This window comes from Papilio machaon, chromosome 20 (assembly GCF_912999745.1).
Source record: "Papilio machaon chromosome 20, ilPapMach1.1, whole genome shotgun sequence".
NCBI classification, from domain to species: domain Eukaryota; kingdom Metazoa; phylum Arthropoda; class Insecta; order Lepidoptera; family Papilionidae; genus Papilio; species Papilio machaon.
In genome coordinates, this window is record NC_060005.1 from 3,112,376 (window position 1) to 3,256,554 (window position 144,179).

The following is a 144,179-nucleotide window of genomic DNA, read 5'->3' on the forward strand; positions in this document are numbered from 1 at the left end:
ATAGCCCCTCCCGTCCCCTACCTACATGCCAAGCGGCCATCTGAATATGCCGAAATTGCGAAGCGACCGCTGCCCATAGATATCCGCAATTGCAGCGGAACGCGGAATTGCTTCCACTTCACGCCTGTCTTCTGTGTGGTCGTGGTATTTCACCGGGCGAGCCGGCCAATTCGTGCAACTGATGTTGTTGTTGCTGGCGTCTACCACTGTGAGATGGAGTCGGTTTCGGCCTAAGTAGGGAAATAAACGTAACTATGTCAAAGACTTCTCAAATATAAAAATGTCACTTCGGCCGACACCGACTGCGAAATAACAATAATTATACAATATAGACATGTTACAAGAAAGAAGAGAACTTTCTTACTTTCGCGGGTTTTCATGACGTTATTTTGTTTGAAAGTGTTTTTTTATGAAGTCGGTTTTTTTTACGTATCCATGATGAAGAAAAAGATTGAAATGCGATGAAAATGTAACATTAATTAATAAACAAATGACTACTTTTGGAAAACGAATTCCATTTTTTTTTTAAATAAAATTAATTTAAAATAAGAATTCAAACAAAAATTATTTTGATTTGAAATGGCCAGTACTTCTGATTGGCAATTTCATAGGTAAAGACCTATTATAAAACCAAGTTAGAAGAATTACAAATGTTAGCAATGTGGTATCGGAAGTTTAATTCCTTGACCATTTGTTTGCAAGGAACATGTGGCAAAACGAGTCGTACCAAAATTTTAACTTGAAGTTTTACGGACATGTTTTCAAATTGAACAAGTATATTAACAAACTGTTAAACTTCAAGTAAAAATTTGGAGCGATTATTATTTTTGACACTTGACCGTTTCGATTCGTTTGTCCACTTGTCCGTTATCATTTGTTTTCCTATTTGTCCGTTGCGATTCGTTTTTCCACTTGTCCGTTGATATTGGAAATGGACATGGATCTGTGGCGATCATAAAAATGAGTTTTTCGCGTATTTTAGCAAGTGAGTTTTATCAAAAAGTGTCATAAGACAAAGTGGCGTATGCGTTTCGATGAATTATTCTAAGAAATATTTTTTTTATTATGGGACGACCATAGAAGGTAGATAAGACATTGCGGACTTTTATTTTGCATATTTAAAGAGCAACAATTCCTTCATACACCGTTTTAATGTAAGTCCTATAATTTAGCCTACGTAAGTCACGAAAGTGAAATTGTAAGTTTTTTTCTTAATTCCGCGCGGATGGAGTCGCGGGCGACAGCTATTTAATCATAATTGTTAATAGACAGCGCTACTATCGATTTGAGGGTTAAACTGTCCGAGGGAAAGTAGGCCTTGTATCCTCGCTATAAATCACAACGGTCCATGGCGGGGATCGAACCCGGACGTGGAAATGTGAAACGTGTACGTATGAATGAAATTCCTTTATTAAACCAAAGTAGCTGTTTCTTAATTTTTAAGTGTTTTATGGTGAATTATGTTCGTTGCTCCCTGACGCTACCTTACTAAAACTTCACAACGAATATCTCAGCACATGGCGCGGTATTCTCTCGCAGCCGTCTGGGCTGGGCACTACCGAAGAAGACATGCTTCTCCACTTCTCTATTAAGAATATATTCGCGACCTTTGGCAAAGGTTTGCCTACACGAATTCTCTTATACATCGAGATTATAGGTCCTTCTAGACAATGTAGAACGACAGTTCTATTGATTCAAAAATTAATATAACTTAACTTTACAATCATTTTATAATCAATTAGACGTTATGTAAAATTACAAACTACAAAAAAATAAAAAAATTTTTAGCAAGTCATCTTTAATTTGCTATTCGTCATGACGAGCATAATCTAGCCATATATATACAGCGATCGCGGTTTTTATTTTTATTCTATAATCGAGCACAGTCATACAATGCTGTATTTTTTAGTTACCTTCGCAAGTGTACTTACACTTTTATATTTTTATTTTACAAGGACTTTCAACTACTGGAAGGATAGAAATGTACCTGGACCTACACCGTTGCCGTTCTTTGGTAATCTCAAGGATTCTACTCTGAGGCGTAGGCATTATGCCGTAGTTTATAAAAGTATTTACGATGCATATCCCAATGAAAAAGTGGTTGGAGTTTACAGAATGACCACACCGTGTCTACTGCTGCGTGACTTAGACGTTATTAAGCACGTTATGATTAAAGATTTTGATCTGTTCGTCGACAGAGGAGTGGAATTCAGTAAAGAAGGACTAGGCCTTAACCTATTCCATGCTGATGGCGATACATGGAAGGTCCTAAGAAGCAGACTTACACCAGTTTTTACTTCTGGTAAACTGAAGAACATGTTGTATCTCATGACTGAACGAGGTGAACACTTTGTTGAGTATGTTGACAGTCTTTGTGCAAAAGAACCGGAACAACCTATGTATGCCCTCGTTCAGAAGTTCACGATGGCTACAATTTCAGCATGTGCCTTTGGTATGGACATAGATGAAGATATGTACCAAATATTGGAGAAAATAGACAAAATGGTTTTTACTACAAATTACAGCATCGAGTTAGATATGATGTACCCTGGCATACTGAAAAAGTTTAATGGTTCAATATATCCCAAGTTCGTGAGCACTTTCTTCGATAACCTCGCACAAACCGTTGTCAAACGAAGAGGTGGACTTCCGACAAACAGAAAAGATTTTATGGATTTAATTTTGGAGCTGAGACAAAAAAAAACAATTGAAGGAACGAAGAAAATGGACAATGAGAAGTTGAGGATAGTTGAACTGACTGAAAGCGTGATTGCGGCCCAGGCTTTCGTGTTCTACGTTGCTGGCTACGAGACAAGCGCCTCCACCATGACGTTCTTGTTTTATGAACTAGCGAAACATCCTGAGATACAAGATAAAGTCATTGCGGAAATTGACGAAGTTCTTAAACGGCACAACGGCGAAATAAACTACGACTGCTTAAATGAAATGACTTATTTGCAACAAGTATTTGATGAAACATTACGGAAATATCCAATTGTAGATCCTTTACAACGCAACGCTCAAACGGACTACATGATTCCAGGAACTAATGTTACAATCAAGAAAGGACAAACTATAGTCGTAAATCCTATGGGTATTCATTACGATCCTAAATACTACCCCAACCCGGATAAGTTCGACCCTGAGCGGTTTAGTCCAGAAAATGAAAAAGACAGACATACGTGTGCTTATTTACCGTTTGGAGCTGGACCCAGGAATTGTATAGGTAAGTAAAAATCAATGTTATGTTTATCACCGTATTTTATTTAAAATATTTAATATCAAATCAAAGTATAATTTATGATTACTATGGTACATGTGTTCCCTCATGCTACTCGGCCTCTTTCCGAAACGGGACAATTGGGGACTAGCGGTTCGTCCGCTCTGCGGACTTTTATTTTTTAAGTATAACATAGAATTTAAGTACAGCCAACTTATTTTACTTCGTAATAATGTAGCTTTCTAATGGCAAAAAAATTTCTTAAATTGAACCAGTAGTTTTTGAGTTTATTGGTACTATACAAAATACAAATCGTTCCTCTTCATAATAACAGTCAATGTAGATTACGATATAATGATATTCTGCGTATATGTACATATGTATTATATAATATATTTTGTGTTTTCTAGGCATGCGGTTTGCCAAGGTGCAGTCCCGAATATGCGTAGTCAAATTCCTGTCCAAGTTCAGAGTGGAGCCTTCTAAAAAGACTCCAATGGTGTTGGAATACGATCCCATGCGAATATTTCTATTCCCCAAGGGAGGAATACATTTGAATGTTTTATGTAGATAAACATTTACTTATCGTTCGAGAAATATAATGCAATTGATACCCAAAAATTAAAATTTAAATATTAGTTAGTGGTGCCCGTCTGATATTGTTTTAATTTTCGAAGTAGCTGACATGTAATATATTTCGTTAGTTTGTTTTTGGTTACGTACACTCAAACGTATTACACAGAGGATCGTTAACTTAATTTTTATATAATTTTTTTTTTTTATATATCATGCTACTTTCTTTTTAGACATTGAAATAGAAATCTTTTTGATAAAAATAATCATATAGGTTGAAACAGTACCTTAACACAATCATTAAATATGACGTCCAAGATCTAGCTTACAAATGATACACGCCAAAATGTTAATATGTTATTATTTTTATAAATTCGGATTTTATTGTACTAAAATGTTTTTGTTGTTGTTAATTTCCTATGTTCCCGTAGTGGGGTAGAGGATGTCCACAGTGCACCGTCAGCTTGCTTTTTCTTGGGGTCTGCGTTTGGTCTCGAGCCATTTCAGCCCAATCGTCTTCATGTCGGCTGCCACTGAGCGCCGCCAAGTTTGTTTAGGACGACCACGTTTTCTTGTTCCTAGAGGGTTTCACTCCTGGGCCTCCTGAGAATATGACTGGGATCCCGACGGAGCGTATGGCCAATCCATAACCACTTGCGGCGTCTTATTTGCTGACCAATCGGCTGTTCTCTACTACGTGCCAGGAGTTCTTCGTTACGGATAGTGTCTGGCCAGAAGATTACTAGGATCTGTCGGAGGCAGCGATTGATGAAAATTTGGACCCGCTGTGTTGAAGCTTTAATAAAAATGAAAATATTGTAAATATGGAAATTATTTTTATGTTTATATAAAGTGGTTATAATTGAAAGGCTGAGTCGTTTTCATATGGAGAATATAATGATTTCAAATAAAGTTTAGAGTTTTATCAAAATATACTAAAAGATAAAAAACTGGAACACTTTCATTTTTTTTATACCTAGTCAGGTCATAAATTCTGTCACATGTTTAATATGAAATAATTGAAACTGAATAGTTTTTCCACGCTGATTTCAAAAATATATGCCGTTTTTATGAAGCAGCTATAGTTTTGGAGTTACGAAGTGACAGGGTTTTTCATTGAAAATGCACATAGTTTAAGTATAAAAAAATTTATTAAATATATTTATTCAGAACAAAATTTCCTTTTTTTGGATTTTCTAGAGTGAGAAGTATTATGAGTACTATTTTGAATGCTCCAACAATAATCAGCCATCATATGTTCATTCCAGTACCCCTGATATCTCTCCTCCGTAGTGCGAATATTCTGGTGAAAGCGCTCTCCTTGTTCGTCGCTCAGGTCACCGAGATTTTCAGGAAAATAGTCAAGATGGCTGTGAAAGTAGTGAAGCTTGATACTCGTGTTGCATCCAAGCCGCTGGAAGTGTATCAGCAACTGTTCAACGTGCTGAATGTAGCCGTCAGACTTCCTATTGCCCAAAAAAATTCTCACTACCCAAGCAAACTCTTCCCATGCAAATTTCTCGACAGCTGTCATATGGTTGATAAAATTTTTATCATCTATCAACTTCCTGATTTGTGGGCCATCGAAAATACCACCTTTGATTTTCTCACTACTCAATTTTGGAAACACTTTTTCAATGTATTTGAAACATTCGCCATCGTTGTTAAGAGCTTTTACAAACTGTTTTATCAACCCCAGTTTTATATGCATGCTGTGGTGTTGATGTGTCACTAATACCCAAGACTGGTTTTATGGCATATTTTAAGTTTGGATATATCCACTTAGAGCAATTTTTGTGGTTTATTCCTATGATTTTCGTTAAACAGAAATAACACTCATCATGATGGTTGGATGGTTCACGCCAAATCATAGGAGCTTTGTACTTAAAAGTGGGTCTTTTTTTGTTTGCCCACAGTCGCAAAGATTCAACACAAGTTTTGCATACCAAACTTGGTATCCAAGGTTTAGCGTTTGACGGCAATGGAAACCGATAGTAGTCGAAGTATGCCTTTTTCACAAAGTCCGACACATTTAAACGAAATTTTTTGAACATATATTCTCCACAAATAACACAAAAACAATCAGAATTATTAAATACGTCCTTCTTGAGGAAGACATAATGAAATTTATAAAGGAACTAGTTAAGTAACACCGTTTTTGATAGAAACTACCGACTACTTATGTAAATTCAAGACGGTACCTGTATCTCACTAACTAGAGCTGCTACAAAAAATCTGATGGTAGATTTGAAATAAGCGCACCCAAATTAGTAAACAACAGTAGAAAAACTTCATGCAACAAAAAAAAAGTTTGATTTTGTTGTCCTGTGTTATGTGACCATTTATATACCAAAATGAACTTAACAAAACATAGATTCTTATGACACTAAAGTTTATTCAAAATGACCTCCGTGATTTTGAATACAGGCCTTCAATCTGCGCGGCCAGTCGTCTATCGCATCACGAACGAGGTCCATGTGAATCGTGGTATATCACGGCCCATTCCTGCACCCAACAAATATTGTTGTTGCGGGATCTCCTACTGTTAAATTGTTTGATTTCATATTAATTCCACGTAGCTTAATAGAACTCATGCGCAGTTCCCACTTTTAAGGGTTGGCAGAGCATGTTTCCTTTTTTTTCTCATCTCTATCTATACAGTTAATAAAACTGTCTGAAAACACATAGTTATGTTGTTTTATAATGAGAATCTTCCAATAAAAAAAATTACGTTACTGATAAAAAACAAAAGTTTTGATTAGAACAATATTAAATATTTATAATTTAAATATCAAGTAAATATATTTACATAGCTGATTATAAATAAAAGAAATAACAGAAAACGTTTTGCTTATAATGAAAACAAAAATATAATAGTAAAATGAATAATTCTTCTACAATCTCTTTAGAGATAAAGACATAGGTATAATATTCTATGATAACAATGATATCAGATATACTTGTAAGAATTTCAAACATAATAGCGTATTAAAATGTATGTTGTGAATCTCGAAAAATTGCTCGTATATTAACAAATGTAACATTAACAAATGTTTTGGGTTAAACTGTATCTCTGTAAAATGTAATAAACATTTGTACGAATACCTATATTTTGTAAAAAAAAGACGATTTGATAGTTTTATTAAGTCATAGTTCGAAGTAGAATCGCTATATATTTAAAAAAAAAATAGCTTTTGACCGCGACTCCGTCCGCATGGTATATTCAAATTCAAATTCATTTATTACAATTTTTAATGAACTTGTTTATCGTATTATACGTCGCAGGGCGTGAAATATCTCATCGATAGCGCTTTTTGAAAAATCAAACAAATTATATAATCGATTTTTAAAAAATCGATTTTTGTAAAAAAAATAATCGTTCCATAAAAATCGTAAAAAACCGTATAATAATCGATTTTTTCCATGATCGATTATTTTTTTAACATCCCTATGTGGCGCGTAATTTAAACAAAATGACAGCACGTCTCCATGTTTCTAATGTAACTATTAACGGACTTAATTAACGGAAGTTGAGTTTAACGGAAGTTAACAAAAGTGTTAACACTTTTTGAAGTTAACTTAAAAGTTATTCCGTTAAGCAAAATGTTAACTTCGTTAATTAACGATTAACGGATTAACGAGTTAATGCCTAGCTTTGGGTATTCGCCTCTTTAGGGCAAAGCCGCGAATGCGCAAGCGCAGACGCATGTCAGTTCATATTTCCCCCAACCTATACTTTTGATGCAATCGATCTTTTTTTTAATCAATGTAGCAAACGAACAAGCGGCCATCTGAATATGCCGAAATAGCCAAACAACCGCTGCCCATAGACATCCGCAATTGCAGATGCGTTGCCTACCCTTAATCAGCATAGAAATATTCCCTTCCTGGGAATCACCTCCTCCCTCAAATTCACTTCCCCTTTCCATCCTTTCCTCATAAGAAAAGGGGACAACATTAAGACTCCGGTATGCATACTCATCAGACGAAACGTGGAATTGCTTCCACTTCAATTCTGTCTTCTGTGTGGTCGGTTTTATTGAAGTGGGCGAGGCGGCCCATTCGTGCAACAGATGTTGTTGTTGCTGGCGTCTACCAGTGTTATCGACTTCCGTTTTAGCCGACTTCATTCCAGTATCTTGGCGTGATACTTTTTATAGCATTTTGGGAAAATTTGATTCATTTAATTTCACACGGAGTCGATCGGGTTTTAATCACAGTCACAGTGATAAGGTAACCGAGGTACGTGATCATTATTTTTTAATGCGTATCGATTAGCTGACTCTATTGAATCTAATCGCCGGCGCCGGGTGAGCGCGGGGTGCGGTAATGAGGAAGGGGTGCTCATCGGCAAACATTCCGCGATCTAGTAGCAGTAATAGAGAGGCTTTAAGGCCTATTTTCCCTTAGACAGTTTTCACATAATCGAAGATAGCGATATCTATTTAATGAATATTCAAAATCACGTGTAAATTACTCACCCTTCCGATAGCTGCCATAAAATAATATAAAACGCTTTATTTGTATAGAATATATCTTACTAATATTATAAATGCGAAAGTTTAGATGGATGGATGTTTTATTTTTTTATTTCTTATTTATTTACTACAAAAATCTTAAAATAATCGTTTCGTCCCATAAAACAACATCAGACGTTTGTCTGAGGGACCAAGAAATTATTACCTACATTAAATTAGATTACCATATTTACACTATTAAGACTATTATGACATGTAATATTCTTAAAAAAAAATTAAAGGCGTTCTTATTTTGTTCTTTTCCGCTTATTTCTGTTAAACTATTTAAAAGAATTGGTATGCATATTTTAAGTTATTTGTCTCCTTAGTAATTTTTTACTCTTCACTTTTTTATATTGAAAAAGTAAGCGCTTGACCACGATCCAACCCGATGGGGTAATGATGTGGTCTTAAGTTGGTACGCGCTAGCTTTGAAGGTGCCTTCACTCTACTCTTGAAGGCCCCCACATCGTACTTGGACGGAAAAACTGACTCCGGCAACTTATTCCAATCCTTAGCAGTACGCACAAGGAACGATGATTCAAACTTTTTCGTTCGAACGCGCGGCACGTCAACTACATAAGGATGGATTCCAGCCGTATGTCTGAACGTCCGATGGTAGAATGGTGATGGTGGAATTATATTCCTGCGCACACTCCCCAAAATGCAGCCTGTAAAACACCGAGAGACTAGCCACTCTAAGCCTGTCCTCAAGACTGATTAAATTTAGGTCTTGGTCACCGAACAACTTTTTGGCTCGCCTCTCCACCGAATCTAGTGCCGCGAGTTGGTACTTTGCTGCGCCTGCCCAGATATGACTGCAGTACTCCACACATGGCCGGATCTGTGCTTTGTACAGGGTCAAAAGCTGTCCCGGTGTAAAGTACCGATATACCTTTGAAAGCACTCCAAGTTTCCTAGCAGCTACCTTCGCCTTAGACTCTAAGAACTGTCCGAAGTTAAGATTCGTCGAAATTTCGACGCCCAGTAACTGCAGACAGTTGGTGAATTCGAGGGGCACATTCTGGAAAGTCGAAGCTAGAGTGAACTCGCTCTTTTTGGCGGTGAATACACACGCTTGTGTTTTGGCGGCGTTGAATCGCACAAGATTGGCCGGTCCCCAAGATGAGACTGCCTCGAGTGTGCGATTAGTACGCTCTACCATGACCTCACGTTCAGACTGTATTTGATCCCGACTGGTCCGACCTACCGGTAGATATCTCTCTATAACTGTGCTGTCATCTGCATACCCAAAGATACCGGGAATGAGCAGATAGTTAATATGCAGCAGAAAAAGAGTTGCAGAGAGAACGGAACCCTGAGGAACACCAGCATTAGTCGCCATAGTGTCAGACGAAGAACCATTGACAACGACGCGGAGCGATCACTCACTCACGAAGTCCTTTATCTACTCGACCGTAGGCTGGAAGCTTTGCGTACTGAGGGAAGTAACACGCTATCACTGTCACTAGGTGACGTTAATCGAGCAAGTGCAGAGGTTTACTTACCTTGGTAGTGTCGTGTCCAACTCTGGAGGAACCGACGAAGATATCACCTCTAGAATAGCCAAGGCCAGGGCCACCTTTGCGCAACTGCGACAGGTGAGGTACTGCAAGAATATGTTTGTAAAACCTACTTACCGTGGGTTTCTGAGACACATGATTATACAGCTACTTTACGGCAAAGAAGTTGTGACATTTTTGACATTGTCAGGAGGGCACGAATGAGCTATAGGACCGATAAGCTATAACCCGGTAAGCATAAGTCAAACTAATTTATGATAGCTTATTAGTCCTTAAATCCAATTCCATTCTAATTATCAGTCCTTTTTAGTTCTATTTTAGTATGAGTCAATAAACAATTTTGTAGCCCGCTGACCTAAATAAGGCAAGAATCACCAAAAATAATAGAATTTTAGTGTCTGTATGTAATAAAAAATTTATACATATAAAATTTGGCATCAATTAACTAGATTTGGTTATAAGCTTACTCGTACATTTTTAGACAAACTTTGTGATATATTTGACTAGTAATAGTACAAATAATTTTCTGGTTTGAATTTGATGATCGTATCATAAGTTTGAGGTTTCAATACATTTTGAACAGCAGGCACGATTTAAATGGGTTGAAGAATTGTAATTTTGGTAGAGTTTAATTTTTTTTATCTTATTTTATTATTTTTGGGTAAAGCAACTTTAGTTTGGTGTTACTATTTTTTATGGTCTTTATATTTCCTTGTATATCAAGACCACAAAATGAAATGTGTTGTTTAAAGACCACTTAAATCCAAACGAGCTGAAGAAATCAATTAAGATAATACGAGCCACCCTTTCTGAGATGTTATGGTTCAAACACTTGAAAATTAGTTCAGTATAAGTCATGTCAGTCCTGATACGTCCCCATTAATCCCCTGTGACTTTAATATTTCTTTTACTATGAAGAAGTATATTTATGATTCATGCGGACAATGTTCTTCAACAGCGAAATTAATCATAACATCTTATGATAAATATTTAAAGATGGCGCAATGGACACATTATCAGTTATAGATATGAACATACATTTATGTCAAATATTATCCGAACAATAACAATGATAACCAAGGCAACACCTTTTCTGTTTTAAAAAATATTTCAAATGAGATATACAAACATGTGCACAACACAGATGCTGTATTTAATTCATTTTAAGATACAATTTTATCAAGTCATTGCTTTTTGTTATCATGTCAAGCATATTCCAACTACAAGTACGTACATAAGTAATCTGCGTCTTTTGATTTGTCAGTCAGTTATTGTGTGCAGTCGAACAATGCTGTACCTTTTAGTGACTTTAGCAATTGTATTTACACTTGTATACTTTTATTTTACAAGGACTTTCAACTACTGGAAAGTTAGAAATGTACCTGGACCTAATCCGCTACCATTGTTCGGCAATATTAAGGACAGCGTATTCAGAAGAAAGCATCTTGCTGTAGTTTTCAAAAGTATTTACGATGCATATCCCAATGAAAAAGTGGTTGGAGTTTACAGAATGACCACACCGTGTCTACTGCTGCGTGACTTAGACGTTATTAAGCACGTTATGATTAAAGATTTTGATCTGTTCGTCGACAGAGGAGTGGAATTCAGTAAAGAAGGACTAGGCCTTAACCTATTCCATGCTGATGGCGATACATGGAAGGTCCTAAGAAACAGATTTACACCAGTTTTTACTTCTGGTAAACTGAAGAACATGTTGTATCTCATGACTGAACGAGGTGAACAGTTTATTGAGTATGTTGATAACCTTCGTGCCAAACAACCGGAACAACCTATACATGTCCTCGTCCAGAAGTTCACGATGGCTACAATTTCAGCATGTGCCTTTGGTATGGACTTAGATGAAGATATGTACCAAATATTGGATAAAATAGACAAAATGATTTTTACTCCAAGTTATGCTAGGGAATTGGATATGATGTTCCCTGGCATATTGAAAAAGTTTAATGGTTCAATATTTCCCAAGTACGTAACCACGTTCTTCTATAACCTCGCACAAACTGTTGTGAAACAAAGAGGTGGACTTCCAACAAACAGAAAGGACTTTATGGATTTAATATTGGCGTTGAGACAACAAAAAACAATTGAAGGAACGAAGAAATTGGACAATGAGAAGTTGAGGATAGTTGAACTGACTGATAGCGTGATTGCGGCACAGGCTTTCGTGTTCTATGCGGCCGGCTACGAGACAAGCGCCTCCACCATGACGTACTTGTTTTATGAACTAGCGAAACATCCTGAGATACAAGATAAAGTCATTGCGGAAATTGACGAAGTTCTTAAACGGCACAACGGCGAAATAAACTACGACTGCTTAAATGAAATGACTTATTTGCAACAAGTATTTGATGAAACATTACGGAAATATCCAATTGTAGATCCTTTACAACGCAACGCTCAAACGGACTACATAATCCCAGGAACTAATGTTACAATCAAGAAAGGACAAACTATACTCGTGAATGCTTCGGGTATCCATTACGATCCTAAATACTACCCCAACCCAGAGAAGTTTGACCCTGAGCGGTTTAGTCCTGAAAATGAGAAAGACAGACATTCGTGTGCTTATTTACCGTTTGGAACTGGACCCAGGAACTGCATAGGTAAGTGAAATATAACCTTATAAAATTTTCAGCCGAATTATTTACATTTTCTGAAGCCTTTAAACTACAGTACTTTGTGATATTACCATATCTATTATTATAAAAAGCATGTGTTTAAAAAATGATAATAATAATAATTATGAGAAAATAAATGTTCGAGAATGATGTTAATGACAATAATATATTTTCTGAAGAGTCAACATCTGACTATCAAATTGTTTACTGTTATTATTCCTATTGAGTTTATCAAATGTAGCTTAATTATGAATCAGCTTCAAATAAGAATTTTTAGCAACCACATGTGGCCATCTATTAATTACGTCTCACGAATTTCATGTTTTTTTGACACCCCCTCTTCCGTCTTTGACACAGCTGGTCATATTTGTCAGGATCCCCTCCCTACATATTTTGCTATTTTGCAAAGAAATGACGGCAACGCGCAGTGCAGTGGCATTTATCAAAGGCATGTAACAATAGTACAGCGAGTGCAAATGTAGACAGTTTATATACTAGCAAATATTTGTACATACTTATGGATTTAGTTTCAATTTATTGTTATAATAGTATATGTATATTTTTTTAATGTGAGTTCACATTATTTGAGACCTCTTCCCCCTCTTTGTCACACTTCGTCGATCGCCCCCCACTCCTTAAGATTTGACGTAATTTATGTATGGCCCCCAACCTTGAAGCAGCGAACCAAAATGTGAAGATGTAACATTTTCACAAATTAGTTTGATTTTTGTTTATAATCACCTGAGTTGGTTATCATAATGTGTAGACATGTAACGACCTGAAATCGAGTCACATTTGCTTCCAATTACAGTCAAAGACAATTAACTAGTGTAATGTTTTGTTAATAATAATAAATTGTGTGCATTCCAGGCATGCGGTTTGCCAAGGTGCAGTCCCGAGTGTGTGTAGCCAAGTTCCTGTCCAAGTTCCGTGTAGAGCCTTCGCAAAAAACACCAACGGTGTTGGAATACGATCCCATGCGTTCTGTCTTGTTCCCCAAGGGAGGAATTCACCTCAATATTTTATATCGATAATTTTTTTTACAACTTGTGGAACAGCAACACTATCTTTAACAGGTCGAATGTATACGTTCTTTGTATTTTTATTTTTGAATCATAGACAATCATTTTAGTCCTCTTTCCTTTCCCACCCTTTTCTTATAAGGAAAGGATGGGAAGGGGAGTTGGATTTGATGGCGGAGATGCATAGGAAGGTTAAATATTCTCTTTATGTGCGTCTCCTCCTTCATCGATTGCGGTTAGGCAACGTATCTGCAATTGCGAATGTCTATGGGTAGCGGTCGCTTCGCCATTTCGGCGAATTCATGTGGCCGCTTGCTCGTTTGCCACCTTGTAATATATAAAAAAATGTAAACACAATTTAAATAAACGTAATTTTTCATTCATCCAGAAACAATTAATCATTCATCCAGAAAAATTATTAACTTCAACAGTATTTTTTTATAGTTGGGCTTACGTAAGGTGACGCCCTTTGTTAGGTTAAGCCGTATTAACTAAATGAAAAAAAAACATTTTTTTTAAAGTTCTTAAAAGTAGATATTACTGAAGAAAACTATAATATACTAAAGTCTCTGCTTCATGCTACTTAATTAATATATATTAATACAACAAGAGGTGACAGATATAGGCGAAAAAACAATATAAATGTAAGGAAGCACAACAAGCCTGGCAATAGATATACACACATCAAAAAAGTCTAAGCAACATATACTATTTCAAGTTATTAATCAATTATTTTATCATTTTTTACCAAGTAGGTAATACTTATGTAAACTTTTTTGATCTATAGGACATACTGGCTGGTTGTGAAAAAAAATCGAGTATCATTTGTTTTTTTTTTCACAAATTCAAAAGCGAATGCATTTGTTCGAATTTTACAGCGTTTTCTTTGCTTATTAAAATTTAGTATTCGGTATCAATTTTAAGATTCAAACAATAATTAAAAAAAGTTTTGAACAAATTTGAATTTTGAGACATTTTTTACGTTATGGAGCGACGTCATTTGAACGCAGATGAAATGCAGAGAGCTGTAGGGATGTTGCAAGCAGGAAGAACTCAATCTCAGGTATCTCGGTATTTTGGTATCAACAGAAGCGTTATTTGCCGTCTTCATCAGCGTTAAACTAACACGGGAGATCCTGCTGAGCAGCACCCAGGTCGAGGAAGGTGTACAACAACACGGAAAGATCGATACATACAACTGACTGAAAGACACCAGCCGATGTTAACCGCGCGAGAGATAGGTTTGAGGCTACAAAATTCAAGTAGTGTTGTTGTTAGCTGCCAAACTGTGTGAAATCGATTGCATGAGTATGGCCTCCGAGCACGACGGCCAATTAGGTGCCCACCGATACGTCACGGGAATCGCGCTCGTCGAAATGAATGGTTTAGGCAACACATTATATGGACCCGGAAACAATGGGATAAAATTTTATTTTGCGATGAGTCTCGATTTGGGTTCTAGCCTGATACTAGAAGGGTAAGAGTGTACCGTTGTCCTGGAAATACTGAAAGACTGAGGTGGCTCCAGGAAGTGCATCCATACAACGACTTAACAGTTATGGCATGGGCGGGTATTATGAAGAACATACGAACAGAGCTCGTTTTTGTAAATGGTAACATGAACGCTGTAAATTACGTTGAGGATGTTCTAAGACCTTATGTCCATCCATTCGCACAAGCGCTTGGCTTCGATTTCACCTTGATGCATGACAATGCGCGTTCGCATACAGCTTTGCACACACGGGAGTACTTGGCAAGGGAAAACTTCCTGGTATTGCCTTGGCCTGCACAATCGCCAGACCTCAACCCCATCGAGCATGCACGGGACATGCTCCAGAGATGTGTTTTAAATGACTTGGATGGAGTGACAACAACCCAACAACTGATGGACTTACTAAAATTTCATTGGGAGCAATTACCGTAGGATCACATTAACAGTCTCATCGATTCTATGAATAATCGGTGCCAGCAAGTTCTCCATAACAGAGGAGACCACAATTTGTCTTAATTTATGCAATTTTTGTACAACCATTTAATTTTACTTTAAGTTTAGTTAATTAGGCACCTTACTTTGTACTACGTACAAACATTCCTTACTCGTAATTATTGGTTATTAAGATTATTAAAAAGTAAATTAAAAAAATAATTGTTGTTTAATATTAAAAATGCATTAATAAATAATAAAAGTACGAAAATACTAAGGATTTAATGCGAAAACACATTGTAAAATTGAAATTTATATGTGTTGCTTAGACTTTTTTGATGTGTATATTACCCAAAGAAAGGAAAGGGTTACCTTATCAGGTGATTAAAGATGAGCTATTTAATCCCAACGACGAATAGATTGCCCTTTGGACATGAAAGTCGTTACTTAATAATTTATCACATCAATTAAATCAAATACATAAAAAATTAGAAATTACTCCAAAATTATAAAAAAAAAAAAACGACCTAAATACATAGTTTTATGACAAACAAATGTCAAATTTGACATGTTTAGTTCAAATGAATTGAGGGTAAGTTAATCTTGTGTAAGTCTTTAGTAAATTTAAGGAACTGATCGGTAGACATGGATAGGACATTGCTTATAAACTAATAATGACGATTAGAAATTAATTCTATTTGTATTATTAGTTCGAATCCTCACGACCGCTAACAACCGCAACCATCAGCACCAAAATGGCGAAAATCAAATAGATACAAAATACTTAAGGCTGATACTTGTCCATTAAAAAAAATCATTACTAAACTTAGTTATTTTTTATTTATTTTATCAATATATAGATGAAGATATAACAACAAACTCTTAATAAACTTCACTTTACACAGATACTTGAACTGGATACAATTTATAAAATGTTGCATATAAACTTTGTCATTAGGATTGAACGTAAATAAAGATTACGCCAATAATTCACTTTCTATACAACTTGATTTTTACTGCAAATTACAGCATCGAGTTAGATATGATGTACCCTGGCATACTGAAAAAGTTCAATGGCTCAATATTTCCCAAGTTCATCACTCATTTGTCAAAGCCATTTTACTACTTCATCTATTAAGCCACCCCCTGCAACGTGTACGGCACAAACAATGTGTAGTAAGAACATGCTTCGAACTGCTTGTAATACGGACACCGTGTGAACTTATTTGGAATCTTTTCTACCATTAGACTATATTTGTTTTTATGGAGACTCCACATGCAACTACTTGTTTCTAAGTGACTTCTGACTAAAGCGATATGTAGATTTTTTTTTTATCAACGGCGCTTGTTCAAAGTTCTTACATATTGAAGTATAAAACCAAGTTAGAATAATTATAAATATTTGCAATGTGGTTTCGGAAGTTTAAATCCTTGACCATCTCGATTCCCAAATCACTAACGTGGGGAACGCGCGGAACAATGGAGTGCTGCAGTGGCGAGCGCGCGCTTTTATACGTCATCACGCATCACTTGTTCGAAACGGACATCTGGCAAAACGAATTTTGGTACGATTTTTTGCCACTTGACCGTTGTCATTCATTTTCCTACTTGTCCGTTGCGATTGTCCGTTGATATTGGAAATGGACATTGATCTGTGTCGATCACAAAAATGAGTTTTTCGCGTATTTCAGCAAAATTTTATCACAAAGTGTCCTAAGAAGTGGCGTATCTATTAATTATTCTAAGAATTTTTTATTTTATTATGGGACGACCATAGAAGGTAGATTTATGACATTGAGGACTTTCATTTTGCATATTAAGAGCTAATATTCCTTCATACACCATTTCAATATAAGTCCTATAATTTAGCGAAATTATCTTTTTCTTAACCGACCTTTTGGTACGCATTATTAATATAAACTCAAAAACTACTTGTTAGTCTTTAATAAAAAAAAATGCCATATGACAAGAACTACCTGTGTAAATAAAAAAATTCTGCAGAATCGGTGAATCAGCAGTGGATCTACGAAGTTATAACAACTAAAAAAACTCTCCACGCTGTATTTACCCTTTTTTCGTGACATAAATTCCTTTGATGTGACGTCTACAAAGAAGTATCATTTCAAAAAAAAAATTACAGATGACAGAAAGAAACTTGCCGCTGGCAGGTACTGTACCGTATTGGCCACCTATTTGGAAATTTTTATCCCCATATGTTGACCTTCGATAAAGCATATGTTTTATCGCGCTTTTAATTATTCATAATTGATAATAAACTTTACTGTCGATTTTTTTTATAAGAGAAGGGGGCAAACGAGCAGCGGGAACACCAAGGTGTTCATCGACGCCCATGGACATCTGCAATACCAGAGGAATCGCAGATACGTTGCCGGCCTTTGAGATGTTGATACGCTCGCTTCTTGAACGACCCTCAGTCGTAGCGGTTTGAAAATACCGCCGAGGACAGATCATTATACAATATACGCTGTAGAAAGCTACGCGAAAACCGCACGGTTGTGTATTACCAGCCCTCGAGATGGTATGGATGGAATCTGGCGGTCTGTCGTGTCGTCCGATGTCGGAACTCGGCGGCAGGAATTGTTCCAAACAATTCATCTGAGCACTCCCCGTTGTAGATGCGGTAGAAAATGTAGAGGGAACTAACGTCCCTCCGCAACGCCATAGTGTCGAACCGATCAGTAAGAACTCGGTCGTTTACGATTCGAATCGCTCTCCGTTATATGCGGTCAAATCGAAGAAGCTGATGGGCAGACCCTAAATGAAATAGTATCGGCCAGGACACACTCTGAGCTCCGCCATTGGAAAGATGGACGGCCCAGGGACAGCGCGGAGAACATGGGATATAAAAACGAAATGGCGACAAATGGGGGGTGGCATGCTGATCCATGCCACCAGACACTTGCGGAGGGCGGCCATGTATGGTTTGCGTCGTCTGCGCTGCTCTTGGTTCCGGATACAAATACGGGAACTAACAATGATGGGAGCTATATCGGCAATGCTATTAGGGATTTTGGTACGGATTTCGGAAATAAAATAAAAATTAGAAAAGGGAAATAACAATTTAGTAAAACTTACCTGCACAGTAGCCAACTAGTGGGAACAGAGAAAGCACAAATGTAGACACTCAGAGCCGTTGCGGTCCATAAAATCTGAAACATGTAAAATAATGGTGCAAATATTATGGCAAGAAAGGCTACGTATCTGTGCGGCTTCCTTATATGTATGATTTCATACATAGAGTGAATGCCGCACACTGTAATAATATTTGCACCATTATTCAGTAATAAATTATATTATAAAAAATAAGTATGTAAAGTAATAGAATAAAAAGAACAATGTAAAAAAGTCTCTGACCATATATATCAGGGGATCACGAAAAAAAAATCGAAGAAGCTGGTACTGGGGTGCTCCAGCCCATAGTTGCGAGCAGTATTCCATGTGGGGCCAAACTTGAGCCATATACAGCTGAAGGCGATGGCCCGGTTGGAAATACTGCTTCGCTCTGCCGAGCACACCCAGTTATTTGGAGGCTTGGCCTTGTCTTCTAAATGACCACGAAACTAAACGTCTTTCGATATGTCAACGCCGAGAATACTGATACTGGCTGAAGCAAACCAGGGGAGTGCCCTCGAAACGAAGATCCACGACAAAGGGTTGTTTTTTGCATACTTACGCATACTTGTGTCTTTTTGTCAACCCCAATCCGAAACTTCAACCAGTAGGGTCTCCAGTTCAGACACAAGTCTGGTCCAGTTCTCATCGGCAGTAGCCCGAGAAACGTTAGCGCGGGCCGTGTACAATGCATCTCCCGTGCTATCGTCAGCATAACAATAGATGTTGCTAATTTGCAGCATGTCATTGATATGCAGAAGAAACAGGGTGGGCGAGCATTAATTGGTTTGGGGTCCGAGCATGCACCGTCGACAACGACCTTGATGCTCCGACCCTCCAAAAAGCTGGCAATCCAGGCGCGTAGTTTCTCGGGCAGCCCGTAGGAAGGCAGCTTCGAAAGAAGTGCTCTGTGCCACACCATGAAAGGCTTTGGTCACGGCCAAACTAACCGACAGGGCCTCCCTCTTGTCCTCGATTGACTCCGACCATCGATGCGTGAGCCAGCACCAGCTGAGCGGCGCTGTCGGAAACCGTATTGATCGCTGATCGCTGAACAAGGTGGTAATGGCGATCGGCCTGTAGTTGGACGGATCTGAGCTATCGCCTTTTGGGATCGAGTGGATTACGGCAGTTTTCCATGATTTCGGGACAACGCCTAAGGAGTAGAAGAACCGGAACAGGCGCGTTAAAACCGGTGCCAACTTAGAAGCGCTAGTCCTAAGCACGATGAGGGGTAACCCGTCAGGCCCACTCGACTTATGAATATCCAGAGATTGCAGCGATATCCGCACTGATCTCTGGACACACTGGATTTCGGAAATAGAGGTCTCACCGCATGGGATTATCGGCGGCGAGTTACCTTTGTCGTCCAGAGTCGAGTTGACCGCAAAAAGAGAGCCCAGAAGATTGACTTTATCTTTTGCGGTGTGAGCCAACGAGTCATCCACTTGCGCGAAGATGGTAAGGACGGCTTACAGAAGTTCCCCTGGATAGCCATGGCGAGAGACCAGAACGCATATGTTCCCGAAGGAAGGTGCACTAGCCTCTCACCAATGCTGGCCACTATTAACATTGGTATGGCAATGGAAGATCGGGAATGAGCGAATGTGCAGATTGTTGAAATTAAACACGCTATGGCATCTTGCGACGATTTATTGTTATACTAAATGCGAAAATGCTTTACATTTTATATGATTGCTATTAATTTAGAAGATTAGAAAAATCACATTGTAGGACTTACATATTCATTGCAAAGGAAGTGACAGACAACTTCTGACGGACACTGACAGATAGTTTTAATAAATTTGACATTATATGAGGCTAAAGTCATTTAGATTATACAGCCAATTTATATTAATAATGATGGAATGAATAGAACAAATAGAATAAATAATATTTCTATCAGCCACGTGTTCGGACTTTGCCTTGGCAATCACTCTTTTGAAGGACGCAGAGTTGTACTTCTTTTTTAACTGGTTGATATTTAAATCCCTAGCTGCTGACGCCTCAGTTCAGGCTCGATAACAATCCTGTTTGTAGCGCGCGGCTAATTTGCAAGATTTACCAAACCAGGGCTGAGAACTGTCCTCGATGGGCACAACTGAAGATGGAATAAAAAGATCCATCCCCTGAAGCACCACATAAGCGACAAAATCGGCAACAGTGTCGGGATCATCCAGCCTGAAGCAAACACTCGCTCATGGGTAGAATGCAAAATGATTTGAGGGTTAAACTGTCTGAGGGAAAGTAGGCCTTGTATCTTCGCTATAAATCACAACGGTCCAGGGCGAGGATCGAACCCGGACGTGTAAATGTGAAACGTGTACGTAGTTAGTAGTAGACAAGTTTCTCCATTAAGAATATATCCGCGATCTTTGTCAAAGGTTTGCCTACACGAATTCTCTTATACATCGAGATTATAGGTCCTTCTAGACAATGTAGAACGGCAATTCTGTTGATTAAAAAATTAATATTACTTAATATGTGTATAATAACATTACAATCATTTTACAATGCATCTAGACGGTATGTAAAATGACAAACTAATCACTCAAACTACAACAAAAATAAAAACATTTTTGGCAAGTCATTTTTATTTTGCTGTCTGTCATGACGAACATAATCTAGCCGTATATATACAGCGATCGCGGATTTAATTTTTATTCAAGAATCGAGCACAGTCCGACAATGCTGTATCTTTTAGTTACCTTCGCAAGTGTACTTGCACTTTTATATTTTTATTTTACAAGGACTTTCAACTACTGGAAGGATAGAAATGTACCTGGACCTACACCGTTGCCGTTCGTTGGTAATCTTAAGGATACTACTCTGAGGCGTAAGCATATTGCCGAAGTTTTCAAAAGAATTTACGATGCATATCCCAATGAAAAAGTGGTTGGAGTTTACAGAATGACCACACCGTGTCTACTGCTGCGTGACTTAGACGTTATTAAGAACGTTATGATTAAAGATTTTGATCTGTTCGTCGACAGAGGAGTGGAATTCAGTAAAGAAGGACTAGGCCTTAACCTATTCCATGCTGATGGCGATACATGGAAAGTCCTAAGAAGCAGATTTACACCAGTTTTTACTTCTGGTAAACTGAAGAACATGTTGTATCTCATGACTGAACGCGGTGAACAGTTTATTGAGTATGTTGATAACCTTCGTGCCAAACAACCGGAACAACCTATACATGTCCTCGTCCAGAAGTTCACGATGGCTACAATTTCAGCATGTGCCTTTGGTATGGACTTAGATGAAGATATGTACCAAATATTGGACAAAATAGACAAAATGATTTTTACTGCAAATTACAGCCTTGAATTAGATATGATGTACCCTGGCATATTGAAAAAGTTTAATGGTTCAATATTTCCCAAGTTCGTGAGCACTTTCTTCGATAACCTCGCACAAACTGTTGTGAAACAAAGAGGTGGACTTCCGACAAACAGAAAGGACTTTATGGATTTAATATTGGCATTGAGACAACAAAAAACAATTGAAGGAACGAAGAAACTGGACAATGAAAAGCTGAGGATAGTTGAACTGACTGATAGCGTGATTGCGGCACAGGCTTTCGTGTTCTATGCGGCTGGCTACGAGACAAGCGCCTCCACCATGACGTACTTGTTTTATGAACTAGCGAAACATCCTGAGATACAAGATAAAGTCATTGCGGAAATTGACGAAGTTCTTAAACGGCACAATGGCGAAATAAACTACGACTGCTTAAATGAAATGACTTATTTGCAACAAGTATTTGATGAAACATTACGGAAATATCCAATTGTAGATCCTTTACAACGCAACGCTCAAACGGACTACAAGATCCCAGGAACTAATGTTACAATCAAGAAAGGACAAACTATACTCGTCAATGCTTCGGGTATCCATTACGATCCTAAATACTACCCCAACCCTGAGAAGTTTGACCCTGAGCGGTTTAGTCCAGAAAATGAGAAAGACAGACATTCGTGTGCTTATTTACCGTTTGGAACTGGACCCAGGAACTGCATAGGTAAGTAAAAATCAATGTTAAAATTATCATCGTATTTTATTTCCAATATAAAATCAAATTATAATTTATGATTACTATGGCATATGTCAATTCCCTCATGCTACTTGGCCTCTTTCTGAAACGGGACAATTGGGGACTAGCGGTCCGTCCCCACTACCAACTTTTATTTATTAATTGTTATTTAAAATTTATGTATGATCTACACATTTTACTCAATTATAATGTAGCTTTCTAATGGCAAAAGAATTTCTCAAATTGATCCAGTAGTTTTTGAGTTCATTCGTACTATACAAAATAAAAATCTCTCTTCTTTATAATAATAACAGTCAATGTAGATTACGATTTAATGATATTCTGCGTATATGTACATATGTATTATATAATATATTTTGTGTTTTCTAGGCATGCGGTTTGCCAAGGTGCAGTCCCGAGTATGCGTAGTCAAATTCCTGTCCAAGTTCAGAGTGGAGCCTTCTAAAAAGACTCCAATGGTGTTGGAATACGATCCCATGCGACTAGTTCTATTCCCCAAGGGAGGAATTCATTTGAATGTTTTATGTAGATAAACATTTACTTATCGTTCGAGAAATATAATGCAATTGATACCCAAAAATTAAATTTAAACATTAGTTAGTGGTTCCCGTCTGATATTGTTTTAATTTTCGAAGTAGCTGACATGTAATATATTTCGTTAGTTTGTTTTTGGTTACGTACACTCAAACGTATTACACAGAGGATCGTTAACTTAATTTTTATGTAAATTTAAATTTTTATTTTATATATTATGCTACTTTCTTTTTAGACATTGAAATAGAAATCTTATTGATAAAAGTGATCATATAGGTTGAAACAGTACCTTAACACAATCATTAAATATGACGTCCAAGATCTAGCTTACAAATGTTAATATGTTATTATTTTTATAAGTTTCGGATTTTATTGTACTAAAATGTTTTTGTTGTTGTTGTTAATTTCCTATGTCCCCGTAGTGGGGCAGAGGGCGCCCACAGTGCGCCGCCAGTTCGCTCTGTCTTGGGCTCTGCGTTTGGTCTCGAGCCATGTCAGCCCGATCGTCTTCATGTCGGCTGCCACTGAGCGCCGCCAAGTTTGTTTGAGACGACTACGTCTTCTTGTTCCTAGAGGGATCCACTCCAGGGCCTCCCTGGGAATATTACTGGGATCCCGATGAAGCGTGTGGCCAATCCATAACCACTTGCAGCGTCTTATTTGCTGACCAATCGGCTGTTCTCTACTACGTGCCAGGAGTTCTTCGTTGCGGATCGTGACTGGCCAGAAGATTCCTAATATCTGTCGGAGGCAGCGATTGATGAAAACTTGGACCCGCTGTGTTGAAGCTTTCATAAAAATAAAAATATTTTAAATACTAGTTGTCGCCCGCGACTCTGTCCGCGCGCAGTTAAAAAAAAACTATTATAAATGAGGGGCGGGGGGTTATAAAAAAATAGATGTTGGCCGATTCTCAGACCTACTCAATATACTCACAAAATATCATGAGAATCGGTCAATCCGTTTCGGAGAAGTTTAACCACAAACACCGCGACACGAGAATTTTATATATTAGATAGAAATTATTTTTATTTCTTATATCAAGTCTTTATAATCGAAAAGCTGAGTTATTTTCATATGGATAATAAAATGATTTAAATCAAGTTTAGAGTTTTATTAAACTTATCTAGAAAATAAATCAAAACACTTTCATTTTTGTTTGATTTCTTATTAATACCATGTAGCTTCATAGTACTCATGCGCAGTTCCCACTTTTAAGGGTTGGCAGAGCATGTTTCCTTTTTTACTCGTCTATGTCTATAGTTAATAAAACTACTTAAGTCTGTAAATAGTTATGTTGTTTTATAATGAGAAATATTCCAATAAAAAAACGTATTACGGTTTCTGATAAAAAAAAAAAACAAAATTATTGATTAGAACAATATTTACATTTACATTTTAAAATTAAGTAAAAATATATACATAGCTGATAATAAATAAAAGAAACAACAGAAAACGTTTTGCTTATAATGAAAATAATGATAAAATGAATATTTTTTCTACAATCTCAAAATTAATAAATTAAAATTTGTCACTTTGGCAGAGAAAACGAAAAAGTAAAGGAAATCATCAAAAAGTATTTACTTTAAGAAAAGAAGACCTCTTTTCTTTACTTGTTTTTTAAAAAAGTTGTCTGTGTCCGTATGTCCGCAACTACGCGTTTGTTCCGAATAACCTTCGTAATGGCTGGATCGATTTTGACCGGTAAAAGTTTACTGGAAGGTTAATGTGTGCTAGAATTACTTCTGCATTTTTCCCACACTAACGAAGTCGCGGGCAACATCTAGTCCTTCTTAATTATTTCAATACCCATCTTTCTTTCGGCAATAACAACATATCTGAGGTCGTCCATTAATCACGTGTTTTTTAAACAACTTTTAACCCCCCTCCCCCTCTGCACCCGCCCAAAATCACGTGGATTTTTATTACATATTATTTGATAATATCATATATTTGATAATATCATCAACATATTATGTTCAAAATATATCTTTAATAACAAATGTAATGTATTTTTTTTACATAAAACGTTAAAATCAGTCAAAAAATAAACACACGTGATATCTCAGGAAGGTGAAGTGTCGGTGGCTCTTGCAATCTGCAGGTCCTAGGTTCCAATCCCGCCATGTACTAATGTGTTTTTCCAGTTTCGATTTACATATGTACATTTATCCTACATTTTTACGGTGAAGGAAAACATCATAATGCGACCTGCACATTCAAAGACATCTGTAAAGTCACATCTAACTTAGGTTAGGCTCCGAGTGCCTCAGTGGGGACATATTGTGAGCTGATGATGATATCTCAGGATAGCCTTCCCCGCTTTGAAGCATCACATGATTAGTGGACGATAAAAATGTACTTTTATAAAATAGATGACGTTAGTAACAAACAGATTTTGATAAATAATTGTTATCACATTTTTAATATTATAATATTTACACAAAGAGATAAATAACATAAAATTATATGATAACAATGATATCAGATATACTTATAAGAATTTCAAGCATGTTAGCGTATTAAAAGGTATTTTGTTAATCTCGAAATAATGCTCGTATATGATATCATTAACATATGATTTGGGTTAAACTGTATCTTTGTATAATAAAATGTAATAAACCTTCGTCGATGAACACCTTGGTGTTCCCGCTGCTCGTTTGCCCCCTTCTCTTATAAAAAAAAAACGATTACCTATATTTTGTAAATAAAAGACGATTGGAATGTTTAATTCATATAACATAGTTCGAAGTATAGCTATTTATTAAAAAAAATAGCTTTTGATTGCGACTCCGTCCGCATGTAATGTTTAAACTTAATAAGTAGCGTTTGTGTTTTATCAGACTATGTTCTACATTCATGTCTAATTTTACCGAGATTCGTTAAGCCGTTCTGGAAATATCATCTAACAAACATTCAACTTTCCATCCATCCATTCGTCTAAACATTCGCATCTATATATAATATAAGTAAAGATACAAGAGAAACAACGTATTTGTTATAAAATATTACTGCTAAACCGGCACACGTATACTCCGTCTACATTTGTTTTTTTAAACGAGGCCGGACCGAATCGCTTTTCATTCCTGCGACCATGGGGTTGATTGAAAAGCGGTTGATGTTCTTTACACATCACAACAAATATCGTAAGTTTTATTACGCAGTAAAGTGACTTAGAGTGACATTACAATAAAAGACTAAATGCTGATAGATCTTTGTTGAAATATACACATTATCGTCTCCGATAAACACATGAACGCAAAACTGCGAGTCATCGTAAAGCACGTTGCGTTCATTATGTAGGTATTCGAAATTCGCATTGAAGCGCGAATATACATGGGTACTGCTATTTTATCTGTAAACTCCAACCACTTTTTCATTGGGATATGCATCGTAAACATTTTTGAAAATTACGGCAGGATGCTTACGCCTCAGAAAAGAATCCTTAAGATTGCCAAAAAAACGGCATCGGTTTAGGTCCAGGTATATTTCTATCCCTCCAGTAGTTGAAAGTCCTTGTAAAATAAAAATATAAAAGTGCAAGTACACTTGCGAAGGCAACAAAAAAAATACAGCATTGTAGGACTGTGCTCGATTATTGAATAAAAATGAAAATCGCGATCGCTGTATTTATATGTCTAGATTATGTACGTCTTAAAGAAACATGACTTGCCAAAAATATTTTAATTTTTGTTGTAGTTTGAGTGATTAGTTTTTCATTTTACATAACGTCTCGGTGCATTATAAAATGATTGTAATGTAGTTATATAAAGTAATATTAATTTTTAAATCAATAGAATAGCCGTTTTACAGTGTCTAGAAAAGGGATCCCCAAACTATTTTGGACAAGTGACCCCCTTTTCCAAAATGGACTGTTACCATGGCAAAATTACCTACTTTAAAGATCAATTATTATATCATTCTGACTTAGGTCAATAGAAGAAGACAGAGTGAGAATTAGCAATGCTTTAAGTTCAATATCGATCCCAGGGGGTCGATGTCGACCCCTTTGGGAATCCCTGGTCTAGAAAGACCTATAATCTCGATGTATAAGAGAATTCGTGTAGGCAAACCTTTGACAAAGGTCGCGAATATATTCTTAGTAGAGAAGTGAATTGCCTGTCTTCTTCTGTACTGCCCTGCCCAGACGGCTGCGAGAGAATCAAAGATTAAATATAGAAAGAAAGATTAATCAAAATTAATGGCTCACATATCATCTCGGTAGCGGAAGGTTGCCCGCAAGGAGGGGTTCACTCACCCCTACTGTAGAACCTAGTCATTAACGACTTGATAAGCAAATTTAACAACAACCTCTTTTGCAATCTCTTCTTGGGTTACGCCGACGATCTGGCAATCCTCATTTCAGGAAAATCTGCCGATACCGTGTGTAACCTTACCCAGACAGCCTTGTAAAGACTTCGAACTTTCTGTAAATTCCAACAAAACAGAATTAGTTATGTTTACCAAACAATGGACACTAAAGGATTACACCTTACCCTCACTGTTTGGTACTTAACTAAAACTCTCAACTGAAGTTAAATATCTAGGAGTGATCCTGGATAATAAGCTAAACTGAAACAAACACCTTGATAACAAAATTAATAGAGCCAATATTACTTTTTGGAAGTGCAAAAAGATGATTGGCAAAAGGTAACACCTAAAATGATACTATGGATATACACATCAGTTATCCGACCAATGATCACATACGGTGCCGTTGTCTGGTGGACTAAAACCAAACAAATATCGGCATGCAAGTAGCTACAGGGTTGTCAAAGATTGGCTCCTATGGCCTCAACAGGCAGTCTGAGAACTACTCCCACTACTGCCCTGGAAGCCCTACTAAATCTAACACCCCTACTCATTTACACATAACAAGTAGCCACACTAACGGCGCTTAGACTGCGTAAGTTAAATCTGTGGAAGAAGTGTGAAACCCCGCATACGTCAGTGCTGGACACGCTCATAGCAGAAGTACCAATCACTGACGCCAAGCAGGACTTAATCCCGAAGCAGTTTATTTTCGACAAGTACAAAATACAACTGCGAGAGCACGGTCTCACAAATCACGGCAACCAAAAAGATCTTAAGATCTACACAGATGGATCCAAAACCGATCATGGAACAGGTATAGGTGTTTTCTCAGAGGACCTTAACATCAAAATAAATAAACCGTTAGGCACAGCAATCGATATAGGCACGTCAATCTTCCAAGCCGAATGCATGGGAGTAATTGAGGCAGCACAAGCAATAACTGTTAGGAAAGCCGCAGGCGAAAATATACGCATAGGCACGCACTAACCGACAGAATGGCAATACTACAGGCACTAAACAACAACACAGTTAATTCGGGCCTCATATATGAATGTCACCTCAAACTTAATGCAGTAAGGACAATCAATAACATTAATCTCCAATGGATCAAAGGACACATTAGTTCAAGAGGGAACGATGCAGCAGACGAATTAGCCCGAGGGTCAGATGGCAGTGCTATCGGCCCAGAGCCCATTGTTCCCCTACCAGGTATAGGCATAGGTAATAACTATGTATTACTATAATTTTATCCCTATTTTAGTATGAGTAGTAATTTTGGCAAGAATCTCCAAAATAAAATAAAATTGGGGCGTCTGTATGTAATAAAAAAATGTACTACTACTTTGATGTATTTGTTACAACATGTAGTACTTGCGTTGTGTATAACGAAAAATCAACATTTAACATTTTTGTTTGTCTGTCGGCAAATCCGCGTCTATACCGGGTAATCTCTGAAACGGCTCGACCGGTTATTGATTGACTAGTTGTTTTTTTTTATTTTTTATAAGAGAGGGGGCAAATGAGCAGCGGGAACACCAAGATGTTCATCGACGTCCCATGGACATCTGTAATACCAAAGGAATCTCAAATGCGTTGTCGTAGCGATTTGGAAATACCACTAAGGACAGACCATTCCACAGCGTGGCTGTACGAGATAGAAAGCTACGCGAAAACTGCACGGTTGTGGATTGCCAGCCATCGGGATGGTGTGGATGGAACCTGGCGGTCTGTCGTGTCGTCTGATGGAGGAACTCGGCGGCAGGAATTGTTCCAAACAATTCTTATGAGCATTCCTCGTGGTAGATGCGGTAGAAAATGCAGACGGAAATAACATCCCTCCGCAACGCCAGAGTGTCAATTATATAACTATAACAATTTTTTTCTAAGAGCCACCCTTTCTGAGATGTTACGGTTCAAACACTTGAAAATTTGTAAGTATATTAATTCGTGTCAGTCCACATACGTTCTCATCAATCCCCTATTTCGATGCGAATTATTCTACCTTATCATGCATAACCATTTACAAAAACACGTTGCTAAACAAAGAAGGTTTTCTCAAAAATCACTTTTTAAGTGTAAGAAGCCGCGATCGCTCGCCATTAAAAATATTAGCTAAACTTTTTATAACTCAAGAACGGCGGAACCTTTGTAATTGAAAATTGGTAGGGAGGTAGCTAAGAACCAGGACACGGACTTTTTGTCTCGTTTCCGTGGGACGTGGCTTTAATTTTTTAAGATTCCGCGAGGACGGAATTGCGGGGACAAATTTAAATTAAAAAGCTTTTTTGATTCCTCAAAACTTATGCGTATATACTGCTTGTAAATTAACAATATTTATTACTTATTTAGTCTACAACTACGAAGTATGTAATAAAGATTACTAAGCATTACTTAAAAAATAATTTATTTTATCAGTTGTAAGGACCGCCAATAGCATAAAAGCCTCCTCCATTTTTTGCCAACCTATTCTGTCTCTAGCTAGTCTACTCCATGTTTTTCCTTTCAAGTTTGTTATGTCATCGTCACATCTCTTTCTTGGTTTCGTCATCTCATCTTCTTCGTTTTTTTGTGTATTAGGTACAAGTTTGTGACTATTTTCGTCCATATGTCATCCTTCGTTCTCTGTACATGTCCCGCCCATTTCCCGAGGCCAGGTTTGGCAGGCGTATGTCAGGCGTGGTAGCAAGCATGCATTCATCACTTTTGTTTTTAATTTAAGTAGCAAGTTTACTTTTAAAAATTTTCTTCATAACCCAATACTTGCTACAGGTGTTCTTTATTCTACGATCTATTTCTTTGTTTGTGCAGTCGTTCATAGAGATTTGGTGGCCTAGATGCACATATTCTACACACATTTCACATTCTGTTTTGTTTGTCATGGGTTTTGTTTTGCTCATGTTTTTCTTTTTCCTTCTTCAGAGCACTTGTTTTAGATTTCTTAATTTAATGATTATAATTTAATTTTTGTCCACTTAAGTTATCCTGTGTATTTGTATATATTTGTTGTATGTTCAGTAATGGCAGCCACAACTCCTAGTTACCCTCCTGTTAATCTTAAGCAGGGCTTCTTTTGACTGTCTGCATGTTTCGATCTTGTTCCAGGAGTCGCAGTGTTGCGCGTGACTTCTTCTTGTGACCTGCGATCTTAGGTAACCTGCTGGTAGGGGAACAATGGGCTCTGGGCCGATAGCACTGCCATCTGACCCTCGGGCTAATTCGTCTGCTGCATCGTTCCCTCTTGAACTACTGTGTCCTTTGATCCATTGGAGATTAATGTTATTGATTGTCCTTACTGCATTAAGTTTGAGGTGACATTCATATATGAGGCCCGAATTAACTGTGTTGTTGTTTAGTGCCTGTAGTATTGCCATTCTGTCGGTTAGTGCGTGCCTATGCGTATATTTTCGCCTGCGGCTTTCCTAACAGTTATTGCTTGTGCTGCCTCAATTACTCCCATGCATTCGGCTTGGAAGATTGACGTGCCTATATCGATTGCTGTGCCTAACGGTTTATTTATTTTGATGTTAAGGTCCTCTGAGAAAACACCTATACCTGTTCCATGATCGGTTTTGGATCCATCTGTGTAGATCTTAAGATCTTTTTGGTTGCCGTGATTTGTGAGACCGTGCTCTCGCAGTTGTATTTTGTACTTGTCGAAAATAAACTGCTTCGGGATTAAGTCCTGCTTGGCGTCAGTGATTGGTACTTCTGCTATGAGCGTGTCCAGCACTGACGTATGCGGGGTTTCACACTTCTTCCACAGATTTAACTTACGCAGTCTAAGCGCCGTTAGTGTGGCTACTTGTTATGTGTAAATGAGTAGGGGTGTTAGATTTAGTAGGGCTTCCAGGGCAGCAGTGGGAGTAGTTCTCAGACTGCCTGTTGAGGCCATAGGAGCCAATCTTTGACAACCCTGTAGCTACTTGCATGCCGATATTTGTTTGGTTTTAGTCCACCAAACAACGGCACCGTATGTGATCATTGGTCGGATAACTGATGTGTATATCCATAGTATCATTTTAGGTGTTACCTTTTGCCAATCATCTTTTTGCACTTCCAAAAAGTAATATTGGCTCTATTAATTTTGTTATCAAGGTGTTTGTTTCAGTTTAGCTTATTATCCAGGATCACTCCTAGATATTTAACTTCAGTTGAGAGTTTTAGTTAAGTACCAAACAGTGAGGGTAAGGTGTAATCCTTTAGTGTCCATTGTTTGGTAAACATAACTAATTCTGTTTTGTTGGAATTTACAGAAAGTTCGAAGTCTTTACAAGGCTGTCTGGGTAAGGTTACACACGGTATCGGCAGATTTTCCTGAAATGAGGATTGCCAGATCGTCGGCGTAACCCAAGAAGAGATTGCAAAAGAGGTTGTTGTTAAATTTGCTTATCAAGTCGTTAATGACTAGGTTCTACAGTAGGAGTGAGTGAACCCCTCCTTGCGGGCAACCTTCCGCTACCGAGATGATATGTGAGCCATTAATTTTGATTAATCTTTCTTTCTATATGTAATCTTTGATTCTCTCGCAGCCGTCTAGGCAGGGCAGTACAGAAGAAGACAGGCAATTCCACTTCTCTACTAAGAATATATTCGCGACCTTTGTCAAAGGTTTGCCTACACGAATTCTCTTATACATCGAGATTATAGGTCTTTTTAGACCAGGGATTCCCAAAGGGGTCGACAACGACCCCCTGGGATCGATATTGAACTTAAAGCATTGCTAATCCTCACTCTGTCTTCTTCTATTGACCTAAGTCAGAATGATATAATAATTGATCTTAAAAGTATGTAATTTGGCCATGGTAACAGTCCATTTTGGAAAAGGGGGTCACTTGTCCAAAATAGTTTGGGGATCCCTGTTCTAGACACTGTAAAACGGCTATTCTATTGATTTAAAAATTAATATTACTTTATATAACTACATTACAATCATTTTATAATGCACCGAGACATTATGTAAAATGAAAAATTAATCACTCAAACTACAACAAAAATTAAAATATTTTTGGCAAGTCATGTTTATGCAATTTATCATGACGTACATAATCTAGCCATATAAATACAGCGATTGCGATTTTCATTTTTATTCAATAATCGAGCACAGTCCTACAATGCTGTATTTTTTTGTTGCCTTCGCAAGTGTACTTGCACTTTTATATTTTTATTTTACAAGGACTTTCAACTACTGGAAGGATAGAAATATACCTGGACCTAAACCGATGCCGTTTTTTGGCAATATTAAGGATTCTTTTCTGAGGCGTAAGTATCCTGCCGTAGTTTTCAAAAATGTTTACGAGGCATATCCCAATGAAAAAGTTGTTGGAGTTTACAGAATGACCACACCGTGTCTACTGCTGCGTGACTTAGACGTTATTAAGCACGTTATGATTAAAGACTTTGATCTGTTCGTCGACAGAGGAGTGGAATTCAGTAAAGAAGGACTAGGCGTTAACCTATTTCATGCTGATGGCGATACATGGAAAGTGCTGAGGAACAGATTTACACCAGTTTTTACTTCTGGTAAACTGAGAAACATGTTGTATCTCATGACTGAACGAGGTGAACACTTTGTTGAGTATGTTGACAACCTTCGTGCAAAACAACCGGAACAACCTATACATGTCCTCGTCCAGAAGTTCACGATGGCTACAATTTCAGCATGTGCCTTTGGTATGGACTTAGATGAAGATATGTACCATATATTGGATAAAATAGACAAAATGATTTTTACTCAAAGTCATACCAGGGAATTGGACATGATGTTCCCTGGCATATTGAAAAAGTTTAATGGTTCATTATTTCCCAAGTACGTAACCACGTTCTTCGATAACCTCGCACAAACTGTTGTGAAACAAAGAGGTGGACTTCCGACAAACAGAAAGGACTTTATGGATTTAATATTGGCGTTGAGACAACAAAAAACAATTGAAGGAGCGAAGAAACTGGACAGTGAAAAGCTGCGGATAGTTGAACTGACTGATAGCGTGATTGCGGCACAGGCTTTCATATTCTATGCAGCCGGATACGAGACAAGTGCCTCCACCATGACTTACTTATTTTATGAACTAGCGAAACATCCTGAGATACAAGATAAAGTCATTGCGGAAATTGACGAAGTTCTTAAACGGCACAACGGCGAAATAAACTATGACTGCTTAAATGAAATGACTTATTTGCAACAAGTATTTGATGAAACATTACGGAAATATCCAATAGTAGATCCTTTGCAACGCAACGCTCAAACGGACTACATAATCCCAGGTACTAATATTACAATCAAGAAAGGACAAACTGTACTCGTCAATGTTTCGGGTATCCATAACGATCCTAAATACTACCCCAACCCAGAGAAGTTTGATCCTGAGCGGTTTAGTCCTGAAAATGAGAAAGACAGGCATTCGTGTGCTTATTTACCGTTTGGAACTGGACCCAGGAACTGCATAGGTAAGTAAAATAAAAAAATATAAACCACACACCACACACCAAACCATATAAAATTTTCAGCCGAATTATTTACATTTTCTGGAGCCTTTAAACTACAGTACTTTGTGATAGTACCGTAACTTTTATTTTACAAAGCATATGTTTAAAAATGATAATAATCATTATGTGAAAATTAATGTTCGAGAATGATGTTAATGATAAGAATCTATTTTCTGACTATCATATTGTTTACCGTTGTTACTCCTATTGAGTTCATCAAATGTAGCTTAATTATGAATTGGTTTCAAAAAAGATTTTTTTAGAAACCACAAGGGGCCATCCATAAATTACGTCACAAGAATTTCATGATTTTATTACCCCTCCCCCGTCATATTTGTCAGGGCCACCTCTCCTCATATTTTGCTATTTTGCAAAGAAATAACAGCAACCAGCAGTGTGGTGGCATTTATCAAAGGCAGTCGTAACAACAGCACAGGGAGTGCAAAAGAAAGCAGTATACATATTAGCAAATATTTTTATTCTTAGGTACGTATACATACTTATGGATGTAGTTTGGCTTTGGACAAAAATATATGTACATAACTACATCACCAAACCACTTCCGTAGTTTGTAGGCGTCGCACCGCAATTGATATATATATATATATATATATATATATATATATAATATATTTTTTTAATGCGAGGTCACATTATTTGAGACCTCTTCCCTCTCTTTGTCACACTTCGTCGATCGCCTCACACACCGTAACGTTTAACGTAATTTACGCATGGCCCCCGACCTTAAAATATAACACACATTTTAGTTTGATTTTGTTAAAAATCACCTACGTTCGTCATCATTATGTATCGTCGACCTGAAATCAGGTCACATTTTCTTTCAATTACTGTCAACGACAATTAAGTAGTGTAATCCCATGTATAAAAATAAATTGTGTGCATTCCAGGCATGCGGTTTGCCAAGGTGCAGTCCCGAGTGTGTGTAGCCAAGTTCCTGTCCAAGTTCCGTGTAGAGCCTTCGAAAAACACACCAACGGTGTTGGAATACGATCCCATGCGTATTGTTCTGATTCCCAAGGGAGGAATTCACCTTAATATTTTACGTCGATAATTTTTTTTACAATTTTTGGAACGTCAACATTGCCTTTAACAGGTCGAATTTATACGTTCTTTGTATTTTTATTTTTGAACCATAGACGAACCATTTTTTAAGATTATAACTAGACTATATATAATATATTGTGTAATTCATTGTATAATAAATATGTTCATTATCAAGAAAATTTAATGTAGATTATATTTGCCCTTGAAACTATATCATTCTGTCTAATAGTTTAGGAGATATCGAAAGAATAAAATTACGCGGAAACGAAAAATGCTACATCGCGTCAAAATGAAAAGCACAATTTTGCTTTCTGGGCTTACGTAGGTCAAACTATATGACCTACATAAAAATGATGTATGGAGTAATTATAGATCCTTAAATTTGCTAAATAAAAATCCTTGGTGGCATATATCTATCATCTATTGATGTCTCACAATAACCATGTTATTGTGAACAAAAGTCGATTAAAATGCACACGAAAAACAGCGTCGTAAGCTTATGGCGCTATTATATTATATTCGATATGAATCCTTATCCAAATAAATATGTTTTAAGGTTAGAGTATTAAATGCAGATTACATTAGACTTTCAAACTTTACAATTCTGACCAATAGTTTGGAAGATATCAAATGATTAAAAACTACGCGCATTCGAAAAATGCTACTGCGGCGCGCGGCTGTACAAAATTAAAGGCACGCTACGATGTATTAGTTCGTTAATTTTCAATTTGTATACCGATTTTGATAATTATTTCTTTGTTTAAAGGATAAGAGGTTATCTGCTGCATTCTAAATTAGTTTTGAATTGAAGTACACACATATTAAATAGGAAAGAAGAGAACTTTCTTTAGAGTTTAGAGGGTTTTCATGACATTATTTTGCATTACTTTTTAGTGCATTTTATTTTTTTTTTATGAAGTCGGCTATTTTTACATTTTTGGTTTTTATGAATAAAAGACTTCGTTTACAAAATTCACATTGTAACGACGTTCGATTGACAGTATTATAATAGATATCAAATCGAAATTTGAAAAAAAGTTTAGCAGTTGTATTAGCGGGGACTTTTGAATTTATTCAGTTAAACATAGGGGGTGGGAGAACCTTGGGGGTATATTTTCCACAAATGAAATGCTCCATATAGAGCCACGATTTTAGGGTAGCCAATCAGTACACTAAGTAAAAATAAATCTATTCAAAAAAAAAATATCTAGTGCGTCAGTTTGAGACAGGATGAGTTTATGGCATGCAGAAAAGTCTACTTTTCAAATATCATAGCGTGTACCGGGCGTACGAGGCCCCATCGATCAGTTTTATATAACCAACTATAAGTGCGTCGCCCCTTCAACCAGCTCTTTATTATAACATTAAAACAGAGATGTAATATTATACAGATCAAGATCATTTACTTCGGTGTAATTGAACTTCTTCTGCATCCATATTGTTTTTTTTTAACTATACATTTTCATTTAGTGATTTGTTGTAACGGGTTTTTCTAGTATGTTTAAGTTAGGGTCTTTTTACGTAACGGTTTTCTATAATTTATGTTACGGTTCATACGAGTAATTTAATTTGGTAAATTTTAGTTTCGTTTTCTTTTTCTGTTACGGTTGATAATTTAGTCTGAGGTTTTTTCAGTACGGTTGGTTTTTGAATAGGTATTTTTTATTTTGTTATAACGGTTTATTTTAGTTGTATGATTTTGCTTAAAGGTGAGGTTCATCTACCCCAACCCTTTTGGCTTATTTTTTAACGTCCATTTTTACTAAGCGGTTTATGGAAGCGTCGTTACTCTTATTTTTCTACCGCCGCTTTTTATGTGACATGTCGGTTTCATAGCGTTCGGTACGATAACGACGCAACAAATCTTCAGAATCGGTGAATCAGCAGCGGAGCTACGAAATAATAACACTCAAAAAACTCTCCACGTGGTATATACCCTTTTTCGTGAGATAAAAATTCCTAAGACACAACGTCTACAAAGAAGTATCATTTCAAAAAAAATGACAGATGACGGAAAGAAACCTGCTGCTAGCGCCACCTATTTGGAATTTTTTGATCACATCTGTTGACCTTCGATAAAACATATGTTTTGTCGATTTGAGGGTTAAATTGTCTGAGGAAAAGTAGGCCTTGTATCCTCGCTTTAAATCACAACAGTCCATGGCGGGGTCGAACCCGGACGTGTAAATGTGAAACGTGGACGTATAAATGAAAATCATTTATTAAGCCAAAGTAGCTTTTTCTTAATGTTTAAGTGTTGAATTATGTTTGTTGCTCCCGTACGCTACCTTACTAAAACTTCACAAAGATTATCTCAGCACATGGCGCGGCATTCTCTCGCAGCCGTCTGGGCAATACAGAAGAAGACAAGCTTCTCCACTTCTCTATTAAGTATATATTCGCGACCTTTGTCAAAGGTTTGCCTACACGAATTCTCTTATACATCGAGTTCAAAGGTCCTTCTAGACACTGTAGAATGGCTATTCTATTGATTAAAAAAATTGTAAAGTTTAATATTACTACATTACAATCATTTTACAATGCATCCAGACGTTATGTAAAATGACAAACTAATCACTCAAACTACAACAAAAACAAAAACATTTTTGGCAAGTCATTTTTATTTTGCTATCTGTCATGACGAACATAATCTAGCCGTATATATACAGCGATCGCGGTTTTAATTTTTATTCAAGAATCGAGCACAGTCCGACAATGCTGTATTTTTTAATTACCTTCGCAAGTGTACTTACACTTTTATATTTTTATTTTACAAGGACTTTCAACTACTGGAAGGATAGAAATGTACCCGGACCTACACCGTTGCCGTTCGTTGGTAATCTTAAGGATTCTACTCTGAGGCGTAAGCATATTGCCGAAGTTTTCAAAAGTATTTACGATGCATATCCCAATGAAAAAGTGGTTGGAGTTTACAGAATGACCACACCGTGTCTACTGCTGCGTGACTTAGACGTTATTAAGCACGTTATGATTAAAGATTTTGATCTGTTCGTTGACAGAGGAGTGGAATTCAGTAAAGAAGGACTAGGCGTTAACCTATTCCATGCTGATGGCGATACATGGAAAGTCCTAAGAAGCAGATTTACACCAGTTTTTACTTCTGGTAAACTGAGGAACATGTTGTATCTCATGACTGAACGAGGTGAACAGTTTATTGAGTATGTTGACAACCTTCGTGCAAAACAACCGGAACAACCTATACATGTCCTCGTCCAGAAATTCACGATGGCTACAATTTCAGCATGTGCCTTTGGTTTGGACTTAGATGAAGATATGTACCAAATATTGGACAAAATAGATAAAATGATTTTTACTGCAAATTACAGCATTGAATTAGATATGATGTTCCCTGGCATATTGAAAAAGTTTAATGGTTCAATATTTCCTAAGTTCGTGAGCACTTTCTTCGATAACCTCGCACAAACTGTTGTGAAACAAAGAGGTGGACTTCCGACAAACAGAAAGGACTTTATGGATTTAATATTGGCGTTGAGACAACAAAAAACAATTGAAGGAACGAAGAAACTGGACAATGAAAAGCTGAGGATAGTTGAACTGACTGATAGCGTGATTGCGGCACAGGCTTTCGTGTTCTATGCGGCCGGCTACGAGACAAGCGCCTCCACTATGACGTACTTGTTTTATGAACTAGCGAAACATCCTGAGATACAAGATAAAGTCATTGCGGAAATTGACGAAGTTCTTAAACGGCACAACGGCGAAATAAACTACGACTGCTTAAATGAAATGACTTATTTGCAACAAGTATTTGATGAAACATTACGGAAATATCCAATTGTAGATCCTTTACAACGCAACGCTCAAACGGACTACATGATTCCAGGAACTAATGTTACAATCAAGAAAGGACAAACTATACTCGTCAATGCTTCGGGTATCCATTACGATCCTAAATACTACCCCAACCCTGAGAAGTTTGACCCTGAGCGGTTTAGTCCAGAAAATGAGAAAGACAGACATTCGTGTGCTTATTTACCGTTTGGAACTGGACCCAGGAACTGCATAGGTAAGTAAAAATCAATGTTAAAATTATCATCGTATTTTATTTCCAATATAAAATCAAATTATAATTTATGATTACTATGGCATATGTCAATTCCCTCCTGCTACTTGGCCTCTTTCTGAAACGGGACAATTAACGACAAGCGGTCCGTCCCCACTACGAACTTTTATTTATTAATTATTATTTAAAATTTATGTATGACCTACACATTTTACTCAATTATAATGTAGCTTTCTAATGGCAAAAGAATTTCTCAAATTGATCCAGTAGTTTTTGAGTTCATTCGTACTATACAAAATACAAATCTCTCTTCTTTATAATAATAACAGTCAATGTAGATTACGATATAATGATATTCTGCGTATATGTACATATGTATTATATAATATATTTTGTGTTTTCTAGGCATGCGGTTTGCCAAGGTGCAGTCCCGAGTATGCGTAGTCAAATTCCTGTCCAAGTTCAGAGTGGAGCCTTCTAAAAAGACTCCAATGGTGTTGGAATACGATCCCATGCGACTAGTTCTATTCCCCAAAGGAGGAATTCATTTGAATGTTTTATGTAGATAAACATTTACTTATCGTTCGAGAAATATAATGCAATTGATACCCAAAAATTAAATTTAAACATTAGTTAGTGGTGCCCGTCTGATATTGTTTTAATTTTCGAAGTAGCTGACATGTAATATATTTCGTTAGTTTGTTTTTGGTTACGTACACTCAAACGTATTACACAGAGGATCGTTAACTTAATTTTTTATATAAATTTATAATGTTTTTATATATTATGCTACTTTCCTTTTAGACATTGAAATAGAAATCTTTTTGATAAAAATGATCATATAGGTTGAAACAGTACCTTAACACAATCATTAAATATGACGTCCAAGATCCAGCTTACAAATGATACACGCGAAAATATTAATATGTTATTATTTTTATAAGTTACGGATTCTATTATATGAAAATATTGTTGTTGTTGTTGTTAATTTCCTATGTCCCCGTAGTGGGGCAGAGGGCGTCCACAGAGCGCCGCCAGCTCGCTCTATCTTGGGCTCTGCGTTTGGTCTCGAGCCATGTCAGCCCGATCGTCTTCATGTCGGCTGCCACTGAGCGCCGCCAAGTTTGTTTAGGACGACCACGTCTTCTTGTTCCTAGCAGGATCCACTCCAAGGCCTCCCTGGGAATATGACTGGGATCCCGACGAAGTGTGTGGCCAATCCATAACCACTTGCCGCGTCTTATTTGTTGACCAATCGGCTATTCTCTACTACGTGCCAGGAGTTCTTCGTTGCGGATCGTGTCTGGCCAGAAGATTCCTAGGATCTGTCGGAGGCAGCGATTGATGAAGACTTGGACCCGCTGTGTTGAAGCTTTAATAAAAATAAAATATTGTAAATATAGAAATTATTTTTATATCAAGTGTTTATAATTGAAAGGCTGAGTTATTTTCATATAGATAATAAAGTGATTTAAATAAATTTTAGAGTTTTATTAAACTAATCTAGAAAATAAATCAAAACACTTTCATTTTTGTTTGATTTCTTATTAATACCATGTAGCTTCATAGTACTCATGCGCAGTTCCCACTTTTAAGGGTTGGCAGAGCATGTTTCCTTTTTTACTCGTCTATGTCTATAGTTAATAAAACTACTTAAGTCTGTAAATAGTTATGTTGTTTTATAATGAGAAATATTCCAATAAAAAACGTATTACGGTTTCTGATAAAAAAAAAAACAAAAATTATTGATTAGAACAATATTTACATTTACATTTTAAAATTAAGTAAAAATATTAACATAGCTGATTATAAATAAAAGAAACAACAGAAAACGTTTTGCTTATAATGAAAATAATGATAAAATGAATATTTTTCTACAATCTCAAAATTAATAAATTAAAATTTGTAACTTTGGCAGAGAAAACGAAAAAGTAAAGGAAATCATCAAAAAGTATTTACTTTAAGAAAAGAAGACCTCTTTTCTTTACTTGTTTTTTAAAAAAGTTGTCTGTGTCCGTATGTCCGCAACTACGCGTTTGTTCCGAATAACCTTCGTAATGGCTGGACCGCTTTTGACCGGTAAAAGTTTATTGGAAGGTAGTTGATGTGTGCTAGAATTACTTCTGCATTTTTTCCACACTAACGAAGTCGCGGGCAACATCTAGTCCTTCTTAATTATTTCAATACCCATCTTTCTTTCGGCAATAACAACATATCTGAGGTCGTCCATTAATCACGTGTTTTTTAAACAACTTTTAACCCACCTCCCCCTCTGCACCCGCCCAAAATCACGTGGATTTTTATTACATACTAGCTTTTTCCCGCGACTCCGTCCGCGCAGAATAAAAAAAAAAAAAAAGAAAACGGGGATAAAAATTATCCTATGTCCGTTTCCTGGTTCTAAGCTACCTGCCCACCAATTTTCAGTCAAATCGATTCAGCCGTTCTTGAGTTATAAATGGTGTAACTAACACAACTTTCTTTTATATATATAGATTATTTGATAATATCATCAACATATTATGTTCAAAATATATCTTTAATAACAAATGTAATGTATTTTTTTTACATAAAACGTTAAAATCAGTCAAAAAATAAACACACGTGATATCTCAGGAAGGTGAAGTGTCGGTGGCTCTTGCAATCTGCAGGTCCTAGGTTCCAATCCCGCCATGTACAAATGTGTTTTTCCAGTTTCGATTTACATATGTACATTTATCCTACATTTTTACGGTGAAGGAAAACATCATAATGCGACCTGCACATTCAAAGACATCTGTAAAGTCACATCTAACTTAGGGTAGGCTCCGAGTGCCTGAGTGGGGACGTATTGTGAGCTGATGATGATATCTCAGGATAGCCTTCCCCGCTTTGAAGCATCACATGATTAGTGGACGATCACTCTTCTTAATTTTACTACTTATATAAAAATGTACTTTTATAAAATAGTTGACGTAAGTAACAAACATATTATGATAAATAATTGTTATCACATTTTTATTATTATAATATTTACTTAAATAGATAAATAACATAAAATTCTATGATAACAATGATATCAGATATACTTGTAAGAATTTCAAACATATTAGCGTATTAAAAGGTATTTTATGAATCTCGAAATAATGCTCGTATATGATATCATTAACAAATGATTTGGGGTAAACTGTATCTTTGTAAAATATAATAAACATTTGTACGATTACCTTTATTTTGTAAATAAAAGACGATTGGAATGTTTACTAAAACTACTTATTAAAAAAACTAGCTTTTGACCGCGACTCCGTCCGCTGGGAATAAAATAAAATTAATAACACTATGTTCTACACCTATGTCTAATTTCACCGAGATTCGTTAAGCCGTTCTAGAAATACCTTCTAACAAACATTCATCCTTCCATCCATCCATTCGTCTAAACATTCGCATTTATTATATACAAGAGAAACAACGAATTTGTTATAAAATATAATTTTCTATTCATTACCGATAAACCGACACACACATAGTCCGTCTACATTTAATTTAAACGAGAACGGATCATGAGGTCGCAGGAGTGCAAAACGCGTTCTTTATTCGTATGTAGGTACTCAATAACCTTGTCGACCAAAAGACGAGTCTCTATTTTGGTACGTGACGTTATGTTATGTATATAAAACATAATGCAATTCACGTCTATCCGCTTATGAGCAACTGAGGAAGCGAACCTGTTGACCTTCAAACGTGTTTTTCGTACGTTGTGTGTTTTGGCCAATTTTTTTACCATACGGTGAGTTAATTTCGCTAAAACATTCCATTTAAAATGATTTGAATAAATTACATGTTAAAATGTTTGAAGAAGTCTCCGTAATGTTCAATATATTACTATTATTATGTAGCTCTTTGTGTTTGTCAAACTATTTGCGTTTCTAAGCTTCTGGGCATATACATATTAATATAAAAGAATTATTCGTTTTATCACACATGTACGTGTCATAGATAACATATTTATAATGTTTTAATAACCAACGAATTATATTCGATATCCTTGGTAACAACGTTTTTGTAAACAAATTTATTATCACAAGACTTTATCAACTAACGGGGTTATCTGAGATATCAGTAAAATTAATGATATTTCATTTGAATCCAAGGCAAATTATTTCGGTTCTTATCACTGTGTACCTAAAAACAATTACAGAAGTCAAATTAAAAAATTAATTCTATTACGCAAACACTGGGAGTGTTTCTGGGTCTCCTCAGATCACTCTACTAAAATGTTACCACTGTCTTATCACAGTTTTAAGACCTGTATGGTTCAAAAATGGCTACTGCAGCGTAGCTACTTTTTTCATATCTAGAAGGCAGAAGACGAACAAGCAGACTGTGGGTGTTAAATGATCGATAACTATAGACATCTACAATTATTTAACAGCATCACGTTACAGTGAGGATATAAAGAGTTTCTTTGTATGTTTTCTATGAATCCTCTTCGTTTTTTGTTTAAGTATGGATTGTTATTTGTGCTCCATCTGATTAATGGCGTAAGTACTAACATGTTGAATGAATTAAATTCGTAAAAAGGTTTATACCAATTGTCGCAAGATGGCGCTTTAAGATATTTTTAGAATTGAATACGTGTTTCATTCCATTTGAAGATAAATGTCTGTGAAAAATGTATTTTATAATCAGAGATTCAAATTTTGTATGTAGTTATAGACAGGACATAAAACCTACTTTCTCTCAGACAGCTTTGTCTTTTTAAAATAGTCATTAGCAGCAACTTTAAATTTGTCAGTAAAGAAGTAGTTGTAGTGAATATATCGACGCTGGAAAGCATAAACGTTGTAACCCTTGAAATCGCGAATATGTTTTTCACACGTTAATAATTTCAACCATTATCAAACGATAATGATTTTATTATAGGTTAGCACAAACTACACAACATTGCTAAATACCGCATGCTTGTAGGCGTATCAGCTCACGAGTTATCATTTTTGACTCTCCTGTAAAGTTCATACTTTCGGGGTTACAGCGTTTATGCTTTCCAGCGTCGATATGGAAAGCCTAGTAGACTTTGACTAGTACTATTTCCTTAGTAGATTTAATTTAGTAACTGATCTAGAGATCACATATGGACATATTATCATAGCGGTAAAAACAATATGATTCAGCAAGTTTGAGTCATCAATTTTGCTTGTAATTACATTTAGCAGAATTATTATGATGTGTAACTGAATTGTGTTTGCCGCGTTTACTTTAACTTCGTTGTGTTTCAATTATTTTCGAATAAAACCATCTTGTTATTCCTTTTTCTCTAATGATACAGATCATAAGAACATATAATTTAATTTTTCGGCAGTGTGACGTCACGGTTACATAAGTTAAATATTCCCAGGTTGGTGCCAGCCTGAGCACTCTATAACTAGAAAGTAACGTAAGGAATTATTTTCTCATATCTTGCATTAAGATTCGGATTCCGTTAAAAACAGGTGGTAGTTTAGAAGACACATTGGAGATAGCAAAAATTTTTCAACGGTCGAAGAAGTAGTCTAAAATCGATGTAGGAAAACTTTTAAACGTTTATGATACTGAATCGAATCCGCTTTGAATAAATGAACGGTAAAATAAAATAATTTAATTAAATAGATAAGGTTGTTTTACTGCAGTCACGATTTTCCTATGGTGGTTCTTATAAATTAAATTAAATGAGATTGATGCGAAAAAAGATTGCAATATCAAAAATGATGGCAATTAAGAAAGCATATATTTTAATTTAACATAAGGAATATTTGATGTAGCCGCTAAACCTTTAACACTGACGGTGTAATGTCAACTGCGGATAGACTTTGGTGCGAGGACAGGCGCTGCGACGCCGGGCGGGGCGCCATGCACCTACAAATTTGTAGTACCGTTCTTGACATCGCTGGTTGAGCTGAAGAAGAGAGACGAACGATAACCTGACATAACCATAGATACACTCGTCTCTTTTCCTCTGGCTTTGCGGACGTCGCTGTGCAAGTATGCGTGGCGACCGCCGCGGCCGTTACCTATTCGTAGAAGCGCGGCTCGCGAGGTCGCCTACCCTCGGCGCGTCCTAGTATTCATAGGTCTACAGGGGAAGGTATCGATGCGGGTGCGCGCGCAAGCCTCGCGCCCCTCTGGTTCGATTTTCCCGTCCGGACGACGTTGGCGGCTCGTTGCATAACTCCGTGGCGGCACTCCGTGCGCGACCTCACCGCGAGCGCCCGTCGCGAGCGCGCCCCGACGCGCCCCAACGCGCCCCAACGCGCCAACACGCGTCTCGTCGCGCCCTTTACGTAACGCGCGACCATCGCGCACGGACCCCATCGCCAGCGCCAGCTCGAACGGATAAGGTTTGGAGTGATACGTTATAAGTGTACTTGGTTTTGGTTTGCGACGCTTTTGGCTTTGGTGGGAGACGGCGCGGCTGCAGTCGGCGACGGGCCGGTAGGTGTAGCCGCGGCAGCCGCAGTGCGCGCGCCCGCCCTTTGTCTCAGGACGGTGCCGGCGGCGGCGGCGGTGGCGGTGTCGGCATCGCGTGCTGAATAATTGACAGAGGCAGGCCGCTGGCCGCTATCGACCTCCTCGCGTGCTCCGTGTCCCGCGTGCCCCGCACGTTCCGTCCCGGCAAGGCCGCCGCGCTGGCTGCGCCACTCTGCCATCGCCGCCGCTGCCGTCTCCGTAAGCCTTTCACGCGCCTTTACACTGACATTTACTCATATTTGGCAAATGTATGTTTTTCTATCTAATGTCTATTTTGTGATACATGGTGTAACCAACTGAAAATTGCAAATTTTAATGTTCTATTATGAATGATTACTTACAATGATTAGTGTACAGGGACGTGTACAATTGATCGATCTCAAGGCCTCATAAAACAAAGTTATTACAACAATAACTTACACTTATTTATTGTTACATATACTTTATTATACTCTAACGCACGGTACTAAACTAATACATCTTTCTTTTGTAAAGAAATCTTTTATTCATTACGTAAAAACAGTTGAAAAAATTTCACGCTTTGAGTGTTCGTTGTTACATAACATTCAATATGAGGTAAGTAAGGTTTACATTTGTAACCCTTTGAATTTATTTTTCTGAATTCAATTAAGTAATCCGATTTTTTACTTTATTTAAAAAAGCTAGTTATGATAGAATTGTTTATTGACTGTAACGAAAAGCAACAAAAATCGATGATTATGTATCTTATTATTAATCAACGATGTGAGCGGCGATTCGAATCCAATCCGTTGCTTACCAATGCGTGTGCGTAATTTTTCACTAGAATTACCTACGTATTATTTAATTTGAATAAATAAACCAGTGGAATACTACATTGTACAGCAAAAAGTCTCAATGAATTGTTACATAAGTTTGGAATCCATGAGCCACGGTAACTGCATCCCAGACACTCCGCGGAAGAAACGACTAACTAGTCGAAAGACACCCAACTATACTGTAATAAACTTTCCTGATACATAAGTGATACTAAATTTAAAAAAAAAGCTAATTAGTACGTCCCTGGCAATGTCAACAAAGTGCCACAAAATCCTTGTCCTAACCTCTATAGATATGGGCAGATCGCTGCTTGGAAATGACAGCTTTTCCTTTGTTCCGAATTCAAAAGCGCTTGTTAATGTTATAACAGTTAATACTACCTATATTATTAGTTCGAGTTTCCAACACCGCTACTAACCGCTACTATTATCGTCCAAATGAGATAGGCACATACGTAAAATACACAAGCTGTAAAACGAAGTTTTTGTGCTTGGTCCCATGTAGCCAGAGACCAGAGTCCAGTCCAGAGTGTATTGACAAGTCTTTTATGTCAATTGTCAAACATGTCTAAGTAGATTATGCCTATTTCTAGACAGAACTAACTGCCATAATCTAGATAATCTTGTTGTATTACACCAGCAAAACATATTTATACTCCTGATAATTTTTATTAATATTTACAAAGAAATTGCTAAAAGTTTGTACGATGTCAAATAGGTCGTTTGTAGGTTGTAGGTTTTAGGTGGTTGGTTGTTCAATTGTATAAAAAAAGTTTATTTAAAGTACAAGAGGAAGAATCGATTAAATATTATTATGTGTAATATTGAAGATTATGTTTTAATTTTTTTTCCCGTTTGACGATATGTAATTTGTACTATATTGTAGCCTGTGATACCTCTAACGTTGTCGGATTCTATAAAAGATGATAATTAATGTGGGACCGGAAAAAATATAAGACTAAGTTGGTTCTTTATGATCCTTTATAAGGAAGTATCTTGTTAGATGTTAACCTCTTGTAGACTGTAATTTTCCAATGAGACGGGTTTTTATCAACGGTAAATTGATGTTTGAATACAAGAAATCGTAATTCATTTTGTAATATTTTGCTTAATAATGACATTTACAAAATTATCTCTAATCTCAATTGGAATTAAATAATAATGATATCAGAATATACTTTTATATTCTATTTTATATTATTTAATTATAATAACAATATTACATTTTTAAAGATAATAATAATAGTACGCTGTGAAAACGCCAGTAAATCTAAAATGGTTAATAAAACCTTACAAATAAAGATATAAGAAAATCATTGTATAATTTCAATTCTGCAATTCCGTCCAAAGATGTTAAAATTATATCCCTACGCACGTATTACCTACTTAAATTCAGTTGATTTTTTGTACTCATATAATGTTTCCATTACGCCGTCTTCAGTTTTCAATTTCAGTTCCTTTAGTTTTAACTGTACCCGTTTTAACAGTCATATTTCATACAGTTAAAATTGAAGTCTACATAAGATGGATTTAAGTAAAAAAATATTTTTAAAATTGAAACCACGTTCCCTGGACCGAAATCCAAGAAGAAAATAGGTCTAAAACATTTTTTATTCACTTTTACCATTTCTGAATCAGTTTTGTTCCCATTTTAAATTGAAAATTTAAAGTAAATTTATTGCACCATAATTTTTTACGCATTTTCAATATTTTTCACGTAGATTTCTAGCATTCAGCCTGTAAACTTCCACATTAAACGGGCATTTTCGCAATGCTTCCAAAGCTGTCAGGCACTACATGCGTAATACCGGTAATCTCTACCCTTGTATAAATATTACTTATGTAATCCGCTAGCGTTTTCATATTTTTAATATGAATAGTGTCCTAAATTTGGAAACATTCTCAACTTTTTCAGGGGATTTACGAAACATAAAAACTGTTAGAATTTAAAAAATACGATATTTTTTACTTTTGCTACGCATTTCAATATTCAATTTAGGGCCAGTTTTACAAAGACCAAGAAAGTCCTGAAGAAACCACTTGAAACTTATTTATTAAAAAATTTAGTCATTGGCGGTTCAAAATCTCCAAATTAGTTGTAAAACGCAGACTATTTTACCAAGAACAGTGTGTGAACAGTCGGTTAGTTTGTTTGTTACTTAGTTATCCAGCACTTTACTTGGATATTGTAAACCTGATCCTTAAATAATTGAGTCCGTTGTCGGAGTTCAGAACATGTATAATTTAATTTCGAAGAACTGTCAGTGAAATTTGTTTTCTGTCAAGTTTCAGAGTCAATAAACATGGTAAAGGATCGTTTCAGTATATTGATCCGCTTGTGTCGTTTGACCTCGGATGACATTCGTTCGATCCCAACTCTAGTGTAACTCGTCGAAATGAAATTTTATTTTAACATAAACCGTTGCCTGTGACATCGTCCGCTTAGAATATTATTTATTTTGTTGCGGATTTTGGAGTAGTTGCAGGAAAAATTAAAACAACTCTACTAACTCCTGTTGGATCCGTACATATAAATTTTCGAGATGAAATGGCCTATACGCTATTCCAGACCGTAATCTATGTTCCAAATTTCATCCAGATCTGTTTAATTGTTTTGGAATTACGAGGCCATGACCATCCATCTCATATCATCATACAACATCCATCGAAACTGTCCCATTCTCACATCACGTCACAAAATTTTAGTGCATCAAACAGAATAACGATCTATGTGATATAAAACCTTGTCATTTTAGTTAGTGATAGTTATACAGACTTAGCAATTATCATCATCATCATCAGCTCACTATACGTCTCCACCGAGGGGCTCGGAGCATACCCCAAGTTAGGGGTGACTAGGCCATAGTCAACCACGCTGGCCAAGTGCGGGTTGGTTGACTTCACACATATCATTGAATTTCTTCTCAGATATGTGCAGGTTTCATCACGGTGTTTTCCTTCACCGTAAGAAGCACCGTTAGCAATTATGCGGCACCATAATTATTTTAATGATACCTCATTTCTGCAATTCAAAACAATTCAGCATAAAATTAAAAGTGAGAGATGATGTAAGATGTGATGAGATGATCTACTAAATATAATAACATCCGGTTAACGCTTACCTTAATTGTACCAGTTTGTCCTTATACCCAATTTAGTTGAGTCCTTCAATCAAATCAACTTTAATAAATCGAAATAAGAACACGAGCTGCATTCGAAGATACTTCAAGTACAATGTGCGTCTGGCATTGGTCATTCTGGAAATAGGGATCGTAACTAAAGCATTGTTCGTTGTACATGAGCCTGTGAATCAATTATAACCAGTTGAGAAGTGATAACCAGTGTATTCCTTGAATCCGATATTACCCACTACCGCCCGCAAGTTATCTCAATAAATAATAATTCTGGTAGCGAGCCATCCCGGCCGTTATATGTATGAACTTAAAGATATAATATGGTTGGGTAGATTTCATTAATCTATCTCGGCCGACATCGACTCTGAAATAACAATAATTCGACAATATAGACATATTACACGAAAGAGAACTTTCTTATTTTCGAGGGATATTCATGACATTGTTTTTACTTACACATTTAGTTTAATTTTAATTTGATCCATTTTAACAAGAAGAATTTTGTAATAAGTTAGGTTATTAATTTAACTCTGTGAATAATAACTTTATTATTTGGCCATAACAAACCTTAACATGGGATTAAAATGGAAATTTTCAAAAAAAATAAAATAAAAGAAAACATTTTACTTTTGTTAAAAATTGCATTACTTGGATGGAAATAATTTAAAAAGAACAAATGTAATGATTGAAAATGGCATCAATATATATGTAGATGAGACGTACAGTTTTATCATTCTGCCTTAAGTTTCTAATTCAATGGGCCACTGCCCACGAATATAAATAAAAATATTTTGGCAAGACTAGCTAATACTGTTCAATAATTATAAAAAAAATCAACCACACGGACAGACCACCAGGTAACACCACACAGACAGACCACCAGGTACCACTATCTGGACCATCCATACCATCTGGATGGCTGGCATTCCACAACAGTGCGGTTCTCGCGAAATTTTTTGGAATGGTCTGTCCTCTATTCCCAAACCAGTACGACTTAGGGTCCTTCAAGAAGCGAGCATGTATCTTTCTTAAAGGCTGGCAACACATCTGAAGTTCTTCTAGTGTTGCGAATGTCCATGGGCGTCGATGATCACCTTGGTGTTCCCGCCGCTCGTTTGCCCCCTTTTCCTATAAAAAATAATCATAAATGACATTGTGACACAAGCGTATCAAAAGTCAAGGAATTATCGTTAAAAATAAATAAATTAAATGTACAAGCTATCGGTAATTCGAAGCGATTAAGAACACAAACATTATGTTGTTAACTTTAGTTCGGGCAGGCTTTATGAGTAATTTGAAAAGTACGCATTGTCCGCAGTGCCGCTAAGCTTATCTGAGCGGGAAACCTTGAGGCCGCCCTCCTCTCGCCCCGCGACCCACGAACCGCGACGCGCACCCGCCCCGCGCCTTCCCTACGCACCACCCCAACTGTAGTTTTCCTTTCCATTTCATTTTCCAACAAAAAGTTTACATTCAAACAATTCGTTGCTTTTAATTTAATGGAATATTTTTAATTAATTCCATTTCATAATTTTCCCCACTCTCCTACACTATTTATTGAAATGTTTTGTCTCAAATTTGAGTGATACAAAAGTGTAGTAAATGTGTAGTAATGAGCTTTAGAGCACATCTTAGATACAGAACAAGTACTTAACTATGGTGGCATCTATAGCGTGATATATCTTGTACAGATCACATAGTTCGTGTTCTAAATACGATGTCCATAACTCATTCAACTAAAGCACACAAAAGGCTTAGCAGAGCGTATTTCGCGATAGCTTTTTGTGACTCGCGCCTCTTGTTTTAGTGACGTTCACTTTACATAAACTGAATTTATTTTATTCGTCGTGAGTAGAGGATTTAAAAGGAACTTGATATGGTAACTAAGTCTATTCGGTGAAAAGTAAACAAAATTGTTCAATAATGTAATTAATAACATAAAAGTATATGTAATTACACAGGGTATTTTGAACCATAATTAAGGGCCACCTTTTAGAAGCAGACTTTAAATGTGCAAAAAATTTATTGTAATATCCTATTAGAAAATATAGTCAAAGTAGTTGTTATAAAATGATTCGGCCATGAATGCAATTACCCTCAGTTTTTGCAATTAAATAAAAGAGATTCATACCTGTATTTTTAATGAAACTATAGTAAAATTATTAAAGAGTATTAAATAAAAAGCTTTTTTTAAATCATTAAGTATTTGAAGTACTCATAATCACGCAAAGCTTTCCTATGCACGTGTTTTATTGCTGTTTGAAATTTTCAGGACGTTTTGAAATGTAAAATTACATTGAAAGGTTTGTATGTGAATTGTTACCAAGAAGATTAATTGGGGATAACGTATGGAGATATGTATTTTCAAATTATAACAGAAGTAGTTTAATTAAAAAATGTTGTATTGTCTTTTTCATTATTATCAAGTTGTTAAATACATTGCATAAATCAACACAAGAAAATGTTGTAAAATGAAAAGCGATTGACACGTCCTCTAGCTAGGATTTCTATTAACTTTGTCAGGGAACACTTTAGAAGCGTTTGAATGTGTAACTGTAACCATATCATCGTTCAGATACTGTATACGAATCACACTAAAGATTACTAAAACGGAAGCTAGTTTTTTTTTAAACTATAGTGGCATTTTTAGTGTAAAAATAAACCTCGCCAGTATTTTTATACAATTAAGCAAGTACGACTTGTAACCTTGAAACATATATAAAAGAAATATTTAGTTATTTATTAAGTTAGATCTTTTGACATATTTGCTGGCAATGTATCGCGATCGTGGGAAATAAGTAGGCTTCGTGCTTTCATTCGCTTTTGTGTGGACTTCAAGCGTGTTGCGGTTGGCACGGTTTGAAACTAGGTCACGCTGTAGGCGCCAGGTGTAGGTACAGATATGGGACCTACAGACGTATGTGCCGTGAATAGCCACGCTCTTTACCTATTGATCCCCTGTCCATTTCGTGTCAACCTTATGTGAATGTATTTTTATGTGAAAAAAGAACTGTTGTCGCTCTATGTTTTTGGAATAACTGATATAATCAATTATAAATGTGGTTAATTCCTTACTTTTACCCTCGACTTTCGGTAATTATTAACAATGATAGCCAATATTAATAAGTTTCAGTTAATCGCATTTAAAGCCTGAGCAACAAAATAAAAACCCTATAATGAGACGATAATCTCCATTGATATTGCATAACTTTACATGTCAATGCATCATCATTATCATTTCCCTGGCATTATTCTACCACGTGGAGTCGGGTCATATGGTTATATTGCATTTAATCAACATTTGTTTGTATATAATAACACTTGTAAGGCATCTTTATTGTCATAATGTTTAAATAGAAACATATAAGGTATCAAAACTGAAAGATTCTTATTTTATCCTATTTGTGAAACCTCTCTCGCAATAAGGCCATCTATTTAAGAACTATCGTGGTGCATATTTTTGCTGCTAAGAGCATATTCGTTGCCTATAATCATCAAACTCCAACAATTTTATTTCCCCAAAATAAAACTCCAACAATTTGATGGCTGTAAATGATATAAACTTTTACGAATAATTTTGTTCAAAGCGTTATTAATTCTTCATCGTAATTCACTAATGATCGAAATATGCTAAGTGTTTTATGCAATCAAAAACCAATTAAGCATTAAAATAAAATACACCGAAATCTAATTGACAACGGGTTATTGAAAACTTTTTTTATCATTCTCTATCGATCATGCAAATGCCGTAATTAGTTTTGTATGTGTTTCAAACGAATTGAAAGAATGTAGATCAGCCATTTGCAGCAGTTATGTATATTGAATATTTTGCTGTGAGTTTCCACTTCTGAAACATACGTACATCAACGTTATTGTTTCCGTTTTTTTAAGGCGAATAAGAGTTAACGATATGAAATTCACGCGTTCCTAAGGGCTCATTTAGACAAAAGCCGGAATTGTACGAACTATGCTCGGCAGTTACTTCAGAGCGAGACAAACATATGTATTTCCCATAGGTTTGTCTCGCTTTGAAGCGACTGCCGAGCGTTGTTCGTACGATTCCGAATTATGTCTAAATGAACCTTAACAGTCGTGTTACTGACAGTACTGTTATCGAACTGCCAAAAGAAACGATTGTTTACTAATTCCTGGCTATTTTACAAAGTAACAAAGGTAATTCCTTCACAGTTAAAAATGAAAAAATGTTGAAGCTTATAATATGAAAAGCTCAATAATTATGTAATGTCTCCAGCTTACTTTCAAAGTTGAGCATAACTGTAAACGCCACAACTATTCAACGGTCAGTATCGATTTTAGTATTTACGTCCATAGACAGAATTGTTCTCTATATTTAACCACCAGATATTTTGGTATTAGTCGAATTATAGCTTTATTTTTGGTTTAAACTTTCCTACTATATTAATAATTCTAATATTATTATATAATAACTATACAGTACTTATCACAGTGCAAACATTATGCGGTCGCGGTAGGTAAAATTTCGTCCGTTATCTAATCCTTTATCGATCATTATCAAGTTTATCGCTCTTAACTTATCCGAAAAAACTAGGCTTCTGACTAAAAACTTTAAAATCAGTCAATCCTAAACAACAAAAATGTAAGTTTCAGACAGTTACAATGGATTTAACGTAATGCATGTCTAAAAACATACACATCTACTAAATTAAGAAAGCAACGCTTAATGTACTCTATTGCACAATGCAGATGCATTAATAGAATAGATCACTCTGCTATGCATTATTATATTTGGCTCTGAATAGTGAATAGAGTGCATTCAGCGAAAAGAAATACCAAATATGAAATCGAAGTTTATCAGTTGTGGCATAATCAAGCTAGTTGATGTAGCAGGCCGTAGTGCAAGTGGTGTTCGTGTATCTACTGACGAGCCTCTGACCCGGTCACCGCAGGAATCGATCGCGCGACCTGTACACGTTCTAAACTACCAGCCCCTTCAAGCTTGTACCTACTCGTTGATCAGATTACAAGTAAATTTGCATAGTTTAAATTTGTTTTTTTTTACTATTGTGGCAAACGATCAAAAGGTCAACAGATTTTGCTGAAGTAGCGAAGTGGCAACTGCAAAGTTGCGGATGTATTACCTATTTACACTGAACAGAGAAGTGAGTTTCAGTGAATAGAAAGTGGGTATTTTCTCTTTCTGTACGTCACTTCCCCAGTCGAATCCATTCACTATCTTTTTGTTACAAACGGGTGGAAATGGGAAGAAGACTTCAGTGAATTTCTTATCATGCAATGATTATTAAAAATCTTCTAATAGGTGATTTGATTTCACTTTATACATTCCTTTTTATTTTAGAAAGTGTGTTCACCTCATGTCATTAATTTGTAACTTCGCGCAGTCTTTTAGTACATTTAAAGGGATTTTTTAAAAATCCTAGATAGGATTACTGCCGCGGCCATTTAATGATCACTGAGGGCGTCTCTAAGTGTAAGTTTAGTTTGAAAAATCTACAATAAAGAGCAATGTCAAGTGAAAGGTTTATCGTTTTTGTTTAGTTTAGGCTGTGCGGCTGGAGTTGTGCTACAGATGCGCCGAGCGTGGAGCGAGGAGCGAGCGCGGCCCGCAGCCAAAGCGGCCCCCGTCCGGCGCGCTCTCTGAACACACCGCAACACGTATCTATTAGACGGTTAATTGCGTTCTTTAATTACATTTCTACTTGGATAATGGGTATCAAATAAAAGAATTTGATTAATAGTACAATGTAAAATCCAATTTAAAACATTAATTAAAAACTTTGAACTTAATTGCTTAAAGTAGAAATTGACTTTAAAAATATGTGCGGTATCATGAGAATACGTAGCCCGTTACTCTGTAGCTGCGTAGCTCCGTATCCGAAGAGTGGGAAAGCGTAGCTTTGTGTTGAAGTGAAAGGGGTTCGATCGCAAATAAAAATCCGTTATCTTTGCTTACCTACTATACCTACGCATTAATGTTAAGTGAAACAAGGCACTAAATTTTATTTTGAGATGGCCATTTCCCCGACTCATTCATGATTGTAAAAATAATCCGATAATTTTTTTTTTAATTATATTTAAATTACAGGTCGGACATGAAAAATCTTGCTAATTTGCTGGCTGTCCCTCTCAGCGAACTTGTGATAAATTTCATCTCTCTAGTAGCCGCGGTCACACTGTCCTCGTGGACGACAGGTTTGTGAATATTCAATTCATTGAATTATTTTATTTTAACATGTTAATAGCGATGTTATCTTATACTATTTCTCATAACATTTACAACTGTATCCTTTAGGTTTTCGAATTTACTCTGTTAAGGATATGGTCATGTTTTTACTTGAGCCCCATAGTTCACCTGGATCCTATGACTCCAAGTGTAGGTTAACGTGTCGCCACCTGTTTACATAATTATTGTTTGTGGTCAGAAGGGCGCCCCGCCCGTACGAAGTGGTCGGTGGGAGATCGCAGGCGCAGAGCGTGCAGCCGGACGCGGTTCCCCCACCACACACACCCGCCCATTCTCTGTTAGCAGGTAACTAATTTGTAATTGTACCCAAAAATATTGACCAACACTGTCGATCTCACCGTCATGTGTACAGATCAATGTCTTAACACACCTCGTGAACGAGTTAAGACACCTCGAGAAACCATTGTTCCTAAATAATAGTAGAAGATATTATTTTGTAGTTGCAATAACATTCTTTAAAGCGGACACAACGCCATTCGTATTATTTTACCAACATTTCTTTGTTTACTTTCAAAATATAATTTTATATTTATCCTTAAGCATACAGAACATTTAAACATTTTTTTTGTTTTACAGTAGGCTGTTCACTCGGGGGGAGCTCGATAGACAATGTCCGAGGACTTGGACTCGATCAGCGAGGAAGAACAAAGTTTGTTCCGACCTTTCACACGCGACTCACTAGCTGTTATCGAAGCTCGCATAGCTGACGAGCATGCTAAGCAAAAAGAACTCGAAAAAAAACGAGCGGAAGGCGAGGTAAGAATGGAATTATATTCTACACAAGCTAAAACAATATTTGACCAAGAATATTCCATACTGTGTTACTTTACTATACCTGGCGACATTAAAATTTAAAAAGTTTACAACTAAGCAATGAAAGCTAAAGAAATCAGACTGGGATTTAATTTATGGATCTCACAAGAAATTTTTAAACTATTCCAGAACGATTTGGGGCGGACGAAAAAGAAAAAAGAAGTAAGATTGCTTGCTTGCCCCTTTTACCTTTTTACGGCTCGTTTTTATTAGTAAAATTATATATCCAGCAAGTTATCGCTTGTTTAACAAAAATAGATATAAAAAATTGCAGAAGGATAACGGATTCATAATGTATGCGATAACTTGATGTTGCGTTTGATTCAATGACATTTCCTAACACATCGCTTCTACGCAACATTTTAATAAAAAAATTGCCCTCAAGTTTAGCTGTTGACAAAAGTTTTGTGACAGCTAACCTTATAGTAGTTCCTCAAGGGAAGCTTATCATGTTGTTTTGCATATAAATTAAAATGTCATACGATGGCCTTCTGTTTAGCAACCTCAAAATTAAAATGTGATAGTCATGTGGTAATAACCTTAACGAAACCCCGTAAAACCTTAAAGAGCAATCGTGAAACCGAAAAGTATAATAAAAAAGGATAATTGTTACTTTTTGTAAATAAATGTAGCTCCTCGAACCTTTTGTGTGTTTGTGTACATAACTGAAACAGAAAGCATTATCAGAACACACAAAGCACAACAGATTCACCATCATCATGCATTGCACACGATTGGCCAATGTCTTTCTTGTTTTTGGCTGTATCATTCTAGCATGGTGGCATCACCTAGCTAAACTAGAGCACACAAAAAAATAAACGATTAAAATCTATTCCGAATTAGCTGTATCGATTGGACGGTACTGTCAATTCGTAATGGCGATATCAGGCACGTTGAAGCAGTGCGCTTTTAGTTTGCCGAATGCATCATGATAAGACCGCGGCGGCACCAGAACTAGCAAATTAGCTTCAAATGCGATCACTTACATGCTGTAACCACACCATCGAAAACGATACTCAATGATAGCACCAGCTGAGCTAATTGAGTTTTTGTAACATGATGCATCACTAATCAAAGCTTGTAGTTGTGATATTAATGCAACATTGAAGAATCACATGGAATATAAACAAAATAATACTTTACTACTCATATAACAAAGATCACTTTACAAAAGCAATTCGTTTATCTGTTTAGTGCTTGGATATTTAGTGTCGTTTGGATATGCCAGGTGCGGTATGATGACGAGGATGAGGATGAAGGTCCCCAGCCGGACGCGACCCTGGAGCAAGGCCTTCCACTGCCGGTGCGAATGCAGGGCTCCTTTCCCCTGGAGCTCGCTTCCACACCTCTCGAGGACATCGATCCCTTCTACAATAACCAAAAAGTAAGTTTTAATTGGTTAAAGTTGATAAGAGAATTTAGCAAAATAGCTTTACTTTAAGTTGTACGGTTCTTCGTTAAAGATGTGAGAATGAAACGTTTCTCATCCAATGAGAAATTATGAAAAATTTATTAGGGCGAGATCTATTACAAATTACGATAGATGCTATTAAATTCGGAGAAAATTTTGAAATTCAAAAAATATCGTAATTTTTTTTAAATAATTCATTTATTTTCTAATTATGATAACGACGGTTGATAACATTTTAAAACATAATTAGTATGACATCAATACTTTTCTGTGGTTTATCAAAGACTGATATCGGAGAAAGAATTATCGTTATTGTAATTTTTGAAATCAATTGCTAGGCATTACATAACAATTTTATTTTGTTACAGACTTTCGTAGTTATAAGCAAAGGCAAAGATATCTTCAGGTTTTCAGCAACGGATGCTTTATGGATATTGGACCCTTTCAACCCCATAAGAAGAGTGGCGATATACATATTAGTTCATCCATTGTTCTCCTTATTTATTATAACAACGATTTTAGTGAACTGCATTCTTATGATAATGCCAACAACACCAACCGTCGAGAGCACTGAGTGAGTTATAAATATGTTTTATCGCACATTACTATCAACAAACGGAATTACAAATTTCATATAATCATTCGTAGAATGCACGCTAGTTTCAAAATTGTTAGTTTCGAGCTAGTTGTCTAATTCTTGATAGGTTTTTAGATAATTATTAAGCATTATTAGAAAAATATATGCTTAGTTATATATAAAATGCAAATGGAATTAATGTTGTATCTTTTCGAAATATATTTATATCTAATATCAGATCTAGGTTATCTAGTTTCTATTTTTTCATATACTCTTAACATAATAAAAACATTATCTTAGTAAAGTTACATGTAAATACTTCGGACATCTTTAGAAGATGAGCATTGAAGATTTTATTAATTTTAAGCGACATCTCAACAAGTTTTTTTAATCCATGGAAAACCACGCGACCAGTGCATCGTTCCGAATTTTTACCTTTTTCTAGATCTCATCTGTAACCGTGAAATAAGTAATAATGGTTACTAATCAATTCATGGACTTGTAAATAATGTAAGAATACTTCAGATTCATTTAGAGTTAGTTTACATATTGCATTTTCCTTAATTGATCGCTAATTAATAATTCAATGAAATTTTTAGTATTGTCCGTCATATGCGTTTGAACATTAGAACAGGGGTTGGCAACAGGCGAAAGGGTGAAACTCGGACCGCCAAATATATTTTTATAAACATTGATATTAAATTAATATTAATGTCAGATAACTAATCTATCCTATGTTTGGAAGTGTCTTTTTTCTGGACCTTGATAAAGTTTTTTTCAAAAGTTACCAGCCCTTATCGGGACCTCGCTTTAAACTTCTTGCCGACCCCTGCGTTAGAGGTTGACATGATTTGACACATCACTGAGATATAATATGAATTCTTGTTGAACGACGTTCCACAATGGAGGTGAATTTTTGCAGAGTTATCTTTACCGGGATCTACACGTTTGAATCGGCGGTGAAAGTTATGGCCAGGGGTTTTATACTACAGCCATTCACATACCTTAGAGATGCATGGAATTGGCTTGACTTCGTAGTTATAGCTTTAGCGTGAGTAGTAGACAATTTATTAATTACGTAGATGAATAAACGTTTCAACTGTAGATTTTCTTGTCGTTATTTAATTAAATGTTTTTTTTTATAACTAATAGTTGTAACATAGAAAAATGATTAATAACTGTTTTAGAAGTTATAACAGAAGTTTGGAAGAAAATAAAATGATGCTGACGAAGAAATTTATTTTCGTAATTCTCCTTGAATTTATAAATTCGGGAATAGATGAAAATGTACTTTTAGAGAGTCTAGTTTAGCAGTTAGTTATATTAATATAGATGTTGTGGTTGTGCGTATGTTTACAGTTATGTGACGATGGGCATAGATCTCGGCAACTTGGCCGCGCTCAGAACGTTCAGAGTTCTCCGAGCGTTGAAGACTGTGGCCATCGTACCGGGTAAATCTATTTGTATATCTATACTTGATTAGAATCTAGCAAGAGTTAATGTAAATGGGCTTTTATCAGATAGAAATGCTTAGGCAATCATCAAGAAGCTTTGGTAACATAGATGGATTTGAGTGATAAAATTTGTGTTGTCGGTAGTTTGAAAAAAAAAATAGTAGAAACTGACACGTGTGTTAATATTGCAATTGGTTTGTTTTCGAGATTTTGTTAAATGAGTTTTATAATAGTATTTGACTATTGTTGTATCTGGCAGGGTTGAAGACTATCGTAGGAGCTGTAATAGAATCGGTGAAAAATCTGCGAGATGTGATAATATTGACGATGTTCTCGCTGTCCGTGTTTGCGTTGATGGGTCTGCAAATTTATATGGGAGTCTTGACACAGAAATGCATCAAAGTGTTCCCCGAGGATGGCAGCTGGGGAAACCTCACCGATGAGAACTGGGAGAGATTTTGTCAAAACGAAAGTAAAAACTACATATTTTATGAATTGAGAGCATTTACAAGTACATTTCTAAAGTGTTTATATTTCTCCTAAATTCTACATTTCAGCAAACTGGTACGAGGAAGGCGGAGAGTACCCTTTGTGTGGTAATTCATCAGGAGCAGGGTAAGAATAATATCTTCGTAATAGATTCTTATGAGAAGATTTTTTTATCTTATTCTTTACCTTCACCTTTCTTCAGACAATGTGAGCCCGGCTACGTGTGTCTGCAAGGATACGGTCCGAATCCAAATTATGGCTACACCAGTTTCGACACATTTGGTTGGGCCTTTTTGTCAGCGTTTCGACTTATGACACAGGATTATTGGGAAAATCTCTATCAACTGGTAAAAATATTTGCCTGAATATTCTATGACCATTTATGCTAGCAAGTATTTCTAAAAATAATATATGTAACATAGTTCTTTCTACAAAAATAAGAATAAGTGCTTTTGGAAAATAATTCTTAATAGAAACATTTAATTTCAGGTATTAAGGTCGGCTGGGTCGTGGCATGTGTTGTTTTTTGTAGTCATCATCTTCTTGGGCTCATTCTACCTCGTCAACTTAATCTTAGCTATTGTTGCTATGTCCTACGATGAACTGCAAAAGAAAGCAGAAGAAGAGGAACAGGCTGAAGAAGAAGCTCTGAGAGTAAGATTTTTTGTTTTATGTTTTTTCAGTGGAAAGACGTAAGAATCATAAGTCACAACATTACTGATAAACGATATGAAATAGAAGCGTCGATTAAAAATTATTGCTTTGAAGTGGAATTCTTTGATTCATGTCTAGCTTAATGACTTCAGGAGGCGGAACAAAAAGCGGCAGCGAGAGCGGACAAGCAGGAGGCTCGGGAGGCGCACGCGCGCGAGCAAGCAGCCGCAGCGGAGGCGGCCGCTTACGCGGAGGCACACCCAGCCAAGTCCCCGAGCGACTTCTCCTGCCAAAGCTACGAGCTGTTCGTGAACCAGGAGCGGGGCAACCAGGACGACAATACGCGCGAGCGCATGTCCCTCCGTAGCGACCCCTTCCAGGACTCGGTGAGCACTCAGCCCGCGCACAAGCCCGCCGACATGCACCACGAGCCCGCGCGCCGCCAGAGGAAGGTCAGCATGGTGAGTACGCCCACACACCCGCTGCGACACGCCCGAACATGATTCAAGCCGTTCTCTCCTCAGTAACTAATGTCTATATCTTATTTTCTTCTAAATAATGAAATTGAATGTCGAGTAATACTCAAGGCGTAACAATTGGTGTTAAACTTTTACCATCTATTTAAAAATTCTGCATATCCATTCTGTTGAATACATTTGTAATTTCTACACAATCAACATTATGACTTTGGAATTTACGCGATAAGCAACTACGTATCGAAAATTAATAATTAACCTAATGTGGAGAAAAATTTACTATGATTTTCGCAATAAATTCAGTGATTGTGAGTGTCAAAAATCTGTAATATTAATTTTTAATAATAAAATTAATAAGTATTAAAATAAAATAATAAATAATTGAATCATTGACGGCTAAGCATTATCTTTTCAACTTTATGAAGTACATTGCTAAATTAATGGAAAACTCAATGCAAAAAATCTGTGAGGTGAAATGAAATATATTCTGATGCAAGTTGAAAAGAAAGTGTCCGGGAGCTTTTAAATCTTTACTGTGTTTCTATAACTTTTTGAGTTTCGAATATCACTTAAATAGAAGTTGCATGTGTCTTGAATTTTTAGAGTTTCAGAAAGAATAAATTATTTTCACTGATTTTTTATTTTTCCCCGAGAACGTTTTATTTGCATGAAATTGCAAAAAATTCTCACTATCATTACAACATTACATTAGCTGCAGCTTTGAGGCGTGCATTGAATTGGTTCTGTTATATTTATTATTTATACTCATTGATCAAACTTTCTCTCATCTATGATTTGTTATGTTCAAGTTACAGTGCCTGTTGCGTTAACATTTCGAGCATTTTCAACATATCGTTCTAAATCTATCATTTACTCATTCACATGTAATAGTGTAGCATTCCCACATCCTCAATTTCCTTTCATTTTTTTGCCAATGATTGAAATAATTTCGATATGGCATGATTTTTCTTGATGTACGCCGTTTATTTGGAATGATGATAAGTTTTATTGAGTAGTTTTCACCCTCGATTCTTCATACTGCCTCGGGCTCCAATAGTATTTTTTACCAGAAAGTTGAAAAATGTGAACACATTATAGACCATTTTTATCACTAAAGAAATGCATCATAAGATGAATTCCATGACGAAATACTATTGGAGGTATTGAGTCTATTGTCATGTTAGATTGTTTCTTTGGCAATGTGATCGTCCACGAACGGGCCGAGCTGAACCTGAACATAGCAACGATGAAGAGGTAGGTTCGGTCAACATAATTAATTTAATATAGCAATCGATAAAGAAAAACAATAATTCATTCCTCAATTTCGATGAGTGATGCGGAGGCTTCGAAATTAAAACAATGAAAAAGAACAGTCGCCATGACCATAGATGTAGATCAAGGAAATTCGTTTTGTTATGATAAAAGTTAGCAAGTATATTAATATGCATGTAGTTTGACACTATTACTTCATGTGTTTATAAACAAAGTTACCTGACTAACCGTCGCTTTCATTCATTGGCATCGCTTATTCGTATCGGTATTTTGTTGTTGCTACTTACAATAAGAGTTTTACGGTGATATTACAGCATTAGCGAATCCAAAGAAATTCTTATTGTAATAAAAAAAATTCCATTTTCTGCAGTTAATTAGAACTTACATAGTTTGATGGTGCTGTTAAATGATTTATAATTTATCACAATTTGCTTTGAAGCTGCAATATCACTTCCTATCCTCCTTGATGTCTTGATGTGCTCTAACTCCTCTTTCCTAATTTATCGATGTCTTTTTATCAATATGTGATACTACAAGAGATATTACTATAAAATCATTTTTTTGTGTATTGAAGGTTCCCCACCCTGAACGCATAAATAAATACGGGCAGTTATATGGGCCACTGCGGGAGGGCTCACAGGTTTGTCCAACAATCCAAATTGGTGTTTGTGTACCCCTTCCTCTACCTCTTCAATAGGAAATGATTGTTTGTTTTTCTTTCTAACTTAGTCTTCTTATTGTTACCTTGTTGCAATTAAGTTCATAATTTCTAAGAGTCCAGTTGCAGCAATACATGGATCTTAAGAAACTTAAACAGCAAAATTGCCATAGCAAACATTTTAATTAACGCTACCATCGTGCATTGATGCAATAAGACATTACTCCTTGTCATTTTTTGAAAATCCTTCTATTTTCTCGCCAACCTCTTTATTATTTTTCCTTTGTTTATTAGCACATGAAAGTATATGACACAATTCTTTAGAAATTCGATGTAACGACTTTCATTAAGTGTAGGTAAAGCCTCTGCAACCTAGACCCTTTGATCAGTACGTAAACCATTTCATTCATACTCGATCTTAATTGAGGAACCATAGTATTTTGAGAGTAACAATAATTATCTCAATAAGTGTATCAAATCGAATAAATAATTTTATGAATATATATTGAGAATCAAAGTCATTTTCGTAGGATACGTTATAACTATAGTATGAATCGTACGGCAGGCATCACTGTCACTGCCGGGGTCGCCGTTCAATTTGCGCCGTGGTTCGCGCGGCTCGCATCAAATGGCTCTGCGGCCGAACGGCAGAGCCCGCTACCCCCCGGGCGCGGACAGGAAGCCTCTCGTGCTGTCGACGTATCTGGACGCGCAGGAACATCTACCGTATGCCGATGACTCGAATGCTGTCACACCAATGTCGGAGGAAAATGGAGCTATCATTATACCAGTTTACTATGCCAATTTAGGTAGGCTTATTGTATCTCTTTTTTGTGTAATTAAAATGCAATTGAAATATGTTGGTCTGTAATGGCTTACATAATATAAGTAGAATGGGAAGAAAGTATTTTAGTGATAAAGTTTATGTCCTCTGATTAAACTATTCTAAATTTGATATTTCCAGGATCTCGGCATTCATCGTATACATCACATCAGTCACGACTTTCGTACACATCTCACGGTGACCTGCTCGGTGGCAAGGCGCAGACGAAAGAGGCTCGGCTACGAGGTCGCTCGGCGTCCAGAAATCATAGCGTCACATCGCAGCCTCATGCCTATGCTTTGCCAAGACCGGACTCATCGATTGCATCACGACCTGTCAGAGAATATGTAAGAATTAGTAACAAAAATAATTTCGTGTAGAATTTAGCACATAGATTTAGACATGACAATCCTGCTGATTATCTTTGTTGAACATGTGTTTCAGAGGGTCTAAAATTTGTTTAATATATGTATGACTCGAAGAGTTAATTTGAATATTTATACTTTCGCATTAACACTTTCAGGAAATGAGCACCACAGAAAGCACTGACGAAGCCGGAAAAGTTTTAAAGCCATCGAATGACAATCCTTTCATAGAATCATCACAACAGCCGAATGTAGTCGATATGAGAGGTAATTTACCAACTTTACACACTAGATTATTAATAACGAACATTTAACAACATTAAGTAAATAAAATTTTGCTATTTTAGTTTACCAAAATGACAACCGCTGATATTTTCTTATAACAATAATGGAAACATATTTTTTCCCAGCTTTTTGTAATATGATATTGCCTTTCTCAGGATTATTTACTTAAGTAATTTACATGTGTTGCATTTTCAGATGTAATGGTATTAAACGAAATCATCGAACAAGCTGGTCGACAAAGTAGAGCGAGCGAGCAGAACGGTACGCCATTTACAAATATCAATAATTTCGGTGTTTTTCTATGGATTTACACGGTCGAAACACTTGTATTTAACTTATTGTCATCCCTTTTATTCTTTTTGAAAAATTAGAGAAAACAATATTTTTAATACAAGTGTTATGATAGTGGAATTAGACATTTCTATACTTCAATGCTGTTCAATGTTATGTCGTTGTTGTCTTGTTAAACGCCTTTATGTTTGACTGTTATCTTTTTCAATGTTTCAGCAGTGTTTTTGCTTTCATAAACTTAATATATATGTTTTTTCTAATCATTATAAAGTTATTACTCTCACTCTACACACACTCACACGAACATAAAATTATAGGTATTTGCTCATTATGCAAAAATGGCATAATTGGCAATGTGAAGTCACACCTAGGTGTCATTTATTATTGTATTATAAATGTTTTGAGCACCTGCACTGTGTAAAGTGTACACCAATTTGTTCTATACACCTGTCCTTTCTTTGAAACACGTTAAGTATTCAATATTCGTAGTGAAATAAATTTCAATATTATAATTTACAAAATTTATGTATTTGAGTTAATAAGATTTTTAATAGGTTAAATAAAATAAGTGTGACATAAATTTCGTGTAATTTAATTATGACTACAAATGAAATGTACACCATGGTAATAATATTAATATGGTCTACAGTTTAGACTTTAAATGTTCTGTGCCGATTTTTACAGTATAGTACACACCTTTTTAACCTCACCATAAAATATCAGGTAACTTTAAATTGTGGGACGCTAAATTGTGTAATGGTAAAGATATTAATTATGAAACTGATGTTGACACCGTAATCAGAACGTACTAAACAAATTCTAATTTTCAACAAAACATGTAAACAATTAATTGGTATAAAAAGTTGAAGTCTTTTAATAATAATTTTATAGACAATGGTTTCAAGCTTTTTTTATTTCGAGATGTAGTATAATTTTTCCTCCATTCATTACAGCAATGCTTACTTTAAAGCTTATACATACGTCGTAATTGAGACAATGTAATGATCTCAAAATTACGAATGTAGTATTTTTTTTGCTATAATCACCTCAACTAGCAAGGAAAATGCTGTGTAAATTTTATTTTTCACTACTAATAAATTATCTTAATTCGATTTTCTGTCACTCTTCAATTACTTTTTGCATGACTGTCTAACCTGCAATTATTAGACTTCTAATGTGTTTAGCTTTTATATGTAACTTTTGTATTTCATAAGGTTTTTGTATTATTGAAAGCTAGATTTGCTGCTAGTTAAGTAAATGCCGTCTCATCGCGTGTTTTAAAATCACGATATTCATATTTTTGGTTCTTCAAATCTAAATTATACCACGTAAATTTCATGTAATCAAAGCGTAAATTAGTAGATTAAAAATTAGAAAAGCTTTGTTTTAAAATTATAATAAACACAAAGTAAAAAAAAAAACTAGTCCAAAGATGTAATTAACGTAAACCTAGTGTGCACATCTATTATATAGCACAAACTTATATTAGTATTTGTTAGCAATTTAGTATGAATTTTATAACAACGTATTTTCATTGAAATATGAAATACGAATTGCGTAACCCTAACGGAAAAACTGATAAATGACAGCCTATTGTGCAACAAAAATATGAATATTGGTATCTTTTATATTTCTAATACTACTGTCACCAGGGTAATTAACACGTTATTACGATTGTTATGATATCCAGGTGCAATAGTTGAAAAAATAATGAGCGAATACTAACAAATTTATTTCTGTCTCCCTTCTACACATACACACCCACTACGGTAAACGGGACGCAACAGTGTCAGTGTACTACTTCCCAACAGCGGAAGACGATGAGGATGGGCCCACGTTTAAGGAAAGACTCCTGGAATGCCTGATGAAAGGGATTGATTTCTTCTGCGTGTGGGACTGCTGTTGGTTGTGGCTGGAGTTTCAGAAGTACGTCGCGTTGCTCGTCTTCGATCCGTTCGTGGAGCTGTTCATTACATTGTGTATCGTCGTCAACACGTTATTCATGGCCCTGGATCATCATGACATGGATAGAGATATGGAAAAGGCGCTTAAGAGCGGAAATTACGTAAGTTTTTATTTTCTTCAATTATTTTATTCTGGAACGAATACTAGGTTGTTTACTAGACAAGTTCCATGTCCTTTACTAGATCAAAGTAGTCTATATAACATAAAAATAATAATGGTAAAAAATAAGACATTATTAATAGATAGAATCTATCTATTTTTCATATTAGGTAAAAGTGAAATAGCAATAACAGACAACAACGTAATTTTCGTTGTTTTCCCATTCCCAAAATATTAGGAATATCGTTGGATAAAAAATAACATAATTTCTTTTCTAGTTTTTCACAGCTACCTTTGGAATAGAAGCTATGTTAAAGTTAATAGCAATGAGTCCAAAGTATTATTTTCAAGAAGGATGGAACATTTTTGACTTTATCATTGTGGCATTATCGCTGCTTGAGTTGGGACTGGAAGGAGTTCAGGGTTTGTCTGTGTTACGTTCGTTTCGACTGGTAAGTTGTATAAACTTTTATTTGTATTACTGATATTGAATTGGTGTACTGTCACAGATTTTATGAATAACTTCAATATATTACGAATAACTCATTAAAATTTATTTCACCATTATTTTTATACTTGCAACTTGGTAGAAAGCAAAAATGCTGAAGATGGATAAATATATTCGGAATAAAATGAACCTCTCGTTCGTGTTTGTCTCTTATTTCTTAATTATTGATATATGTATTTTTATTTAAAGTGTTTTATGAACTAAATTTTCAGCCTTTATTTAAAGCAAACAAGTGTGTTAATATGAAAACTCCCTTACACTATGAATGGTTTTATGTAAATTTGTGCAATGATGTATTTTCAGCTTCGTGTATTTAAACTGGCTAAGTCTTGGCCGGCGCTAAACCTTATTATATCCATAATGGGTAGGACCGTGGGCGCTTTAGGGAACTTGACCTTTGTACTTTGCATCATTATATTCATATTCGCGGTGATGGGAATGCAGTTGTTTGGGAAGAACTATACAGGTTCAATTTGAAAGAAAATTTAGCATCTCTAATTAAAGACCTCAGCTTCATTATCGATTATTAAGCTTCACACTCCCTACTAATTTACACAGGGCTTTGGTTACCATTTCATGAAGGGCGAGAGGCTCGCGCCGTGGCTTTATAATAACTTGGAGAGGCCATCAAATGGGCCCCAAGGAGAGACGTTATAAAGCTATACACGCAGCTTGGGATCATGAGTTGAGCTTTGCATCAAGTATTTTAGATGTGACATGCAGCTTCGCTTACTCTGGGTATTTTGATCAGGTCGTCCGTTGATGGGATCTATGTCTATTAAGTTTTATAAAAGAACACAAACATTTCGATCAAACGACGACGGAACATAAATCCCGATCATATTAATAACAAATGCACACTTCGATAGGTTACTTCAGCACACATTTGCATATTTTTATCTGATTCAGAATCACTTACCTGAGGGGGAACCAAAATAATTTACTAGAAAGCCAGTGAGTGATTCGGGGTCCCCGGTACAGGCAGTAGCATAGGTGAAGCGCCGGTGAGCGAGCTTGTGTGACGCCTTGTTTCACAATTTGTAATTGCAGCTTCGAGTTTTCAAATTGGCAAAGTCATGGCCGACACTTAATTTACTCATCTCTATAATGGGTAGGACGATGGGTGCCTTGGGCAACCTGACCTTCGTATTGTGCATCATTATTTTCATATTCGCGGTGATGGGTATGCAACTGTTTGGAAAAAATTACGTGGGTAAGTGGTATTGGTGGGATGTTGCATGTTCGTTGGTGTTTGAACTTGGCGGCGCAGGCCTAGCGGACTGCCAGTGAATGTACTTCGTGTTATCTTACAGTAGGACATATCTGCTTGCTTTAAACGCAGTTTATTGCTATTCAATCTCTTTTATATTTTCATAAATGTCTATGAGTTAACTTTTTGTTTTCTATGGCATGATGTTGGCGGTACTCTCAGGGGATTCAAATATTTCTGTATCTTAGATATCTTATAGATTGTGAAATACATTCACTGAGTTCCCGTAAAGTGTGGATAAATATTGAGAATGTTCCGCCATTATTTTCGTTGTCAGCTCTCTCCACACTTTAAGCAGGTCCCCGCCATGTTTCAATAGTACTTATAATGTGTTGGTGTGCGTCACACTGTAATGCTCAGTTTCCTGTTAGAAGATTGGCAAGATTCAATGTGGTCCTTACAAGTGAGCTTTCACTCCAATATATCTATATGTAAATTGTATTTCTGTATATCGGTCTCTATGCCCCCAATATGGCGCCTCACTTGTGAAACGTTCCAGCTAACTACCGCTTCTTTCATCTTTGTCTTATTTTTGAGCACACACCATTGTCGTTCTACTTTTATTTATAATTTCTATTTTCTTTTTTAAGCGCTTGTACTTCTTTCTTGCCATGTGATGTGAAGTAAGTGTCTTGTATTGTTATGCATGTAATCGATTCTATAGTATATATGTTAATATTTATGTATTATACTTGAAAACTTATATATTCACAAATATATTCTACGCATGCTTTAAATGCAATTAGCAGTAAAATCGTAGGTCGTAAACATTTACTTGTATAATTTAATCATGAAAAGAAAAAATTACCATTCTGTGAAAGTAAATTGTACTTTCTGCTATAGTACTTTTTCACAAAACTAAATACGTATCATGTTGTACGGATCAACGAAGAAAAGAACTGCGAAATTACTGCTAAGTTTATACAAATGTTTGCTAATTCGTTGTCCTGGTTAAGTGACAAACGCGGTTTGACGCAACGCCAATGTTTCAAAGAATCGTTCTAAGTATTTATGGTCTACGTATAGGTATATAATAGAACCGCGTCGCGTTCGTCACATTTCAGGCCATCAGTTGCTATTTATGCTTTAATGATTATATTAAAATAGAAATGTTAACATAAGACATTATGTAATAATTATTAATTATGAACTTACATACAACCAAAACTTGTGATCGTCGTCTCCCTGGCATTATCCCACTCACGAGGGGTCGGCGGAAAAGGTTCTATTAAAGTTTTCCCTTAATTACTTGGGATAAATATTTTAAAATTAAATAATTATAAAACCAAACCTTGTGAACCGAGTTTTGTAAAGAACAAATTGCAAATTGTCTTATGGTTACATTTTAAAATAATTATGTGCGGTTTTATATGTATCAGTGACAAAATCAAACAATCTATAATGTTTACAATGTTTTTGCTATAAATGTGAACCACATCGTCTGTTTACGTCTAAAAGTTAACCAATAAAGTTGTGATATTAACAAAGCGTGTAATATAAAGTTATCATAGCATATATTCATTGTTGTGCAATAAAATCGTAAACAGACTTGGATTTCCACAAGCGTTCCTGAAGTATAATGCACAGAGCTTGTATTGATAACATTCTAAAACGTCCCTCTATACCGCAAAATTGGAGTCCGTACTAAGAACTAAATAATGGTTAACCTTATTTTAATTTTAACAATTGATGTATACAGATTACGTGGACCGTTTCCCTGACGGTGACCTACCCCGCTGGAACTTTACGGACTTTATGCACAGCTTTATGATTGTTTTCCGCGTACTCTGCGGAGAGTGGATAGAAAGCATGTGGGACTGTATGTTAGTGGGCGATGTATCCTGCATACCATTCTTCCTCGCTACCGTCGTCATCGGAAATCTTGTGGTTAGTATCACTTTTAAGTTCCACAAAAAATCGACCGTTGCATAAGATAACTTTACAAGAAAATATCGCTATCTCTGTTTATTTTAATGAATGACAGGGATGACATGTTTTTGCAGAGCGACAGTGGTAAAATTTAGTAAAACATAGTATTGTTGCCCTTATTATCAGAGAATCTCTTATATGTCACCTTCCTCCAAAAATTAAAAAGGACTCTTCAACTTGATATCAGACAAAGTCAAGAATTACGTGAAGACATTTTGGAAAATCGTGTTAAAAGAAATAACTAATTCCAGGTTCTTAACCTTTTCTTGGCTCTGTTGCTGTCCAACTTTGGTTCATCGAGTCTGTCGACGCCGACCGCGGATCAGGATACGAACAAGATAGCAGAAGCCTTCAGCAGGATATCCAGATTCATTGATTGGGTCAAGCGCAACGTTGCCGACATTCTCAAGCTGCTAAAGAACAAGCTCACCAACCAGATAGCCATACACGCGCCCGGTAAGACGTATACCATTGTGTCGCATGTCCTTTGTGTTTGTGTGTAAGTTTGCAGATTGCTAGTATTGGTGTTGTGTTTTGTATTATTAACTATGTCGGCTATATGTTTTGTACATGGAATATAGTTTTTATACTGAATTGAAACACTAAAAAGGTGTCCAAAATCTAGGAAAATACTATAGGAAAACCTTGGTCATTTTAATAGCAAGTTTTGTAACATGAAAATAAGCTGAGCTTTGTGTACTCACCGTATTTATGATAAACGGCATGATTTTAACGAGAGTGGGTTTTCAATGAATTTGTTTTGTTGTTTAGCATGTGTGTTAATTAGGGTTGTCACTGAAAAAGAAGATTCAGTATTTTTAAATCAATTTACTTGATGATAAATTGTTTACTTAAGGTGACAACCCTATTTGAGCTGTGTGATATGTATAAATACTTGATACATATCACCACTGTGCGTTGCTTGAGCCCTCGCATTCAAGTGTAGATATTTCAGACCTTGTTGTTTTATAATTCCTTGTCGATACAATACTGATGTCGTAGTTAATCATTTCATTATTTTTAAGAGTTGTTAATTTAGTCATGATTATAAAACAATCAATAGTTAGTTCATATCGTTTAGAGTTTTGACCGTTTTATTTATACGGTTCATAAACATTTTGGGCCTTACCATAAAAATTTAGACAGTATTTCAAATACATTTTAGCTTAAACATAAGTCAAGCCTTTATATCGTGACTCTAGCGCCCGGCGCGGATTTTTTGACAAAGCAAGCCATGATTGAAACATTATTATACGTAGGCTTGCGAAATGCAGTCTTTACCAATACCGAATGCATACTTTCCTATTTTGGTGATCCATATTTATGGTGAAACATATAACCACGTTGATACGTCAAATGGTTAAAACACGTGTTTAACTAAACACTATTTGTCTAACAGTTTGTGACCTTGAATCTTTTGCTCCTGTTTACTCCTTTACTACTCGCAAAGCGTCTAATCATTACATTATTTTAGGTTAGGATAGATTTGATGTTTTACATATTAGATGAGTTGTAGATTTATTGTTTGGTGTCTTTGCTAGATTTTATAACCAGTATGATTTAATAATTACATTTAATTTACATATAAATCTCTAGATGAAATTATGAATAACAATAAAAATACTCGTACAGAACAAGACAAGATACCATATAACTTTGTTTGAACTAAAACTTATTTGTGACTAATTAACAATCTCTTATTTAAAATTACTTAGTTTTGTTGTGATTTATGATTTTAAACGTTAATATTGGATTTGTAATTTGTTGGAATCTACATTGCTTTGTATGTGTGTGTAATGCATGTGTATATTAAAATGTAATGTATGAATTGTTGTAGTTATTAATATGAATGTATAATTTGTGAAAAAAATATATCAATTGTAACACCAGTTTCTATGTACCACAATAAGAACTTAGTGTTATGATACCATATAATGGACCTACGACCTACCGTCCTGGAAAAACAACGAAACTGCTTACTAGATCTTGGTGAAATTTCGTATCTGTGTATATAAGTACCGGAATCCAATAAAATTAAAAAAAAAGAAAGTATGATTTATTCTAAAAGTAAAAAAAATATATCTCTGGCAAAACACTTTTTCTAACGTAACTATGTAATTTTAGCTATGTTTATTTCACAATAATTCTTCTCTGTGTCTCACAATTTTTGCAAAATAACTAAAAAAAATCAAATGTAATGTTCGCAATATCTAGAATTTGATGTGTCTCTGTTTACTTAATTTAGGCTTACTGTCGAATCTTAGGATAATCCGGTACCATTTAAGTAGGATACGTTTTATTTCAATTATTGATATGGGTACTAGTATAAAGTCGGGAATGTCGCTAATGGCAAAAATAAAAAAAACGATTTTTTAATGTCAAGATAGTAAACCTATATTACTTAAATATTCCTTAAAAATGTTTTGATATTTCATAGTTCTAATTGTAATATTGTAAGTTCATTGTAATTGTTTGTATGTTTGATTATCTTATATGTCATTATATCTTATCATTTAATTAATCACTTGTAATATTCAAATGAATTTATAAGTTTTTTTTTGTAGATAAAAAGATTTGTTCTGTTTAATAGCCTTTTTTTGATAAAAAGATTTGTTCTATATTGTATAATAGCCGAGAGTTCTACTACGGAAAATGATTATATTTCAGATAGAGATTGATATACAAGTTCACGATGATCTAGTTATTTCGGGGCGATTAGTTTTATTATTATTTCGGTCTGTATGTAGAAGCTGGTGACTTAATAATAATTAATATACAAAATTTAAGAACGATATTTTTTATAACTGATATTGTATTGACTTGGGAATATAATTTAAGTTGTTTCGTCCTGGTCTGATTTCTATGCTTGGGTGCTGGCGGCGTTGACGTACGGTGGAATGACGTGAAAATTAGGCTTAAAGGCGGCATTATGTGGCCGCTGTGTCTCTTCAGAGCGAGTCGACAATGAACTAGAACTGGGCGCAGACATCGATGATGGAGTCTTATACAAAGATAAGAAGCTCAAAGATCAAGTAGAAGTTGCAATCGGTGATGGAATGGAGTTCACAATACCAGGTATCTATGAACTGAATTTTACCACAAAATCTGCCATACTCAAGAGTTGAATGGTCACTTAAGTATTTATTTAGGGTAGATTTTAATGACTACACAATGAGAGCTAAAACTAATACGACTGTTTATAGGAGACAATAAATATAAAAAAGGAAAAATAATGCTAAACAACATAAATGCAATAACGGACAATCACACCGACAATAGAATAAACTGTGAACTTAATCATCACGGATTTCCTATACAGGTATGTATCTTGATAATGAACAAATATTGTTTAGTAACAAATGTTTGTTTTGGCACATTAGGAACAAGACTTCTCGTCTGTTCGGTGTGCCAACTCCAACGTTGGGTACAATAATGTATTATAACATAATTATGTTATTAGGACGATGACACGATCAGTCAAAAATCATATGGTAGTCATAAAATAAGATCTTTCAAGGATGAAAGTCACAAAGGTTCAGCCGACACGATAGATGGAGAAGAAAAGAAAGATGCTAGCAAAGAAGAATTGGGCTTAGAAGAGGGTAAGATTTTCATTTAAACAACGAAATATTTTCAATTTAAAAATCATTATATTATATGTAATAATATTATATATATATTACTTGTAAAATATTATCTTTAGCTTAACTCTATACCGTGACGTTTGCAATCAATTTAATCCTATTACAATTTATTATCTTAGTAAAAAATATTTATCTTCATAATTGCTATCTAAATATTTATAATTCTATGGCGTCTGATATTTTATTTATAATAATATTATTATAATTAAAGTTTTTTTATGAAGAATCGCTCGATTTTAATACCTCCTTCACCGGCCTTTAAAAGTTACTATAAAGAAAATTAACATACTGTCAAAATCATTTTGTAAGTTGAGAGGAATCCGCCGTTCCTCTGGTGTTGCGGATTTCCACGGGTGTTAATGATCAATGGCTTCCAATAGTCGTTTACCCCCTTATCATAAAAAAGTAGGTAATTAACGAAAGTATGGATATTTCACAGAAATGGTTGAAGAAGAGGAAGATGGTAAATTGGATGGTCTAGGGAAACATGACATCATAGTGGCTGCTGATGAAGACGTTGTAGACGATACACCTGCAGATTGTTGTCCTGAACCATGTTACCAACGGTTTCCTTTCCTAGCTGGCGACGATGAATCGCCTTTCTGGCAAGGCTGGGCGATGCTCAGATTAAAAACATTTAGGCTGATTGAGAACACGTATTTTGAAACTGCTGTTATTACTATGATTTTACTGAGTAGTTTAGCTTTGGTAAGTCTTCTATTAATATTAAATTTAACCTATTTTATTTTTATAGTTTATTCTTTGATCACATCAATATATTCTTCGGTATTTATTTCTCAAAGAGTTTTTTATGTCCGTCGATTTGAGTGAATAGAGTGGAAAATCATTTTAATGGAATCTTATTTTTACAGGCATTGGAAGACGTTCACCTACCGCATAGGCCTATCCTTCAAGACATCTTGTACTACATGGATCGGATCTTCACAGTCATTTTCTTTATCGAGATGTTAATCAAATGGTTGGCGCTTGGTTTCCAGAAATATTTCACAAATGCTTGGTGCTGGCTTGATTTCATCATCGTCATGGTAAATAATCAAATTATATCTTTTGAAAGCACTATCATGATCTCAAACATGCGTAATAATAATGCCATTTAGATTGTTTTGTATAATAATTAAAATTATGAATGAATAATCAACTAATTTTTGAAAATTGTTTGTAAAAAGGTAAAACAAGGATCTATAATGTATCAACTATCCATTTAACGTTTTGAGTATATCAACCTACTAAAGAGAAAATTTTAGTAACTCTATTGAAGTCTGAACTTTGTAAGAAATAATGATTCCTGTGTATTGCTTTTCTTTTATCAATTGCGGCGGTGTCAGAGTGATAGATAATCCGCTGTTTTAATAAAAATAACTAGGGAATCTAGAAATAGGTAATATGAATGACGAGTAATGTCGCGGTAGTTGTCGCTCATAAACCACGGGGCCGTGATGGCGGGTGCGGACGACATCCCCGCGTTTCGCTCCATGCGAACATTGCGCGCGCTCCGCCCCCTTCGCGCTGTCTCCAGATGGGAGGGGATGCGCGTGAGTACGCGCTGTCGACGCAACGTTTGCCGTTTGCCTACCCGATATGGTCCTTAACGCTACCCATTGATCGAACTACTATTCCTGTTTGTTTTAAAGTGTTTTGCTTGACTCGAAATTTGAAGTTTCTTTTACTCAAAAGTATCAATGTGCAGCGTTACCCAGAAGCGTTAGCTTTGACTGTTCGATGTTATCTGCAGTGGAGACTCAGTTCCCGCTGACTCGAGCTGTTCATGTCTCAATTGTTGTTTGTGATTCGACGTTTGCTTCTATTCTCTCTAATGTTCAGTTTGACAAATTCTTCGTTAGATACTTTGTTATCTATAAGGTCTTGCTGTCAATCACTAGTTGTCCAAATGCATGCCTTTTTTTCCAGATATAAAGATAAAATAAAGACCTAAATCTGCTCTGAACCTGAATGCTATTATTTTGATAATTCTGTGTAAATAATTTATTTATCCTGTGTTTCTTTATAGAATTAGATATCAGAGAAACTATAAAATATATTTTTGATCGTTTCTCTAATATCTTTGGTGTTTATCTTGATGTACCTACCTACTGTATATGTGTGTGTTCATTGTGCTTTCTGAGCTTTTGTTATCCCCGCCCTTTTTTATAGGACTGTATTAAACAAAACATGGTATTTGGTATTCATCTCGTCTTCTACATTTATCATTCTATATACTTATCTTAGGTATTGGCAAAGGTGGGCATTAACTCGTTAATCCGTTAATCGTTAATTAACGAAGTTAACATTTTCCTTAACGGATTAACTTTTAAGTTAAATTCAAAAAGTGTTAACGCTCTTGTTAACTTCCGTTAAATTCTACTTCCGTTAATTTAGTCCGTTAATTGTTACAATAGACACTTATTGACGTGTTGTCATTTTATTTAAATTATGCATCAGGCAACATTCGTAAGTTCGGCTATGTTCGGCGACCGTCGGCGAGTCGAATGGTGACCGAGAACAAGAGAGAACACGAGAACGAGCGAGTGTGATGCATGTTGTACAATACACCGAGCGGCCGGGATAGACGTGATAAAAAGAGTACCACAGAATCCTTGTTTCTAACAAGGATTCTGTGTAGTAGTGACGATTTAAATAAACTTACCTCTATCAAATATTGCGAAGTTTAGGCGCTAGACACCTTCAAAGTTTAATAATTATTTCACATTAACACAAATATCTCGAAAAGTCTTTATTACATTTAATTCACATTAAAACTGGTTTTCATTTATTTAATATCACTTTTTTTAGAACAAGACTTTGTTATAAAATCAACATAAGGTTCGAAAACACGTTACTCTTAATACAATAATTGTTATACGTGAGACGCAAAATCTATTAAAAGAGATAAACTCTGCGTTGAATTGCAATCAAAATAATCAAGTGTGCATTACTCTTCAACGTCGTACCTAAAATACAACTAAACTTTCTTGCAGACAAAAATGTTTATTTTAATGTTGGAGTTTAAAGACAACAAAAAATATAAAAAAAAATAGTTTATGGTTCATTTGAAAAAGCGTACAAATAGGATTTTTTTGTCATTGCGTAGATAAGAAACAAACAATGAAAAATAAGTTTAAAAATTCGAAAGACGAAATGTGCACGCAATAAACGTTCCTCAAAAACAAAAGGGATTTAGGTGTTTATTACCGTCGTTTGTTTTTTTGGGGCTTCTTCATAGTCAACGAAAAATAATTTTAACAACAACAAAAATATGAACAAAGGATCAAATGGACAGCCGCACAGAGAATGCGATAACGAACTCGATGGATTTATGGCCCCAACCCTTCTAATGGTCGGGGATGCACGTGCGCTGCGAAAAGACAATAGCGAAGATAATTTGTTTGTTTACAAAAAAAAGTATACGACAAAACGAGAAAGAACGAGGAAAAAGATAAAATAATTATGTTAGTGAAATAATGTTAAACTGTGTTATACTAAATTTTATATATGAAATGTCGACACAAGTGACCTTTACAAAAAGACATCGATTTTTTTACGTATATCGAAAGTTTATTATCGAAAATTAATCGAATGTCGTTGAAAATAATTCAAAAAATATTCTTATTAATAAACTATAACGATTTTATAGGTGATAAGAAAGAGAGAAGACATCACCCGCGATCGGTTGTTTTCGTTATGTCGTGTAACTTATGCTCTATACACTGAGAGTAATTTAACTTGATTTAACATATAACAATAGATCGGACGATAGATCATTAGATGATAGAAGTTATCGAAAGCATCTCAGTTGTATGGTTTGATGCGTTGATATGTATCACTGGATTGGTTACATAGTTTATTTATCAATGATATAATAAGTTTCCTCTGATGTTAGAAGTACTATTAATAAATCTATATTAATAAATAAAAAGTACGTAAAAAATGATAAGTCTGTTCGTGGGTCCTTAGCTAAAATAAAATAAAAAAAATATTACCAAATTATACTACTACTACAGTAAATACTGCACAAAAGTTTTGATTGTTTTCTTTTGAATATTATCACATGTCTTACTGTTTAATAGAAAATTTGTGTTGTCTAAATTTAGTTAGCTCTCTAATTCCGTGACGTCGGACTGTCGATAAAAAAATTGACTGAAAAAGTAAATTGTCCATCATTGTCAGTTAGTTATTGTCTAAATTATATTTTAGTATATTATATAACTAAACTATAGATAGGATTAGCGATCGCCCGAGATTTCATAAGCGCAGTAAAAAAATAGCCTAAGTTCTATTGAAAGTCTCGACAAAATCGGTCCATACGATTCGGAGATTATTCATATGGCCATTTCCCGCTTGTGCCTTATTATTTATTTATTTATTTACAATACAATAAAAACCTAAAATAGAACTATGTCCCACAAAATTATATAACATAATTTGTCTGTGGGATCAAAAAAAAAATAATTTAAATTTAAATTGATATAAAATAAAATTAGGTATGATAATTAAAATTTAAATTTAAATTAATATAAAATAAAATTAGATAAGTATGATAATTAAAATTATAATAAATTTAAAGAAAGTATAATGAAATCAGTAATGAGAAAAGAAGTTATGGCAATGAATGTAATAAATATTTTTTGAGTTTTTTTTTAAATTTCCCTTTGATACTTTCATCCGTAATGACTGCAGGTAAACTATTAAATATATACGGTACACGTTTTTTAAGAGTTCGGTCTCCGTATATATTATGTACCCTGGGCACCATATATTTACCTGCAATCATTGCTCGGGTATTGTAGGTATTACATATATTTTTAAAAAAAGAAGTATGCTCACGATTGTTAACTGCAATTAAATATTTATGTTTGACACTAACAGGAAGTATTTTACATATTTTAAAAAGTTTAAATGAGTCCTGATTATACTCGTAATATAAACAAAAATTAACTTTAACTGTTAACTTTAACTTGCGTTAAATTTTCGTAAATTAAACGCTTTAACGATTAACGAAGTTAAATTTTTATTTAACGAATTAACGATTAACGAAGTTAACTTTTTGATTAACTGTGCCCACCTATGGGTATTGGTTTCTGGTCGTTTTCTTCATCCATTATTGGATCATTGATAAGTCGTTTATTATTTTCCAGGTGTCGTTATGTTTGTTTAGGGGAGTCGAAAGCGATTGTACTGTTAAGTTATTAAAATCTTTGTATCCGTGTATTCTCAAACTGCATGTTGAATTTCATCAGGTCTCGCTTATAAACTTCGTAGCGGCGCTTTGTGGCGCTGGTGGCATTCAGGCGTTCAAAACGATGAGAACCCTGCGCGCGCTACGCCCGCTCAGGGCCATGAGCCGCATGCAGGGCATGAGGGTATGTACGCCTGCGTAGGTCGCTATCTCACTCTCGACACAAGCCCCATCAATTACTAACAATACTCACAGTAAGCAGTTACCGATTTCGACCTTTAGATATACACTAAGTAATTTATAAAAACCTACTTAATTTTTAAGAGTAAAGTATGAAAGTTGTTACCACATCGTACATTTGTTGATTCAAATGAGGTTATTATTCACATTAAACAATAAAACTTGTGTATTTTTTTCCTTTGAATATATTACATTTGCTTTTCTAAATATTCATACTTGAACACTGACACTAACATCACTGCAAATGTCGAGTTAACAAACATACACGTTTCAGTCATTTTATCAGTAATTGATTATCATGTTTGTAGCTGTGTCGAATTTGTATCGAAATCATAGCAGTAGTCGATTCGATTCTTCAACAATAGGGGAATCATTTTGACAACGATGGCACCCTGGAATGGCTTAGTATCATCTCGATTCGTCTCATTCTCTTTAAAGCAGTTCAATAGGTTTCATGTCGACGATTGTTTCATGTCATCTTTTGGTCAATCTTTTCTCTGGATATAGTATTTTCATAGTTTTAGAGTTTACTTTTGTAGTTATGTAATCTCTTATTTTAGATTCTGCACTTTAGATTATCCTTGCAAGGACATCGATCTTCGTGATCGCATGCCTATTTATGTATGTATTAATAGTGGTATTATATTATTGGCTCCTTGTATGTAGTTCTTGTTGCCTGATTGCATGACTGTGCCTTTATATATGTCTGTTTTGCACGTATGTTCATAACAATACCAGCTTAATATTTTACACAAATATTTGAAAAGATAAATCATTTCGATTAAATTTCATTTTATGAACATCTTAAACGTAAGTAGCAATTTGATTACTAATTTTTTATCAGTTAAAAAAATACATTTTTGCTTTTACTTTCTATATTTTTATGCTAATTATTTATTTATGGGACATTAAAGTAAAACCACAGGACAGTTATTTTGCGAGTATAAGTGCCGTACAGCAAAATTATTAGTCAAACACTTAGATGCAGTGACATAACGACATTAAAAATAATGCTGATTCTATCAATTTTTGCAATAAAATACATTGATAACATTTCTTTTGTTTTTTTTAAATCTGTTCATTGTTGACAAATAATCAGTTAATTCATCTGGAACTTGCCGTGCCGTTATTATGCTTAACACTTCTGCCACACTCACGAGATTTTTAATGGTTACTAAACTACACTAAGGGACAGTCTTTGGTCCTTTAAGTAACTTGTGTACTCTAAATGCGGCAGTTAGTTATGAGAGTTGTGTTGGTTATACTTTGGTGGCCCTAACCTATACATTTGACACTGTATAAGTGCGTGCGCGGCGTTGACTTCGATGTTTGGTGTGCAGGTGGTAGTGAACGCGCTAGTGCAGGCTATACCATCCATCTTCAACGTGCTGCTTGTGTGTCTTATATTCTGGCTAATATTTGCGATCATGGGCGTGCAACTGTTCGCTGGGAAATATTTTAAGGTTCGTAACGCACATTCTTGGAAATAATTCTGAACGGTACGAAAAGTAATTTAGACGATGTTAAACTAATAGGATCTAGATAATTATTTTCTTTTAAAATAGTGTCAACTACGTACGCGAAAAGATTTGTTCTTTTCTTTGCTTACATCAAACGCTTAAATTTATTATATTTATATATAATCAAAATTATTTATGAAAACTATTTATCAATTTTCAGTGCGTCGACTTAAATCACACGACATTGAGCCATGAAATAATCCCGGACCGTAACGCTTGCATTTTGGAGAACTACACGTGGGAAAACTCACCGATGAACTTTGACCACGTAGGCAAAGCCTATCTGTGCTTATTCCAAGTGGCTACTTTCAAAGGCTGGATACAGATTATGAATGACGCTATTGATTCCAGAGAGGTGAGTGACTACAACATATAAATAGTAATAGTTACCATAATTCAATATCATTCAAAAAATCATTTATTTTTATTGTAAATTCCCTTTACAGGTGGGACGTCAACCTATAAGAGAGACCAATATTTATATGTATCTATATTTTGTATTCTTTATAATATTCGGCTCTTTCTTCACTCTTAATCTATTCATTGGTGTGATCATCGACAACTTTAACGAACAGAAGAAGAAAGCAGGAGGCAGTCTCGAGATGTTCATGACTGAAGACCAGAAGAAATATTACAACGCGATGAAGAAAATGGGTTCGAAAAAACCTTTGAAAGCTATTCCTAGACCAAAGGTATATTACATTCTTGTTTAACTTTAAATAATAATTCACAAATTATGAAAAGTGGCGTATAACATTCTAAAAAATTCGTTCGTCGATAAAGTATTAAAGTTAAATATTTATTTTATAATTTCAGTGGAGGCCACAAGCGATCGTGTTTGAAATCGTGACTGACAAGAAGTTCGACATGATCATTATGTTGTTCATTGGTCTGAACATGTTGACGATGACGTTGGACCACTACCAGCAGTCGGACACCTTCAGCGCGGTCCTCGACTACCTCAACATGATATTCATAGTCATCTTCAGCTCTGAATGCCTTCTCAAAATATTTGCTCTGCGCTACCACTACTTCGTCGAGCCGTGGAATCTCTTCGACTTCGTCGTTGTTATGTTTTCTATTCTAAGTAAGCGATTTCATAACCCATCTATGTCTTGATCTTGTTTTAGTGAAATACGCTTTTAAGAATTAAGATCACTTAAGATACTTTAGTTTTCCTTCCTTGACATTTCATGCATCTATCTACATTCATATTCCTACATGCATGAAGTTGTTTTTTTTTTTTATTTTTAGGTTTGGTACTAAGCGACATCATAGAGAAGTACTTTGTATCTCCCACTCTTCTGAGAGTGGTGAGGGTAGCGAAAGTGGGTCGTGTGCTGCGGTTGGTGAAGGGCGCTAAGGGCATACGGACGTTGCTGTTCGCGCTCGCCATGTCGCTGCCCGCTCTCTTCAACATCTGCCTCCTCCTGTTCTTGGTCATGTTCATCTTTGCGATATTCGGAATGTCGTTCTTCATGCACGTTAAAAACAAAGGCGGCCTCGACGATGTATACAATTTCAAAACTTTCGTACAGAGTATGATCCTGCTATTTCAGGTAATAATTATAAATAAGTGTGATTAAATCGTGTTATATGAAGAGTAAAGTAATGATGTATCCAATATTTAGATGTCAACTTCTGCCGGCTGGGACGGCGTGTTGGACGGCATTATCAACGAGGAGGAGTGCGATCTACCGGACAACGAGCGTGGCTCGCCCGGCAACTGCGGTTCCGCCACCATAGGCATCACCTACCTGCTGTCCTACCTCGTCATCTCATTCCTCATCGTCATCAACATGTACATCGCCGTCATTCTCGAAAACTACTCACAGGTAACTATACGTTTAAATAACATTACGTCAGCCTAAATAATTTTTATAGAAAAATTTATGACATGAATTCCATATTTCCAGGCCACCGAAGATGTCCAAGAGGGTCTGACTGACGACGATTACGACATGTACTATGAAATATGGCAACGGTTCGATCCCGACGGTACGCAGTACATTCGCTATGACCAGCTGTCGGACTTCCTCGACGTTCTGGAACCGCCGCTACAGATCCACAAACCCAACAAATACAAAATAATATCTATGGACATTCCCATATGCCGAGGCGATATGATGTTCTGTGTGGACATCCTCGACGCGCTGACGAAGGACTTTTTCGCGCGAAAGGGCAATCCGATCGAGGAGACGGGCGACCTGGAGGTCGGGCGACCCGACGAGGCCGGGTACGAGCCGGTGTCGTCAACGCTGTGGCGGCAGCGGGAGGAGTACTGCGCGCGGCTGATACAGCACGCGTGGCGCCGACACAGGCGCGCGCACGACGAGCCGGCCAGCGAGGGCGGCGCGGGCGGGGAGAGTGGCGCGGGTGGAGAGGGCGCGGGCGCGGGCGAGGGCGCGCCCACCGCCGTGCTGCTGGACGGCGTGGCGGGCAACGGGCACCGCGTTGTGCTGCAGGGCGGCGGCGCTGCTCCGCGGCCGCCGGAGCCCGCGCCCCCACCCGCGCCCGTCTGACCCGCGCTGGCGCTCGCGCTGCTGCCCGCGCTCGTGGACTCCGCGCCGCTGCCCGCCGCGCTGCCCGACCTGCTCAGCCCGCCGCGCCGCACCTGACTCCCGCGGTGCCCGCAGCGCCCAGCGCACGGACCCTTGCACGGACTGAAGCACCGAGCGGAGCAGCTTATCGGAGCGCTTGTTACGCGACCGATTTTCGCGTGTTCGGTCGCATTCTGTTTGTGTTCTCGCGTCGAACCTTCCCGGGTGTGACGTGCCCGTTCGAATGTAGTTTAGGAAGCACGCTGTCCGTTACGTGGTATAGTCGTGTGGGATGGACAAAACTGAGAAAACTCTGAAAGCTTATTTTTATATTCGATAAAAATGTCTGTGTAAAGTTTAAATTGAAGAACGAGCATCGCTCGAAGCGCCTTTACGTCACTCGTCTACTGTCAGATATCATTTTTTCTTCCCCGAAATGGTGTCGCACAGTGAGAAAGTTTCAGTGCTGTTGAGAACGGGAGATCGACGCGGAGATGTTAGCTTGATTGAGTTCCGCTTCCGCGACGCCGCCGGCGCCGCAGCCCGCTTGCAGCCAAAGTACGCAGCGCTCAAACTTTTGCCAATTGTTTAAACTTTAAACGCAAAGTAAATTGTTTCGTCACTATAATATTACGTGCATATCTCATATTATACATTTTCGACTCGGCCATCAAATTGGGACGTTTATATATTCGTGTCTTATTCTGAACGCTTAAAGAAGCGTCGGCTACGAATCAAATCGGTCTTTTCCGTATTACTTTTAATAGTTCCAATTTTTAAGCTTCTTACAGTACCAAAACGACGACGCTACATCTTCTCCCTTGCCGAGGTCTGCTCGGAAAAAGTTTAGAAGAATTTTTGCAAAGTTATCTGTGTAAGCTTAGCGAATCAGCAGTGAAGTCGGTACAAGAATTCACTTCCGTCCTAATTCAGTACGCGTCATAGGAATCGAGCCATTTTACGTAACGCGCACCTCCACGTAGTTAATGTATTCACCTTCCCCTGAATAACATTAGCCGAGGCGAGAGCCCGCGCCGCACGCAAGCGGCCGGACCTTGCCGGACCGCGCCGGAACGCGCGCGGCCTCCTTCGTCCTCGCGCGACCTAGCTCGTTCTCTCGACGCCCGCCACGGTTCGTGTCGACAAACCGCTATCGGATCATCTCTTATTAGCGATAAGGTTATGAATAATACCTAAGAAATCGAACGTCCCTTACCGAGTAAGGTAGAAATTATTCAGATATTTTTATTTTTCGATTGACATCACTATAGATAGACAATAGTAGGCGCGAGGCCGCCTGGCCGCGGCGTGCAGCGGGTGTCACGTCGACTATTGAGTTTTATCAGTATCGTCTTTTCTAGCACAACAATGATTATTATTAGTTTAACTTTTATAAATTAACTTTGGAAGTGGTCAATTTTCTACTACTGTGTAAATATTGAGAGCTTAGCGCCGATCGCCTCAAACTCAGCGCCACGAGTCGCGCGCCATGATCTTGATTACGACTGAGGACAGCGGGACGCGGTTCGCGGCTCGCGGCGCGGCGCGGCCATGTTCCGAGCTTGGTGCAAGTTAGCGTGCTCTCGCAAGTTTGGCTTTCGTCATCGATCATGTCACCGAATAGTTGTGTGTCGGTTGTTTTTGATTCATTTTAAATTATAAAGTGTAATTTTCTAAGTGCGTGACGATCTAAATGTTGCAAAAGTTTAAAAGAGTCAGTGTATTGTAAACTAAAAGAGGCGCTTAACGTTTTGCACGTATTTGCAATAAGGTTTACGGTTACAGATGATAAATACGTAGGTAGTTATCGTGGGAGGACAACATCAAGCATGGCAGTGAGTGCAACGGCGCAATTCCCCATCGCCGCCGCACTCTCTGCTGTTCCTCCCTCCGTTGAGTTCCCTTGGTTTCGACCGCAGCAGTTCAGTTGAATCGTCGTTTTCGCATGACGAGACCGGATGTCGCGGGACGGGTCATTTAAAAGTGAGCTCGTTCACGTTCCCCAAAAAAGCTGTCAGATGTGATATCAATTTTTGTATGTGCAAGTCGGTCGCACAAATAAATGTATAATATTTTATATAGACATCTGTCGGCACCCGGCGAGCTTCGCAGAACGGCCCGTCCCGGGACCTCGAGGAGCTTTATTTGGTTATCATATCCGGAATTTAAAGTTGTGTTGGTTTAACCAAACGTTTTATCTACTATTAGGCATATTGGCACAAAAAAGTTGTGTTTAATTAAGTTTAGACAATAAGTTACAATATCATTGTATTGTTTATTTGAAATATACTTATGACAAAAAGTGAGTTCAGTTTGCTGAATGATAGAGGTTTAATTGAATATTTATTATATATATTGTTGAAGTTTGTACAAAATAAATTAAGTAAATGATAAATTATAGAACTTGACTGCTTTAATCTGTTGTTTGATTTAAAAAAAAACTTCCCGAATATTACTGTAGAACAGACCATAATATATTTAGATACAAAAGTTATAAAAGCGTTGTTTCTGATTGTTTCAATATATAAATATATATTTTTAAAAACGCCATCAAAAACTGCTATGGCATTCCTACTTGTCAGTTCAACGTCAGCATTCATAATTGTCACATTTATATTATAAGGAACGATGTTTGATCAAACCGTTTATTATAAAACCATCTGCCTGACTGTTTCGCACCGAAAGTTTGATCTTGTTTAAAGCTTTACGGGGCACTTCCGTGGTGTCAATCAATATGCAAACTGAATTTAATTTTTAACAATCCATTGCAGCGTATTTTGTGTTGAAATAAACTACTATTTTAATTGCATGGTTCCATCGCGATTTGCTCTGCCATCTTTGAAATCACAGGAACTTTTCTTACGACGATCATGACAAATAGGTTGCAAGTGACTGTTTTTGGTGATGAGAGATAGAAATGTCAGCAACGTGCGCTGTGTTCAATATCATAACACAATTAGTAAAAACTACCAACTTTAAAACCTATGTACAAGTGTTAGCAACACTGCAAGTATCGATTTTAATTCACGGTGATAGCGACGCTCTGTTGTCATTGTCAATATGTCAAAGTAATGTCAAATTTTTCAATTCAATTCAATTGTCTTCTTATCTTCTTAACTGTGTTATTTGGCTCAGAATCTGTCATAGCAGCAAAGTGTAATTATATTTCACAATTATAAGAAAATTACAACAAAACAAAACAATCATCGTGATTTCAACATGAACGTGTTACCAGCTCAGCCAATAGGCATTCAAAGTACAGCAGGAGCTGTACCAATTCGAAATGAAAAAGGTTAGTAAACATGAAAACAATCTACACTATCAAAAAATACCACAAAGTTGTAAAGATGCTAAACTTAATCAGCACATTATGACTAAAAGGTAAATTCGTTGGATGTTGTTAGTATAAAATGGTTTAAATTTTTTAGCTATCGATATTACCACAAATTGCTCTTGTATTTTTGTTGGCAATTATAAAAAATTATAAGTAAACAAATGATTTTGTCTTCACCTCTTCTATAAGTATTATCAAAGTGTACGACATTTAAAAAAAATGCATAATTTAAGGTTGTTTTTGTTAAGATATAGATACAAATTGATGTAATTTTGCAGGTGAATTGTCCATGCAAAAGGTGAAAGTGCAGAGATATATATCTGGAAAGAAACCTGATTACGCTCAAGGTGTTAGTTCTTCAGAGGAATCAGATACAGAAGATTTTATAGAGCAACAGAAACCTGAACGCAGGGTGCAGATCGCTTCACAAATTGGTACTAAACATGAGGAACACAGTGATTCAGAGAAAGAAGTAAGTGAAGTAGTGTTCTAAAAATACATAGAAAAATTAAGAGCACTTGAAATCGACTGCATTTATGTGTAGAAGTATGAAGGTAGAGGAAGCGAGAGAGGTGTGCTTGGACTGCCCTAAACAGAGGTCCTTGATCTCTGCCTACTCTTTTAGGTTATGGGAGTGAGTTATATTGTTGTACTAGATAAAAATATTTGAAATTATATTAGTTCAAAAATGAGCCTGCCTGTGTAGATGTATGAATGTGAAAATTGTGCAAGTATTGCTTCAAATGGAAAACAGTAATCTTTGCCTACCTTAACTAGGTTATGGTTGTGTTAGTTCATTTATAGGTAGCAGCAATTATAACAAATAAATCTGATTTCTAATTTAATATCGAACTGTGAGTTAACAAATCTGATTACACAATTATAGTATTTCTCAACAATAAATATTTTATACTACTTTCCGGGTTGAATACTCTGCAAGACAGTTTGATATTATAAATGATTAGACAAATAAACAAGAAAGTAATAAGATTGAATGATGCTACAATGTTACGAGGAAGACAAAAGAAATTATGAATGGTTAGTGTTATAAGATTTGATTAATAAGGGAGGGATTCAGATTTAATGATTGGTAGAGATGTATGGAAGTATAGTACTGTGCCAATACCTATGTATGGAAAAAGGCAGGCTGATAAGACTACATAGTTAATTTGTATATTTTATTAAGGTTGATGACCCCCGTCTACGTCGACTGCGCAGGGTGGCGCGGTCGCCCCCGCGCCGTGAAGAGCACAAGCCAGAAATTATTGATGCAGAACCAGAACCCGAGTCGGAATCGAGTGCGGAGGAGGAGCGTAACACTTCAGAAAGTGATGATGATTTGGACGAAGAGGAAATAGAGAAACGACGACAAGCTTTAAAAGCTAAACTAGCTGCAAGGTATTTATATGTCAAAATATGTTTACAAATTTTTCAATAAATGTCAATTCATAGAATTCTGAGATTATGGTGAATTTTAGAGAAGCAGAAAAGGAGGTTCTTGGTGGTGATGATGATGAGGAAATGTTAGACGGTGAGAAGGAAGAAAGTGGTTCATCAGACACAGAGTACACCGACAGTGAAGAAGATACAGGTAAAAAGCCCTGTATTGTCTATAAACTTAACATTTTATGTATTATGTTGTACAAATGCTTGCTATCAATGTTTAAAATTTAGTCACATATTAAGCTTTAATGATTTATAATTGCACTATAGTCTTTTTAAAAAATAAATGTAGAATTCCAAGAATTAACAAGGCTCTATAATTATATTCATTAACTAACTATTTTGATGCTTTCTATAGGTCCCAGGGTAAAACCTGTTTTTGTAAGGGCATCGGAGAGAATGACAGTGACGGAAAAAGAACGTAAATTAAAACAGCAGAAGAAAGAAGAATCGGATGCTAGAAAAGAAAAAGAAGAAAGGCGAAGAGAGGCCTTGAAGTTAGTTGAAGAGACAATACGATCAGAACAGAGGAATGCTCAGGTAAACTAACAATCTTACTTCTTACCTAATATTATAAATGTGAACGTTTGGATGTATGATTTTACCTGATAACTCCGCAGTGGTTCAACATACTCAAATAAGACAAAGTCTCCAATATCAAATGAGATACTTTTTATAATTTTTTTTAAATACCGCGCAAACGTAGTCGCGGGCGTAAGCTAGTTTGTTATATATAACATATTTTAATATATGTATTAATCTTGTAGAAAAAATATTTGATAGACATTGTTTCTAGAAATTTTAACAAAACAAATTGATATTCTTAAATGATTGGAAAAATTACATGGAGGTGAAAAAATTAAATAAATAAATAAAAAAAAATAACCTTTAAACGACTTACTTTTTTTTATAGAATAAACGGTTATCAGTAGTTAGATATATCTAATATTTATTTTTACCTGTTTATAACTTCCTACAATAAATATCAAAATTGTTTAAATAGCCTTGTATATTTTCACATAAATTATACATATTTATTTTAGGGTGATCAAAAAGAAGCAAATATAAATGATGTTTGTACTGATGATGAAAATGATGAATTGGAATATGAGGCGTGGAAACTACGCGAAATGAAGAGGATAAAGCGGGATAAAGAAGAAAGAGAAGCGTAAGTAGAATTTTGAATATATCCACAATATTCAAATATAGAAGTTTGTTAATTAATTTTTATTAGGAAAAGAGGAGCATTTGGAGGTATTTGATTTTCCAGGCGTTGGACCAGTTGTGATTGTCCAATGGGATTTTTTTCCTATTGGACCGATCAATCAAGGAAACAATGGGTTTTCTTATCCATCCTTTTTGCTTATAGGGAAAGATTTTTCTGGTTCTACCAGCTTGACATATTAAATGTAACGTAATTCTTATTTGAATGATTTTATATTACAAATTTTAATGTTACAATTTTTCATGTTACATTTTTTCACGTTACAAATTTTCATGTTACCATTTTTCATGTTACATCTTTTCATGTTACAATTTTTCATGTTACAAATTTTACATGTTACATTTGGTGGTTACATATGTTGCAGTATTGAGAAAGAGATGTTGGCGATTGAGCGCATGCGCAACATGACGGAGGAGGAGCGCCGAGTTGAACAACGACTGAATCCTAAAGTTGTCACTAACAAGTCTGTTAAGGGGAAGTACAAGTTCTTACAGAAGTATTACCACAGGTATATATTTTAATAGATTTAAAATCAACTGTATTTAACTTGCTTAACTTTTCTAGGTTATGTTACCGTTTACCGGATCTCCTATACTTTCTGAATCTTTTTTCTTATTTAAGACCATCTTATAGGCTTTTAATTGACATGTTTATTGATTATTACTTGTAGTGTTATTAGATTTGCTTACGTTTTACATTATAATGTTACAGAGGTGCGTTCTACTTGGACAAAGAGGATGAGGTATACAAACAAGACTTCTCCGGACCAACATTGGACGATCACTTTGACAAGACTGTTTTACCAAAGGTAATTGCAATAAAACTTTTTTATCTACATGCTATTTACTAGGACGGCTTATTTATTACCTGACTGACACAGAGGGTAAAAAATTTCGCTCGTTTCTTTTATATATATATATAAATTACTTTGTGACCGATGAAATTCGAAATAATGAAAAAAAAAAAATCTCACTCGTCATAACTTTTTTCTTTTTCAAAACTTTTTTCGATGTTTTTTAGAATATCGAAAAATAAGAATGTTTTTCATATAACATTAAATTTAATTTTTTTTACATTGAGAAAAATTAAATCCTTGTTTTCAAAACGCAGACAATAGATGGCGCTATTTCATATATTGTCTTCGCTTCAATCAGTCGCATTTCTTTTCTTAAATTAAGGTTAGATTATTTATTTTTAATAATAATAATGAAATATGTTGTACTAGGTAATGCAAGTAAAGAAGTTCGGTAGATCAGGACGTACTAAGTACACTCACTTAGTAGATCAGGACACGACAGAGTTTGACTCCGCCTGGAACAATGATGGCGCGGCCGCAAGACTTTCTAACTACCGCGGCGGTATGAAGCAAGTCTTCGACAGACCGACTGCCAGAAGGAATCATACAAGCACATAGCATACTGATAGTTCTAGCCCAAAACATGAAATGAAATCTAAGGAGAAACTAACTAAAATAGTTAGAAAAAAACAGATTAAATGAACTTTGAGGCATATAAAAATTGTTTTTGTCAATAAAATCTGAGGCAAGACGTATGGTCTAGGACATTATTTGAAAATTAACTAGAATGACGCAATGACCTGAAGTGGGTTTTAATCGCCTAGAAGTCTCCACACTTCGCAAGGAGCTACCTTAAGTCTGATTCTACCTCTTAGAATGACCAAGTTAGCAAATTAAAATAAATAATTTAAGCCAAATGGTTTGAGAAAAAAATAAAAAATAATGTTTAAGAGGTTAATCAGAAGTGTAAAAGGACTGAAACACATGTTCAAATACATTTAAATCTTCTCTTTTAACTAAGAAGATAACAAGTTTTTATACAGGTTTATCAGCTGTGAAAACCCATAGCAATACAGATCATCAGTATCCAGTAGCTCATAAAAGAAAAAACCTAGCATGTTGTTCTTCTGTTCGTGTTTCTATATATAAGTGAATATTGTAATATGTATAATAGTTACGTAAATAAAGAAGTAAGTTTTCTTCATAAAGTTTGTTTTATTACCTTTCTACGCTTACGGCTACGCGTGTCTACGGCTAAGTCTACGCCTACGCCTACATCTACGAGCACAGCTACGTCTACGCCTGTGTCGACGAGCACAGATACATCTACGCCTACATCTACGAGCCCAGATACGTCTACGCCTACATCTACGAGCACAGATACGTTACGAGAGCGTTATGTTACAAGAGTTTCAAAAGTGACTTACATAAGTTTCGTTGTTTTTGATTTTCAGATTAACTAAAATGATTAAAATTAACAGAAAAAGAAGATTTAAAGCTAAAATACTCTTTTTTTTAATTCCTCGTGGACGATAGTCAACAGAAAATACAAATGTAATCTATTAAGGGATTTCTCTTATATTTAAAGTTTTAATAAAATTGGAACTTTAGCCTGTCAGTAAATGTCCACGTAGAGAACGGCTCTAGTGAAGCGTACCTAAACATTCCTAACGACATAAGTTTTTAAATCTCTCTAAGAACGGAAAACTTGGATTTAAGTCCTCATTAAACTCCAATCTTTGTAAATCCAACAGAAAATGCACGGTCCTCTGAATACTAGTTATCTCATTTACGTAATAAATTTGAAAAAATACAATGACTATAAGCTAAAATTTAATTTCACTACGATTTTATGATAACTAGTAGCCTATTCCATACGTAATTAAAGTAATCAAAGAACCCATAGTTCGTAATCAAAGATTTTTATTTTTGAACTCTTGTCAAATTTCCTTATAAAAGGGTACAAAGTTTGCGCTTCACTTACTATTAATAATTTATTTCTGACAATTTGCACTCACAAAATTACATTATTATAAAAAAACTAGCTGTCGCCCGCGCCATTGTCCATGCGATATTAAAAAAATTTAATAAGTATATGTGTTCCTCCAGACTATGTTTTACATCTGTGCCAAATTTCATCAAGCGTTGAGCCGTTCCGGAGATACCTTCAAACAAACATCCATCCATCCATCCATTCATCCATGTAAACATTTGAATTTAAAATATTAGTAAGAGAAATATACGAAAGTAGTTAATGTCTCAAACAAGAAACAACTGAAATCTGAAACAATGTTGTGATGAACTTCAAATCCCTTATTGGTCGTAAGGGCAGGTCTTTCAAGGTGCAACTTAGGTACGGCTACCACCCGTTTTACCTCAAATAATACAAACAATACTCTACTAGTACTTTACCTCACTGTGAACAATGTTTTTTAATACAACGAAGTATTACATTATTTTTTTAATATAACGAGTCTGACTTTGAAAAAAAGATTCAAATTATTATTTATCATCATGTCAAAAATTAGATGCTGATTGAAATCTTACTAATATTATAAATGTGTAAATATGGATGGATGTTTGATACTAAATATATCTAAAACGATTTAACAGATCTCGATGAAATTCAGAAACGAAACACACAACACGGAAACAAACACACAGTCTGGATGAACAAATAGGATACTTACTAAGTTTTTTTTTTAATTTTGCGAGAGTGGAACCGAAGGCAAAAGTTAGTTAGTACTAAAATAACGGACGCTAAAAGTAACTAAAAATGGGGCAACTTACATGTCATGGCGTAATTTTTTGGACTTGTGGCGAATAATTTAAATTACCCGCCACTAGCGCCCGACTCGCGCTTGACGGCGCCGAGCGGCGCTCGGGGGCGATCGGGCGCGTGGGGGCGAGACGCGGTTTTTGAACAGTAACCGTGGAGTAACCGTTGAGTCCCGACAGCGTAAATACTTGATACAGAGAGCTTCTCAAGTCTTTTTGTGATGTGTATATTTAATTGTGCTTAAGTAAATCGTTTATAACTATAACTTGTTTTATTTAACGACACAAAAGAACATTCGTTAAAGACTCTATCATATTTGATGCAAGCGAGTTCGTTATTAAGATCAGATTATCCTTTTCTCTTTGAAGCTGTCGATTGCAGAACTTTATAAACCGCTTGATGTCACTCAAAAACTAATTAACTAGGAATTCTAAGAATAAAATTGCTTGTTTCTTTTACATAGTCTTTCCTAAGTCAATCAAACAGGCCAAAGTCACGTCACAATTTAGACGTTTTATTTTTTACAAAAATTTCCATAAACATTCTTGGTAAATTTAGGTGGGATATAGGTACATAATAAAAAAGATATGTTCCTAAAGCTTATCAAATAGGAATTAATGATAGAACTCTAAATGGTAAATTATTTTGGTTTTTGCAATTATTGTTTTCGTAATTAATTATGTTGAACAGTAACCAAAGAGTGATAATTTTCAACCGCAACGCTTTGTTGTCATTTATTGATAGAAGTTTGTTTTTCGAGTTAATTACAAAATGTTTGCACATAGACCGATCGAAGCTTTATTACGAAACCTATGATGTCAATATTGTGATTTAACGAATGCACTTATGTACTGTTGTCGCTAAACGATTAATTAAATAAATTGTTAATTGAACTTAATGAATGCTAATGAGCATAAATTGCAATTGTGTTTTAAAAGTATAGTATATGGTGTACAGTTACTGTTAACATTTGCTATAATTTCATACAAACAAGTTCTGAAATTCATGGTAATAGGTTTGTTATAAAAACAATAAAAAATGGTGTTTTACATTTTTTTCACAAAAGAAGCGTTTTTGATTACAGATAGAGACAGTATTTCTAGTCCATTGGTCAAAAGTTTTCATTACGTCTTTATTTTTTATTATAGGCAAAAACTGGTCAGTCAACAAAACGCAAAACTGTTGCGCTAGTTTTATAATAGAATATTTTATATTAATTAGATTGTTTATTTTGAATAAATGTTCATTTACGCCGACGTAATAATGTCAGAAGAAAATTGTTTACGTATTTAATATTTATGATGGCCACCGAACAATAACTGGCCATTAATAAGTGGCCAACGAGACCACCTTCACCTTAAATTATTACTAAAGAAGAATTATACTGATGATCTTAGTTTACATATTAAACACAAACTTGGTGTCATTTTATTAAATCTCAAATTTATTTTACAATAATTTTCATATTCAGTTGTCTGTTTGTGCATCGAGGGGGTAATGCAGAGGTGTGCCATCGCCGAGTCTGTTGGCAAGGCCATTGATCATCTGCGGCGTTGCTTCGCGCAGGTCGTACGCCCAGCCGAGCCATTTGAAGCCATTTATAAAAGTGGTGCACAAGTTGAAAGCATCAAAGTGCTCTGCGGCTTTGTAGTCGAATGGGAAAGCGTGGTGATAGTTATGCCACCCCTCACCGAGTGTACAAGTCGCTACGAAACGGTTTTCTCTTGGTATTATATTTCTGGAAATAAAAATCTTACTTTCAGATAATTATTAAAAATAAAAATTGTTTTGAAAAACTAAATATTTAATAGGTTTCATTTTTTAGATTAAGTGAAAAAAAAATTGATACTACTTCATCATCATCAACCTATCCTTATCCCTATGGAGGGTCAGCACAGTATGTACTACTCCTCCATACATCTCTATCAGCCGTTATATCTGAATTTACCCCCTTCCTATGCATATCCTCTTTCACACAATCTATCCATACTTTCTTTGGTCTTCCTCTACCTTTTTAGCCATCCACATTCAATCTCATTATTTTTTGTTTAAATGATCATCATCCCTCCACATAACATGTTCAAACCACGCTAACCTTCTACTCCTACTTAGATGCTACTTAACATTATAATTTAATTGTTGTGATTTGTGTTACAGAATTTCGTTGACCGTGTCTTTTCAAAGACGGTGACAAGGATGAAAATATGATACCAACAATGATGCCAACAATAACGTTTATATTCGTGTCATTTTAGATTTGTTATTAGCCGGCTTACTTAAAACACGTATTTATTAATATCCAATAATGTTCTATTTATTTGTATATGAGGTTTGTCGCATCAAGCCTGTGTTATTAATATAGTATTAGGTAGGAATTTAATTTTAGACGTCCAGCCGCAACCTGGAATGCAATATGCTAAAATTGTTTAGTCGGAGTAACTAACAATGATTTTACATTTATGATATTAGTGCTTAATATTTCATTCGACATCCTTTGAAGTCCTCCATCCATCCTGAATCAGTAAGTTTTACTGATATTTCACGATACCAGTGATTAATATTATAAAACATATAAAAGAGTATGTTTTACGTTTAAACATGTACTACCAAAACTGCATCTGGCACTGAGCTATTTATTTGTCAAGAACACATTTCAGAAGTCTACACATAATCGTATTGTATATTTCAATAATCATGAATTATAGTAATGTGTAATATCAGCGTGGGGTAAAGGGGATTGACAATGTTTAAGATAAAATGTAATTAAAACACAGTATATTCTTAGGGTTCGGCCATAAGTCTTTTGTTTCCAACATTCATAGATCGTCTCTTCAGTTTAAGATGCCTAAATTAAAATAACTTCAACACAATTTTTTATAATACTTTCTTTTGGACTCACCAGTCATGTAATCACAATCTTAAAACAGAAAATAGAAGTGGCAGAAACGATATCTAAAGAGATTGTTCATGCTACAAATTAAGAGGAAACTAGACTTGTGTAGTAACAACAAAAGAATTGAAATTGCTCTAACGTAACAGTGTTCTTGTATGATGATAAATATATATTTATACTCACTTATTATACGGCCTGTACCCATAGGCGTGAGCCAGACTATTGACAGTTAGCTCGCTGTGGAACATGATGAGGAATCGTATGAAGCATTGCCACGCCACCGCGCACTTCCACTCCTCACCCCACAGCCACACGCCTAATGTCGTCGGCAAGACATAGCAGAACATCAGCTTAAAGTAATTGAAGTATCTGTAAGATAAAAAAGGTCTTTACAGACAGACAGACAGACAACAAAGTGATTCTATAAGTTATCAAAGAAATAACGGCTCTGCAAGACTTCTGCAAAAGTAAACCGGCATCGAAGAGAAAAAAAAAGACAATAAGAATATGTCATGGATTTTGTTGACTCCAGCAAACCATTACCAGCTAAGTTTACAGCACGATTCAAATCTAAAGTATAGAGCAAACATTTCTTTTCATTTTCGTTTAGTTTTTACGTTTTTTGCGTAATGCTTCACTTTGGGGCCGCTTTCGAAATTAGAGGAGTAACCCATCTACGATTGATTCGGAAAAGGAAATTTCAGTTCGACTGGAGAATTTGCTTACTTGTTGTAAAACCTAAGTATTGGGTCGGCTTCTATATCGCTCATGTCCATCTCCTTGCCTCGCTGTTGTACTTGCGAGTTTTTCTTCATCATAAGCCAGCCGATGTGCGAGAAGAACAAGCCGCGGTTAGCGTTGTGTGGGTCAGCCTCTGTGTCGCTGTATTTGTGGTGAACGCGGTGGTCGCGTACCCATTGGTACAAGGAGTTCTGTGGAACATTTACTTTATTTGTTACGTCTATGAGTGTAAGATGCCCCATAGTCTACAGTTCAATTGATATTTGAAGAACGAAATAAGCCATTCTTTACTGTTTTTATTCCTTTTGGATCCAGGCCGATTACCATCGTTGTTAATACTACAAGCGAATATTTCACGAACGGCAGAATTAAAACTCGTAAGTACGACATATTCCAAGAAAATAGTCGAATATAACGACATGGGGAACTTCTGATGTCAACTACACTGGCATCTAACTTTCGTGTAGTGAGATATAACAATGTTTACCTGTCCAGCACCGGCGAAGCAGACCAGATAGAAGAGTTTGAGCGGCAACGTTGCCTTGTATGATTTGTGCGTCCACAGTCGATGCGCTCCGCCCGTAATGCCGAATCCAGTCAATATGTACATTATTACAGCTGAAATTATTTTGAAGTCAATACCATAAAGTAAATTTTCAAAGAGATTGACTCTTATCTATATATATAAAAGAAAGTTGTGTTAGTTACACCATTTATAACTCAAGAACGGCTGAATCGATTTGACTGAAAATTGGTGAGCAGGTAGCTTAGAAACAGGAAACGGACATAGGATAATTTTTACCCCGTTTTCTATTTTTTTATTCCGCGCGGACGGAGTCGCGGGTAAAAGCTAGTAGTCAATATTTTAACATCACCATCACCAATAATTTAATTAGAGCTGTGGACGTTTACATATTTATTTGTTTCTATCGTTTAATACAATTTACAAATATTTACCGTAAAGTACCGTCTGCCATTTCACAGGGAAAGCAAAGTGATAACACCAATACACTGCTAATACGTGATACAAAATTATAGGAATAGCTGTTGACCATTTTATTTCATTTTTAAAACCTAATTGTTTCTCGAATCCTCGTAAAATTTCACCGATAGACGATCCCGGTTTTATATCTGCTTTTACTGACATCTTAACACCAACTGATCAAAGCGATATCTAATTTAACTTTTTAGGAGGATTTAAATAAAGACAATGCACGCCGCTGTGTCGTAAGTTCTATTGTTTGTAGTGATGAAATCTTTAATAGATTCCCCGAGTAACCTATATTATTGATAATTTAGGGATCCTTTTAATTAAATTTAAAATTTACCTTCAAAGAAATGTTTTCAAAATATAGTACCTAGATAATAGTAACTAGTATTTTTAAACGTTGGAAATAGAACTAAAGATACCACACTTTGATCCGTTGAAATTTGGATCCGTTTAACATACAATGGGTCGACATTATCGTTAATGGTAATCTTACATAGACATGGCTTCAAGATCTTTTGTTTGAATGATAACTTTCCTTAGCTCTTTTGTTTTACTTCTCAAAACCATTTCACTGTTTGAATAAATAGAATAGAAAAACGTTGTTGTAATATTTATTATGTTCTTTATATTTCTACTAGCTTTTACCCGCGACTCCGTCCGCGCGAAATAAAAAAAATGCACACAAAATAAAAAAGTTCCTATGTCCGTCTCCTAGTTCTACGACCGACCGACCGATCTTGAGTTATAAATAGTGTAACTAACACGACTTTCTTTTATATTATATACATATAGATTAACGTTCTGTATGAGTACCAAAACAAGACAAGAGTGTTTGTAACACGATCTTACCTGTCCTCCCCGTTACAAGTTTACGCTTTGTGAACTACCGTCTAACTTTGACAAGTATTTCAAGTTTCCTTTCCTTTGCCGAACTCAATGAACCGACCAAAGTAAATTTTTCGAAGAGACTTCGTCTGTAAGAGCTATTTCAACATATTTACATCAACTTTTATAATGGATCAAATTAAAAGTTTTATATTGATTCTATCATCAGGTGATCCAGTGAAGGATATAAATGGTTGAAAAAAAAAAATGTAATGTAAACACACTCATTTGACGTCATCGATGTCTTACTTTTTAGCTGACCAGAAAGACCTTAGCCTTAGACCTTAGATTGTTTTAGAACTTCTGAATGGTAGTGTACTATACTTTATTGTAATATACCATTCTTAATACAACGTAAATCATTAGAATTTTATGAGCGCGACAGATTGTCCAAATGATCCCCGAAGGCGAAATATGGAGGTAGACGAATAAATACAATATGTAGGAATATCGTGATCGTAAATACTTGTCGTTTTACTGTGACTGAAACGATTTTAACATTCAGACATAAAGCGCACCTGGCTCTTGACCCCGTTCCCGACGCGCCGTGTGACACGATCTTACTAAACAGAATAAGAAACAAGGCATCGTATCGAGGTTATTTGTAAATTAAGCTAACATTTTTTTTAAATATGATGCTTATTTATAATTAGCCAGTCCTTACAAAGGTTTTGCTCAAATTGTTGTTTATGACCTTTGGAATGCATACAAGTCTAATGGAAAATTCCAGTTTATAATTATACAAACGGATAATTTAATTCAGATCCAATGCCTAAATATAAATAGAGAAATGTCAAAATATTTGTTGGCCATTGCCACAAAATTTTCAGTTATTTTGTGCGATAATGTGAAGTAATGTTAATGTTTTGTGAGAAAAAAAATCCCGTAATTTTGAGTTTTAGGGTTAAAATTCTCATTACCTCAGTATTTATAAAGGTAATTTAATATTTTGTACTTGAAACGAATATGCGTATACCAACTACATATAAAATATTTTATAATATATATACCGAAACTGACTTAAAGATGGAGTAATTTCTGCTTATCCAAATAATTTCTGCTACTATGAGCAGGACCCTAATATTTTTCTCATCTTTACGAGGCAAACGTCGTTAAGTTGTCTACTTTGTCTCAGAATTATAATTTACTTATTAAGAAAACTCTTATGAAATTTGTGTTGTTGGATGAAGAAAAAAATATTAAAGAAGCTAAAACAAAATTTATTTATTTCTTTAAAGTATTTTTTATTAAACAAAGATAGATCTCTCTACCCAATTTGTATGCCTTGTCAATATTGCCAGAGATTCAAAAATTGGCTACCACTGGCTGTATTTATCCAACAACAGTAACAGCCACTTTATTGTCTCTTGATCACACAAAGTTGTTGGAAAACGATGTGTCCCAGTAAAACGCTAGTCGGATATTCTCAAGGAAAATATTCAACTATTCAAATTCTAATAATCTCTTTGATACATTCTTTTAGGAATTTCTTTGAAATTTGTTATGAAGGCAAGGGAACGGTCTCGCAACAAAAGAATAATGTATGTGAATAAAGTAAAAGCTCCATTATCTCTTTTGTTCCCATTTTTTGCTGAATTAAATATTTTTAATACTATTGTTCTTTTTATATGACTATGCAGTCTCATTTCTGTTTTAATTGTTCTTTAATTCATCATAGATTTAAATGAAGATGACTTGTAAAGTCCTAAGATTTAATTAAAATCAGACAAAGATTCCACAGAATCATATTTAAATATTTTAATATCTTCCTCACAAATTCATGTTTGACAAAGAGTCCTAGATTACTTAAAATAACCGGGTCGTTCAAGAAACGAGCGACCTTACAGACCGGCAGCGCATTTTCTTTGGCCTTCCGTATGTTATACTCTCAATTGTTTTGTGACATTTCTATATTTATTTTATAGAAATAAAACTAGCTGTCGCCCGCGACTCCGTCCGCACGCAGTTAAAAAAAAAAAAATTAAAAATAGATGTTGGCCGATTCTCAGACCTACTGAATATACTCACAAAATTTCATGAGAATCGGTCAAGCCGTTTCGGAGGAGTATGGCAACGAAAACTGTGACACGAGAATTTTATATATTAGATGAAACAAACGATGATTCATTAATCTAGACCTTATCACACTCGAAAATAATATTGTGTGATTTATTTCAAATTCAGCAGTACAGTAATTACTTTGCGGCCAACGCATCGTTATTCAGATTTATGTATACGAGTGTGAAAATAATAACTCAAATATTATTTCAAATGAAAGAGTGAAAATGACTGTTGATTTCAACTCCTACATGTACAAATACATATAGCAATTCATTTCTCTTTTTCTCCTCAAATAGAGACACAACATATATTTGTACAAGTTTGGTGGGATTTGTGAGAGTAAATTCACGGTTACGTAGTTAGCTTTAGTCTTTGGTCAAGGTCCGTGGACGACTGGAGTTCAGCGAAGCCTTTCTGGGAGGTCTACGAAAATAGGTACTGATCCTAATTAAAATGATACTAAAGGGGTAATATGAGGTTCCAGAGAATAATCTATCAAAACAATAATATCAAGTATCTACAAAAAGTTAGCGCGCGAGCTGAACGAGGGACGCAAGAAAATAATTACAAATTCTAAAGCCTAAAATAGATGGGTTCCGCCAAAGATTTCGCTTCCCAAAATGTTTCCGTAGTTATAAAAGTTTGTGAACTGCTGGTATAGAGTATTTGATCTCTATTTTCTTTCAGTAAAAAAGTCCGCATTTCCCTTTGCGGTGATTGAGTGAACTTATGGAATGGAACAAATTCTTTCTGCTCACTCGCGTTGAAACTAAATTCATTGAAATTTATTCAACGAATAATATTCTTACGTTTTCTAATGTACATTGCTTGAGGCGTAGCTACTTATTGTACCGTAAGTAAAGGTCGATTACTGTATCTAAAGTTAATATTTTCCTATGTTAACATTGTCTCAATCACACAATCGATTTAAAATGAAAATAGGATATTTTATTTCATGTATTTCTTACATAAAATTCCAATCTCCGAAGAATAACTGAACGAAAGATGAACGGTTTTATAAGCAATAGTTATTTAATAAATCAGACAACCCAAATCCATTTGCTGCACAAATTTTAATATAAATTTTGTCGATGAAGATACGACGGCAATTGTCACAAATATTCGTGCTAGAATCACTGTGTACATTGGCAAAATTTATAATCGTCCTATAATTCAAATTATCTAACTTCTTACTTAAAATTAAAAAGATAAAAGGTTAGATGGACGGATGTCGTTAGAAGGTTTCTTCAAAACAGCTAAAGAAATGTCGATAAAATTTGACAGAGATGTAAAACATAGTTGAGCCGTTTCAGAGATACCTTCAAACAAACATCCATCCATCCATCCGTCCAAACATTCACATTTATAATATTAGTAAGATACCATATTACTAAATAAGATTTTTATAATACTACGCAGATGGAGTCGCGGGTGAAAGCTAGTAATAAATAACATAAGAAATATACTCCAAAACGGAATTCAGTAATTAAGTATATAAAATTAACTCGGCTTAACGGATAAATATGAAATTTAGATTAATACGTTTCATTATGATTTAAATTTGAGCATATTAAATTAAGCGGCGCGTTACGTAACGTATATATTAAATTACTGACGGCAATACATAAAACACACAGCACATAAAAATGTAGTTTGTTGAAAAAAAAATAATTAACTTACCCAGCTTTTTATTACTTATTTCATATAAAATAGTTTTTATTACTTTATCCAAGTCTGTTCCATAATGTCCTACAAGAGAGACCGAATAGTAAATTGAGACAGTCTATCCAATTATTGGTTTTCTATTAACCAACCATATCTTTAGCTCGTTGGATGTTGGAATATTCGTTCCGATAGAAATTATCTCCTCGAATTAATTATCAGTGCCTTAATATTAACTTCAGAATCTAATAAATATGTATCTTTACACACGTTTTTTATAGTAGAAGGTGGTAAATGAGAAACAGCAATCTAAAGATAAACCAAAAAGCGAAAAGACCTCTACTCATGGACATCTGTTACTAGCTAAATTTGCAAATGCTTTGCCTAACTTTATTAGACACAGGAGAAAGTAAAAAAAGTACATTCCCTCTCCTATTTATCCTCTCCTACGTTGAGTCAATCTTTCCTTCCTTCTATTCACACGTCACTCTAAAGAGTCTGTACCAACTAGAGTGCAGCCCAGCTCACACCCCATACTGTGAATTTTCGGCACATCACGTTTTTGTCCTTCAAATCTATCGTTCGTTATTTCAGTCGTCACTTTACGCATTATATCCATTTTATTGCACTTTCTTCACGTTATGCAAGTGCTACTTTATTTATATACTAAATAATTTTAATACTAAATCTAACACTATACGTCCTCAGAGATATGAACTGCGTTAATGTTGTGGATAAAGTTATTTCACTTGTATTTGTATATTCCATTAGCAAAGTTTAAGTAGCTCTGTCTCTTTGCGTACAATTGGCTTACACGTGACCCCTAACTTAATTACAAGCTCCCACCTGTGTAAGTTATATTATGTCCAAAATTATGTAGTGTGTTATAATAAAAACTTTACTTTTTACCTGACCCAGGAGGATATGTTCGCGCGTATGTAAGTTATTACGTATCTGTTCCATTGTGAAGTCCTGGAAGTTAAACGACTGAACTGATTTTGACGAGTATTAGTCATACGATCCGTATTCTCTTCCGGTGTGTCCAAAAATATACAGTCAGTCAGGTTTATTTTTAAAGAAAATTAATCAGCAGTTATTTGATATGACTAGCATTTTTTATTATTACCGTCAGTACGTTACCTATTATGAGTGCTTTTTTTAAGTTTTGGGTTAGAATATTAGCGAGTTTTGAATGTTGTTCGATACGTATTCTTCTTTGGAACGTTTACTGCTGAAATCATTAATCGATTCTTGAGATCGATGGAAAAATGATTTTAAATAGTCATTTATACGAAACTGGGTACAAAAATAATTCGATCTCCCTCTTAGATAAAAATAACTTCGATCATGTTTTTACGTTCCTATTTTGATCAAGATTGAATGCCGCCGCCAAACACGATAGTAGTCATTTGGGATTCTTTATTTTTATACTTATTACTACTTAAATTTGACTAGTAACACTAGAAGTAATGTTTTTTGTTAAACATAAAGTAATACATGGTGGTGCTGAAACAAATGGCCGTAATCTGTAGAACAGCGTTTTCCGTTCTGCTCGCCATGTCCCCCGAGGCGAGTCGCGAGCTGGGTAAAAATAAAGCAAGGGTTGTAAGGTTCGCACTACAATAAAAATACGACATATTCACAGGGTGGACTATTCGTGTACTGTCTATATAAATAAAAATGAAACTCTTGCTTTAGCTTGTTGCTCAGCTGCAGTATTGATTTAATTATTTTAGTAAAATGTTCGTAATATGTGACAAAAGATCTAAAAGAAAGATTACGCCCTTTTCATTCGGGTAATTATAACAAGATTTCACGTCAATGTCTCAGTGATGTAAAAGTCATGTCTATATCCCCCTTAAATTACTATTCAATGATTTGATAATTTATGCAATTTGAACTTCCTATCCAAAGAGTCACCCTATAGCTGACTTCATTGTTATTCCGACTAATTGTGTCTGTTAATGCATTTACATATTCGTCGTGAAATGTAGGACGAAATGTTACGTAATTTGTACTCACTATGAGTGACAATTGTTTCATTGCTGGTTTATTGTACTCAAATGTATCTGGGACATACGTGTGTTGATTTAGGCATACATTGGGAATGTATTTCTATATTGGGTAATTCAATGGGAAGTTTTTTTGCAAGTAATAGTATTTTTTTGAGTCATTAGCTGCTGAATATAGTAGTTAAAATATACGAGTAAGTTCAATTCAACTGTTTCATTTGAATTTGTTATTTATCTTTTAAACAACAATTTATTTACGACAAGATGTTTGCATTGCGTTGGAGGGGGAAAGGATTTCTTCTAAGTTGTTACTTCTTGTAATATCTACATCTTAAATGTTTGAATCCCTAACATTTTATTTTGGTTATAAAATTTCAACCGAATCTAGAACTTGATAATTTCACGATTATATCTGAACCTATCATTAAGAGTGCAGATTTAAGTCGCATAGTCACCTTTGTGAGCTTCAAGTCCAATACTACATCCAGGTGGCGCAGGACTTTGGGGAGTGGAGACTTTTATCGTCGAAAGCCAACGCCTACTTTAGATCAAGAACCGACACCTAGACTAGACCAAGGTCTAATTATTTGTGGACCTCATATGGAGATATTATTGGACTTCTGGTGTCGATGTTTGTCGTAACATTTTGTGTGCAACCGTAAGAGTAAAATTTTACAAAGCTATTACATCGTGATTATTTCTTTACATGTGCGGTCCAGTTGAAGTTAAACGATTGTTCGTTTCAGTGCAAGCGCAATGGCCGCTTCAAATAAACGACCTTTTGTTCAAGCTAGGGAATTACTGCACTTACTCCAACTTGATTTAGAAATCTTTGGAAATGTAATTGTTTGATATCATTTCTGTCCTTATATGACATTAATTCGCCGTAAATTTTATAGCTTCCAAGTGAATTATTAGACGTCGGAAAATATAAAATGTTAAAGAGCCTCTTTGGAATAAGATTATACGATTTTTCCTTTGAGAATCAAAAAGAAATGTAAAACAAATGCAATTAACTGAATTCCTCACTTCTGCGAAGAACCCTCGATAAAATTGTTACCGTTTAAGATAATGGACGCCTTAAGCGTCCGTTATTTGTTAACTTAAGTGGACAAATATTAATGTACACTTTTTGCCAACGAAATGAGGTTAAAATAATTCTTATTTATCAACTTTTCTTATTTAAATGACACTACGTGAAGTGATATAAATGAAAATGTGATGTAATTAATACTTAGTCATTTTGTTTCCTAACCTTATGTTGCATCAATTTTATGGCCTCATAACTCTGAAATAAGATATATTTTATAATAGTTTAGAATTATGTTGCCATTACGCGAACATACTTGATGCGCTGTTATTATGAGCAATAGTGAAGAGGCAGTTTAAGCCCGTACAAAGCTCATGTATTTGAAGCGCTAATAACCAAATGGTTAACATCTGACCAGATGGTCGAGGGTTCGAATAACGTCATTCGACTATCTCAATCCACATCCTAACACAAGTCTATAGTTTAGTTGTAATGGTTACAAGTAATAATAGTAAATAAATAATTCTTCGAGTGACTATTTAAGTCACCATCATACGACTCAACGTGAGTTTTTGAGATAAAAATTCAGTCAAATTGATAACCTCCTTCTTTTTGAAGTCGGCTAAAAAATCTCCGATTAAAACATATTGTTATCTCTGTTTAAGGATAATAACAGGGATTACAGAGATTTTTGTCTCAGAAACCAAAGGCAAGTCAGGTCACATTTGTGAAGTAAAACATAAAAGCACTTATAAAATTCATGTTACTTTTTTATTCAGAATAAACACAATAAAAAGTAAATCAGAAAAGTAAATTACGTTCTCCTTGACGTTAAAAACCATTTCTTATCAGCATTATTGTGGCAGGATTCATCTCAGTGAAATGGAAAAAGGAGTGAGCTAGATCTGATGAGGTTCACTGAACATTAAATCTTATTATTGGGTGAGAACGACAGAAGGATGAAAAGTATTAAAGATAATCCTTAAAGTTTTTGTAAATAAATTCGCACAGAAAAATAACAAACAGTTTTTTTCATGTCATAATATGTAGGTTCAATAGTATCAATGGGAAGTGGGTCTAATTTCATTACATGATCAGACCGAAATTAAACCTTTTTTAAGTGGTATTATATAAATCGTATAAACAAACGAAATTGGAAAATTAATAAGCTAGGCCGACAATAAATTGAGAATTCCTGTAACAAATATGTGAGTAGAAATATTTACACAGAAACAGGTAATTTTTATTGGAATAACAATATTGTTTGCGTATTTTTTGCAAACGCTTCATTGTGTTCCAATGTTCGTGTGACAAATTTTTACCTCAAAAGCTTGCCTTTGTCGCGATAATCTCTTTGGTCACACAACACGGAGAAATTTTAGAATTTCTGATTTGTTCACGCTATATCGACTTCGAAAAAGACTTTTTACATCAATGACGTTATTTATATTTAAACAATAAACTTTAACAGTATATAAGTACAATATAAAAAACAATTTTGAAGATATACGTAAAGAAATAGGTATAGGGTAAAAAATAGGTAATCAGATACGATGGTTCATAATTGATGTTTCTAAAGAAAAAAATGGTTATTGTGAGAAAACTGTAAAAGATAGATATATGCTATCACGGACTTTTATTTAGCACATTTAATGAGCTACAATTCTTCGATACATCATTTTTATGTAGGTACTATAGTTTAGTCTACGTAAGCGCTGAAAACAAAAATGTCCCTAATTTTTTCAACGCATTTTGAAACTAAATTCAAAATCTACTAGTCTTCTAGTTATTTAAAAAATCAAAAAAATGGGACCCATCTGCAAGCACTTCCTTTCTATTAAAATATTTTTTTTTATCAAGATCGGACCACCATGGGCGGAGTTTCACTGTAACACACATAAAAAATACAGTCGAATTGATAACCTCCTTCTTTTTGAAGTCGGCTAAAAAATTGATAGACTTTAGAAGTTGCTTATTTGATCTTTCCTTGAAACTACTTATACATTACAAATTGACTAAAACGTGATTTTCCATGAAAATATGTTTCAACGAAATCGAATGAATCTTAAGTAGATAGTCCATTGAACGTAAATGACTCCGATGTAGTCTGCATGTATTGAGTATGTTTGACTAATCTTGCGAAAATAAGTGTCAATGTACTGTAAAAAATTCTGAAATCCAATTCCTTCAACTTTATTGCTATTAAAATGTATGTAATTGATTGGTAATTTTCCAATATATGTTTTTTTTTTCATTTTTGTGTTAAAATTAAAAATGTATCACTTTAAAATTAAAGTTAATTTAAAACAGCAGCTGTTATATTTGCCTAAAGCCACAAAAAGGAAGTAAGGAATGAAAATTATTTACAAATTTATATTAAAATTCCACGTGTTTGTGCTCCATGAACGATTAATTTTATTGTTCTCAATTTTATTATACTCGTGTTTCTTCGCTTCAACAGATTTTCGTGTTAAAAGTAATTTTTGTATGAAAAAAAAAATTCAACAGCCAAATGGGTTAATTTTTTTTGAAGAGATTTTAAATATATCAAAATATCATCCCATTAAATTTCGTTAATATCATTTATTTGACAAGTTCATCGTTGTTATCTCGAAAAGTTTTTGTTTGTGAAATCTTTTTAAAGAGTTCAAAAACTAATTATTTTTTACTTAAAAAAATATCAGACTTTATTAGCGTTTTTAAAGAAATTTCAAATTAGATATCCGATGCGATTTACTTAATCGATCCTGAGAATTTTTTAAATCCAAAAGTAGAAAAAAAAAACAGTAATAAAAAGCCTTCGAAGTTGCCATTAACACCTACTTCCATATTTTTTTAATTATACACTGTTAATCTGTATTCTACGTTTGTACATTAGGATAATTTTTTAATCGTAGTACTAGCCGTTTTCTTTACCAGTATTCTAGCTCTCTTTAAATATATATGGCGACGATAGTTACTGACTACGATTTCCTTATCTTAGTAAACTTCCATCACTGTTCTACCCGAGAGTCGTCGCTTATTCTTTTATTCTGATAAGAATGATTTGTCTCCTTCAGGTGTCTCAAGATCGACAGTTGTGGACTTAAATAAAAAACGATAGTTGGTTCCAATCTTCAGAGTGTTGATGTAAATTGCATATTTTACTTTAATTGTTTTGTATTTACAAATATTAAATTTGTCAACGTCAAATCAAATTTACAACGAAGACTTCTGATTACATTAACTTATCGTTTGTTTGTTTGACCTAAGAGTTTGGACTCTAAAATATCCCAGACAAAGGGATTTGTCTGTTCGTTTTATTTTTTGTTATTATTATTTCATTAAAACGTACCTATAGAATCGTCATGACCTTTTAAAATAGGACTGGTGGCGCTAAAATGGAATAATATGACTTTAAGTTTTTTCTACAGTTGAAGATAATTTATGTGCGAAAATTTATAATAAATATATAATTTATAGGAGAACTTGGAAATTATGATAAATTATTAAACTACAATAATTAAATCTATATATATAAAAGAAAGTTTGTTACACTATTTATAACTCAAGATCGGTCGAACTGATTTAGCTGAAAATTGATGGGGAGGTAGCTTAGAACTAGGAGACGGACATAGGAACTTTTTTATCTTGTGTGCATTTTTTTTATTCCGCGAGAACGGAGTCGCGGGTAAAAGTTAGTTACTTATAAATCTTTCGTTTGTTTTACATAATGTCGCACAAAAGTTTTAATTTATAAATACAAATATTAATAATAGTAGAGTAGAGTAATGGTAGCGCATTTTAAATTAAGTTCCGTCCACTGTTTATTAAAACACATTCATCGTGTAATGAAACATTTTCCATGTCGGTCACAGCATTGTTCAATATATCAGCGGCAGCCTTTTGCCTTGTGCGGGCAGCGTGAAGCCTAATTGATGTTTCGCCCCATTACCTATGTAACGACCCATCAAAAATGTATCAACTTGTGTGTAAAATTCCTGACTTGATTTACATGTTATTGGTTTTGACGAATCAAAAGAATTCTTTGAGGTAGTAACGACTGAAAATTATTAATGCAGATGTTAACACCTTTGATGTTATAACGTTTCGCATAAACATTGATATGTTCTGGGAATGTAGTTGTTGTTTACCTATTCTACTGGTTGTTTGAATTCACTTTGATATAACACAAAATAAGGCCGTCGAAGAGACCTTGTTGGGGTTGATTATAGCTTCTTGATAAATCAATATCTATTTTACTAAGTGGACCCGTCATGTTTTGCTAAGCCATGTATAATAATGATATTGAATTCAATGATGCAAGCAAAACGTTTGATTAAAACTGAAAAATGTTTATATTTTAATTTCAAATAACTATTGTACCATAAACCTTCTCTGCAGACTTTAGAACACTCTAAAATGTTGCCACATTCAATGCATTTTTTACCGCGTGTGTACAAAATTTACAAAAAAGAAAGGAAAATAAAAGCTTGTAGTCGATTTAACCGCATTCATCAAAGCGGCATAAAGCCGGCTGTAACGAAAACTCACAAGCTTCAGTAAAACTTGCTCGTCGAAATTTCATAAACGACTTTTGTTTTTCATGGCGCTAGTATCGCTTTTAACTTGATACGAAAAGCTTTCACAGTTTAAAATGTTACTACTACATGACCACAGATAGCGATTTGTAGACTTAGAATAAGCAATTTGCACTAAGGTACTGTTAAATAAAAGGACTAAATTGCGAAGGTTAAGTATGATTAGTCCATAGATCCTCAAAGCTGTTGCCCGGAGCGTCGTAAATGTTTACAATTAAATTCTGCGGTAAATAAGAGAATGTTATATGTGTAATATTTAATATTTATCTAAAAATTTTCAATAACTTATCACATAAAAAGATAAATCAGGAAAAAAGTTTATTGTACTTTAACACTGAAATACTATGAGTATTCGTTAATAAAACTGTTTTCAATCCACATCTGGATAAAATTCAATTTATCAAACGCCTAGAAAATAACAAATTTAAGGCATTCAATATCCATATATACAGTAAAGTAAAATAGGCGTGTCTGTTTATAATAAGAATATAAAAATGTTATACTTCGTGCACGTGATGGCTTTTCATCATTTATAACAAAAATTATATTTTTAAAATATCAGTCTTTCTGTCACACATAAGTCTACGTTTGTTTCGGGTAATCTCCGAAACGTCTGAATCGATTTTGACGGGACTTTTTAAAGATTTGAGACCCGAAAAAATATGCAGACGAAGTTGTGAGCTAGATATAATATTAAATACATTATTCAAATGTTATTTCTCATAACTCGGGACGTGAACCCCAAGCCGGTTGTCGAACGCGATATTGTATTTGTAAATTCTTCATCGATAACGTTATAATAGTTCAATAACCCCTCTCTCGTTAGTATGAAGCGAATTCAAATAAGTAAATATAAATAATCTTGTATCAATAATCCCGTATAAGTTGCACGTATGTTTAAAAGATGATACGAAAAGACGTTACAATAAACATGTACTGAAACTTTGTATTTATTAAATTTGTACTTAATAAAAATGTAAATATATTTTTACAACCTTTAAATGATTCACAGATAGTGAAATAAACATGACTTATATCTCGCACAACAAACTATGTTTCGGTATATAAAAAAATGTTTTAATTATTTTGTAAAACATACAAATCGGGATTGCCATTGATTGATGAAAACATAGAAAATGAAATAGGATTTTTTTTATTAATGCTTTCGAGACCCGGCGATTTTAGTAGTTAAGCGACTTACACAATACAATGTCATAGAGTTTCGTACACAGCTCGCGTTGCCGACAGTTCTATCATCATCAGACAGTTGCTCGCAACGTGTTTCACAAAATCGTCGTGAGGAAAATCGCTGCAATATTAAAAATGAAGACGTAGCTAATTTATACAGTTAACATATTGTCACTATGCTTGTGCTTACCGAATACACGATTCGCGTCGACGATTCAACGTCGTGTGTACGAAGCGCGGGCAACTCGATTCTCGCGACGCAACCATACATTATTAGTTTCAACGTTCCCGTTTGTGTACGAAGGGCCTTAGATGTGCTAAAATAAAGAAAACATTTTACAGTTTATAAGATGTCATTTTACTTCATCCAGTATTTTTTTCTCTGCCAGAAAAAGGAAAAAGTAATCCCAATATCCTTCCGAGGTTAAAAAATGTATTTCGCTGAAAGCTTCCTTGACGATAAAGGTTTTTAAACCTTCTTACTTTAAAAATAAATTAGAAAGAAAATTTCTTCAGCATCAAGTGAAAATTTTAATTGCTTAATTTCCCGTCTTACTAATCATATAAATGCGAAAGTTTAGACGAATGCATAGATGGATGTTTGAAGATATCTCAGGAATGGCTCAACGGATCTAGATGAAATTGAGTTCAGATGTAGAACATAAGCTGGAAGACCACGTAGGCTACTTATTAAGTTTTATTCTGCACGTACGGAATCGCGGGCAAAAGCTAGTCTTTTATAACTTAATATACTGTCTGTACTTAGATACTGAAAAGGACGTAAAAAGTTTTTTTCTCTCAGATCCTTTTATTACTTTATGAAACGATGTGTCCTTAGGGGATTTACATTTCCAGTGGAGAGTTTGTAAAAAAAAAACAATTTTAAATGTATTTGTATCATACGAAAATATGTATGTATAGTCGAATACGACAAAAATAAGTTGTGAAATATACACGTGTCACTGGCAGACAATACCGTTTTTGTCTATAGATTTATTTTGACACGTTTCTATTGAAAAACATGTTTGTTTTTAATTAGTCGATGAAATTGTTTGCTTTATTTTCTCAATTTACATTTCATTGTTATGAATGTATTATTTATTCACAGTCAGTCAGTCGAAATTATATTAATAGTTTATTCAATAATTATTGTAACTGTTAATTCTTTTATTTATTATTCGCTCTATTCAAGTAAAATATTGTGAAGTTCAATATAGATATAGAGTATTCAATATAGAGTTATTTAATACAGAGTATTGAATTTCGAAATAAACATGAAGTAAATAAATTTCCACTTGTTTGTATTTGTTTTATTAAAATAATATTCTGATTTAAAATATTACGTTTTGAAGAATTCGTTTTGTCATTTTTTTAATATTTGATTTCACAATGATGGTCGAGCTATACGCAGTATATATTAACTTCGAAATTCGACTGTCTTTGACACTTGTATAACATATTCAAAGGGGATGTCTTTATACAAGCTTATCGACAGTGAAAACCCACCTCAATCACATTGACCGTTTACAATATAATGTTTTTGTCTGTTAACATTTTACAAAATACTTTAATTTAACAATTAGCAACAGTAAACATTTTTTGTGTGTCATTTCCCGCCCGCACACAGCTGACAAAAGTTCCAAAATACCGATACATCAGCCTGAGCAGCTTGTGTTGTTGACTGACAGAGACGAATGTTCAATCGGACCCGCACGCCCTCCGAGGAATTTTGTAATTTCACAAAAGAATCTATTTCTTTCTGTGTTACGTAAATATTTGTTTGGGTAAAATAACAAATGAAAGAGTTAATTAAATATAATTTAAAATCTCTCTCTTGTTAACTCCATTTAAAACATATCTTTATTCCTGTCATTATCTTTGACAACACAGAGAAAGCAATATGTTTTAAACAAAGATTTTGAACTCAGAAATCCACGGTAAAAAGAAAAATAATGACTGAGGCTACGGCGAAGTATGTATAGGAATATAAAATTATTTACACAATGTACGATGTTGACACATTTAAATTTTTATAGATTTTGCTTAATGGTGATATATTATATCAGTCGGAATTAAATGCGTCATTTTCGTATTACTGTAAAAGATAATATTTTTGAGAATGAGAACGATACAGAAACGTGTATAATTGTGATTTTATTGTTTTAGTATATTTTCGACGAAAATTTGAGCGTTGAATCTCAAAGACATCCTCGAGTATTACATGAATGAACTCTTAGTATTACGTGGTAGCTTTATAAATTTTAAAATAAATTTATACTAGCTTTTCCCCGCGACTGTATCTACGCAGAATAAAAAAAAATGTGAAAAGTATCTCAAACGTTACTTGAGGTTATGTTCTATATCTGTGACAAATTTAAATAAGATGTGTTGAACCGTTGCGTCGTTATCAAGTAAATATGTAAATCAAAGGTACCGCACGGGAACCGTACCATTTCCGGGATCATAGGTAGCCTATGTGTTCTTCCAGACTGTGTTCTACATCTATACCAAATTTAATCAAGATCCATGCAACCGTTTTGGAGATATCTTTTAACAAACATCCATCCATAGATCCATCTATCCATACATTTATGTCACCATTCACATTTATAATAAAAAAAGTAAGATTACATTTTATTTGTTTCATTTTTGATTTCTTTGATACGGTTGCCTTTTGAAATAACGCTCGTTTGAAAAGATCGTGTCGCATAAAGCGGACTCAGGAAGGTCGGTATAAAGCCAGGTGTGTTTGATGTTGGTATGTTAAAATTGTTTCAAATACACTCAAACGTCATATATTTACGAGCTTCACATAAATATTTGTACATACATTGCCATGACGGGTACTAAATTCATATTTTTAGTTTTACTGTGAGACTTTTTGTTTCAAAGCTATTATTATTATCAATCAATCTGAATGTGTTCTATCAATTTACAATTTACCGCCAAATATACATATTATATATATTTAGAGATTACTAGCTGTCGCCCGCGACTCCGTCCGCGCGCAGATAAAAAATGGGGGAGGGGTATGAAAAATAGATGTTGGCCGATTCTCAGACCTACTGAATATGCTCACAAAATTTCATGAGAATCGGTCAAGCCGTTTCGGAGGAGTATGGCAACGAGAACTGTGACACGAGAATTTTATATATTATATATTTTATATATTAGATATTGTAAACTAAGAAAAGTTCACTATCGGCAGTTACACACATTATAATCATCGTCAGTCAATTAATTAATATTGTTTTACCCATTTATAATCGATAATGTAACATTGTTTTTTTTAAATTTGATGACGTAATTTTATATCAAATTTTGAGCTCAAGAGCTTTCAAAAATCTTTAACAGCAACAACGAAAATATTTTTATACTATTTTTTTTAAATATTGAATGTTTTGAATATCAAAATATACATATCAGTAGGAAACCTTACTCGAGAAGATGGTTACATTTTTTTGGTTGGCGCGAGGGACGCTAAGTTAATGTTCGACGTCAGATCTTTTGACTTCTACACTCTGTTACAGTAAAAAGTTTTCCCTCTAAATAATATGTACATAGGTTCATTTGAAAATATCTTCGCGATAATATTCGAAAACATCAGAAAGTGATACAGTAATATAAAAAAAAAATGTTATGTTCGAACTCGTATTTCGCCAATTTAGAATTTCATTTCTTACGTTCACTGTATGTTTGTACCGATGTTATGTAACCTAGTAATCTCTGAGGGAAGGCGAATCGAAGAATACTTCACTAGTCCAAATTGGTTCAGTCGTTTAGGCTCTAGGTCATCACAATACCAGATACATAAAACGAACTACCATCTACCATCTAACAGTGGTAGATGCCAGCAACATCAGTTGCACGAATTGGCCGGCTCGCCCGGTGAAATACCACGACCATACAGAAGACAGGCGTGAAGTGGAAGCAATTCCGGGTTACGTCTGATGAGTGTGGTGCCGGAGGCCTAATTTTGATCCTCTTCCCCTTCACACCCTTTTCTTTTTAGGAAAGGATGGGAAGGGGTAGTGGACCGTTTGCTCGTTTACCACCGTTTAATATAAAAAAGAAACTTGCTAAAGATCGATAAACATTACTCTCTTGTCAGTCGAGTAATTAGTTAATGGCATATGCTATACTCGTTTCACAAAGCAACATTTGTGTATTGTAAGTGATTCCTAACAATGGTTTGAGCGAAGCGTATTAGCTACTATATAAATGGACTAAGGAATCAAGTTTATTCACCCTTGAATCGAGGATTTGAGTACGTTTCTATGTTAATGTATAATTCAGACTTCACTGTTCTGAAATATTATTTACAAAACACTCAGCTAAGATCAATATTATGTAGACAAACAACTTTCAAATACCTTTGTGATTTGGTTATATGTGTTACATTTTTAAAGTTATTTACAAAACCCATATGCGGTTATTTTGTACATATCAGAAAATAATATAGCATTTATAAGAAATAAAAAATATACAAATCAAAATATAGCGTCAGTAATAGTGATAAATAGAGCATCGGTTGCTCAGGGGTTAAGCACTTGACTTGTAATCTGAAGGTTTAAATCCCGCCATGTACCGATGGGTTTTTTTTATTTTCATATGTACATTTATCCGTCGTTCTTACGGTGAAGGAAAACATCCTGATGTAAACCGCACATATCATCAAAAAGAAATTTCAAAGATATGTGTGAATTCATGGGAGAAAAAGACGACGACGCGGCTCGCCACCCGGTACGTTCCGCCACGTTACATCTCCCGAAATGGCGAAAAGTGGATTGCGGAGGTTCGTTTGGCCACGAAAAATGGAGGTTCGTGAACTCTGCCTATCCCTCTGGGTTACAGGCGTGAGTTGTGTACAAATTAAAATAAAAAAAAATAATCTACAGTACAAATAGTTTCTACAAATTCATAAAAAGCTGAAATGATATTAACCTACATCCCGCCGCACTCGCTATGCCCAGTGTTAGCTTAAATGTTAAAATATTCTAGAAGTTAGAAGGTTAAAGTTTAACTACTGATCTAGCTGTCAGCGTAAAACTTAACTAGTAACCTATGTGTTCTTCCAGACTAAGTTCTACCTCTATGCCAAATTTCATCGATATCCGTTGAGCTGTTCTGCAGATACCTTTTAACAAATATACATCCATCCATCCATAAATTCAATATGGTATTTATAATAATAGTAAGATAACACTTAGTTTACCAAAATATTTATATATCTTGGTTTCCTTAACAAAGACCAAGTATAAATTAACAACATACAAATATTTATTTTAACTGTTAAAGTCGGAGTCCAAACAAGGAAACCTTAAATACACACTTACAGTAAAGTTTAAGCCCACCTCTTTGACCTACCTCTTTGCACTTAATTGAAAGTTAAGTATTAACTTATTTATAACACTCGAATGTTAAAGGAAATGTCAATACAGCACTCCAAATTCAATAGAAATGAATATGCAAACGGTGGAACATGGAATGAAGCGTGAATATGTCATCACAAAATGTAATTTCTTTAAACTTAATAAAATATAACGTTTTAATTTCTTAATTACAGATGGCGTTGAAAACTTCGTTTATTTTTGGAAAGGAGTGAGTTAACATTTATAAATAGCCGCAATTGCGATTTATACAAATTGCGATTGGGGCTAGTCGCTTAATTGATTAATGTATTTTTAAATACATTTGAAGTTTTTGTTATATAGTTAAGTACCATACCAAGTACCAGTATAGGTATGTTTTTCAGGAGACCGCTTGTTCCTTTGCCTTATGATTTATAAAAAAAAATTAAATATGTTGTCAACTGAGAAAAATGTGTTTAAAATGAAACCATAATATTCCTGTAAGCAAATAAGGCGAAACTGAGACCAGAATAAATAGCTAATACTGTTCACAGCCGCCGCGTCGGGGTTAATGCGGTCGTTTCATTAATAAAGGACAACGTATTTCACTTCAGGTTTAAATGTTTGTTCAAGGTAATTCAATTTCAACACACTAATTGTGAAACAGAATTGTGTTTAGATTCATTTGTTATGCTGACTCTAATCTTATAAAAATTTAATTAAAGTTTTTTGTAAGATTTCAATGCATTAGTAATTTAAGATCTAAGGAATATTTTTCAGAAGTTTCAATGCTTAGGACATTGGTGCTTCTTTTGGATATCCCGAGACCCTCGCAGTTGCACTTGAAGATGGTAGTGTAGAGGTTTCCTTGGAACCATGCCCCCGAAAGGAAGGACATGTTTTGAAGATTTCCTCCCGATACTAAAAAAGAGGTTATGAAAACGAAAAATTGAAATAAAGAATATTATATTGTAAAAATAACTATTGACATCTAGTATAAGGAATATGTGCAAAAAAGAGTACGGACCAAGAGTCTGTAGATGTTGTATTGTTGTAAAAAAAAACACTATTAAGAGCATTCCAAAATAACGTAAAGAATTTAGTCCCCCGTTGTTGTCCTTCGATTGTAGTTTGTTTAAATATCTTACATTCAAATAACGAAAAATGTTTTCTACGAGATCGGCTTATATAAAATAAGTTAAAGACAGGAATATACTTTTGTTCCATCTAACAGTAAATAAAAACATAGTAAAAGTCATTTCGAAACGATATTGAATGAAGTTTATTTTCCTTATGATTTGAATCAGTACAAACATCACAATTTATTTTCTTTTATAAACAGATTTTTTTTATTTTATATCAAAGGACATTTTGTGTCCCATTTCTAAAACATTTCACGAATTCTTTCCTTATCCTTTCTATTACATTAACAAGTTCCTCGAAAAAATTCAACATGTTCTAATAAATAGCTTGTTCTTTAACTTGTAACAATCTTAATAATAATTATAAATGCGAAAGTTTAGATGGATATATGGATGAATATTTGCAGATTACTTCAAAACGATCAGTTAAATATTTTGTTTTATATATTAACTAGTTGTCGCCCGCGACTCCGTACGCGCGGAATTAAAAAAAAAACGTAATAAGTAGCCTATTGTTCTTCCAGACTATGTTCTATATCTGTGCCAAATCACACCAAGATCCGTTGATCCGTTCCAGAGATACCTTCAAACAAACACACATCAATCTTAACATTCGCATTAATAATACGAGTATTAGTAAGATTCCTGTGTCATTTTGAAAGTGGGATTAAGGAGTATAATATTTTTTGTAGGTGTACGGTAAATTATTCCGCTGAGTCTAGTTTTGTGTAGATTAAGTCGGATGATTAATGTTACCTGTACCGTCGAGAATAATACCGACAAAACAAGTTTTAAACCTATACTATACCTTGAAAAAAATTGTGCATACAGAAGTTTCAATGTGTGTGGAAAGTGAAACCAATTAAAAGCAGTAAAAAGTATTGTGACAGAAAAATACAGAGATTTATCTTACTAATCTATTACTTTACTAATAATATAAATGCGAATGTTTAGATGGATGTTTGTTTGAAGGTATCTCCGGAACGGCTCAACTGATATTGATGAAATTTGGCACATATGTAGAACATAGTCTGGAAGAACACATAGGCTACTTATTAAGTTTTTTATTTAATTCCGCGCGAACGAAGTCGCGGGCGATAGCTAGTAAAACAATAAAAACTGTATAAAATATATGTTTCATTTAAAAATAACCCTTTTTCTTAACTTATAATGCAAAAGTTTAGAAAAATACGTACAATTGTATAATAACAGTAAAAAAACTCATAGGATTCAAGAGAACCCTCTCTCTGGTCGTTAATTAGTTTTAAATTAACAATTTAGAGACGTTCTTTAATTATATTAATTTGAATGATTATATTAAAATGAAAAAATGATCAAACGCTTTTATTTTCATTATTTTTATTTTTAATTAACAAGACTCCTATATAACAATTATCAAGCCACCTTTTAGATCTTTTGTATTATGCGCAGTGATACTTAATTTCTCAAATCTACTTATGTACATCAGCTCCTATTACCAATTTGATCAATGATAAAAAGATTGAAACTTAATTTCACTTTCACGAAATAAATTTTCAGTTTGACTAAGCAATAAAGGGTTAATAAGATTTCCCTTTTCGTCAGCGTACTCTTTACAACGACAAATCTAATTTAACAAGAAACAAACAGCGACTTTGCGACTTTACAATCATCAATTAATCAGCCTCGCTTCCGTGATTCTAACTCAACGAAACACGATAGGTATCCTTAAATATACTAGAAACAACCTTCTACATTATATACTATCGGCATGCACGGAAGCGTTGGAATTTTCACTTCTTTATTAAAATTTTCAATTAACAGTTTAATTCTTTAATTTGATCATGTCATAACTTTCTTTACGTTCTTACTTTTTCCATTTCTATGGGGCCGGCTTTGCTAATCTTTTGCTGATTGGGAGATTCCGTGTTGACTATTATTATGTGTGTGGTTGCTTGGCTCATGAAGTATGGCATTAGAAGAAAAATAACTCAACAATGCTATAGATATAATAAAACACATTTCTTTGTTTTTTTAAGAAAACTTAAGGCTATTTAATTGTTGCCATTATGATGATTAAAATAATGTCCGACTTAAGCGTTCTATTCTAAACCATTTGGATTAAGTTAATTCATTGGCAAATTAAATGGAAAAGGTTTTAGAATTTTGTGGATTTTTCTTGTTTTAAATATAGAAACGAAATATAAAATAATGTTATAAATTGCTGTGTTGTTGCGTAATAAAAAATGTATTATTGTGTTACTGTCAAACTAGAATATCTGAACTAGTGAGAGTGGCGCTACTCATCATCATCATCTCCCTGGCCTTATCCCACTTACGTAGGGTCGGCACAAAAGGTTTTATGAACCTTTAAGTTTTGGCTTAAGTTTTTACGGCCGGCCGCCTGCCTGTCGCCAACCCTACTTGGGAGGAATTTTTTAAAATTAAATATAACATAATAGCTAAATAATATAAAAATTAATTCTAAAAATACACCAAAAATAAAAATTAGTAATAAAAACTTGTAAATAGAACACAACTTGTCTTGAGAATCGTCCGGTGTGTCTTTCAAAACATTATTCACCCCTATAGACGAGGTCGATCTATGAGATCGATGAGAGTGGCGCTACTATCGCGGTTATTTCAGTTAGAAAATATGTCAAACCCACATTGGTATAGAAAAGGTGGATGGAATTGGCAGTAACTAATCTGACGTGTTCAATCTTGTCCACATCAACACTAACATTAGGAAGAATCGTGAACAAGCACCAGCCTATTAATTATAAATAAATCGCGGCAAAGTATTTCAAATCTTCCGAGAACATTCTTTAAAAATATTTGGTTCAGATCGTTTTTTTAAGAACGCTACAGTAACTTTTGTGAGGCGTATCGAAATGTTCTTTACTCGTGTGCGGCCGGCGTGAAGCTAAATGATGGCTCTTTTAAGCCCAAACGGAAAGCTCGTTCAAAATGAACGACCTTTGTTCGGTCTAGAGGAACTTACTTTGTTATAAAAATCTTTGAAAAATAATTTCGCTTCTACAAGAATAAATTGTTATTTACTGAATCAAAATGGAAATAATTAACAATCCATGTTTACACAGTTGTTAATTAAGTGATTTATAATTTAATGTACAATTTTGTTTTCGTTTTACTCAGGTAAATGAATAAATCACACTAATTAAATATAATACATATTACTCCGAATATTTTAATTATTATCGCAATTTTTTATTTAATTATTGGATTTCCACTGCAGAAACATTTGTAAAAACATTTCATCATTATCATACTCTTTCAAACAGCAGAAACAACATGTTTTTAGATAGTGAAATTTCAAAGTCAAAGATAAATGACTACGTATTATTCTAAGTATTGTTGTAACGTAACATTTACACAGAGCACAATAAATGTGGGCTCATCTGAATGTTTCTCTCGATTTAATTACGTACACATTACATGTGATTTCACTAGACGAGTGGGCCTAACACGAATATTTGTGACAATGGCCATCGTATCGTCATTGTTAATTTTGTATTAAAATTTGTGAAACCAGAATTACTTACTTCCGTACTCAGAATCATGATTACTAAAGCGGTTCCTCAATACAGTTTTTGCATATTGAAGCTACACTAGTACTACATCTCCTCTGTAGTATTGTTAATGGTTAAAAAATTATCTCAATAATGTATTTAAAATTTGGTACAAAAATCATGGAAGAATTTACGAAGTTTGCGTTGATTGCATGCAGTTGTGTGAAATTAGGTATAGAAACAGAAATTAGTTTTGTTGAATTATTAAGTATTTCAAAGCAAAAGTTGTTTTTGGCAACAATGAACCGAAAGCTTTTAAAACTTTGTGGAGCCGCTTGAGAAGTTGCCGCATAATTTGTGAGACTAGAATGAGGTGTTAATCATCTAAGACATTTTCGGGGTAACTTTAACAACCGTCAAGAATTAACTAATTTTAGGAATGTAGACCCTGTAACCCAGCGATTAAGTATTTAGCTATTGTAACTACTTTGCCGCCTAACAGTTGGTTTCCTTGGTTGTGTAATGTATCTATTTCTCGTATTGCGTTGCGAAACCAATTTAAATTATGTTTTAATAAATTATTTAATTATTTACTTGGGATAAGATCAAATTACTCACCAATGTAAACAGTACTTCAGGATAATTATCCTGCATCTTCTCCTAAGATTAGGAAACGCGCGATCTGGCGCACGTACCTACACAGGGCGAAAAGCATAGACATCAAAGATATGGCTAAGAATAGGTCTACATTTAGGGTATATTTATATGAAAATATGATCTTTTAGTCTAAAAAGTCAATAAAATTATAAAGCTTTGTGTACCAATACACTATTAAAGTGATTATAATTCTGAACTTACGTTGTATTCGAATACAGTAAATAAAAACGTAGCATGAAACCGCTGCGACTGACACTATCCCTTTTTATGTCAACTTGATAAATGAACGTCCAACAAGCTTGATATATTAATATAAACCGAAATTGAGCCAGAAGTTGGACGTTCCAGTCCACAATAAGCTTCAACACAAATAAAAATAAATTGACCGAATCCGTAACATAAGTATATTTGTATACATAAATTAGTTATAACTAAAAAAAAGAATTGACAGGCAATTATTAACTTTAAATTTAATCTTTGCCACATTATGTTCTACTTACATTTACCTAAGTACATCTCTACAAAACAGACGTTTAATTCGCTGTTCAATATGTTTAACATAATTTCGGTGTGCTAGAACATGTGTTTTAATAATTTAATATTTGTTACATACAAAATAACAGATAGAAAGAGTATGGTAACAATAAATCTATTTACCTGGTTTTTCTGAGACCATATATTTGTAATACATATTGTCATCTCTATGATATCTTGGACAAAACTGAGATTAAAAATATGTTTTTAACGGGGATTGTGGTCTCGGAAATCTATGGATAGTCGTATATTAACTAAGTTAGTTAATATACAAAAGATATAATTAAATTCATGACGTTCATAAATAAATTTTATAAGCAAAATAAATTATTTATGTAATTAAAATATACCAGATGACGCAAACTTCGAGACGAAGTGCGTTGAATGTCACCAACCGATCGTGAATTCAGACCGTTTGTGAATGGCCTAAGCCAGTTGTAAGATATTGTACATGGAAAATATTTATTTATAAAGTATTATGTTTTAACACTTTATAAGACGTCGAATGTACACAAAAATCCTTTTAATAAAATCTCATACATATGTATAAAGCAGAAGCCCAGCTTGTTATTAAATTTGTAGCACACCCGACAGTAATAAAAGCCTTTATTTAGCAACGGATTCGAGGAATCCCGGTGATTTCATATAAATATGATTTGATAAAGATGTAAATTTCTTAAACGACATGTTTTGTTATATTACAGGAAAATATTTTGTATTCGGAATTTTTTTTCATTCTTTAACGATCATGACCTATATCTGTCGCTGTTTTTTACTTTGATGTGATTATTAGCTGTCGCCCGCGATTCTGTTCGCGCGGAATGAAAAAATAACTTAATTAGTAGAATGTGTTATCTTACAGACCATGCTCTACATATATGCCAAATTTCATCGAGATCTGTTGAGTGGTTTTGGAGATACATTCAAACAAACATCCTTCCATCCATCTAAACATTCGCATCTTACTATCCTACTAATGTAATGCTTATGGAAAGCATATTTTATACTAGATATAAATGTAAATTTGTAAACAGAAATAATAAGTACACGTGATTTTTTTCTTCAAAACTGTCATCCAAAAATAAATGTATTAAAAATAAAAAGGCTGAGTCGTTTTATAAATTCGCTTCATAAAAAATAAAAATAAAAAACTATATGTCATAACTATCAAGCGTATTGTGGCTAAAAGCCAAAGTCTTAAAATTTATGTATATGTTAGCCATTAGTTTGGCTTAATATAATTCTGTTTTTATTTATTTTGCTGCTATATTCCCCGGATTATATTCAGTTTTAATTTGATAGTAAATGAACACTTTAACTTTAGTGCGTGTTCAAAATAACGTTTTAAAAATCGTTGCCTAAGTTATTAAAAAAAATTCCACAATTTAAGACAACAGGTCCAATAGCATATAAATGTTAATATAGGTAATGCTAGGTAGGCAACGCATCAGCATCCTTAGATGTTTATGGGCAGCAATGGTTTCGATATTTTAGCGAATTCTATTAATCGCTTGTATGTTTGCTACATTACATTATAAAAAAATGTTTACATATAAGTATTCTATTTTTATATTATGTGCATTTCATTGTAACGGCCAGTAGATTAAATGAATGTGAAAAATAAATGCGGATATTTAGATGAATGGATGGATGTTTGTTATTAGTTATATCTAGAACATCTGAAAGAATCTCGCTGAAATTTTACATACATGTAGAACATAGTCTTGAAGAGCATGTAGGTTACTAACTACGTTTTTTATAATTCCGCGTAGACGGTTTCGCGAGCGACAGCTAGTTAAACAATAAAAGTGTATTAAAAATTTCTAACAAAATTATTCTCGCTGTCTTAATTTTCCAGTAAGATTTTAAGACATGCGTAAATTAGCAATGTAGGTATTCTGTACAAATTACTCCCTTCACAAACAAGAGAGAAACGGTGTGTTGGCTTAATTTACTAGACTAACAACTTAAAATAACTTATGTGTGGTTATCTGTTTTAACTAAGAAGCCACGCGCCCTACGTCTAAGTTTACATATAACAAAATTGATTAAACTACATTAATTGAAAATAAGGATTTGTTTAATTTCAGTAAAATTATACGAACTTTATTAATTCAATGCTTATTTAAACAATGCATAACATATAATTTATATCGACCAAGTTTTAAATAGTTTTCACCTCAAAATTTGTCATATTCATTTTTGAATGACGTTAAATTTCTCTAAAAGTGGATTTTTACCACTGGAACGCCTGTACAAAATTACTACAATTAGCATCTCTGCTATTTTGGTGAATTCATTTGGTAGCTTGTTCCTTTGCCATCTCATACAAAAAAAAAAAAAACATATTAACATGCCTCGCATTTTCTTTGAAATAACACAGATAAAAATATCTTTTTATTCGTGTGCTTTGGAAGTAATCTACGGTAATAATCCCATTAGCAATGGCGGATTCAATCCCATAATCAAGAATCCGCTCTATAACCATATAATTATAACTTCATCATCATGTTATTCGAAAGTAATATTTCATCCTATTTCTTACAAAGAAAATCTTAGTCCGTGCAATTTATAAAGTAATGAATTCAGCTTTGACACAAATCAGCTATCAGCGTTTCTATTCTACTTTACACAGCTGCCCGACGGGATCGGGTACGATAGGCAGAGATAAATTATTCCTATCGAAAGCATCGAGCTGTCCTCTAGCTTGAAACTTACTTAACCCAGAGATAACTTCGCTAAGTTCCGATATTTTTATATTAAAAAAGCTTTTCACTGTCGAATTTTCTCACTTAAATCTAACTTAGTTGATTTTTAAGTTATTTAACAAAGTACTTTGATATAACATAATAATATGCTTAAATTTATTACGTAAAATAAAGAAGTAAATGGGTTTGTTATTTAATTTGATAGTAGAAAGCAAATTTATAATGTCGTTCCTAACGCATAAGAAAGCAAAAGTAATAATAGTTTTATTTAGTCAAGCCTCATCGTAAATAAATAACATAACAGAATAATTAAAACTGGTTAAATTGTACAATAAATTAATATAAAATTAATAAAATAAATATTTTCAAAAGTGTACATGAACGTATGTTTCTTATTTGTCCGTTGGTTTTTGCCGAAATACTCGTTCTTCTGCTGAAATATGTTTTAAATATAAAAATTAATATTTCTTTGAGTAATGTCAGATACGGAAATGTTACTCCATAATGAATATTCTTTATAGAACTGATTATTTATTCACATTTAGATTATTCAATTACAATTCTTGCGGAAATAATAACAGTATTAGCATACAAAACGAATACAAGAAAGCTTTGGACAAATTCCAAATGATCTTCATTTGTTTGGGCTGAATGTGACAACTACGTGACCTAGCGGTTAAAGAATCTAGCTTAACTTTGAGACTTAACTTTGATTGCACTTAAATCTTTAAAATTTATCTATTGCCTAAAATTACTCCTTTTCTTATAAAAATAAAATTAAGTTAGTCAATTAGTCATTATTTTTTTAAACGTAAATAAATAGTTATTATCTATCTATATATATAAAAGAAAGTCATGTTAGTTACACTATTTATAACTTAAGAACGGCTGAATCGATTTGACTGAAAATTGGTGGGCAGGTAGCTTAGAAACAGGGAACGGACATAGGATAATTTTTACCCCGTTTTCTATTTTTTTTCCGCGCGGACGGAGTCGCGGGTAAAAGCTAGTTTTGAATAAAATATCAATGATAAAATTGAAGAAATGACTACATATAAGTCTTGGTTAAGAGTCCCATTAAAAATTAAACTTAGAACATTCTCAGAATGTCATCAATGAAAACAATCTCTAGATTTTACACTAGAACTATTCGCAGACGAACTTTTGTGAACGAAGCTTTTCTCGGAAGCATTTCTCGCAATATTGAATAGTTATTAAATCAAGTGAAATGAAAAATTTTATAAATTTATGTAATATGAGGTACGATTGTTTAAATTATCATTTTCTAGTAAGTTCCTATAAGATAAATAAAAATTGTCATCATCGATAATCGTTGATACTGCCGATACCCGAGACAATGTAATTATATCTCAGATTTTTAAAAGAAAATGTGACGAATGACAATATCTGCTGGTTACGAATGTCCATGAGCGTCTGTAACCTTTTGTTATTAAGAGGGATCTTCTTATAAATTTTTTATAATGAGTATTTCGATCGTGAAAATGCAAGGAAAGAGATTCAATAATTCAGAATTCGTTCCGTGTACGTCTGTTGTTGTGTCAATAAATTATTAGCAATTTTTAAGTTACTTCATTTTCAAACTTCCAATTGTACAAAAGTAGCGTAATTACAATTCTTTGATTTGCCAAATCTTTACTTGGATTAACTGTAAAGTTGATAATAATAATTTAATTATTGTTAATATATATGTAATTTTATAATTTAATTTGTTTTTTTTTCCTTAAAAAAGAGGTCATAGAATAAAAATGTACAACAGAATTTAACCGTGAAAATTCACTGCCGAGCAATTTGTATTGACACGTAATGTTGTCTCTATCTTATTCAAGAGAATGAAAGAGGTAGCAATATTGTCGCAAAGGTGTAACGACTGTGGAGATTCACCGTAAGAAAGTATTCGTGGAATAAGTTTCAATATAACTTTATTTGTACTGGAGCAAACAGAAAGGATTTTGTTACTAGTATTTGCTTTGGTAAAAGAAAGCAAAGCGGATTTTATAACTGTAAGAAAATGGAAAAGTCGTGTGGGTTTTCGAATACTATGCGATCTATGGATGGTGCAATCTAACCATAAAATGTAAGTAGAATTTTAATAAAAAATGTAATATAACTTATAAAAAAGTGTAAAAGTGTACACATTGAACGAAATACTTATGCATGTAACTTGCTACTTGCTTTATCTATTACTAGCTTTTACCCGCGACTCCGTCCGCGCGGAATACAAAATAGAAAACGGGATAAAAATTATCCTATGTCCGTTTCCTGGTTCTAAGCTACCTGCCCACCAATTTTCAGTCAAATCGATTCAGCCGTTCTTGAGTTATAAATAGTGTAACTAACACGACTTTCTTTTATATATATACTAGCTTTAACCCGCGACTCCGTCCGCGCGGAATAAAAAAAAAAAAAAAACGGGGTAAAAATTATCCTATGTCCTATTCCTGGTTCTAAGCTACCTGCCCACCAATTTTCAGTCAAATCGATTCAGCCGTTCTTGAGTTATAAATGGTGTAACTAACACAACTTTCTTTTATATATATAGATATACTAGCTTTTTCCCGCGACTCCGTCCGCGCGGAATAAAAAAAAAAGAAAAGAAAACGGGGTAAAAATTATCCTATGTCCTATTCCTGGTTCTAAGCTATCTGCTCACCAATTTTCAGTCAAATCGATTCAGCCGTTCTTGAGTTATAAATGGTGTAACTAACACAACTTTCTTTTATATATATAGATATATAGATATAGATGACCCAACTTTAAACTGTTATATTTTACTACACTACGTTCTTATTATTGCCCGACTGACAAAAAGGTAATGTTTTAGCGCGTATGTAAGTTTATTTTATGCATAAGGATTTTATATATGTAAATTCTATTGTGACGGCCTAGAGCCTAAGTGACTAATCCTGATTTTGACGAATGAGATTTCATTCGATCCGTCTTCTCCGGAAAGTCACAGGGTGTATTATATCTAAAAATAGCGAAAAGGACGAGTTCAACTCTCACTCAAGGTTAATTTCTATTAATGCTTAAACATTTTTCGGTGTTTTCGAGAACATTATAAAATTAGAAAGTATTTTTTCATTACAGTTTATTAAGTGGAAATTAAAAATCTCAAACCAAAATTTTGAAATGCAGCCAATAGATGGCGTCTATTTCATCCATTTTAGCCTCAGTCGGGATTTAAGTTTTTTTTTAATTAAAGGCTTTTTTAAAGGACACAGAGGTAACAAATTTCGCGACAGGTGCTTCAGCAGTTTAAGTTTTAGGTTTCAAAAGCTTTTTGCAGTTGATAAACTTTAATTTTTACTGTAGAAATAAAATACATTAAAGAATTACACAATGCAGTAAAAACACCCGCTGATAGTTAATATAAATTCATGCTTGGTTTCCAAAACATCTGTCAAATGTTATTCAACTAACACACCTGTCATATGTCAGTTTAATCTTTGAATCAAATCAGTTTCAGATGATTAATTGCTAACAGGAGTTATATCAAATCAAATTATGTTATTACAGATTAATCTAAAATACAATTAATTGATCTTTCAGAAGCCAGATGTTAAGGGAAATTGTAGGCGTTATCGAATACTGAAACACATTAGACGTTGTACTTCAAAGAATGTAGTTATGGTCCTAAACAATTGGTGAAGAATAATAATGGATTCACTATGTGAGTGTATTGGGTCACTGGCGCCAGTTAATGTTTAAATTATGCAAGAGCTGATTTTGAGAGCGGCTTTCCTACCGTACTGAGAGCCTAGCACGAAAATTTGCGACACGCGCCTACGTAACATCATCGGCAAAATATATCAAAATTTATATAAGATGTGTTGACTTTACTTCAAATTTTTTCCAAGACGTTATCACGAATATTCATGGTAGGCTCTCTGGCATAATGTAAACTAGGCATAATAGCAACAAAGAGAAAAGGGCAACAGAAGAGATATCAGACCAATCATGAATATAGAGACGTAGAGGCTTTTAATATTTGAGATCTATTCATTGAGTTACGTGATTTTTTTATTATAGCCAGTGACATTTTTACAGCAGCAATAAAATATAAGTCCACATTTCGTTGTAGTGAGATTCAGCACTAAGATATACTTAAGCCATACGAATGATGAAAGATTCGGTGGATATAAGAAAGATGTTGCGGACCTTTTTGCTATTTTGATAGCTTATGTAGTTTTCTATTATTGACAATCACATTTTTACATTTTATATTGTCTTCTTGACGTTTGGCTGTCGATTACCCTTGTTCTTTCTATTTCTTAATTATTTGTTATTTATTTAAATATAGTCATTTGCAGAGTTATTAGATTGTTCATTTCATTTTGTTCGTTTCATTTTGGTCCTTCACCCGTAAGTTTCCAGCGTACCTATTTTTCATTACGTAACTTTAGTTATTCATTCATTTCGTAGTATTTGCTTTCATTTTCACTACTTTATTTATTTATTTTTTTCACCTAATGATCACCCGCAGTAAAAGTAAAATCATGCCGACAAGCCCTGCGACTAGTTCCCAACATGTAGACACCGTTGCCCCAAGTGAGAAGTCTAAGTCAAAGTCATCACGCTCGTCGTCCACAATTAAGGCTCAAAGGGCCGCCATAGAGGCCCTCGCTCTGCGCCGACGTCTCGAGCACGAACAGGAGCTCGCTGAACACGAGAGGCAACGTGAAAGTCGACTGGCAGCACTCCGTCGGCAGGTGGAGGAGGGCGAACTGCAGGCCGAACTTGCCGCTCTCGACGCGGAAGCCGCTTCAAGTCGCAGCAGTCGCAGTGGTTCTGCGAGAGTCAGCGGAGAAAGAACAGAAAGATGGGTACAAAGTTTACGACAGCCAGTTTGTGTTGGAGAAAATACAGGTAATAGAGGCATCCTCGCAGTAGGGCGCGAGCCATTAGTGGTTCCGCCTCCCGGCCACCAGGCATCTCTGCCGGCCACTGGGTCAACTGCATCCCCTATTAACCGTTTTGTTCCTCAGAAGCAACTTTTAAACGTCACTAAAGCATCCAACGTCTCCGTGCTATGCGTTGGCGAAAATACAGTTTTTAGAGGCATCCCCGCAGTAGGGCGCGAGCAATTAGTCGTTCCGCCTCCCGGCCACCAGGCATCTCTGCCGGCCACTGGGTCAACTGCATCCCCTATTAACCGTTTTTTTCACCAGAAGCAACTTTCAAACGTCACGAGGCCGTCCGAGGCGGCCGTGCTATGCGTTGGCGAAGATACAGGTAATAGAGGCATTCCCGCAGTAGGGCGCGAGCCATTAGTGGCTCCGCCTCCCGGCCACCAGGCATCTCTGCCGGCCACTGGGTCAACTGCATCCCCTATTAACCGTTTTGTTCTTCAGAAGCAATTTTCAAACGTCACAAAAGCGTCCGTGGCGGCCGTGTTAACGCGACCGCTCATATCCACGGAGCTTGATCAGAGTAGCCTGCTTCAAGCTGTTGCTGACACTGCAGCTGCGGCCAAGGCGCTTGCTACTTCGCACCGTCATAAACATAAGATAGAATTGTTTCCTTTCGACGGAGATGCCTTAACATGGCTACATTTTAAACGTATTTATGATTTAACCAAAAGCAATTTTTCAGATATTGAAAATATTAGTAGGTTACAAAATGCACTTCGCGGCGCGGCCCGAGATGCAGTCGCGTCACTGTTGCTGACTACAGACGACCCGACCGATATAATTAGAGCTCTGGAGGAGAACTTCGCTCGCCCTGAAACTATAGTATTTAAGGAAATCTCCGCTCTAAAAAATTTACCACGTTTGGGAAATTACTTAAAAGAATTAATTACGATAACGAATAAGGTACGTAATTCTATATCTTCTTTTAGGAGGCTCTATTTCTCCCATTTTGGCGTGTACCACCCTTGGAAACGTAAGCTTCGTGTAGTTCACGACGCCGCAACCACGAATGAGGGCGTCAGCCTAAACTCTTTGTTGCTACCTGGTCCAGACCTGCTTCAGCCCTTGTTAGGTATTTTACTTCGGTTCCGCAAGGGCCGTATTGCTCTCACTGCTGATATCTGGGAAATGTTCCCTCAAGTAAGGATCAGGGAGAGAGATAAGGACGCTCCAATAGTTGTAAGGGTCGAATTTTATTTCAACAAATGTGGAGGTCTAATGTCGACTGGGACACCGAGTTCCAACCCACGGAAGCATTAAGGTGGTCTGATTGGTTTCACGAGCTGTCAAAAGTTACTTCTTTGGAAATTCCACGTTGGTATTCTAACTCTAAAAACTCTGAACCAACTCAAAGGGAGTTACACGTTTTTGCTGATGCAAGTGAGCTCGCGTACGCGTGTGTCGCTCATTGGCGTCTTTTGTACTCAGACGGCAGCATCGAGCCTTCTCTTATCTCTAGTAAGGCAAGAGTTACACCCTTGAAACCTACCTCTATCCCACTTTTAGAGCTCCAGGCCGCTTTAATAGCTTCTCATCTCGCGGTCACCTTTAAGGACAGTCATAGAAAACAACCGGCACATACTTTCTTTTGGACTGATTCTATGACAGTCCTTCAATGGTTACGTAGTGGCGCGGGTTCTTTTAAGCCTTTTGTTGCCCATCGTTTAGGCGAAATAATTGAAAACTCTTGCGCCAGAGACTGGCGATGGGTACCAACAGACTTGAATGTGGCGATGGAGCTACCAGAACGCAATCAATTAACCGCGACGCGTAACAGATGGTTTCGTGGACCATCTTTTCGTTTTAAATCCGTTGAGGACTGGGCTCGCGTACGCGTGTGTCGCTCATTGGCGTCTTTTGTACTCAGACGGCAGCATCGAGCCTTCTCTTATCTCTAGTAAGGCAAGAGTTACACCCTTGAAACCTACCTCTATCCCACTTTTAGAGCTCCAGGCCGCTTTAATAGCTTCTCATCTCGCGGTCACCTTTAAGGACAGTCATAGAAAACAACCGGCACATACTTTCTTTTGGACTGATTCTATGACAGTCCTTCAATGGTTACGTAGTGGCGCGGGTTCTTTTAAGCCTTTTGTTGCCCATCGTTTAGGCGAAATAATTGAAAACTCTTGCGCCAGAGACTGGCGATGGGTACCAACAGACTTGAATGTGGCGATGGAGCTACCAGAACGCAATCAATTAACCGCGACGCGTAACAGTTGGTTTCGTGGACCATCTTTTCGTTTTAAATCCGTTGAGGACTGGCCTACATAGCCGAGGTATCACCAAATACCGATGAACTCAAGACCAATAGTTTTGAGTTGGTCGGACTAACTTCCTTTGTCGAAGAGTTACCGACACCTGTCACAGCTATTTTTGACAATTTTAGTAATTGGCAGCGCTTATTACGTGCCACAGCCCGGGTACTTCAAGCTGCGGCAAAGTTTGGTGTTATTTTGGCTTCCTTTAGAAATTCTAAATTGAAAGGCGATGTTGTTTGTGCCCGCCATCCTTCAGTGTCCACTACCCTACCGCCTCTTAGTGCAAATTTAATAAAGGCCGCTGAAAGGCAAATTCTGCAACGAACACAGCTCGAGAGCTTTTCCATAGAATTTATTCATGTCCTGAATTCGAAGCCTATTCCTCCGAACAGTCGTCTCAGAAAACTGTCACCCGCTTTGGGAGAGGACAAATTACTACGGTTAGCCGGAAGAATTAAAGCCGCAGAAGGCATTGATCCTGACACACGCTTTCCCATCCTTCTTGACGGTCGTCACCCAATTGTACGTTTATTGGTACAGTTTTATCATCGAAAAGCGGGTCACGCAAATAATGAACTAGTCGTGAACGAATTAACACAAACATTCTGATTGTTAAGGCTGAGAAACACAGTGAGAACAGTAGCTAAAGAGTGTCTACTCTACAGAATTAGAAAGTCCTTGCCGATGAACCCGAAAACAGGCGATCCGCCACCTGAAAGATTAGCTCACCATCGACAGCCTTTTACTTTAACGGTCCTGGACTACTTCGGCCCCATAAGCGTCACTATCGGGCGCAGGCATGAAAAACGTTATATGGCCCTTTTCACCTGTTTAACTGTCAGAGCTCTTCACCTAGAGATGGTACATAGTCAATCTACTGACTCCGCTATCCTGGCTATTAGAAGGTTCATTGCAAGACGGGGCTCTCCAAATACTGTTTTCTCGGACAACGGAACCTGCTTTGTTGGTGCCAATCGCATTCTCAGAGAGTTCTACGGAGAAAATGTCGAAGATTTCACAAGCACTCAAGGTATACTCGCGAAGTTCACCCCACCTGCGACACCTAATTTTGGAGGATGTTGGGAGCGCTTGGTGCGATCAGTAAAGGTGGCTCTGAACGCAACATTAACCGAACGAGCTCCGAAAGAAGAAACCCTAAGCAGTTTACTAGCCGAGGCAGAAGCCATTGTCAATTCAATGGCGCGATAAGGGTAGTGGACGTTGCAACAGCAGGGGGAACGCTACACTGACCCGTACGAAAGCTGGTTAGGCTCTCCACCTAAGGCCTTGACTGACCTTGGTTTGAATAACCAGTTTGTGCTTAGCTGCACGAGGGGGAGGATGTTGCGGACCTTTTTGCTATTTTGATAGCTTATGTAGTTTTCTATTATTGACAATCACATTTTTACATTTTATATTGTCTTCTTGACGTTTGGCTGTCGATTACCCTTGTTCTTTCTATTTCTTAATTATTTGTTATTTATTTAAATATAGTCATTTGCAGAGTTATTAGATTGTTCATTTCATTTTGTTCGTTTCAAAAGGTAAAGCGATTTATTTTTGCAAACTTTCGAGAAATAGTCGGATTATCGCTGTCTTCCTAAGGTTCTTGACATTAAAGAATTTGATACCTATGTCAATGTAGTATAACAAGGATGGCGAACCATTAGATTCAGTTTCAACGTGCCACTTTAAAGAAATGTTTTATATTTAGATGATAGTATTGCCATTAAACAGCAGCATTAAAATAACAGACTAACAATACTAATAACTAAAATAAGGTTAAAACTAACAATACTAACAAAATGCAATTGTAAATATGGGAATAAAAAGGCTTATTATTATTATTAATATTATTATTATTGCCATTAACTATTTTTGACTTTGTAATAATTATGATTTTCTCTCATTAGTGTCCGTGATGAAAATTTCCTCCAATAGAAAGCCTCCGGAGGCCTTTTTTTACTACACTTAGTAATTGAATCAGTATCTATAGTTTAAATATCTATAATTCAAACATTACTTAGGATGGCTAACAGTCGGGCAAAAAGTAAAAATAAAGGAAGGAGAGTTACCTTTAAAGTAAAGAATGTACGTTGTGGGAATGAAGGTTTTTACATTATAATTCCAGTCGTAACACTAATATTACAACATATTGGTATTTCTATTTTTCCAAAGTTAATGAGAAGGATGTTAATATATTTTATAAAAGTGTTACGACAGAAAAACGACGTAACAGTGTTCTCGCACAAAAACCAGTATCACATTTATCACGTTTTCAAATAAAAATACTTTTATACCACGTATTCTGTTGCGCATTGTATATGATAAAAGTGTTTTACGTGAATACCAACTATTGTTGGATTGTTCTGATTCATACAAATAATTGTTTTAATCAATTTTTATAGCAAAATATTTTATTTATGAAATATTTATAAAACATGGTAAAACATACAGTATGATGTATTTTGTGGTAATTTGTTTGTATATTTTAATATAAAATTTTAACATTGTCTATTTTTTTAATACTATTTCCTTTAATGATGTCTTTTATGGTTCGAATGGGTGGATGGATGGATGGCATGCGCCGTCATGTAAATAAATATGTGTCTAACTTAATAATATTTTTCTACGTCGGTATATATATGTCTGTTCTAAACCGGAGCCTAAATGGCCTTATTGTGTGAGATGTATCTTCTACGGAGTTTTAGGTAGTCCATTGAGTTCCTTAATTTTTGAAATAACTAACAAGTATTATTTTTCTCTGTAACACTAATAGTTGATTTGATGTTACAATTGAAATTGCCTGATAAGTATAAAACTTGTATTGCTTTTTTTACAATTTAAAAAATCTCCGTAACTAGCTGTCGTACGTGACTCCGTCCCCGCGGAATTAAAAAAAATTAGCAGCCTATGTGTTCTTCCAGACTATTTTCTACGTCTATGCCAAATTTCAGCAAGATCCATGAAATCGTTCTGGAGACCCCTCCTACAAACATTTGCATTAATAATATTAGTAAGATTTGTAATGGTTTCAACTCGTTTTTGTTTGAATCAACTTTCAATAATATATCTAAGCCGATTTAATAACGTAAGATCACGTGTGCTGTAATGATTAATAGCTTAAATTTGTGCCCAGTGATACTGGCATACATTCATCATTTTGCAACGTGATAAACGTCAAGGCGATGTTCGAAGTGACAAATTATTGCAAACAATAATAACGCTACGAATATAAAGGATTTGGAAGATTAAAATTACGACTCGACCACGACAAAATGAGATTTGAAATCAGTGACCTTATAATGGCGAAACCAATGAACGGAGTTAGTCATTTGTTTGACGAGGCGCAAACAGATACGAGTTTTGAATTAAAAAAATTGTCATGGGTAAGTGAAATGGAAAAATAATTCGTTTTCACACTAGCTGTTGCCCGCGACTCTGTCAGCGCGGCTTTAAAAAAAACGTTATAAGTAGCCTCTATGTTCTTCCAGACTATGTTCTACATCTGTGCCAAGTTTCATCAAGATCCGTTAAGCTGTTTTAGAGTCACTTCAAACAAACATACATCCATCCATCTAAACATTCACATTTATAACATTAGTAAGATAGATGTAGTAAAATTTAAATTTCTTGTTATATTAAAATGGAAATATGTACTACTAAAGTAATTTAGTTTGTTACAAAATTAATTTTAAGATTGAATCTATGATGAAAAGGGGTCGTTCATTTTGATAGGCAATCCCTACTGTATTGGTATGAACTGCGATTTAACTTCACGCAGGTTGCACAAGAATAAGTAATGTTATTAAACGTCTTAATAAAAGTCAATATAATGGACCTCTAAGATAATGTTATTAAAAGATTCAGGTTCAAAGATTTCAGGTTATCATATATTTAAGGTGCCGACAAAATTAAAATCTATATATATAAAAGAAAGTTGTGTTAGTTACACCATTTATAACTCAAGATCGGTCGTTCTGAATTAGCTGAAAATTGATGGGGAGGTAGCTTAGAACCAGGAAGCGGACATAGGATAATTTTTACCCCGTTTTCTATTTTTTATTCCGCGCAGACGGAGTCGCGGGTAAAAGCTAGTTTCTTATAAATTAAACTACAGCATGCTTCAAAAAATACAAAATTTCTGTGTTAGGAAATAATTTTTTACTCTGGGTTTTTGAGACGAAAATCCTCGTTGATAACATATTATAGTTATCTCTGTTTTGTGAAAGATAGTGAGAGGGATGATGATATGTTTTATACAAAGATTTTGGTTTCGGAAACCAACGGTAATTTTTGTCAAATAAAAACTTATAAAATAATTGGAACGTCGGCGTTAAGTACTTGACTTGTAATTTGCAAGTCCTGGGTTCGAAACCCGCCGTGTACTAATGTGTTTTTAGATTTTCAATTCATATATGTACATTTATGCTGCACATATCTGCGAAGAAATACAAATATATGTGTTAAGTCCACAAACTCGCACTGGGCCAGCGTGGTTAACTATGGTCTAGTCACCCCTCACTTGGTGTAGGTTTCTTCCCCTCAGTGGGGGTCGTACAGTGAGCTGATGAAGATGGAAATAATTGTTAATGAAAAAATATGACACTTCCTTCAATTACAGTACCCAGAAAAAAATGCCTATCAAACGATCTTTTTCACTTGTTAAAATCGTTAACGCCGTGGCTACAAATGGATATCAAGAATACATACTCATACAAATTCATATACATAATCATACACACCTTTAAAAAACATTTACCTGCCAGTCGTGAAATAAAGGAGCGAAATAATTTACTCGTCGTACTTTTCGAGGGTAAAGTAAACATCGCCTGTGATAAAGTGAGACGTGTGCTAGTTTAATTAATTATCAAGTTTGTTTAAACATATTTGAACAGGTTAATTGAGATTACCCTTTACATACCTGGAGGACACGATGTACTTGGCATATATTGTTGACATCAGTTTTGAGACAGATATTTCTTTGTAAATTGATTAATAAAAGAGATTTCTAAACTTACCACTCGCCCCTTTGAGACCCCTTACCCTAAAGCCCCATAGACACGTTTTAAATTTCACAGGTTTGGTTAACTATCCTGATACTATACCAACTTGTGAACTCTAAGTATTTCCTTTTTGGCCGGTCAATGGGTGAGCCAATTGTCTCAACGGCAAATACCCGAACCCTCAATTTTAATATCCGCCATCGTACACACGGTCTTCCGTTGATCCTAAAGGGTCCACTTTCGGAGTCATTGGCTTAAAGCAAAATAAAAATTTACTACATTTGTAAGCTTGCCTTCCTATATTTATTAATTAAAAATATCGATTCCTATCAGGTTAGGCGTTACCTATTTAAACTTGGTTGAATTGTAGCTAAAGTTACCGCGTCATGGTTTGCATCACTTAAGCACCGTTTGATTGGAATGCAAGCGCTTTGAGCAACAGCGGTTGAGTACCCCTGAAGTAGGTCCTTGAGTAGATTATTCCGTGAAGCATTAGGTCCTTTGAACTAAGAGCGCTGACACCTTGCAGTCCGGTAATATAATTAGTAAAGTATCGGCTTACGATAAAGTATACCAGTTTAAATGCTATAAAGAAGACCGGTCAAAGAAGTCACGTCAATCATAAAAAAGTTGATACATGCGGAGCTGGACTGAGATACAATAAAGATTTTTTTTGTATTTTGTTTTTATTTATACAATATACTCGTAGTATAGTAAAGCTATTACTGTCTCCCGCATAAAATAAACGAAAAATATGTAACGCCTATTTGTGCTGCCGATAAGCAAGTTTTATAAAGCAGCGTAACAAGAATTTCTATTAAATTTACGGGATCGTAAAACAAAAGTCGAGTTTGCAGTTTAACGCAGAGTTCGAGTTTGCGAGGTGATAAAACAACAAGCGCGTACTGGAACAATATCCCTTGAGGGGACCATTAATTGTTTCGTATACTTACTTTTGTTTAAAGTAAATTTGCTGTACCAAATTTTGTTACTGAAGTTCACTCAGATGACACTGTTGATGAGTAATATAAAAAAATCCATATTTAATGCTTTAGATGCTTAAAAAATGAATAAATGTCAGACTCAATATAACACAGGTGGAAGAATAATAGAAATAAGCACGGTTTTGTTCAGCTTTCTACAAATATATATCCTGTAATATTTTTGAAACAAAACACTGCACTTTAAATGTAAAAATAAAATACGTCAATCAAGTAATATGAAAGTCTATAACCGAAGCAATAGTTGTACGAAAGTGCTTAAAGTTTTACGAATAACTTAATGAGCTTCTGTAAAAGCACTGCTATGACGTCATGCGCTTTCCTGCTTAACTTCTAAAAACTTCAACGCAAAGATTATTTGTGCCGTAGTTTTGTGTGCACATGTGCGGAAGGAGGTGGAAAGGATCGATGTCTGTACAAGTTACTTTTGCAACAAACGGTCGTACGAACTTGGTAACCGCGACATGACAGCGGGAAAGTACAGCGCAACTTGTATTTGTATAACCAGTTAACTCAAAATAGTTTTAGTATTACTACTATTTCTTGTTCTCCGTATTTACGATTACTAATATTTTGTTATTGTTATTTATTCATTATAGATCTATAAAGCATTCTCATTTACCAAGCTTGCTATCATTCGGCCACATTGTTTTAAACGGATATTTTGGTCTCAGAAAACCACGGTAAATAAATTTAAATAAAGTATTAATACTACATGCCTTTAGTTTATGAATGAGTGAGAATTTTGTGCTGGCTCTATGTGACTAGAATTTGTCTATTTTCAGATATTAAGTTAAACCAAGTTTGTGGCAGAGCTGTGAGTTCGAGTGCCAAATTGCGACAGCGTTTTACTCGCCACTTTGACTTTCAAACTTTTGTTGAATATGTTACATGCATTGGCACGTAATACTTCAAATCTCAAAATCTCAAAATGTTGTACATGAGCACGGTGGAATGTAAAGATTTTGTATATATATATATATATATATATTATAAATGCTTACTAATATTATAAATTACTAATATTATATATTATAAATGCGAAAGTAACTCTGTCTGTCTGTCTGTCTGTCTGTCTCGCTTTCACGCAAAAACCACTGAACCGATTTAAATGAAATTTTGTACACAGATAGTCTAGAGCCTGAGGATGGACATAGGCTACATTTTAACGCGAAAAAGGGGTTGTAAGGGGTTGAAAGTGGGGGTGAAAGTTTGTATGGAATTATCGTCATTTTTACAGGTAGAAGGTTGAAACTTATTTTCAAGGCTAATTTGATAAAGATAAATATGAAATTAAATTTTTGGAAAAATTTTACCCCCAAGGGTGCTAAATAACAATAGGGGATGAAATTTTGTTTTGCAATATATTCGGTTTTGGTGAATGTTTTGTTTAATACGCTTTGCTGTAACCCTTACCAATATTTAGTCTAGAGCCTGAGGAAAGACGTAGGCTACATTTTAACGCGAAAAAGGGGTTGTAAGGGGTTGAAAGTGGGGGTGAAAGTTTGTATGGAATTATCGTCATTTTTACAGGTAGAAGGTTGAAACTTATTTTCAAGGCTGCTAATTTGATAAAGATAAATATGAAATTAAATTTTTGTAAAATGTTACCCCCAAGGGTGCTAAATAACAATAGGGGATGAAATTTTGTTTGGCAATATGTGAGGTTTTGTTGAATGTTTTCTTTAATATGTTTTGCTATTACCCTTACCAATATTTAGTCTAGAGCCTGAGGCCTTCCTCATAGGGCATATTTTAACGCGAAAAAGGGTTTGCAAGGGGTTGAACGTGGGGGTGTAAGTTTGTAGGGAATTATCGTCATTTTTCCAATTGGAAGCTTGAAACTTATTTTTGAGGTTGCTAATTCTATATAAATAAATATGAAATTAAATTTTTGTAAAAAATTTACGCCCAAGGGCGCTAAATAACAATAGGGGATGAAATTTTGATTAGCAATATGCTCGGTTTTGGTGAATGTTTTGTTTAATATGTTTTGCTGTTATCCTTGCCAATATTTAGTCTAGAGCCTGAGGAAAGACGTAGGCTACATTTTAACGCGAAAAGGGGGTTGTAAGGGGTTGAAAGAGGGGGTGGAAAATTGTATGGAAGTATCGTCTTTTTTTACAGTTAGAAGCTTGAAACTTATTTTTGAAGTTGCTAATTTGATATAAAGAAATTAATATTCAATATTTGAAAAAAGTTTACTCTTAAGGGTGCTAAATAACAATTAGGGATGAAATTTTATTTGGGAATATTTTAGATTTGTTTGGGAATATTTTAGATTTTGTTGAATGTTTTGTTTAATATGTTTTGCTGTTACCCTTACCAATATTTAGTTTAGAGCCCGAGAAAGGATAAAGACTACTTACTACGTTCACAAGTCATGAAAGAATTCTGAAGATAATTTATGTAGTTTGCGTCGATTGCATACAGTTGTGTAAAATTAGGTATAGAAACAGAAATTAGTTTTGTTGAATTATTAAGTATTTCAAAGCAAAAGTTGTTTTTGGCAACAATGAACCGAAAGCTTTTAAAACTTTGTGGAGCCGCTTTAGAAGTTGCCGCATAATTTGAGACTAGAATGAGGTGTTAATCATCTAAGACATTTTCGGGGTAACTTTAACAACCGTCAAGAATTAACTAATCTTAGGAATGTGGACCCTGTAACCCAGCGATTAAGTATTTAGCTGTTGTAACTACTTTGCCTCCTACCAGTTGGTTTCCTTGATTTGGTAATGTATCTATTTCTCGTAATGCGAAACCAATTTAAATTATGTTTAAAGATTTTCTTAATTACTTGGGATAAGATCAAATTACCCACCAATGTAAACAGTACTTTAGGATAGTTATCTTGCATCTTCTCATAAGATTAGGAAACGCGCGATCTGGCGCACGTACCTACACGGGGCGAAAAGCATCAAAGATCAAAAACATATTGCTAAGAACCATGAACTCGTATGAATAAGCTCACGTACGTACATTTAGAGAAGATTTATATAAAAATATGTTCTTTTAGTCTAAAGAGTCAATAAAATTATAAAGATTAGTATACAAATACACTATAGAAGTGATTAGAATTCTGAACTTACGTTGTATTCGAATACAGTAAATAAAAACGTAGCATGAAACCGCTGCGACTGACACTATCCCTTTTTATGTCAACTTGATAAATGAACGTCCAACAAGCTTGATATATTAATATAAACCGAAATTGAGCCAGCAGTTGGACGTTCCAGTCCACAATAAGCTTCAACACAAATAAAAATAAATTGACCGAATCCGTAACATATTTGTATACATAAATTTCTTAAATAACAATAGTTCCAAATCAGGTAGCATTACAGTTATAACTAAAAAAAAAGTATTGACAGACTGTGCAATTGTTAACTTCAAATTTAACCTTTGCCACATTATGTTCTACTTACATTTACCTAAGTACATCTCTACAAAACAGACGTTTAATTCGCTGTTCAATATGTTTAACATAATTTCAATGTGCTAGAACATGTGTTTTAATAATTTAATATTCGTTACATACAAAATAACATATAGAAACAGTATGTTAACAATAAATCTATTTACCTGGTTTTTCTGAGACCATATATTTGTATTACATATCGTCATCTCTATGATATCTTGGACAAAACTGAGATTAAAAATATGTTTTTAACGGGGATTTTGGTCTAATAAATCTATGGATCGTATATTAACTAAGTTAGTTAATATACAACAGATATAATTAAATTCATGAGGTTCATAAATAAATTTTATAAGCAAAATAAATTATTTATGTAATTAAAATATACCAGATGACGCAAACTTCGAGACGAAGTGCGTTGAATGTCACCAACCGATCGTGAATTCAGACAGTTTGTGAATGGCCTAAGCCAGTTGTAAGATATTGTACATGGAAAATATTTATTTATAAAGTATTATGTTTCAACACTTTATAAGACGCCGAATGTACACAAAAATTCTTTTAATAAAATCTCATACATATGTATAAAGCAGAAGCCCAGCTTGTTATTAAATTTGTAGCACACCCGACAGTAATAAAAGCCTTTATTTAGCAACGGATTCGAGGAATCCCTGTGATTTCATATAAAAATTATTTGATAAAGATGTAAATTTCTTAAACGACATGTTTTGTTATATTACAGGAAAATATTTTGTATTCGGAATTTTTTTCATTCTTTAACGATCATGACCTATATCTGTCGCTGTTTTTTACTTTGATGTGATTATTAGCTGTCGCCCGCGATTCTGTTCGCGCGGAATGAAAAAATAACTTAATTAGTAGAATATGTTATCTCACAGACCATGCTCTACATATATGCCAAATTTAATCTAGATCTGTTGAGCGGTTTTGGAGATACTTTCAAACAAACATCCATCCATCCATCTAAACATTCGCATCTTACTATCCTACTAATGTAATGCTTATGGAAAGCATATTTTCTACTAGATATAAATGTAAATTTGTAAACAGAAATAATAAGTACATGTGATTTTTTTCTTCAAAACTGTCATCCAAAAATAAATGTATTAAAAATAAAAAGGCTTAGTCGTTTTATAAATTCACTTCATAAAAAATAAAAATAAAAAAAACTATATGTCATAACTATCAAGCGTATTGTGGCTAAAAGCCAAAGTCTTAAAATTTATGTATATGTTAGCCATTAGTTTGGCTTAATATAATTCTGTTTTTATTTATTTTGCTGCAATATACCCCAGATTATATCCAGTTTTAATTTGATAGTAAATGAACACTTCAACTTTGGCGCATGTTCAAAATAACGATGTAAATATCGTTGCCTAAGTTATTAAAAAAAATTCCACAATTTAAGACAACAGGTCCAATAGCATACAAATGTTAATATAGGCAATGCTAGGTAGGCAATGCATCAGCATCCTTAGATGTTTATGGGCAGCAGTGATTTCGCTATTTTAGCGAATTCCATTAACCGCTTGTATGTTTGCTACATTACATTATAAAAAAATGTTTACATATAACTATTTGGATTTTTATATTATGTGCATTTCATTGTAACGGCCAGTAGATTAAATGAATGTGAAAAATTAATGCGGATGTTTAGATGAATGGATGGATGTTTCTTATTAGTTATATCTAGAACATCTGAACGAATCTCGCTGAAATTTTACATACATGTAGAACATAGTCTTGAAGAGCATGTAGGTTACTAACTACGTTTTTTATAATTCCGCGTAGACGGTTTCGCGAGCGACAGCTAGTTAAACAATAAAAGTGTATTAAAAATTTC

At 35.0% G+C, this 144,179-nt stretch overlaps 8 protein-coding genes across 34 annotated transcripts; 7 read left to right on the forward strand and 1 right to left on the reverse strand.

The window, feature by feature from the left end:
• Window positions 1-1,893: 1,893 nt before the first annotated feature.
• On the forward strand, window positions 1,894-3,794 carry LOC106710050 (cytochrome P450 6B5-like). Its single transcript, XM_045682920.1, has 2 exons — window positions 1,894-3,226; window positions 3,631-3,794. The coding sequence occupies exons 1-2, from the start codon at window positions 1,894-1,896 to the stop codon at window positions 3,792-3,794; spliced, it is 1,497 nt and encodes a 498-aa protein (XP_045538876.1).
• Window positions 3,795-11,121: 7,327 nt separating this feature from the next.
• Window positions 11,122-13,504, forward strand: LOC106711234 (cytochrome P450 6B5). Its single transcript, XM_045682722.1, has 2 exons — window positions 11,122-12,454; window positions 13,340-13,504. The coding sequence occupies exons 1-2, from the start codon at window positions 11,122-11,124 to the stop codon at window positions 13,501-13,503; spliced, it is 1,497 nt and encodes a 498-aa protein (XP_045538678.1). The 3' UTR covers window position 13,504.
• Window positions 13,505-21,216: 7,712 nt separating this feature from the next.
• LOC123722143 (cytochrome P450 6B5-like) lies at window positions 21,217-23,205 on the forward strand. The gene is made up of 2 exons (XM_045682977.1): window positions 21,217-22,568; window positions 22,971-23,205. Exons 1-2 carry the CDS (start codon window positions 21,236-21,238, stop codon window positions 23,132-23,134), a joined length of 1,497 nt encoding a protein of 498 aa, XP_045538933.1. The 5' UTR covers window positions 21,217-21,235; the 3' UTR covers window positions 23,135-23,205.
• A 9,346-nt stretch (window positions 23,206-32,551) lies between these two features.
• On the forward strand, window positions 32,552-35,112 carry LOC106711235 (cytochrome P450 6B5). The gene is made up of 2 exons (XM_045682978.1): window positions 32,552-33,893; window positions 34,841-35,112. The coding sequence occupies exons 1-2, from the start codon at window positions 32,561-32,563 to the stop codon at window positions 35,002-35,004; spliced, it is 1,497 nt and encodes a 498-aa protein (XP_045538934.1). The 5' UTR covers window positions 32,552-32,560; the 3' UTR covers window positions 35,005-35,112.
• A 2,585-nt stretch (window positions 35,113-37,697) lies between these two features.
• LOC106711233 (cytochrome P450 6B5) lies at window positions 37,698-39,692 on the forward strand. The gene is made up of 2 exons (XM_045682743.1): window positions 37,698-39,045; window positions 39,448-39,692. The coding sequence occupies exons 1-2, from the start codon at window positions 37,713-37,715 to the stop codon at window positions 39,609-39,611; spliced, it is 1,497 nt and encodes a 498-aa protein (XP_045538699.1). The 5' UTR covers window positions 37,698-37,712; the 3' UTR covers window positions 39,612-39,692.
• Window positions 39,693-45,295: 5,603 nt separating this feature from the next.
• On the forward strand, window positions 45,296-84,159 carry LOC106710033 (sodium channel protein para). 27 transcript variants are annotated; one of them, XM_045682928.1, is made up of 38 exons: window positions 45,296-45,395; window positions 54,995-55,125; window positions 55,542-55,648; window positions 55,879-55,985; window positions 56,277-56,456; window positions 56,643-56,675; window positions 57,742-57,897; window positions 58,293-58,498; window positions 59,424-59,552; window positions 59,861-59,952; window positions 60,215-60,427; window positions 60,513-60,570; window positions 60,647-60,791; window positions 60,934-61,098; window positions 61,251-61,559; window positions 63,421-63,486; window positions 64,070-64,313; window positions 64,469-64,674; window positions 64,851-64,959; window positions 65,173-65,238; window positions 67,056-67,333; window positions 67,611-67,784; window positions 68,144-68,306; window positions 70,810-70,997; window positions 71,291-71,495; window positions 73,953-74,114; window positions 74,243-74,358; window positions 74,500-74,641; window positions 75,123-75,391; window positions 75,556-75,729; window positions 79,939-80,061; window positions 81,458-81,580; window positions 81,798-81,992; window positions 82,084-82,329; window positions 82,454-82,724; window positions 82,892-83,196; window positions 83,269-83,472; window positions 83,554-84,159. In XM_045682928.1, exons 5-38 carry the CDS (start codon window positions 56,310-56,312, stop codon window positions 84,157-84,159), a joined length of 6,288 nt encoding a protein of 2,095 aa, XP_045538884.1. In that variant the 5' UTR covers window positions 45,296-45,395; window positions 54,995-55,125; window positions 55,542-55,648; window positions 55,879-55,985; window positions 56,277-56,309. The 27 variants fall into 27 exon arrangements, with proteins under 27 accessions (XP_045538884.1, XP_045538889.1, XP_045538883.1 ...); XM_045682933.1 differs by having other exon boundaries at window positions 73,992-74,114; XM_045682927.1 differs by lacking the exon at window positions 68,144-68,306 and adding an exon at window positions 68,891-69,053.
• Window positions 84,160-87,291: 3,132 nt separating this feature from the next.
• On the forward strand, window positions 87,292-91,891 carry LOC106709998 (microfibrillar-associated protein 1). The gene is made up of 9 exons (XM_014501934.2): window positions 87,292-87,469; window positions 87,790-87,983; window positions 88,698-88,909; window positions 88,990-89,102; window positions 89,313-89,494; window positions 89,998-90,122; window positions 90,544-90,687; window positions 90,891-90,987; window positions 91,405-91,891. Exons 1-9 carry the CDS (start codon window positions 87,397-87,399, stop codon window positions 91,591-91,593), a joined length of 1,329 nt encoding a protein of 442 aa, XP_014357420.2. The 5' UTR covers window positions 87,292-87,396; the 3' UTR covers window positions 91,594-91,891.
• Window positions 91,892-94,996: 3,105 nt separating this feature from the next.
• LOC106710010 (acyl-CoA Delta(11) desaturase) lies at window positions 94,997-98,543 on the reverse strand. Its single transcript, XM_014501949.2, has 5 exons — window positions 98,346-98,543; window positions 97,876-98,006; window positions 97,374-97,579; window positions 96,831-97,016; window positions 94,997-95,492 (listed from the first exon to the last, which is right to left on the reverse strand). The coding sequence occupies exons 1-5, from the start codon at window positions 98,533-98,535 to the stop codon at window positions 95,222-95,224; spliced, it is 984 nt and encodes a 327-aa protein (XP_014357435.2). The 5' UTR covers window positions 98,536-98,543; the 3' UTR covers window positions 94,997-95,221.
• Between the last annotated feature and the right edge of the window lie 45,636 nt (window positions 98,544-144,179).

Excerpts from the sequence above, each read along its gene's own strand:
- LOC106710010 (XM_014501949.2), bottom strand. The coding sequence starts at position 98,535 with ATGTCAGTAAAAGCAGATATAAAACCGGGATCGTCTATCGGTGAAATT. Across the intron at positions 97,580-97,875 it reads GCTTCGCCGGTGCTGGACAG|AACTCCTTGTACCAATGGGT; the intron begins GTAAACATTGTT and ends AATGTTCCACAG. Across the intron at positions 95,493-96,830 it reads GGGTACAGGCCGTATAATAA|AAATATAATACCAAGAGAAA; the intron begins GTGAGTATAAAT and ends TTTTATTTCCAG.
- LOC106710033 (XM_045682928.1), top strand. The coding sequence starts at position 56,310 with ATGTCCGAGGACTTGGACTCGATCAGCGAGGAAGAACAAAGTTTGTTC. Across the intron at positions 58,499-59,423 it reads CCAACCGTCGAGAGCACTGA|AGTTATCTTTACCGGGATCT; the intron begins GTGAGTTATAAA and ends GAATTTTTGCAG. Across the intron at positions 65,239-67,055 it reads TAGAGCGAGCGAGCAGAACG|TGTCAGTGTACTACTTCCCA; the intron begins GTACGCCATTTA and ends GGGACGCAACAG.
- LOC106711233 (XM_045682743.1), top strand. The coding sequence starts at position 37,713 with ATGCTGTATTTTTTAATTACCTTCGCAAGTGTACTTACACTTTTATAT. Across the intron at positions 39,046-39,447 it reads TGGACCCAGGAACTGCATAG|GCATGCGGTTTGCCAAGGTG; the intron begins GTAAGTAAAAAT and ends TGTGTTTTCTAG.
- LOC106711234 (XM_045682722.1), top strand. The coding sequence starts at position 11,122 with ATGCTGTACCTTTTAGTGACTTTAGCAATTGTATTTACACTTGTATAC. Across the intron at positions 12,455-13,339 it reads TGGACCCAGGAACTGCATAG|GCATGCGGTTTGCCAAGGTG; the intron begins GTAAGTGAAATA and ends TGTGCATTCCAG.
- LOC106711235 (XM_045682978.1), top strand. The coding sequence starts at position 32,561 with ATGCTGTATTTTTTTGTTGCCTTCGCAAGTGTACTTGCACTTTTATAT. Across the intron at positions 33,894-34,840 it reads TGGACCCAGGAACTGCATAG|GCATGCGGTTTGCCAAGGTG; the intron begins GTAAGTAAAATA and ends TGTGCATTCCAG.
- LOC123722143 (XM_045682977.1), top strand. The coding sequence starts at position 21,236 with ATGCTGTATCTTTTAGTTACCTTCGCAAGTGTACTTGCACTTTTATAT. Across the intron at positions 22,569-22,970 it reads TGGACCCAGGAACTGCATAG|GCATGCGGTTTGCCAAGGTG; the intron begins GTAAGTAAAAAT and ends TGTGTTTTCTAG.
- LOC106710050 (XM_045682920.1), top strand. The coding sequence starts at position 1,894 with ATGCTGTATTTTTTAGTTACCTTCGCAAGTGTACTTACACTTTTATAT. Across the intron at positions 3,227-3,630 it reads TGGACCCAGGAATTGTATAG|GCATGCGGTTTGCCAAGGTG; the intron begins GTAAGTAAAAAT and ends TGTGTTTTCTAG.
- LOC106709998 (XM_014501934.2), top strand. The coding sequence starts at position 87,397 with ATGAACGTGTTACCAGCTCAGCCAATAGGCATTCAAAGTACAGCAGGA. Across the intron at positions 87,984-88,697 it reads ACAGTGATTCAGAGAAAGAA|GTTGATGACCCCCGTCTACG; the intron begins GTAAGTGAAGTA and ends TATTTTATTAAG. Across the intron at positions 89,103-89,312 it reads CGACAGTGAAGAAGATACAG|GTCCCAGGGTAAAACCTGTT; the intron begins GTAAAAAGCCCT and ends TGCTTTCTATAG.